The sequence below is a fragment of the Aulonocara stuartgranti genome, assembly GCF_965226115.1.
Source record: "Aulonocara stuartgranti genome assembly, chromosome: 16".
Taxonomy (NCBI): domain Eukaryota; kingdom Metazoa; phylum Chordata; class Actinopteri; order Cichliformes; family Cichlidae; genus Aulonocara; species Aulonocara stuartgranti.
The window spans coordinates 22,667,706-22,795,769 of NC_138952.1; the positions used below are offsets into that span (position 1 = coordinate 22,667,706).

The window sequence follows — 128,064 nt, forward strand, 5'->3', positions numbered from 1 at the left end:
TAGGTCACACCAGTTCACTGTGAACTACGACACAAAAGGTCAGTGTGGATCAACACAATGCCTCGCAAGCAAACACGGCCAGCCCTACAACAAAGCGTTAATCAGCTTTCAGCTCTTTGTGGAACTTACTCCATTACATGGACAACTGTGTGATGAAGTCAGGAGACAAGCAGCAGGCTGATAATACACTCGCGCACACTGTTGCGAGGTTACTAATATCCACTCGGGCCTGGCATTGATGAATGAGATTCCCGGGTTAGCGTGGAGGTGTATTAACTGTGAGGTGAGAGAGAAAAGGATGCGGAGAATGGACAAAAGCAGCTGGGTGATTAACCAAAGTTTGTGTGAATGGCCCCTCTGATAGTTTCTCAAACGCGCATTGTTACGTTGGTGCTCGACCACGTTTGAATGTGGGGTCTTATTATTCTCATGGCAGATATTGAGAGGGAGGGAATTTTTTATGCAGACACTGTTTCACCAGGCAATCTTTTTCATGCTCTGCTATCCTATTGAGTTCTTCTTTGTGGTTTCAACAAAGCTATTTTTTTATGTAACCACACAGCGGCAATCAATATTTTATCGCTCATCTGAATTAAACTAACTCATGAAAATCTCCACAAGGTTTTAGAGACTGTCACAGAAAGGTTCAGCACCTTCATTTCGTGATACAGCCAACCCAACCCTCTATGATACAATTTAAAGCAACAATACATTTATCTAAAAACACAATTAAACATCATTTTAAGAACCTCGTTTTGATAGATTTTGGTCTATATTCCCATTGTAGCATGAATAAAAAGGTCAGTTGATAAAATACAATTCTGTGCAACATGATAGGGAAGATAAACCAAAGAATGAAAAAGGAAAAATAAACAATTTCACAACTTTCACAAGGCCTCTTCAGACACTCGTTCCATTGCCTATTTATCTACACTCAATAAAAAGACAGAAAACAAAAACACAAAAAGCAATTTTCACTTTTGGTTCAGTTGGAACCAGCTGGGAACCAGTAGTTGTTTCTATCAATGCGCCCTGCTCTTAATATTGTCATAACAGCAGTGGATTGAAAGCAACATTAATTCATAGTTTATATTTGCACATTTTCTTGCGATTTGATTGCAGCTTGTGCTGTCCTACTGTAATATCTGGATAAATGTCTAAAATAAGAGTCATTAGTAATTACAGTAGCTCTGGGAGAAAAAAAGCAAAGTGCCAACCAAACACCTTTAGCACGTGTCTTACAGTGTACAGTAAAAGGGTGAATTAAAGAAATGTGTCATCTGAAGCACAAATGTCAGTGCATTACAAAGAAGACAGAACATGCTGTGTGAAATGCTGCGGATTTCAGATCCGGCACACTTCTGCCTGTTTAAAGTAAAACTCCTCTCAATTTGACCTCATGGCTATTCTAAGGATGTGAGAGCACCTTCTCAGATCTATAAATGGGTGACTTATAATGAGTATGATGACACCAAGCAGAAATACTTTTCTGTTTCATCAGGGAACTCACACAGTCTGATTTACTCTATTCTTCTGTTTCAGATGTAATATATAGGATTGTCCTTTGTTCAAAAAGACGGTTAAGTCTCCGCTGGAAAAATCTGGAAAACCTTGGAAGTAGAGCCAACCCAATCTGTTATATTATATTTAAAATTTACACTGTCATTAGACTCTAATGTGTCTAAAACAATAGATGTTAGGATGTAAACAAGAATTAAGAATTTATGTGAAGAAAGCCGACATCGTTATTCTACTTTGCAGTGGGATTAAGCAATAAGGAAATGTTATTGGTTTTAGCTAAGAATTACCATATTTTCATGAGCACCTGGACTTTGAAGGGAAAGCCTTAAGAAAACAACATAACAGTCACTTTCAAACCAAAGGAAGACATAAAGGAAGTCCCCTGTTTTGTTGTGTCCATAATGCAGTAACTCTATTAAACTACATCTTTTATAGTTTAGGTATTGGCACTTTCCAGCAGGATTTAAAGGCAACTGCCATGCATTAATTAAAAAAAACATGTAAACATCAGCAGAGACGTTACAGGCAGCATAGAATAACTAAAAAAAACTGTCTTTTGCAACCCACTGCATTAATGCCAGCACATGTGATTCCTTTGCACCAGGCTTGTGGGACTTGTAGTCTGTCTGAGGAAGATTCTGTCTAAGTTAGCCTTTGCCTGCTTAACAACACAACAAGTTTGTGTTTTCAATAAACTTTCTAGACCAACACTTCTAGTGTATGTGCAGTACATACAAGAAGTTTAATGTAAGGTATGACCTCTTCTAGATGTGAAGCAACCTGTCACGCATCTGCACATGGACTGCACAAGTTTCCAGATCAGTTGTTGAGGAATATCCCTCCATTCCTGGATGAGTGCAGCTACAGGCCGCACTCATCCCCCTCAATCCCCGTTGTCCTGTTGAAACAGCTGGAAGAAAGGGTGCTGCTGCAAGAAAAGCACAAGTACAAGTTGGAGCAGTCAGATTGGCACCAAGAACAGTCAGATCAAAGATGGGCATGCAAAGCTGCTAATGCCAACACATACCGTGCCAATACGATCTTGGTGTGTTTCAGTCAGTCACAGCATGGTGGCACTGATGACAGTGCGATATAGCCACCAACCATTTTTTGTGTTCTTGGACCACTGGCTTGAGATTCCAGTAAATTGAACCAATTCTGAGGTTTACAAGTGAGTTGGTTTGTCCCTGGCAGAGAAATTACCAACCCGCCATTGACTAAAAACAGTCGACCGGAACCATGAACTACTGTTTGGGTTGTCTAAGACATTAAAATTACGCACTGAGGAAGGAATTTAAAACAAAGATTGAAAATGTTTTTTGTGACACAAAACTTTTGACACAAAACATCTCATATCATGTGGTTTACCAAGACATGAAAACAAACAGAACAAACCAATACCTCCAAGCAGGGCATCATGCAACTTGTTGCTGTGGTTGGAGCCTGTAGCTTTTACTTCACCCTCCACCAGGTGGGTAATGTGACACATTAGTATGTTTGTAAAAATGCAGTTTCTCAGAAATTCTGAATGTTTTCTTGAATTGTAACTCAGTCCCTGGGCTCCAGTTTCTAACTTTTGTTTTTGTTACCTGTAATGACCTTAATCGTATCTGGTTTTCACTGCAGTGGCCCAGACAATGATGCACTGTTTCCCACTTAATTAAAGGAGCTACACTTATTGATAGCTTGGGTTTTGGTAAATGATCATCAGAGTATGTTTTATTTTCATTGCTGCTGTTTGTGCATGAGGGGAAGGTTATGGTGATTAATATTACCTCTGCATGTGCCTGAATGATGGACCTTGGGAAGCAGAAAGACAAGGACAAGACATGAATGCTCCACTGCACGTCGGGCTCAGTTAACACTGCAGCCACACAGGTTGTGGCAGAGAGTGAATATAAATGGGCTAATAGGTCCCTCCAGTGTATTGTTGTCAAGGTTTTACCCTTTTCTGTCAGATAATATATGTTGTATCCATACTAGCTACTAAAAGGAATAATTCTTATAGTTCACATATTACTACTTTAGGATTCACTATATCGAGATACAATACTTTAAAGCAATGCTTTAAGGCAATGCTTTAAGACCTGCTCTCTGACGCAGAGTAAGCAATATTTTTGATGCGCTTTTCTACGCAGAAGACAAATTCACTTTCCTGCGAGAAAAAATACTTGTTCGTGAATAAGCTTTGGCTTGTATATTTTCCATTTTTAAAATGAGATTTCTCTACCAGCTTAATACTGCAGTTTGCAGGGATCTGACTAAATGCACCAGTCGAGATACTTTTCTCACTGAGTTTAAGCCCTTCCTGTGGCACAAGTCATTGGCCAAGAAATCAAATTAATCTTTTTCCTTTAATGAAAACTTATTTGTTATAATTAATTGATAACTGTAACTGCTGCTTGCTCTAAGCATTGATACAAAATTCTTCTATATAATAACCCAATTCCAAAAAAAGTTGGAATACTGTGGAAAGTGTCAACAAAAACAAAATGTAAGGATCTGCAAATTTGAGTGAGGGTTACAAAATAGAGACATCTGGATTAGGTTAATTGGCAACAGATCAGTAACATGAAAAAAAGAGCATCTTAGAGAGACAGAGTTGCTCACATCTCAGTAAAGATGGGCACAAGTTCACCACCCTATAAAAAAAACTATGAGAACCATTTCAGAATGATGTTGCTCGTTGTAAAATTGTGCAGACTTTGAAAAGCTTGTTATCTACAGCACATAACATCCTCAAAGGGGAATCTGGAGAAATCTCTGTGCACAAGGGACAAGGCTGAAAATCAGGATTGGATGTGACTTTCGGCCTTTAGGTGGCACTGCATTAAAACGCATTGAACTTTCCAGAAATCATAATCTGTGAACACACGATCCACAAATGCAGGTTAAAGCTCCATCATGCAAAGAAGATGGCCTGTCTCAACATGGTCCAGAACTACTGCTGTCGTCTGTGGGCCAAAGCACATTTAAAAATGTTACAAAAAGTTTGGACTTACAGCTCAAATACTTCTGAATACTTGAATACTTCTTTCTTGAAACAAGAAAACATTCTGTGATGTGTTGTTCATACTCTTCATGTAGTTCTGCACACTTGTAGCTGAATTTGTGCGCAAAGACTCGTAGACTGTAAAAACGATAACTGAATACTTGTTTGAACTAATATCATTTCGTGAGAATGTTTTTTCATGTTTCCAAATAATGATAGGAATATGATGAACCGCATCTACTCCTCCAACCTCTAAACGCTCAATCTATACTATAAAAGCAAAGAGAATAAACAAGACAGTACAGTTGTGGACCAGTCAGTGAAGCAATGAGTTGAAATGCTCTACAAAGTTTGAAAAAGCACACGGGGGTTGTTGATTTGATTTGTTTTCAGTTCTTTATGCGCTATTTTGAACTATTGATGCCTGCAACATGGAAGTAGACAGCAACAGATGAGAGACTGAAGTTCAAGTTGAAGCATCCTTTGGCTGTGTACAGAGGTCTGCTTACATGTGTCAGATTATCTTCCCCTGCACATGTACGCCTGCGTCGGCTCGCTCTTACATATCTTTCTTTCTCCAAATCCCTTCTTCTTAACACAGCCTCTTCTCCATTCTACATTCCTCCCTGTGTGTCTCTCCATCTTTCGTGGTGCAGTCGTTTGTTTCTAGCTGTCTTTGATCATGAGCTGAGGAGGACAGTAATCTACTGGAAGCCAAGTGTTTATATCTAGGACGGCTAAGAACTGGGTCACACGTGACTCCTTCTGCCCTCGGCCCACATGGGCGCTACCTCGAAGTTTCCTCATGGTTGTCTCACTACTGTGCCCGAGTTTGCCGGCAGTAACTCGGCAGAATGGATTGAAGTGTTCATCCAAGTGTCAAGGTGATACCATGACAAAGGACAGACGTCCTGTACAACATGCAGTGCTTTCCTGCCATTTAAATCAATAATGTGGCATCAGGCCAAGTTCAAAGAAGATTACAGTGATTTAAAGCTACAGCCTAGTACTACTGTCAGCATCTGGTTTATGTTACATTTTTAAAAATGAAATACATTACAATAAATTCATCCCTAGTACTGCTTATGAACTTTGGCATTCAGTATAAGTAAATGCTGGCCTGCTAAACTAAATGCTTTAGCATTAAACATTATACTTGCTCAGCACCCGCATGTTTGCACTGATATCGTGAGCACGTTAGCAGACTGACTTTAGCTTTTAGATCAAAGCACCACTATAACACAGTTTGCCTTTGTAGGTCACCTTTAGATGGAACTGGGGAAGGCTGTGTCATCTGGGGCTGATTGGCTTAACGTATAAAGATCAGACCTGGTCAGTTTCTCTCTGTTTTTCCTTTCCATATGGCTGACACCTAGTCTCCAAGCATACATGCCAACAAGCACTACTACTACTACTATATGAATCAGATTTTCATATTATTTTGAGTAGATAATCTAGTTAAATCATGGACTTTTGTAGACTTGTATGTGTTGTATAGAGTTTTTAGCCTCAAAAGAGCTTGACTCCTTTTTTCTTTCCTGCATGTCTCACATGTCGGGCACCAACAGCAGGGGCAATCCTTAAACAGCAGGACGGCTGCTGGCTGTGCAGACTGGTAAAATGGACCCAGGGAGTCTCTTTTATTTGTGTTGGCGCACCAGTTGGTTAAGGTGTGCTATATCCTGGCTGTGCTCGCTGCTGCATATCAGCCATTGTGTTATGTATCCATCACAGCTGATCAAAGCTGGAGACATATATCTGTGACCACTGCAGAGGCATCAGATGCTGATTCGAAAGCTCCCCACTGAAGATAAAACTGACTTATCAGTGGAGGGTTTGTTTTTTTCTGTGACTCTAGATTATATAACCTCTCTGTTAAGACTCTTTTCGAAAACACAAACATCGCAGCGTAAACCAAACGGAAAAATGTCTCAGACATTAAACAAGAACATGATGTGATAGCACGATTTCTAAGCTGTTTTCATGGGGTTTTATTCCAAGACGATGACTGACTGGAAGTAAGCAGAGTGTAATGCCATTACAGACATCCTCGGTGATTGCATTACGCTCTGTTTAGGATATCAGGGATAAAGTTGTCAGTGATGATGCAAGTGATGAAAAGCTTTATCTGAATTTATCTTTGCAGTGTTTTGTTTATCCGATCAGAGAGACTATAATGATCCAATAATACTGCAGATCTTTGAATACAAACTCTGTATTCACTGTGTTTATCCAGCACAGGCTCTTATAGGACTGAAAACTCTGTTCCTTTAAAACTGTACATAAAACTGATGGGATGTTGCAAAAGGTTGGGGAAGCAAAACAGGAATTTTGGAAAGGTATTAGGCAAATAGGACAAATATGCAGCTGGAAGAAAAAAATATTTTCTGTTTTTAACACTGAACCTTTTTTAACCTACAAAATGAAGACTAAGGGGTGTGGTTGTACACTTTGCCTGCTTAGAGCTGCAAATATGAGGCTATATAGTTGCCTTTCTCGCTGACAGTTCCCTTTTTCAAAGTCACCAGAAAATACTCCAAAACATAAAAAAAAAACTATTGCAGTCTCATCAAAGACAACGCAAAAACGCAGATGTGCAGCCATTGCCCTCTCTGAGGTTTTGTCAAATTCGTATATTAAAATAGTGGTTTGAAATTTGCCAGCAGACACAACACAGCAGGATGTCTAGTTGGCTTTTTTTGGAAAGGTAATGCCATTGCGGATCAGTAATGGAGTGGCTAGGAAGGAATGAAATTTGAGACTTTAAGTAAAGGAAATTTACACATATAATGCTGTTTTTCTGCTGCTTTCCTTGCTTTCATTAGGCCACTGACAGAAAGCAGCACTTGGGGCCAGGAAGACTGCACGGTGATGTCAGAGAGGACGGAGGCACGTGTGCTCCCACAGATGTTCCGGTAATTACGGGGGAATGAATAGTGATGTTTTAAGAGGAGATCTGGGGCAATTACAGTGATTTAAAGCAATGGAGCTGGGCCCCGAACGCACACCTTCTAATTATCAGGCAAAATCTCGCAGTGAGCACGACAGATTTGGCATGTTTGCATAATCAAACAAAGGCTGCTGTATGATGTTTATCTTTCAATATTTAAAGGTCTCGATTCTGCTGGTGCTCGATAGTGCACTTGCGCCGTGATGTGTTTGTTTCTGCTGCCGCTGTTGTCGCTGTTAATGACTTTGAAGGAGCTTGGTGATATATTTAGCTGCTAATCAGACGAAATTAATCTAAAGTAATTTGGAAATTTTGTTGCATTGCAATAGCTTGCGGGAATGCATTAGATAGGAGTGTGTGTGAGGGGGTTGCCCACAAGAGGCTAAAACAGGGATATAATTTCATTTGATTGCCACACTCATCAAGTCCAAATGAAGATTAATGAACACATGATGGAGGATTGAAAATAATAATATTCCCGTTGTCTTTAGGGCTCTAATTTGTTTGAGAACATGCTGTCACGCTACAGAGGGCTTATTGGCATTTGCTAATGGACTGCTCATTGCAATGGAGACAAGGAGGGGGGCATCTGTATACACTAGTGAGACCACGAGCCATGAAGAGTGAAAAGGGAATGGGCAGTGGATGTGTTTTTAAGCACTATCTGAGGAGACTGTTATTAAGAACAACTTTGCATAAAAGTGTGTGAGAAGGATAGAGTTAGTGCACTGGGGGGAGGCGGGGCAATTCCCTAAATAACTTGTTCATTGATCGCAGCGAGTAGATGCAGTATTGAGTGTTGTTCACCCAAAGGTCCCAGATCCACTAATAATTAATTGCAATAGAATGAGGAGGGAGAGCGTCTATACTGCATTGCAGTTCTACACAGTACACTGGAGATCCAGTGTGTAACAGTCTACGTTCAACCCTGTCTCCTTACTGATTTGCACAGCAGTTACTTTTTGAAGGAATAGTGATGCTGATTTATTTATGCATTTATGCTAATAATAGGAAAAAATTTTTAGTGGCCAGCTCCTTTGTTTTTCTGCAATATTTGCTGTTGCATCTGAAGAATAAAATATTTTTTTATTATTATATTTAGGCAGTGCATTTCTTTAAAGGCAGAATAAATACACTGTTTGTTTGAAATTCAGAGAATACAAAGTGACTTGGATCAGACGACAGGATAAGTTGGATTGCGGACTTTTAGCCAAGACCATTGTTTAAACTGAAATTTAATTTAAACTAATTACACTCTGAATGAACTCATACCTTATATTTACATTTCCAGCCTGCCTTCTTTAAGATCTGTTTCAGCTGTTTCAGAACTTCATTCTTTGAAAAATAAGTATGCAGCAACTATAAGCACAGCCTGAGTATTTTTTTTCCAGCCTTCTAACATGAAGTCATTTGATGGGAAAGTAAACAACAGTTGTTTTATTTGCAATAGCAATAGTTTGAAGTCTAATGACGCGATGCACCATCCTTCACTATAAGAAAAAAAGTGTCATGCTTGAAGTCAGAGCTTTGACAAGTTGGAAAACTCTGCAAAATGCATTATTTCTTATAAGGGCACAACTTGTCTTATTCATGCATTCCTCAAGCCAGTACATAGTGCACTGTACAGTACACAGTACACAGCAGCAAGTATCAACAAACGTTCACAGTGCCAGTATTGTAAGTTTGTAACTAGCTGATGGTTTGAGAGATTAATGAATTGATTTTTTTTTCCCAGATGTTCATAAACTCGGCAGCTTTGCATGTGAGATAAAATGCTTCAGGCTGTCATACCTCTCTTAACAAAATTACTGTTAATAGTTCAGTGTGTTTCACTGCATCAATGTTAGATTGAGCTAAGTGTGTCACAAAAATGATTTGTTTAGGCCTCAGTCACACTGGCCTAGAGAACATTCAATAACCCTGATGTTGCCACAGTTGCTCGTCTCTTGTCTGCACACCTGCAAATTACCCTACAAGCAGAAACTGTGAAAGTGTGCAAAATGGATGAATTGAAACCTTAAACCAAGCCATTCACCTCCCAAGTGAACATTGTGCCTTATTGCTGTAACCAACACATTTAAACAACTTTTACTTTGAAGGCTAATCGTCTCCGTTTCTGTTTTGCATCACGTTTTTTTCAGTTTCCACTGTTTGCAGACCAGTTGGTGTCTTCCATGCAAACTACAGGCAACCGTAGCAATCTGCTTGTGACCAAAGCAATCAAAAGGTTGTTAGTGCAGCACTCTCTTGCCAACTGGTTGAGGAATATACATTTTTCCCTTGACACTGACAGCTTCCAGGTGGTCACTCTCCCTGGCTCATGGTAACTAAGGTCTAAATAAATAATTTGTGTGACTCTTAACTCACATCAACACCAAAGAAATTGCAAGGTTTCCTGTGTATGCCTCTTTACTACTAATTTCACACAAGTGACTCCAGAAATCACTCACCAATTGGTGCTGGAATGTACACTTCTCCATAGTAACAGGTGGTTGCCAGGGGCACAGAGACTGGTTTCTTGGCCTGTTAGACTGGGGCTTTATTATTCAGCATCACAACAATCTCCATCAACCACTTGCAATCAGTGACTGTGACCCACATGACTAGTGGTTACCAGATGGTCACTAACCAGTCTCTAGGCCTGTGTGACTAAGTGGATCTATCACACATACTAGCTTATTTTGCAAATGTTGTCAGCTTTCTTTACATATTTTAAGTTGAAGTAGGTTAATGCAAACTTAGTGACTTATATCTGAATAGCTTATATTGTGTTAATTACGTCAGTGTGTGTGCATTCTGCAAATCTAAGGAGATGCATAGCCATCAGAAGTTGTACAGTACACCACTGGGAAAAGCAAATTTTGGGACATAAGATGTTGACTATAGCCTTGTTTACAAAGTCTGTCATTATAAAGAGTGAAAGGGGGATGAACAATTATTGCTTCATATGACATACTTTGGTCTTTAGTGCTTGAATAAAGGTTGAATGAGTTTAACCAGCCCTGCATTGCACCTTATCATTACAATGCATTGTCATGTCATGTTAAAAAAACATTACCAATATGATTTAATTAATTAAATAACCTAGTTGTTATTTTAATCATGTTAATGTTACATGGAAACAGTATACAGGCTTTAATATGCACTCTGTCGATGTGGCTGATTGTTGCCATGTAGTGTTAACCTTTATTCTTCATCATGCTAAAAAGTGATTTTTGTTCTTTGTATTTTGCCATTTCAGATTTGTTGTTATCGCATGCTTCAGTTTTACAAATGCAAATTTAAATGGCTGCAGTAACATTCAGTGCAGTGAATGTATAAACAATTTTTTACGGTTATTGATTCAGCTGTAGAAAATCAGTACACCAGCAACTTCGGTGACCTATGTTAAGTTATATTTTCATGTTTACAAAAAAAGGATCCAGTTTTGATTGACTCAGGCTGCCAAATGTACTACCCACACAAAGTGATATGCTATCTACACAAGAGACAGAGAGCACGTAGTCACTCCAGTATTACAACTATATTTACACACTTGAAATAAATAATAACAATAGTAATGTAATAATAATAAGGTCAGTGCTACTACAACCATTTTTAGTTTGTATCGACACTGACAGCTATCCAAAACCCTCCTTACGTAAAGTAACGCCACACTGAGAGGACTAACCTGAGACCCAACCAGGATGATTCAGAAATCATTCAAGATCATTCAGAAATAATGATCTGTATAATGGGCCAGAGCCGTTGTTCAGTTCAGTTCAGTTCAGTTCAGTTCATTTTTATTTCAAACATTTCAAACATGTGCCTTCACAATCATTACAAAATATCATTCCATTATTTGTTTGAAAAGGAGTAGGCTGAAGTATTTACTTATTTGTCCCTACCCCCTCAAGTTTTACCTCTCATTCATTAAATTTTTTTTTGTCTTAAATTAAACAAACAACATATGAAACATATGAAGTAAAACAAAACATAACATACATAAATCAAAACAAGAAATTAGCAAGCCCCACCACAGTATAGTTTCTTTCATATGAAAAATACAGAATGTGTATATTTGCAGATACACAAGTTATGGAAAAACAACAAACCAAAACAAAACAAAAAAAACAAAAAAGAACCGCAACACCATTTCCAGCAACATTACCGTCCTGGATTAACCCCGTTTTCTTCATTCTTATACTTATTTAAAATTAGGTTTTTATATTTTACTTTAAACTGTTTTATGTTTTGACTGTCTTTTATTTCTTCTGTTAGACTGTTCCATAATTTAACTCCTGCAATTGAGATTGACATAGTTCTTAAAGTTGTTCTAGCACTGTCAGGGTCCTGGGACTGGGCGACCCAGGATCCCTGAGCAGTCATGTATTATATTATTATTATTATTTTTGCTGTGTATTTTGGTGTTGCTCCCCCTTCCCTGTGCTTGTGTATATGTGTGTGTGGGTGGCTGAGCACTTGTTTATAGGCGGCGTCAGGCCTGGAGGGTGTGGTCCTGCAAGGGGACTGGCCACACCCGAAGCCACACACCTGCTGCTGATCAGGCCTCGTCGGGGGAGCTACTTAAGAGAGTCTTGGAGCTCCCACCGACGCGGGATCATTGCTTGGGACTCCACGTTAGTTGTCCCATTGAATTGAGTTAATGTGTTTAAGTGTATGCCCGCGGTTATTTGTGTCCTGACGGCTGCGTCTATTGTTTCCCGCAGGAGGAGCGTGGAAGGCACGAAGAGCAGCGAGCACCGGGGGGTGCTGACACGGGAGCAGAGAGCACAGAGACACGAACTATTCACGCAGAGACACGACACGGGAGTCTGGGAGAACACGGGGATTTATTGTTGTTTTTGTTCCACTCTGTAAATAAACACACTGTTTATACATAGAGCACCGCGCCTGGGTCCTCCTCCTTCCCCACATCCCCACGGTCTGCCAGCCAGACCGTGACAAGCACTTTGTATTTTTAAATTCCATCTCCCTCTTAAGTTATACCCACCTTCTCTTTCTATGAACAATTTACAGATTTCTTTGGGAAGCAGTTTATTTCTTACTTTATACATTATCTGCGCTGTTTTAAGCTTCACCAAGTCTTGGAATTTGATAGCTTGCATTTTGACAAAGAGTGCATTTGTATGGTCCCTGTACCCTACATTATTTATTAATCTAATGGCCCTTTTCTGTATTATAGTTATTGTTTGTGTGTTACTTTTGTATGTGTTTCCCCAGACCTCTACACAGTAGCTCATATATGGCAGTAGTAAAGCACAGTATAAAATGTGCAGTGCTTTCTGATCCAACATATGCTTTGCTTTCCCCAGGACGGCAATGCCCCGTGCCAATTTCCCCCGAACATAAGTAATGTGTGGCTTCCAACAGAGCTTGTGGTCAATGATCACCCCAAGAAATTTTATTTCATTGACTCTTTCTAAATATACATTGTCAACACATATTTCTACTTCGATGTTTTTCTTTTGGTTTCCAAACAACATAAATTTGGTTTTATCGAGATTCAATGATAATTTATTTATATCAAACCACTTCTTTAATATCGTTAATTCCTGTGTGATCATTTCCAAAACCTGTGGCAATTCCCCACCTGAACACAGTATATTTGTGTCATCTGCAAATATTACAAACTTTAAAATCTCCGATACTCTGCAGATATCATTTAAGTACATAATAAACATTTTTGGACCCAGTACTGAACCTTGAGGTACTCCACAAGCTATATCCATCAAATTAGATTTATATTCATTTATTTGTACATATTGTTGCCTATTCCCTACATAGCTTTTTAACCATTCCAAAACCACTCCCCTAAACCTGTACTTTTCCAGTTTTTTTAATAGAATTTCATGATTAACAGTATCAAACGCCTTCTTTAGATCTAAGAAAACTCCGAGCGCATACCTCTTATTATCCATACATTCCGTTATCTTTTCCATTAAATCTATCAGTGCCAAAGCTGTTGATCTGTTGTTTCTGAACCCATACTGACTATCTGTCATTAATTCATATTTTTCCACAAAACTGTCAAATCTTTTTATGAAGAGTTTTTCCAGTATCTTAGAGAACTGGGAGAGTATTGACACTGGTCTATAGTTTGTAAAATGATGTCTTTCACCGGTTTTGTAAATGGGAATAACTTTAGCAACTTTCATTTTTTGTGGAAAAACTCCTTTTTGAAACGACAAGTTGAATATATATTTTAATGGTTTTACGATACCATCAATAACTGTCTTTACCGTTACCATATCAATATTATTCCAGTCTGTACTGGTTTTGTTCTTAAGTCCTCTAACTATGTCATAAATCTCTTTCTCTTCCACTGCTCTTAAAAACATTGAGCTACTATTCCTTTCAATATTTTCACCAGTGTCCCTTTCTATTCCATCCATCCATCCATTCACTTCCGCTTATCCTTTTCAGGGTCGCGGGGGGTGCTGGAGCCTATCCCAGCTGTCATAGGGCGAGAGGCAGGGTACACCCTGGACAGGTCACCAGTCTGTCGCAAGGCTAACACACAGGGACAAACAACCATTCACACTCACATTCATTTGCACATTCACACCTAGTGACAATTTGGGTTATCCAATTAACCTATCCCCACAAGCTGCATGTCTTTGGACGGTGGGAGGAAGCCGGAGTACCCGGAGGGAACCCACGCAGACACGGGGAGAACATGCAAACTCCACATAGAAAGACCCCGGCCTGATGTTGGAATTGAACTCAGGACCTTCTTGCTGTGCGGCAAGAAGGTCAATTCTATTCCATCAACCTTTATTTCTTCTGCCAGTTTTGGCCCTATGTTTACGAAGAATTCATTAAAGCCATTTACTATCTCTTCCATGTTATTAATACTTCTTGTCCCTTCTATAAAGTACCCAGGGTAATCATGGGTTGTCTCCCATATCCTTATCTGTTTAAAGGTTATAGAGATCTTGAACATCAATATAACAGCTGTCTGTAAAGACAAGAGAATATAGTCCTCAGGAGAAATTCAAGTCACTCTTTCTTCACATGCTAAATTAAGCTTCTCCATTCTGCATTTTAGTGGCCAGTCCAGTCTCTCCCTTTATTCTTAGATTCTATAAGAGCAACATCATTCTGCATCACCATGCACCCAACAGGATCCCCATGAAACAGGAAAATTTGGAAAATAAATGTATTCATATACCTAATGTATGTTATGTGTGTCTACTTTGCTTTAATACATTCGACATGAATCTGGTGACCAAAAAAAGAAAAGCCAACAAAGGAAGCACCACTGAAAGCTGATGGGCTTACTGTAACATTTAATGGCCATTCAGTGTATTTTACAATGTTGCTGTGGGATAATGCTTGTGCTTGGATTTATTTTCCTTTCCGATTGTAAGTGAAACACAAAGAAGGGGAGGACGTGTGGCTGACATGCTAGTCTGCTGTGGTCTGAGATGCTGGTGCACTAGCGAAGCTTGAAGTCATGTAGAATATAGTATAGCAACTTTAAAGCAAGTGTTTGTTAGCTCCACGGCTCAATAACACAGTGCGTTTGCATGTGAGTTATTAATAACTGCGTGCTCACGCTCTCAGCTCTCATCGGCTGACACTGCAGCTACCTGACGTCTTATTCCAAGCACCGTTGTCTAAATTGAAAGTACGGAGATGCCTGAGGTTTATGAGTTCTGTCGCAGTCAGGGCTGGGGGATCACGTGCAACATGCAGCTCAAATGAAATGTGTGATTCGAAAGGAGAGAGATGACATCCCTATTTCCTGAGTCATCAAGTATCCACTCTAATGCCTTCTGTCTTTCATCTCGTCTCTCCTTTCACTTCCCGCTATGTGTTAGAAAAATGCAAGCCTAAGTCGGCTGCAACTTTATTAACTTTTCAGTCTAAAATAAGTTGGAGAAACAGGGGAAGGCTTATCTGTTGGGAATTGAGTACGGTATGCAGTACAGTATCTGTGCTGTATTTTCATCCCATCCCAGCCAAAGGTTCATATAGGTGGGCTTACACTTAAGCGCATTCACATTTATGCACAAACAGCAAGATTTCTCCTACTACCTCATGCAGAGGAATAATGTGTAGGTGTGCCCCTAGGCACTTTCTGATCCTTTGCAAAAACTGAGACAGAAGGAGGAGGTGGAGGGGGGAGTGGTGGGGGGGCAAAAGAGAAAAGAAAGCTTTGTAATGAATGTCATAAAAATGTCAGATACTGACATCTCGCATGACCTTTGGAAATACAGCTCTCTTGTTAAGTAGATTCACTGCCTATAAAAAAAATAAATTATGATTGAACTTATTAGTAAAATCTTTTTAAGCTGATTAATACGGAGCCCCGCAGGGGACATGGGAGAAAAAAAATTAAGACGGACTTTTGCGAGATCTCGCAAAACAAACTCGGGATCTCGCAAAACAAACTCGGGATCTCGCAAAAGTTTCATACATCTCCGAAAACTTTTGCAAATATGTGATGTCTTGTAAACTGAGCAGATATCTGACGTTTACACAACTACATTCATGCCTCAAAATATCTTTAAAGTGTATTTTGTGACCCAGAAAGAGTAATATTACAACTAAATAGCTGCCGCCATTGTTGGAATTCAATTTTTGTGAGATCTCACAAAACTTTTGCGAGATTCCGAGTTCGTTTTGCGAGATCCCGAGTTAGTTTTGCGAGATCCCGAGTTTGTTTTGCAAGATCTCGCAAAACTAACTCGCAAAAGTTTTGCGAGATCTCGCAGTTTTTTTTCTCCCATGTCCCCTGCGGGGCTCCGTAGATTAACATTAACTAGTTGTATAAAAGAATGTTTTTGCATTTGTATTTGTTATTTGGGTTCAAATTCTAATCTCATAGTAAAGATGCCTCCATCACAGACACTTTTTTATTTGATGTCTAAAATAAACTGTTCTTAACAAGACAGCAAAGATTGCCGGGACTATGCTTTCTGTTGCACTGAATGTTCCTTCTTGGCTCACCTTTTTTCACTTGTTAATCTGTGGCTCCCTTCCCCAAAGAGTTTCAGAGTGCATTAATTTTTAAATTAATGCACTCTGAAAGTTAAGCCACTAGTATGTTTAGCCTTCTAGTTCCCAACCAATTGTGAAATGCAAGTTGTGCATCCTTTTTATTATTCACAAATGCAAGCATTTGGAATAACAGATGTAGTTAAAGTAGTCACAGAGGACTTTTTGGGAGCGGCAGCCAATCAAATCAAAATCAGGTATGTTTTTTTCTTATTATGAGCCAAGGTATAGTTTGGTGTAATCTCAACTTGCGATGAGTTGACTTGTGCTAAGGTGCTGCATAAGTAAAATGAAACTGAATGAAATTATTGTAGGTTATTATAAAGAAGATAATTAAACCTATTTGACATTTTGAGGGTAAAATCCTGAGGAAACTCTAGTCAGACCTTAAAGAGAAATCAGAAAGCCCCAGTTCTGTCCTCATTCATGCCACTATTATTCATCATCTGTCTAACAGATTGTCTCTCATTATCTGAGTTTTTAGGTCTTTTTGTAGGTTAAGAATATAAAGCAATATGAGCTAAAGTAGGTGATGGTGATAATGGATCTTTGAAGAAGGCAGAAAAGTTTGGAAAATAAAGTACTGGTGCTCAGTTTGAGATTTTTTTGGCAATAGAGCACAAGCTGCTATCTAATGTGCCCAAAGTCTCTCATCTGTACACATGCTGTTTCATATTCATTTTCATTTTATTTGAAACTTCAGCTATTACCATGTTGGCAGCATCATTTTATCTGTAGTCAATCTTTCGTTGTGTGAGCATTATCATAATACCAAAAACAAAGGAGGACACAGAAACAGATGGGGATACAGATTGCAAGTTTTACTGAAGGTTTATTAAAGCCAAGGATTCTCTCAGAATGCAACAGATAAGTGAGAGACTGGAAGGGAGCGTGAACTCTGTTGACGAGGAAACACAAGTTAGTGATCTATGGAAATTAAACAATCAATTTCTTTCGTGTGTCCAGTGATGGATTAGAGTTCTTACTTGGATTCTTAGTAAGTGTAAGTGTATCTCCTTTCTTTCACAGATGTGAACTCGGGTAAATGTTTGCATGCAAAGAGTATGCATTATTTTCCTTTGCACGTGATGAATGGCTTGATAAGTACGCAGCTGTGGGTGTGGGAAGTCGTTCCTGCAAAGCAAATGACTTTCAGGTTTCCAGAAGTATCCAGTCATCGGGGTAAGTTTCACTGACTGAAGAAGTTTTGTATCAAACAGACCTGATTACCACTGCAAGGGCAAAAACAGTCTGGCACAAAGAAGATGTTCAAGAAGGTCCTTAAATACTGTGGATGATGAATGGCAACCCACTGGTGGAGCAAACACAGAGCCAGTCCAACTATCCACCTAAAGCAGGATTTAAGGTTCAGCAGGGAGAGCGCGCAGAGAGCTCTGCTGTCAGAGGGAGGCAGTGTACAAAGCTACAACCGGTCTTCAATCCATACTTGCTTGTGCTGTTGTTGGTCCACTACCACAAAGAGCTAAAATAAGAAAAGAATGTTAAAAATGACGAAAAGTGTCCACCGGACCAAGTGTCAGTGCTTTTCATGCTGGATTTTTTTTTTATCTTTGGAAGATTTTTCTTAAATTTCCTATTGTTGCTTCCTTGCTTATTCCAGCCTACTTGTCAACCAATCGCCATTCAGCAGATGCATAGGTCATTCGCATCTTGTGACAGGCCGTTACGATACTGGAGGACTGCATGAGAGCACATCTGTGATGGTTGAAAAAACCCTCTGTTTGCTTTCTGAACATAAGCGTGTAAGCTGACGGATGCATTTGCAGGACCATAAATTACATTTGAGAAAGCGAGAGAGAAAGAGCTGGAGAGGTGAGAGAAATAGAGAAAAAGGAAAACAAAGCCAAGATATCCCCAGCCCATGACAATTTTACTCATCAAATTAGATTTACATTGTATTTTTCTTATGCAGCCCTCATTTGCCTTTTAACTGTCTTTCTGCATGCATACAGTATGTGTACTGAATGTGAGTATCTTCAATATCTTCAACACAAGTTATTCTCCTCTAAGAAATCGATGCTTGCCTTCGTTGATAGTTGAAAGGCATTTTGTCCATGAGGAACAAAACCAAACATGAGTCATAGAAAGTCAATGATGAAAGTCTGTGATGTCCCACTCCCAATGAACAACCAACATTCACACCCATAAACTAATACTTCACACCTTCACAACCAAAGTGACATGCACACATAGGCTACGTTCAAACTGCAGGTGTTAATGCTCAATTCCGATTTTTTGATCAAATCCGATTTTTTTTGTCTGCTTGTTCACACTACAAATAAAATGTGACAGCAAACGCACTCTAGTGTGAACGCTCAAAGCGGCCCGCATGCGCAAAAGAAGACGTCACACACAACGCGCTCTGTTTAGACCCAGACCAAACAGTATTGTTTGACTGATGGTCCTTAATATAAAGACTTGTTTCTGACTTTACGTTTCCCAATTTTGCTTTAAGTTATAAAGTTATTTTGTTATTTACATATGGCATAATAATGATCCTTATTGCTGTTTTAGAGGAGCAGTGCTTCAAAGGATAGTTGCAGATTTCTGTCAGAATCTGCAGATTATACAGTGCAAATAAAATGTTCACGTTTCTCCAACGTTGTCTTCCAAACAGCATCATTGACATCTACATGGGATGGCCAGGAAGCGTTCGCGATGTCTTCGCGGGCGCTTCTCCGGCGTCTGTGTTGTGTCAGTGGCGTAAAAGACAGATTTAATGCGACATGACCATTCAAACAGCAGTCGCTTTCTAAAACATCAGATATGTATCGGATTCAGTACCACATACAAAAGTGACCCAGATTGGATTTGAAAATATCGGATTTGTGCCGTTCACACTGTCACACCATGATCGGATATGGGTCGCATAGGGTCAAAAAAGTCGGATTTGATGCGTTTTCGCCTGCAGTGTGAACGTAGCCATAATGACTGGTGATGTGTGATCAACCTGAGGAGCAACAACATACATCAAACCTGCTAGCTTTGTCAATAGCAAGATATTGATTTGGACCCCTGCCCAGGAGGATGATGATGTGTCTGCTTTGTTAAGCCAACTGACAGCAGTGATTTTTTTTTTTTATTTCTCTCTCTAGCACCCACTCTTCAGTCCCATACATGACAGACATCCCGTCTGTCGCCTCTCATCCATCTCAAAGTGCCTTTTCCGGTGTGAAGGGAGACCCGGGAGAGAGCGGCAGGGGCATCTGAGACATGGCACGAAGATAAGGGTTATAGTGCTTAACAGACAGTGTCTGTCTCCAAACCCCTCGGCCAGATGGCCACTGTCTGCCAGGGAGATGGCCAGTCCCCCAGGTTCACACGTGCAAATTCACACACACATGAACACATATTAAAAAAATTAAATATGCTACTGTAAATTGACTTTACAAGTGTATTATTCCAAGAGGAACGCAATAAAAAAAATATAAAGTGGTGTGCAGAATCTTTTTAACTGCTAATTGGAGCTGCCATATCAGCTGAGCCAAAATTGAAGTCAAAGGTAATGAAGCCCTACACAAGTAAAAGGCATCATGACGTTTAAGCCATATGTGTTTTCGGCAGCCATATGCGGTTTTGTTGTCCATCCCGTCGTTGGCAAGCAATGGCTGTGACATGGCTGCCGTGGAGCGCAAAGCGAGCCTGTGTTTGATGATATCTGCCCAAGACTCCCCACTCTTCCAGGGGGAGATGTAACAGTATGTGAGCCCCTTGGATCCACAGACAGATGGAGACACTCATCTTTTCTCCTCCCCCTCCTCTCTATTCTCCCAGGCGGAGCCGTTCATCCTGCCCCGGGGAACATATGTGCTGCTTCAAGGAGGAAGTGCACAATCGCATACAGAGGCCAGTTTTAGAGATCTGGCTAAGGGCCTTTTTATTGTTTAGTCAGACCTTCTTTTTCAGCGGACAGGGTTGGATTTATTGTCGATGTAGCACACAGCAGGCTGTGACTACCTCTTGATGGCCTGTGACCACCTTGAAGTTAAAGTATATGCAGGCATAAGTCCTGCACTCCAACGTGAAGGATTAGTACAACACAAAGAGGTTATTAACAGTTAAGGTACGGCCTGTCAGGGGATGAGGTAACATTTTTTTCAACCCTTTCAGAACACAGTGCAGGTTGTTGGCTCTTTCAGGTAGCTGTTGAAAACCAATTACGCCATCCAATATTCCTTTCACTTTGACAATGGCAGAGGATAATTAAATGTGATTTTCATCCAGGTAGTAGGCTATTAAATGTCTCCACCTCTGCCACTCAGCATTCAACCCTTCATTTAATTTTTCTTAAAAATAAAAGGAAAGAACTGTAAATGCAAAATTATTGTGAGGTATGTGCAAAGAGAGTTAACCTAGGAGTCACTATTACAGTGCAGTTTATAGTTACAATTTCTTTTTTCTTATTGAAAGTGTCTGATAATTATTGGTCTTGCACCTTTTTTTTGTCTTCACTCAAATAACATTCACCTTAGACTTAATTTGCAGTACGCACACTAACTGAGTAAGCGCTGATTATGTTATTAGAATGACATGTTCTCTTATTACATTACATTTTATTATGTTGGCAAGGGGCTCATAAAATAAATTTAATGCAAATTACTCTGTTGAGATTAAACTTTTCAGATTAAACTTAGTACTGAAGACTTTGATTATGACTTAAAATATGTACATTTCATTTTTTTCTTCATTTAATTCGGTTTTTGCTGTTTAATCATTTGGTTTTTTGTTTGTTTTTGGATTATGAGGTTGAATAAAAAGCCTCTAAACTCTACAGCAAGGTTTCCTTTGGGGGACATTTAAGTGGTTCCGGTCCACTTGCTTCCTTAAGGGGAAGGGTCAGTGCAAAGTTTTTCTGAGTGACCTTCACTATCATATCAGACTATGCCTCCATCCAAAGGGCATGAACGGTCAGTGAATTAATCATATCATAAAACCTCCACAGTCACATGACCTCAACCCACCTGTGGTAGATTTCAGACTGGCGTGTTACACAGAGCACTCTCGTCACTGCCGACGTCAAGACACCAAGCGGGGGGAACGTATCACAATTTGTGCAAAATGTTTATGTTGCAGGACGCCCTGGAAAAAAGTTCAGTGTTTTTAATGAGCTCCTTCAGGTTAATAACAGGTATGCATTTGCAGCTGTTCAGGAAAGTGAGTGAACATTGCTTTCAAAGGTCAGAGGTAAGACTTTGTTCAGGTAAGATTTCTCTGTTTCTCCAAATGCTTGAGTTCAAGTAAGTGCTCTCTAATTTCCTCAGGTTTGAACCTGGGTAAGAATTCTCCTGTGGGGCTAAAGTGGGACTGGCAGGTTTTTCTAGAAACTAGGCAGGAGGGTACATCAGGGCAGAGTCTGCGATGAAGGAGGACAAGTCAGGTAAGCATACAGCAAAGGTTAGCAGGCAAGTGACGTCAGATGACTAAGAGGCTCAAGTAATACTACCACGCTATGTGGCTTAACGATCCAGTGAGGAGGTGAGAGGAGGACTGTGGTGTAGATGGGAAACAAGTGCCAGTGGTATCTGGGGTGGCCACATTCACTTCTGGAAGGAGGTAGGCTGAGTTAATTCACTCACACCCAGACACACATGAGAAAAGGATAGAGGTAGAGCAGACAGGGAAGACAGGTCAGCACCTGAGAGGACGGGGGGAACATTTCCTCTCAGGTGCATTTTGCAACTACGTTGTTCAACACAGCTCTGTGAAGTTGGAGGATGTAAAGTAAGTAAGCTGAAGTCCTCCTACTGGCATGTGCTGTTCCTACACACTTCATGTTGGTTTTTTCCATTAATTTGAAATGTTTTTGTGGCACCCGTGTGAGTTGTTAATAAGAAATTTCTGATATATTTTTTTTAAAGTGAAAATGTTTTTTTTTTTAATAAAAGCATTCCTAATCTGCTGAGAGTTATCCAGAATGTCTGCAAAATTGCAAAATGCCTTCTGTAAACAATAATCCGTTCCCTACAATACAATTAATCTAAATAAAGGCGCCCTGGGATATCTGAGATGTCTCTGAACAGCTCTAGCTAATCCTTTCCATTCTACATGTACTTCTCAATTATGGAATATTCCATGTGGTTCAGAAAAAGCATCCACTCGGCCAAATGTTAAATTTCAATTTTTGTTCTGTTTTATTGCTCATGATCAGTGTTGGTCAACTTACTTTAAAATAGTAATTAGATACTAATTACTGATTACTTCTTCAAGAAAGTAATCCCATTACTTTACTGATTATGCAGTTTCAAAAATAATTCGTTACTTATTACTTAGTTAATTTTTAAAAAACACGATACACAACCTGAATACGTTATAAAGCAATAGACCTTTCAGCCCAATTCTATTTTTTCTGCATAATCCACCATATAAAATTAAATCAAAGGAAAAAGTCTATTTTTAAAACTTGTGTTATTAGTTTTAATCTTTTAACTTTATGCATATTGCATCAAGTAAAAATTAAATTATATGCAAGATTCTCTGACCAGAAGATATTTGTTTAACATTTAACTATTTTCTGCATATTCCATTAATAAAATAAAATGCAGTTTCTGACTCGTGCTTCCAAGAAGCAGTTTGCATGCCATTTAAAAAACAAGACAGATGTTAATTATTCCATGTACAACAGACAACTACAATACAAAATGTCTCCAGTCCTGCTTATCGATTTCTCATTTTTGTTACTATTATATGTAAAACAACTATAAACTATAAACTACTCTTCGCATGCTGACCCAAGTGCATACACCAGTTTACAACAACAACCTACACTAGTATCAAATGACCTGATTACCTCCACGAGGGCAACAACAGTCGGGCTCACAGATGATGTTCAAGAAGGTTCTTAAATACTGTGGCTGATTATTAGCAACAGGTGTGACCGCTGGAGCCCAGCGACAACCGCAGAGTAGATTAACATAAGCAGGATGAATTTAATAGAGTGCAATATGTTAAATTACAAAGTTAAGTAATCAAGATAAAATATACTACGAGCTACAAATTAAAGATCATAAGGAAAACCTTTTCAATGTGGCTCAATACATTTAAGCAAAATATTGGCCCTAATACAAACTGAATCATTGATGCTGCAATCAGGACTCTGGTGGAGCCACGCCTTCTGTTAAAGAATGCCTCTTTGTTTAATCGCTGAAGCTAGTTTTCTGTCACTCTGTTGTGTTTCCACTGAATAAATCTGAGACTGATCAGATGGTATTGTTGCTTGATGGTATTATGTGATACAAACACCTGAAGTGCTAACACTTCTGGACAGTACTGTCCATAATTATAAATGAAGTCAGTCAATTAGTGCTGCATGTTTATCTTTAGCATGCATTAAAATCAATGTATTTTTTGGTAATGAGGGGTTATTGCATAATTCAACAGTGACTTACAGAAAATAAGCATTACCATGATTCTATGTAAAGGAGTGGTTTGGAATATATGGCTGACATGCAAGCGAACACATACAGTAGCCCTTTGCTGTATTTATGATGTAGGGAAAGGATTGATCATTTGCCAGATTGGTAACAAGAAGAACACAGAGTCTCGACTGGGGGTGGGCCTGTGTTGAGCGCAGATCATACGAGCCATCATGGTTCATGACTGAGTGTGATGCTAAGAGAGGAGAACGGAAAATTACCACACACCAAATTAACTTGGCAGAGTGTGATTAAAAATATTTTTTGCGAAACTAATTTGCACTTACTGTACCATAAAATTAAGGGTGCGTTGGAACAGTTGGTTCAATTTTCGGAGGACCATCAGGACTTTTGAAAATTTAATGAGGATCCAAATTGCCTCTTTCTCTCCTATCCACATCATGTATTTGTGACATCCCAATGCCGTCTCTGTCTGTTAAAGACCAAAGAGCCATTGAGCAGAGATGCATTCAGCCCAAGTGGAGCTATTTGGCAGGATTCAGAAAATATTTAAGTTTAACTGTTGTTAGTGCATCTTTTGATTTATTTTAATTGGATTTTTTACTTTTTGGTTTGTTTGTTTTTTAACGTACAGAGAGATGCATTAGACAAAATTAGTACAAATATTCAGACTGAAAATCCAAGACTTTCCATCAGTCTTGAGATGACATAGCCATTACATGGATGACCTATTAACCCTTCAGCTACAACATAGAGTGCAGGGATCATTTGTAGCCCCACAGCAGCTTATTAAGCAACTTAAATGACTCCATATATGACTCCCATTTGCTTAATCTTCCTCAGGTTACGAAGGGAAACATACCAAAAGGAATATAATCTGAATAAATATGCACGTAATCAGCTATGATAAGAGAGCTATGCCATTAGAATTCCCGTCATTAAAATAAGTGTTTTGGGTTTTGTTGGTTGTTGTTGTTTTTTTACATATAAAACACTTCTAACCATGGTTTTAGGGATCCATAGCCGAGGTAAAGGCTTTGTGTATGTGCTGCATTGTTCCCTCTTGTGGTTGACACAAAGATCGGCCTACTTGAAGTGAAGGCAGTGGATCTCTATGAGCTTCTCATGATATGGCACGAAGACATTAGGGTGACGGGTGTTCTAACCTATTCTCCTCATGGTCATTGTGTGTAGAAGAGAAATGTTACAAGATGACAGCAGAGAGAGCAAGCAGAATATAATCATCCTTTACCTTTCCATGGCCTCAATCGAGTGTAGCGGTCCTTTGCATGTCCGCTGCAGACATCCGTGGTCTGTCTGAAATGACAGAATAAGAAGCCATGACTGACTTTGATTTGCTGGAAAAGACACAAGTTATGAGCCCTGGTGGTATTTTTATAGGCTAACCTTAACCCTTCTTACCAATGAACCGTTGCTCACATCACAAATTTTTCAGTCATTCTGTAAGAGGCCAGTATCTGTAGAAACAACCAGACCGGCCTCAGTATGGAATGAGCATTATCTTCCTAGAAAAGCTAGCTAGCTATCTAGCTACATTAATAATACATTTTTTTTAAGTGGATACAGAGAAATAGCAAGTTTTAAAATCTTAAACCATCATTTTTTTAAACCACAAAAAGGCTGTAAAAATGCAGTACTGGGTGATTGGTTAACTGTCTGACTAAAGTAGAAGTATGTCCTGGTAGTTTTTGTTACTGGCCAAACCAACACAATTCATTTTCAAGTACAAATCAATCACCAAATTGAAATATGATGTTAGAAATGAGTAAAACAAACTGCTACTGCAATAATGGTAGTATCGATCAACATTGATGAAAACACACAGTATGTCAATCCACGAAGATTAAAAGTCACAAGTGATGAAACTGCATTTTTCATTTAAATCAATGCAAAAATAAATGCAGATCTACTGTGATGGCATCAGCCACACATGGGTAAAACCTGTCCATTCATTCGTTTCATTGGTTTGGTTTGCAGTTATTTCAGTAATATAATTCATTATTATTCTTACTTAAACCTAACAATGATATTATGAAGTGCACGCATAGTAGCATTGTGTGATTTTTAAAGATGTTTTCTGTTATATTAATTATTTTTCTCCTTCTTTGAGTTACCTGGTCTGGGGAGGCCGTTTCCTGTCTGGACAAAAGGCGTGGCCAAGGCCTGACTTTGAAAACACAGGACCAACTAAGTGTTTGTCAGAAACGGGGGCTGTTTTAGGTTTAGTCATGTTATTTTTGCGCTTAGTTGGTATTGGTGTTTGTTTTTGTTTCCCCTATTGTGTGTAAATGGTTTGGTGAAACCACTATATAGGTTACCCTCCTGTGTCTTTGTGTTTAGGTCAGTTTGTGAGTTAAGTTGTGTCTATTTTGTTTGGTTAAGTTTCTGGAAGTTACTCTTTGAGTAGAGTTATATTTAGTTGACCTCTTTTAATGGGCTCAGTAATTATATTTTGAACTTTGTCTTTTTGGGGTTAAAATTTTAAAAAGCAGAGGTGTGGACTCGAGTCACATGACTTGGACTCGAGTCAGACTCGAGTCATTAATTTTATGACTTTAGACTTGACTTGAAAAAATGTTCTAAGACTTGTGACTTGACTTGGACTTTTACACCAATGACTTGGGACTTGAATTGGACTTGAACCGGTTTACTTGAAAAGACTTGATATTTTACCCCAAATATAAAATTTAACACGCATATTATATAGAGATTGAAAATGTGACGTCATTCACGGGTAGAACCGCAAAGGATTCTGGGAACTCGTGGCAAGCGGTACTAGCGCACGCAGGCTTTCAATTAAAATCAGTCACACAGCGATAAAAAGAAACACAAAAATGTCAAGAAGCTGTTGTATTATTAACTGCAATAGCCGGTCGCATGACAGCCACGGGAAGCCGACGGGTAAAGAGATCGGTTGTTATCGGATTATGTCGTTGAAGAGAAATTGTTCGAGCCATGTTTCCGAAGTAACAAAGACGCGACGGGTGGCCTGGATTGCAGCCATTCAAAGATAAAATATAACGTCCCAGAACACTCCAGCTCACAGGTTAGTCTGCTCCAAGCATTTACACGAAGGTCAGTGTTTTTTAGTAGTTAATACGTCATTTTCATAACATAATTAGTGATATAGGTTACAAGCAAGTCTGGCGCTGAACAGAAATTGTCGCGCTATGCTCCTTTATTTATTGTGCATAAATAGTGAATTGTCCTGACACAATATTGCGTTTCGCTTATGTTATTATGGTACATTGACAAAAACATATTGTTAGCTTCATAGCATAATTGCCTAAGTCATTTGACTAAGTCAATGACTTAGGCACTTATGCTATGAAGCTAACGATATACGTTTATTCACAGGATAAAACAGGTTTTTTTGTATCACTAATTGCCCAGTACGATTACAGCATACAGTATTGTTGTCACTGCTACATTTCTGTGATGAACCAGAAATTATTTCCACTACTAATTAATTACCGTTGAGCTCAAAGGTCCTATTAATAAACGGTTAAGGAATGTGTATTTATGACGACGATTTGTGAGACTGGTAAACTTATGATACATACGATGGTCTTTCGTTCTACACGGTGCATTTCAAGGTCCTGCACCCATCCGTCGGTAAACTGTACCTGGGCTTGTTGCAGTGACCTGAAGTTACTAAACTTCATGAGTGTATGCACTCACTCCAAGAACCGTATGATTATTAATATGCATATAAATAAAGAAGCTATTTTGTGCAAAGATGTCAACTGTAAGAATGCTGTGCATAAACATTTACTCTGCTCCATGTATGATGATATAGTGACTGCTCTGTATAAAAGTGGCACACTGCTTGATAAACAATATAAGCATAAGAAACCTAACATCAGACCTGGCTGGAAAGAACATGTATCCATGTACCATGATGAAGCTCGCATAGCTTATAAATGTTGGGCCATGGCTGGAAGACCTAAACAAGGCCCAGAATTTGAACAGAAAAAATGTGCGAATGCCAGATATAAGTACGCTGTTCGCTTTATAACTAAAAATGAGCAAATGCTAAGAGCAGATTCTTTGGCCAGGAAAATGCTGTGTAATAATACGGCAGATTTTTGGAAAGAGGTGAAAGCTCTTAATAACTGTAAACCATCTCTACCATCAACTGTTGAAGGTGTTTCTGGGGCAGATAACATTGCAGCATTATGGAGACAGCATTACAGTGCGTTGTTTAACTGTATAAAAAGTGAACCATATGAGGACAATCTTGACATGAGTAATGACACAATAAGTGTAAGGACACATGAAGTATATGAAGCCATTCATAGGTTGTCTGATAATAAATCCTCTGGTTTGGATCACATCACTGCAGAACATTTAAAACATGCTAGTGTAAGGCTAGCTCCTCTTTTAGCACTCTGTTTCACTGGGTTTATGATTCATGGCATATTACCAGACTCAATGCTGTGTATTTTACTGGTACCAGTTATGAAGGACAAAGCTGCAAAAGTGAGCTGCTTGGATAATTACAGGCCAATTGCACTAGCCAGTATTTTATCTAAGGTGTTAGAAAGAATCTTGTTTGACAGAGTTAGTGTGTTCATCTCTTCTCTGGATAATCAGTTTGGCTTCAAAGCACGGCACTGACATGTGCATATATGCACTCAAGGAAATAGTCAGTTTGTACAGGGCTAAAAATTCATCTGTCCTCATGTCTTTCATTGATGCCTCTAAGGCTTTTGATCGAGTGAACCACAGAAAACTTTTTGATAAAATGAAGAGATGGGGAGTTCCTCAGTACATCGTGAGGATTCTCTCTTACTGGTACGCTCATCAGAACATGCAGGTTAAATGGGGAAGCAGTATTTCTGCCCCCTTTGGTGTCAGCAATGGTGTTAGACGGGGTGGGATTTTGTCTCCAATTTTATTTAATTTGTATGTTGATGATTTGTCCATACAACTGAGAGCCTGTAACACTGGGTGTATATTAGGTAAAGCACTGATAAATCATCTTATGTATGCAGATGACCTGGTTGTTTTTAGTCCAAGCAGTGCTGGGTTACAGGATCTTTTTAATGTCTGTACTGAATATGGTGTGCAATATGACATTGAGTACAATGCTGCTAAAAGTGCTGTTTTGATATGTAGAACCAAGCAGGATAAACAGCTAAATTTCCCTTTGTTTAAACTGGCACAAAAAACTCTTGAAGTTCATAAAAAGGTGAAATACCTCGGTCACTTTATTACTGAGCAAATGAATGATGATGATGACATATACAGACAACGGTGTAAGCTCTATGTGCAGGCAAATACTATTGCACGCAAATTCAGCTTTTGTTCACTTCCAGTTAAAGTGGCTTTGTTTAAAGCGTATTGCACACCGCTATATACTGCCCCCTTGTGGTCATCCTACAAACAATGTAGCATGCAGAAGCTGCATGTTGCATATAATGATGCGATGAGAATCCTTTGCAGGATACCTAGAAGTGGTAGTGCCAGCCAGATGTTTGTAGCTGTGGGTGTTTGGACTTTTAAAGCACTTTTAAGGAAGCTAATGTTCAATTTTAGAGAACGACTGGATGGTTCGAGTAACAGTATAATTTTAGCACTCACAGATCCGACAGTGAGTGGTTCCCGTTACTCATCCAGTCTCAGAAAGCACTGGTTAAAGTGTTTGTGTATTTATTGATTTATTTTAAGTAATTGTGTTTTATGTATATTATGGTTTTATATTTTTACAAATGTTTTAGATACTTATTTATATACATATATATATTTAATGGTGTATACCTTGTGTTGGGGGGGGGAGTGGTGTGTGTGTGTGTGTGTGTGTGTGTGTGTGTGTGTGTGTGTGTGTGTGTGTGTGGTTTGTTTTTTTTGTTTTTTTTTTGTCTTGTTTTTATGGACATGAAGTCTGCCAATTAAGATTGAATTGAATTGAATTGAAATAAATATGCTAAGATGAGATAGCTGACTTCATCTAACTAGCAAATGTTGTCCAGGCTACGTTGGTGATACAGTTTTTTTTAATGTGTATGATATTTTTGTCATGCGATTTTAAAGCTGGCCCTACAACCGCATCCAAGAATAACATGCAGCTTATCTCAGAACTGTCGGTGAAAATTATTCTTGGAGCTAGGTTTAATTGAGCTGCATTTTAAAGAGGTGCAATTTCACAATTTGTGTATATTTTCTAAGTTCACTATTTTGTCATGTGTTGAGAAAAACACAGATTTTAAAATTACATGGTCTAATATTTACATTTAGCATATAACTGCAACATTATTTTTTCGTTTTTTTTTTTTTAAAGACTCGAAAGGACTTGAAATTCAAAGTTTCAGACTTGTGACTTGACTCGGACTTTTACACCAGTGACTTGAGACTCGACTCTGACTTGCCTGACATTACTTGAGACTTGACTTGAGACTTGAGGATAAAGACTTGAGACTTACTTGAGACTTGAGGATAAAGACTTGAGACTTACTTGAGACTTGCAAGACAATGACTTGGTCCCACCTCTGTTAAAAAGCCCATTTTGAAGACATTTTTCCTGTTTCCTCTATGCCGTTGCTGCTTGGTCCCTCACACCTACACATTACACAATAGTCCAGGGGAACAGGTGAAAAAATTGTTCTGGTGACAAACATTAACAAACATCATCAGTTCTTTCTCTCTTGTACCAAGACGTCTTGCAGCAGGATCAGAAACACCTGATCTCAGATGCATGGTTGTAGGTAACCTTGTACCTACAGCGAATAAGCCACAGGAGGGGATGTTTCTGCCTCAGGCTGGACACATTTAGTTGAAAGGACTGTCTTAAAGTGACGGATCTGAAAGGCCTAAGCTTCTATGAGGATGTGTAAGAGCAAGTGTATCAAATGCAGTAGACTGCAAGGGGGGAAGGGGTCTTCTCCAGTGCATTTGTAGAATTTGGATTGTTCTGCTGATACCAGATTTGTTTTAGTCTAAGATGGTTCAGATCTAAAACTTCATTGTTCTCAGTAATTTCTCTGAAACGTTATTGCTTTGACAAAACTTTTGACAAAAAAGAACTTTGTAAACTCTTGTACTTTTGCACAGAATATAAAAAGTATGAACGTCATGAAATTGATGAAGGTAAAGCTGAATTTGTTTGATTTTCCTATATTTCAGGAGGCTCACATTTGATTCAAGCAGCAGAATCCAGTCTAGCTCATAGCTCCCTGCCACTATGAAGTAAACAAAAAATGGGGAGTGTTGAGTAAAAAAAAAAAAATACAGAAGTTAGCAGACATGCAAACAACACTAACATAACAGAGTGAGAAGTGTGAAAGTTGGCAGGGTGCATCACTATGTCATGCGAAGAGTGAGTCATGTTAGCATATGACACAGTGCAGTTGACTGCCTAAAGTACTCTGCATTACATAACATTATTATTTTTCCATGGTGATTTTAAGGTATTTTTTCATTTAAAATTGTGTCAAATGTCTTTCTTTATGAGAGGTTTGTGTATAATTTAGTAAAATGTCACTATGAGTGGTGTTCCCCAGGGTTCAATTTATGGATCCTTTCTGTATCCATCATTAAATAGAGCCAGGTAATGAGCCATCATCCAGTTTAAATACACATTTGCAGTTGTGTATGCTGCCAAAGTGGGTTTATGGGTCTTGAGTGGGTTGGGCTGTTGCTCAGAAGCAGTGTTGCTAAGATTTTAGTTACACAGGCACAAGAGACTTGTTGGAAACTATCTAGCAACAACCAGTCTTGAGTAAAAATGTGTCTTCCCATCCAGTTGGTGAATGGTTGCTAGAAGTTGCTGGTGATTCCTTTGTTCAATAGCAAGTTGTCATGGTTGCCAGTGGTTAGCATGTCATGTCTGAAAATACAGAGTCACATTACAGTATTTGTATTGTATATATGTATTTGTACTGACATTAGATTACACACAGGTGCACTCCATTTAGTCATTAGCACTCATCAGGCAATGTCTATGGGCAACTGACTGCACTCAGACCAAAGGGGGCTGAATAATTACGCACTCCCCACTTTTCAGTTATTTATTTGTAAAAAAAAATGTTTGGAATCATGTATGATTTCCTCACGTGTATACCACTTTGTATTGGTCTTTCGCGTTGAATTCCAATAAAATTGATTCATGTTTGTGGCTGTAATGTGACAAAATGTGGGAAAGTTCAAGGGGGCCGAATACTTTTGCAAGCCACTGTACTTGCGAACAAGCAGTTTTGAAACTGTAAAAAGTATAACACAAATGTTGTCTGTTTCTAGTTTGCATTGCACTTTTTCAAGTTTATCTTCAGCAGAGAAAACAAATGGCAAGTGTTTGTTCAGATTCTATTTCACCTGACTATAACCAGGACCCTCCAACAACCAGTGAAAGAATTCACATTTTTCCCTTGTGACTATGGTTGTCAGATGGTCACTGACCGGTCTCTGGATCTGTGTGACTGAGGTCTGGAGCATTAAATGTTCAATAACACTGAGTCTTGAAAAATGCAAAATAGAATTACCAATAAGCTTTCATCAAAATGCAAAGTCCAAACAACCAATTATAGAGCAGCTCACATACACACTACTTGGTTGCAAACTGTGAGCTACTCTCACACATTCACCCTAAAATGAACCAAAAACAATTGGAACAATTATTCTAACAAATGCTGGGTTGCATAAGTAACAAATTTCCATTTCTTGATTATTTTGCAACATAAAGAATTGATTTTGCTTGTCTTGAAGTAAGTTTCTACACTTGGTAATTAAAAAGAGAGAGCAAACATGTACCCCATATTAACTATCTGTGTCTGCCAATTTGTGTGCAAAATGAATCAAAAATCACAAATCAGTTCATTTGGTTTCAACCTTGACTCGTTGTCATTTAAGAAGTAAAACTGGCACTGCTAACCAAGTCTTCGTACATGCAAAACTGTTTCTGTTTAGTGTGTGTGTGTGTGTGTGTGTGTGTGTGTGTGTGTGTGTGAAATATGTCTTTTAAGATAAATTTTATTTTCAGTGGTTAGAGTCTCCAGAAATTCAATGTGACCCAGTATAAGCTGATGGTAATGCATGTAGAAGTTGTTTGTCGACCACCATTATACAACAAATATACAAGAAGAATGCCTTACAAGCTGCCAGACCTCAGACAATAAGGCATGGGAAGATTAACCATTACCACATGAACAGAAGATGCCAAGGTACAAGGGAATTCAGCAAGCCCTGAAACAAACAATCCAATAGTAAATATGTGACAATACATCATTTACATTCAAAATATCTTTGAAGTACAAACAGAAAATGCTCCTGAATCTCTAAAGGGGCCTCTGTAATAATTTATTGAGAAGCTGAATTGTAGTCATTGTAGGGATAAACCCAAACAGCATATATATATATATATATACATATTGTATATTTTATCCAAAGTGCCCTACATTTTGACTCTCATGCACCAATTTGCACACTAATAGTGCAGCAAGCTTCAGTGCCATTCAAGTCATTAGCATAAACATCTGTAGGTTCTCAAGGACACTTTGACAAGACAGAAGAAGAATACTGCAATTAGCTGCTGACCTCTACCTGCTGGCTCACAAAAAGAAACACATAACAGTATTCCTATTCCCTGAACTCTAGTGGTAATATTTATCAGTCAGGTTTGGATAGCCACCACCTTTTCTTCTCTGCAAGGACAGCGCAAGGGCTTTTAATGAACAGTATAGTCATTCGATTTTTAACTAAGTCAAACACATGAACAAAAACATAACAACAAATTACTCCCAATGCATGACTGAAAAGTAAAATGTGCATTTTTTTTTTTTTTTTTGGAAAAAAGGGGAAGTCTTCATTAATTCAAAACTCTCAAGAAAAAGAAGAAAATTGCCAAATGATTGACTCCCTATCTTCTACATATTTTAAAAGTCCCCAAACCTTTGCAAATAACTTTTGTTTTTCTTTCTGGATATATGTTTGGAGTTTTTTAGTGGAAGATTTGATATTATTTGTCATATCCAGCATGTAATATTTGACCAGTGAGTTTGAATCTAGTGGAATACCATTATGCAATACTTTTTAATAGGGTTAATAATGAGTAATAAGTAATACAATACTTTTTTAAAGTAATCACACCAGCATTGTTGATGGCCTGGATTTTCAGTTGGTACTTTGTGGTACTTTACTACCCTCACTCACCACCACAAAATCCAAGACACAAACTACAACTTGTAATTAGTTTACTGTTAACATGAACCCTCATTTACACCCACAAATACAAAACAAGTGGAAACCACTTGTAGAATAAAAGAACAAGGCAACTATTATGCCTTAACACCATTAAAGTTTAGCTGCTCCGCTGATATCAGTCATTTATCTTCACTAATCATAGTAGGCTAAATTTACAGGTCCCTCTCTCCTCACAGAAGCAGTGGTGTGTCTGAAGACTCAAGCAGTGAGCGTTAACCCACAGCTGCTCTGACTTTGACGCACAGCGCGTGGTACTGCAGGTGGACAGCGCTCCACTAACACCCCCTGCAACTCTCGATCAAACAGCTTTTCTAGTGGAAATTCAGCATTTCTGCAATTGATTAATTTTCAAAATCACGTCTCATTGATTTTTCCACTTAATTCAATAATCTAATTTAGAATATTTGACATGAATAGTTGATAGCCCTACTCTCTATATCCATGTGTCTCATCTGGACAGACTAATCAAAACATGAAAACAAATGAATCAAAAGATGCACATGAATTTTTGAATAAATTATCTCTCGTGTACATATATTACATGCTCTGTGTTGTAATTTATGCACTCTGTGGCCACTGATAGACTCCCTAGTGTGAATGCCATTGGACCATGGAAGGAAGCAGGAGGACCTTGAGAAAAAGCAAAGTGCCATGCAAATCTTGCCCAGAGACACAGCACAACATGTCAGCTAAAATCTAAATCTTTATTGATTTCCAATCAATAAAATCAATAAAATCAAAATTACTTTGATATATTTCTTTTGTTTTCAGATGAGGGAAATATTGTGAGATGGCAATAAGGGGTAGCACTGTATATGTGCCTTCTTTCCTTACACTAGCCCCATCTCTGTGGTCTCTAATAACACACTGTCAATACGCTACAGTTATGAAGTGCCCCTTAGGGAATCACATCATCCGTCCTTCAAAATAGGTTGTTTGTTTATTGTGCCCATTGACATAAAAATGAAAATAAAGTCATAAAATTCCAGACAGACAGATGGACAGAGAAATATAAAGTTTGGATAGGCTCAAATCTGGGACTTCAAAGAGCTTTTTTCATCACCGGCTTTAATGAAGCCTTCTCAGAAGGGAGTGAGCAGTGAGACTTGCTTTATTAAAGCACAGTCACTAAGGGCCCCCTATGGACCCACATAACAAAGTGTGTCATTAAAAATTAACTTTGGGTGGAAGAGACTTAGTCACAGAGGAGAGAAGTAGCACCTAATCAGTCAGGTCTAAAGCTAAGAGGCCTGGAGAGTGACCGTGGCATGGCAGAGGTAAAGCTCTAGGTTTAGGCTACGTGAAAATCCCAGATATCACTGTACAGTGCAGAGATTAAAACAGATGAAAGGCTACTAGATTTCTGGAGAACAAAAGATATCTGGAGTAAGAAATAAAGAAGAAACTGGAAGGGCATCTGATAGTATGAAATCTGGAAAGGGGGCAAGATCAGATCATTTTCCTGTTGATTTGCATGAAAGTGTTAAAATAAAATAGTTAGTACTACTGTTATCACCATGGCAGCATTAGCTTTCTATGAACGGTGCTCTAAGTATATTACTTTCAAAGCATGGGAAACTTTCTATCAAACATGAGAAAATACAAGTTCTGATCTTAAAGGGATATGAAGAATTTTACCAAGAACAAGTCTAAATGTGTCAACCAGTAATAAAAATAATAAACACCAGAAGTGATTTTTTTTCTTTCTTTCTGTTTTCACTGTAAGGCAGGGTTTTCATAATGCTAGAAGAGTAAATATTATAAATAAAAGTCAGATAAAGCACAGATACAGATGGCTCTGTTTGTTCAATGTGCTGGAAAATTTCTGTTTGGAAAAAATTCAGAAAGTGTGTTCAGCTGATTCCAAGCACAGACACTTTTTTGGGACAAACAGGAATAATTCACACCCAATTTCTTTTTAAAGAGTCTCCACCATGGTTGCCATCTGTCTGCACTGCTGTTTACAACTTCACTAACAAATCTATGGAACAACGGTGGGACCGACTAAGCATAAGATATCATTATATGCTGATGATGCCAGTTTTGTTTTGCCTTATTACAATGTATAAAATGAAGTCAGAAATTTACTTTCTAGTACAAATAAAAGAAGGAACCCACTTGCTTTACTGTTTAATGTCATATAACAATTCCTATACAAATTGTGCCAAACACAGAACAGGTTGTTTGTGGTAATTATGGACCTGTTTTCACTGACTGGCACGTGTTGTGAAAGTTTCAAAACTACCTTCACATGCGTATTTATATAAAACACTGCAAAAGCTGGCTGGTAAGTATATTATTAAAAATTTTGTGTGAAGAGTATTCAAAATAATCTGTCTCTTTGTTAATATAAAGTCCCTTTTGGGGTAACCAGATTTTAGCCCAAGATGAGCAGATGCTACATTTAATTTTGGGTCCTTTGGGATTTAAAAGAAAAAATTTAGAATTAAGGTACAAATACTGTATACTGTTAAGTCGAATTGTTGAATGTTGTCATTGTGTTTCTTAAATTTGTAAAGTCTTAGTTCAAGCAGTAGGATCAAAGACATTCCTTTGTCTCTGACCACCTCCCCTAGCCACTCTGTGCTGGGGAAGGTTTTATTGCAGATACATCCTATCTGACAGATCTGTTTCTTGTGACCCTTTTGGTCAGCAGGAGGTCACACAAACACACCCCCATGAGACAGACACACACACACACACACACACACACACACACACACACACACACACACACACACACACACACACACACACACACACTAAACAGAAACTACAGAAACAGTTTTGCATGTACGAAGACTTGGTTAGCAGTGCCAGTTTTACTTCTTAAATGACAACAAGTCAAGGTTGAAACCAAATGAACTGATTTGTTTAACATGTGATTTTTGATTCATTTTGCACACAAATTGGCAGACACAGATAGTTAATATGGGGAACTTGTTTGCTCTCTCTTTTTAATTACCAAGTGTAGAAACTTACTTCAAGACAAGAAAAATCAATTCTTTATGTTGTAAAATAATCAAGAAATGGAAATTTGTTACTTATGCAACCCAGCATTTGTTAGAATAATTGTTCCAATTGTTTTTGGTTCATTTTAGGGTGAATGTGTGAGAGTAGCTCACAGTTTGCAACCAAGTAGTGTGTATGTGAGCTGCTCTATAATTGGTTGTTTGGACTTTGCATTTTGATGAAAGCTTATTGGTAATTCTATTTTGCATTTTTCAAGACTCAGTGTTATTGAACATTTAATGCTCCAGACCTCAGTCACACAGATCCAGAGACCGGTCAGTGACCATCTGACAACCATAGTCACGGGTTTTACGGTGGGAGGTGCTTTTGCTGTGATGTGTATTGAACTGTTTTTCCCAATAAAAGGCAGCGAGCGGAGGCCGGATTTGGGGTCATTTTGTGGTAGGATTCGAAGTGCGTTCCTGAGATACCAACGAGGCCTCCCTTGCGCAAGTAAATCGATGGATTGCTGACTGTCTTGTTTTCTTCATGATGAATAAGTCTCTAAACTAGTGGGGCTTGTGGAAACACAGACCCAACAATACTCTAAATTGTTTTTTTGGTTTTTTTTAATTTCCAAAACTGTCATGGCCCCGAGTGCCCTTCTCACCTTCTTCCTCTGCTCTGTGTTTTCTTGCTCCTCTGTCCTAATCTGTATGGGCAATACTTACCTGCCTATAACATCGCCCCGAGGTGAGTCCTACCTGTCCTACTCTGGCTGACACACCTGCCTTTCATCTTCTTCTTTGCCTTTGTGATATTTTTCCCTTTACTTACTGTGGTCTCTCATCTTCCTGCTTCAGGTTCCCGATTTGTCAGCCTGTCATCTGCCTCAAACGTCACTCCTCATCCTCAAGAGTTGTGTGTGTTAGATACCTGATGAAGATCAGGGATTTTGAGTTCTTCATTATCTTCACATTAGCATGTTGTTTGTGCAGATGCTATAGTGGACTTGTTTCATTCCAGAAGTGGGGGCACCAGCTACCATGCCTCCACTTCCATTTCAGCTACGCCTGAAACATGATTACCCCAACACCACTGGATCAAAGCACAGAGAAGACGAGTGGGGATATTATTTAGTGGAGGACAACACATATGTATAGATATATATCAATGAGTCAATAATTATGATCTAAGAATATCATGTGTATGATTCTGAAAATGGCCTTTTACATAATGAGCACATTGACTCTACATATTTTAAGTATATTTTGATGATAAAACTAAACTTTAAAATTTTTCTCACCTTCAGAAAACTATTATAAAACTCAAAGTTATGTTTAAAGTTAGTGCAGCACCATTTTCACATAATAAATATGCAATGGGACACAGAACCTGAACATTGTGCCTAATATTTTCTACTCCGGTTTTCTATGCTGGCTCTTATTTCAGATATTTTTTTTCAATCCTGGAAACACCTGAGTTCAAGTTGTTCAAGTACACAGAAAAAAATTTCTTTTTTTTTCTATCCATCTATCGGATAACTGAACCTCTCTAATGCAAGTATCAATGTACAGGGTGGGCCATTTATATGGATACACCGTAATAAAATGGGAATGGTTGGTGATATTGTGGGGATAGGTTAATTGGATAATCCAAATTGCCACTAGGTATGAATGAGTGCGATTCGAAAGTGAATGCGAATGGTTGTCTGTCCCTGTGTGTTAGCCCTGCGACAGACTGGTGACCTGTCCAGGGTGTACCCCGCCTCTTGCCCTAGAGCTGGGATAGGCTCCAGCGCCCCCCGCGACCCTGAAAAAGGATAAGCGGAAGTGAATGGATGGATGGATGGTTATATTAAAGTCCTGTTTGTGGCACATTAGTATATGTGAGGGGGCAAACTCCTCAAGATGGGTGGTGACCATGGTGGCCATTTAGAAGTCGGCCATCTTGGGTACAACTTTTGTTTTTTCAACTGGAAGAGGGCCATGTGACACATCAAACTTATTGGTAATGTCACAAGAAAAACAATGTTGTGCTTGGTTTCAACGTAACTTTATTCTTTCATAAGTTATTTACAAGTTTCTGACCGCTTATAAAATGTGTTCAATGTGCTGCCCATTGTGTTGGATTGTCAATGCAACCCTCTTCTCCCACTCTTCACACACTGATAGCAACACCACAGGAGAAATGCCAGCACAGGCATCCAGTATCCATAGTTTCAGGTGCTGCACATCTCGTATCTTTACACCATAGACAATTGCCTTCAGATGACCCCAAAGCTAAAAGTCTAAGGGGGTCAGATCGGGAGACCTTGGGGGCCATTCAACTGGCCCACGACGACCAATCCACTTTCCAGGAAGCTGTTCATCTAGGAATGCTCGGACTTGGCACCCATAATGTGGTGGTGCACCATCTTGTTGGAAAAACTCAGGGAACGTGCCAGCTTCAGTGCATAAAGAGGGAAACACATCATCATGTAGCAATTTCAAATATCCAGTGGGCTTGAGGTTTCCATTGATGAAGAATGGACCCACTATCATTGTACCCCATATACTACACCAAACCATCACTTTTGTTGTTCCAACAGTCTTGGAGGGATCCATCCAATGTGGGTTAGTGTCAGACCAATAGCGGTGGTTTTGTTTGTTAACTTCACCATTCACATAAAAGTTTGCCTCATCACTGAACAAAATCTTCTGCGTGAACCGAGGGTCCTGTTCCAATTTTTGTTTTGCCCATTCTGCAAATTCTGTGCGCTGATCTGGATCATCCTCGTTGAGATGCTGCAGTAGCTGGAGTTTGTAAGGGTGCCATTTGTGAGTAGCTAATATCTGCCGAAGGGATGTTCGACTAATGCCACTCTACAGTGAAATGCGGCGAGTGCTACGCTGTGGGCTCTTGCTGAATGAAGCTAGGACAGCAACTGATGTTTCTTCATTAGTGACAGTTTTTTTGCATCCACATTTTGGCAAATCCAACACTAAACCAGTTTCACGAAACATAGCAAGCAGTTTGCTAACTGTAGCATGGGAGATGGGTGGTCTCGTAGGGTGTCTTGCATTGAAATCTGCTGCAATGACCCGGTTACTGCATTCACCAGATATCAACACAATTTCGATCCGCTCCTCACGTGTTAACCTCTTCGACATGTCAATGGCTGTGAACAGAGAGAAACTTGTAAATAACTCATGAAAGAATAAAGTTACGTTGAAACCAAGCACACCATTGTTTTTCTTGTGACATTACCAATAAGTTTGATGTGTCGCATGGCCCTCTTCAACAAAAGTTGTATCCAAGATGGCCGACTTCTAAATGGCCACCATGGTCACCACCCATCTTGAGGAGTTTGCCCCCTCACATATACTAATGTGCCACAAACAGGACTTTAATATCACCAACCATTCCCATTTTATTACGGTATATCCATATAAATGGCCCACTCTGTACAATTATATTCTTCCTATAGTTACACAGGGAACAACGACTGAAGTTAGTAGAGTACTGTGTTACATTACAGAAAAATGTAACACTTACATTTTAATGTGTTACATTGTAACCCATTGACCATCAGTGCGATCACCAGTGTGGCTGTTTTTATAGTGCTGTCATAAAATCCTTGTTCCTTTTTTTTGGTACAATAGTTGGTTCATATTCCCTGTAGATTATAAAAACTTCATTTTAAGCTGGTTAGCTTACAATATTAGACACAGACTGCAATACTGGTTCTTAATGATGTAGAGAGAACTTTGAAATAAAGTGTAGCTGCTAGTAATTGCTCTCTATTGCTGTGTAGACTTGTACTTCTGTTCCTTGCCAAAATGAACACCTGGCTCTTGGCTTGATGCTGTAATAATGAAGGAGGGAAAAAAAAGACTGCAGCTGTGCTATAGTTGTATTTAGCACCTAAATTAATAAATATCTTCTACAGGTTATGCGGAAATTGATAAGACAGTTTATTGGATGTGTCTACTTTCTTTTCTCCCATTATGAAACATTGTCTTTTTCCTATTCCCTCATTTCTCCATTGAGAAATATAGGGAGTGTCATTACTTAGAGGCCACGCAACAGTGTCGTCTAAGTGACCACGGTACCTGGGAGCTAGCTAGAAAGATGGCAAAGACAGCACACTGGGGCAAAGTTAGCATATCTGCCTTCATTATAACAACCCCACTGACATAATATCAACTCTAATGCATGACAAACACAGGAATTATAATATTCAAGGAATCAAGGTCAAGAGGTCATTATAAGCAGCATTTTCATAGCTATGCTATTTTTTCCTATGGTTTAGCTACATGTTGAAGAGTATAGGAAGAAAAACAGATTGAAATCAGCAATAATATTAGCACAAGTTTCATTTGTTTTGGGTATTTTTTTTAATATATTTTTTTTTACTTTTGTGCCCACAGGAAGTGAAAATATCCACTAAAGCCACTGCTCTTCAGAGGGAATATCAAATATGGAACAGTCAGCAGAGGGAATGACAAATCTTCCTTTAAATATTTACACTGCACTATCATCTGCACTATAGCCTCATGTACTTTTTTGGTGCTGGACACAGACCTCTGATAGCAATTTCCTGTACACCTTGAGCCTCAGTTGAACAAGCAAGGCTAACTTTGGTCACTTAATTATAATTTTCAGGTAGCAGGTTTTCTGAATAAATTATTAATTCTGTTATTAATCTTATAGAAAATGTTGAACTCTTGCAAAAACATTTTAAACATCCTTTAAATGAAGCTTAAGAATTTGAATTCTTAATTCTACATCTTTTACAATCTTTTATCATAGCATATGATATCAGCTGGTAATTATTTTACCAGTGTCGATTTAAATAATGCTAACAATTATGCGCCTCATGCAGGTTGTGCGCTGCAGAGGCAACATTCTGTCTCCATTTGCTTCATGTGATTTTGCACTCCCTCCTCACAGGAGGAGAAGAGCTGATTACAGTGTTCTCCCTGTCTTTTTCAATAAGCTCGGCACTGTCGCCTCCGCTCACAGTCAAACACATGTGTGGAGTGACTGTCAACCCGCCAAGGCCCATTTACTCCAGCACACACCACATCCAAACTCCCAGTGCTCTCTCTACATCACATCTCCTCCCCAGCTCACTCTCAGCTCATAGTCATGTTCTGTAGCTTTGAACTTTTGAATTTAGCTCACCGCCAGCCTTTACCCCACAGCCCCTTTCCACTTCCTCTATTTCTACTCTCCTCCCAATCTTATAACCACCCCCCCACCCCACCCCCCCTCGAGCTGCACTCAGGGCTACATGATAACACACTTTGGAGTGAGCTGCTTTCCCCCAGAGCAGCCCAAACTGTGAGCATATTCACTCCATCATAACAGCACTGTAGCAAAACTGCTGTCACGCCGAGTTTGCCATGCTAATGTGGCTGTAGGCGACACTCGCCTGCCCTTAAAATGCAGTGATGGAGGTGTGGGGCGTGTTTTGTGGGTGTTGGAGGGGAGGTGCGGGGTGTTTGGGGAGCTACATGGCACAAATCAGGGTTTCTGAGGCAATGGAAAGAAATATAATACAGAGAATAAGATGTAGAACAACTCTAATGCACCCATCCAAGGAGTATTTTCTCTCCTAAACAAAAGATGTCTAGTTCACTACTAGATGCATGGCATAATGTGAAAACACTAATAGTAGTTCCGCGCATTCTTTTCCATCTACCCTTTGAGAGCGGTGATAGAAGAGGCTTCAAAGGGCTCGATTGAAACCTGGCAAAGCTTTGAACTATGTCCTTGGACTGTCATGTGGAAAGACAGACACTCCCTTCAGTCATCCACTTACAAACAGAATAGTATACAGACAAATGTACTCAGATCGTACCAACATGTCAACACTGCTTTACCCTTATACCTAAACGCACACTTGTTCAGCTGTGGCTGGAGCCAGGAACTGATTAGCGCAACAAGGATCTTACTATTCTCCAAATGAGCAATTACTTCCTACTGGTAACATGTTGCTGTTGTCTGCAAAATCACTGAGACTCCAATGAACCAATTACCATCACTGCAGTTTTCTGGGTTAAAGGTTCCAGTCTTTTATAAGGCACACGTGGGAAGCATGAAAGTGAGTCCTCCTTTGATGTTTGATAATACTTCTTGAGTTAATGCTTCTCTGAAATGGCTGGTAGCCTTTTTTTATATATGTGTAGAGTTAAGTGATGCAAATAATATTTGGACATTTTGAGAAAGAGACTTATTTGCTTTCTTGAGTGTTTGATAAGAAGATTAGTACCAATCTCATGTCTCCTGCAAATTTAAAGCCAGCAAACATCAGAATGACTTTTATAAGTCATTTTTCGAACGTCCACGTAAGGAAGCTGTTTTGTAACGTCAGGCAACGTCTTCTTTTCCAAGTCTACTGAATTCTATTGTTGACGTCTGTAGGACCTCTGAGCACGGGCTATCTTCAAGATGGCGCAGCTCTTGAGCTAAGTCAAAAGTGAGCAGCCGCTCGGTGGATTTGGAGCAGAAATGTCCGGAGCTTCTCACAGACAGTTTTCAAAATGTGCGTATTGACAAAGACTGTCGAGCAGATAGTTCAGGTTATACATACACACTTACACACTCTTCTCAGTCCTTCTACCAATCACAATCACATATACTTCCTCGTACAAAGCTCTTCACAATAAAACAAGATACCAACCTCACTAAAATAAAAACAAACCAATTATAACTCAAACAGTCTTTTAAACATATTAAACGCATTGTACTCCTTTCTAAATACTTCAACCATTTTTATTTTACACTGTAACATGGATTTCAACATTTTTAATATTTCAGCACTTTTTCATAAATGACCGTTTTAACCTTATTATGAACATTTTCTTTTATTTATTGAAGTAGTTAAGGAAACACAGGAAAAGGTAAAATAACAAAAACCAACCCACATGTACTGAGTAAATCAATAAGACAACACATAATAAATTGTGTTTGTTTATAAATAATCCTTATCGTATCATTTTAATAACAACAATGCTGATGTTTATAAATAAAATATATTACATTTATTAATCAAATTTCCTGCACCTGTCATAGACATCCACATGACATCCCAAATAATTACCAAGTTCAAATGTTGAACTTCATATTCATGTCCAGGTTGGGTCACGATTGGACATCCAAATTTTGGACCAAACTCAGATGTGGTATAGATGTGCAGAATTGGCCATGGACCAACGGACCCAATATAGACATGATCTGCACGTCTATCCAAAATCAGTATTTAGTGGGTTAGCACAAAGACTAACACAAAAACCAAAACACAAAAACAGCTAGCTCGGTTGTGTCCAAAGCTGATAAAATATGACTGCCGGCACTTTTTAAAGGTGGCTAATAAAAAGAACTAACAGACTTAAAAACTCCTTTGTCCCACACGCCATCAGACTGTTTAACTCCTCCCTGGAGGGGAGAGGGAGGGGAAACAGGAGGACAAAGGAGGGGGGAACAACTAAGCTGTAGTGCCTCTTCACCTCACTGTGCAATACCTTTTGTGCAATACTTTTGTAAATAGTCAACGGTGCAATAGACTCAATACTTGAAATGTGCAATTCACTTGTATTTTTATTTTTTATTCCTATTTATTCTATTTATCTCCTTCGTATATTTTATTTATATTGTCTCTGTATTTATATATATATATATATATATATATATATATATATATAATATTCTGTAACTCTGTAACTTCTGTCGGTGCTGTGCTTTTTTGGAAATCGAATTTCCCAGAGGAACCCACCCGAGGGATTAATAAAGTTCTATCTAATCTAATCTAATCTAATCTAATTAACATGTCATTTCTCATTTTATGATTTAACAGGTGATAGACTTGGCTTATTCCTGGTTATTTTTGGTAGGGAATTACAGAACTTCCTCTGATACACATAGCTATACCAACTATTTCAGTGTGAGACTCATCTTTCACCCTTCAAACCTAACTTGACTGGAGAAAAAAGACTCTTTAGCTATTGTTCGAGGAGGCTTTTTGAATAACTTTAAATTACCAATCTAAACTACAGCCACCTTTTGCAGAACTTCTTACACAGGCACACCTCTTCTGTTTATTGCTCCTATCTCCCGCTGTGTGTATTTTCCATTCACTTTTCTTTCTAGGGCTACTTCTGATGTTTCCCCCCGCAGCTGTAATTTGCTCCATTTTCTTTGTTATTGTTAGTCTTGAAGTATTTAACCCTTTAAGACCTACCATAGAACCAAGTTCGCCAGAGCTTATATTATATCTTTACATGCTGTGGAGCCATTTTTGGGAGCATTTCAAGTTGCTATACATCAATACAACCATTATAGCCCAAACTTTAATAATATGTCTGCATTAGGTGCATAGTAATTACATAAATTGCAAAAAAGTGCAATAAACTACAAAAAAATTGAAAATCGTTTTTGTTTTTTTAACATATATTTCTAGTTAGAGAAATTTAAGAGGCTTATCCCTCAAAACTGTAAATACAAAAAAGTTACACAAACTAGTTTCCCACCACAGGAAATTTATTTTGAGTGTCTTCATAGTTTTATTTTTGAAATACACCAATTTTTATATACTGCAGGAAAAACGAAAATAAATATTATAGTGCAAATTTGCAAAATAACAGCATATGCATCAAAATAAACTATTTCCAGCAGTGCAATATGAGTTTTAAGCATCCCAGAAACGACACAGAAAGTCATAAAGTCAAACATAACTTTTTAAAACACATAACAAGTAAAACACAAGCTCATAAGGCCACGATCGTAAAAAAACTACATTTCCGCAAAATGACGTCACTTCCGGTTTCGGGCAGGTCATGCGGTCATGTGATAGTTCGCGCTGATGGACGTAGGAAGTGTTACAAACAGCTGATGGATCGGCGAAGCGTGTTTCTGGAATATCATGTTTTTGTTGCTGCAAGTGATTTTTATGCAGTTTTTGCAAAGCTATATGTGGAAGGAAACTGTGACCTAGGACAAGCTGATAGCATAAGATGTAAGTACAACTCCTCCAGTTTCATATGCAAAAAAAATTATTGCGCTAGCTTACTTGGTTGCAGAGCTACCGGGATTTAAAAATAGTTACGCAAAACAGAGCGTGCCCGCTCCGATCGGCTGTAAAGGGTTAACCAGATGATTTCCTTCACTTATTGAAGGAATGCCCCAACCAATAAGCAGTGTTGGGGAGTAACGGAATACATGTACCGCCGTTATGTATTTAAAATACAAAATATGAGTAACTACAACAACAACAAAAAAGGTGGTATTTAGAATACAGTTACTTTGTTGAAATAAATGGATTACATGGCAGTATTTTCCTGTTTCATATTGTGGCGGGTCAGGACTGTTTGGGTTTTGTTTGACAGCTACGGCAGCGTTATGGTTGCCATGGTTAGAGGGCGACACGCTCTCTCTGCGACTGTGTGTTTCCTGGGTGAGAGAGGCCTTTTTGTTGTTGTTGTTGTTGTTGTTGTTGTTGTTGTGCTAAGCTATGCTGAGCAGTTTGGTTAGCAGCGGTGTGTTTCTGTTGGAAAATAAACGGCTGTGCTCCCTGGCAACTCAGGGTAGCAAGACCAAACGACACCTCTGTCTCCTCCTTGTCTGAGCTTGCCACAATGTGTTTGGCTTGTTTCCTCCGAAACAATAAGTTCCGTTGGAGCAGCCTTTCAACGCCTCTCTCACATCAAAGTTGACCCAGACAAGTAAAGCTATTTTTCGGCTACGAACCGGACTTATTAGCCAGAGGTCCCTTTACTACGGTTCGGAGCCGCAGACCTTCAGTAATAGTAATAAATCACACAGCAATAGTACATTCATGTAGTTGTAAAAAGCATGATAATATATTGAGTAATCCAAAGTATTCAGAATAATTGAGTAACGTAACGGAATACGTTACAAAATACATTTTGGGGCATGTATTCTGTAATCTGTAGTGGAATACATTTTAAAAGTAATCTTCCCAACACTGCCAATAACACAATTTGTGTGAATATAATGTACCCAAAAAAACTAATGAAATAAGGATTAAAAGCCTGATTCTGATCTGTTCTTAAAAAGAAGACAGGAGCATATATGAACACTGAACCAGGTCTTCTTGCTGTTCTTTCATTCTATATATACAGCAGAGGTGGGACCAAGTCATTGTCTTGCAAGTCTCAAGTAAGTCTCAAGTCTTTATCCTCAAGTCTCAAGTCAAGTCTCAAGTAATGTCAGGCAAGTCAGAGTCGAGTCTCAAGTCACTGGTGTAAAAGTCCGAGTCAAGTCACAAGTCTGAAACTTTGAATTTCAAGTCCTTTCGAGTCTTTAAAAAAAACAAACGAAAAAATAATGTTGCAGTTATGCTAAATGTAAATATTAGACCATGTAATTTTAAAATCTGTGTTTTTCTCAACACATGACAAAATAGTGAACTTAGAAAATATACACAAATTGTGAAATTGCACCTCTTTAAAATGCAGCTCAATTAAACCTAGCTCCAAGAATAATTTTCACCGACAGTTCTGAGATACGCTGCATGTTATTCTTGGATGCGGTTGTAGGACCGGCTTTAAAACCGCATGACAAAAATATCATACATATTAAAAAAAACTGTATCACCAACGTAGCCTGGACAACATTTGCTAGTTAGATGAAGTCAGCTATCTCATCTTAGCATATTTATTTCAATTCAATTCAATTCAATTCAATCTTAATTGGCAGACTTCATGTCCATAAAAACAAGACAAAAAAAACAAAAAAACAAAAAAAAACACACACACACACACACACACACGCACAACACTCCCCCCCCCCAACACAAGGTATACACCATTAAATATATATATGTATATAAATAAGTATCTAAAACATTTGTAAAAATATAAAACCATAATATACATAAAACACAATTACTTAAAATAAATCAATAAATACACAAACACTTTAACCAGTGCTTTCTCAGACTGGATGAGTAACGGGAACCACTCACTGTCGGATCTGTGAGTGCTAAAATTATACTGTTACTCGAACCATCCAGTCGTTCTCTAAAATTGAACATTAGCTTCCTTAAAAGTGCTTTAAAAGTCCAAACACCCACAGCTACAAACATCTGGCTGGCACTACCACTTCTAGGTATCCTGCAAAGGATTCTCATCGCATCATTATATGCAACATGCAGCTTCTGCATGCTACATTGTTTGTAGGATGACCACAAGGGGGCAGTATATAGCGGTGTGCAATACGCTTTAAACAAAGCCACTTTAACTGGAAGTGAACAAAAGCTGAATTTGCGTGCAATAGTATTTGCCTGCACATAGAGCTTACACCGTTGTCTGTATATGTCATCATCATCATTCATTTGCTCAGTAATAAAGTGACCGAGGTATTTCACCTTTTTATGAACTTCAAGAGTTTTTTGTGCCAGTTTAAACAAAGGGAAATTTAGCTGTTTATCCTGCTTGGTTCTACATATCAAAACAGCACTTTTAGCAGCATTGTACTCAATGTCATATTGTACACCATATTCAGTACAGACATTAAGAAGATCCTGTAACCCAGCACTGCTTGGACTAAAAACAACCAGGTCATCTGCATACATAAGATGATTTATCAGTGCTTCACCTAATATACACCCAGTGTTACAGGCTCTCAGTTGTATGGACAAATCATCAACATACAAATTAAATAAAATTGGAGACAAAATCCCACCCCGTCTAACACCATTGCTGACACCAAAGGGGGCAGAAATACTGCTTCCCCATTTAACCTGCATGTTCTGATGAGCGTACCAGTAAGAGAGAATCCTCACGATGTACTGAGGAACTCCCCGTGTCTTCAATTTATCAAAAAGTTTTCTGTGGTTCACTCGATCAAAAGCCTTAGAGGCATCAATGAAAGACATGAGGACAGATGAATTTTTAGCCCTGTACAAACTGACTATTTCCTTGAGTGCATATATGCACATGTCAGTGCCGTGCTTTGAAGCCAAACTGATTATCCAGAGAAGAGATGAACACACTAACTCTATCAAACAAGATTCTTTCTAACACCTTAGATAAAATACTGGCGAGTGCAATCGGCCTGTAATTATCCAAACAGCTCACTTTTGCAGCTTTGTCCTTCATAACTGGTACCAGTAAAATACACAGCATTGAGTCTGGTAATATGCCATGAATCATAAACCCAGTGAAACAGAGTGCTAAAAGAGGAGCTAGCCTTAAACTAGCATGTTTTAAATGTTCTGCAGTGATGTGATCCAAACCAGAGGATTTATTATCAGACAACCTATGAATGGCTTCATATACTTCATGTGTCCTTACACTTATTGTGTCATTACTCATGTCAAAATTGTCCTCATATGGTTCACTTTTTATACAGTTAAACAATGCACTGTAATGCTGTCTCCATAATGCTGCAATGTTATCTGCCCCAGAAACACCTTCAACAGTTGATGGTAGAGATGGTTTACAGTTATTAAGAGCTTTCACCTCTTTCCAAAAATCTGCCGTATTATTACACAACATTTTCCTGGCCAAAGAATCTGCTCTCAGCATTTGCTCATTTTTAGTTATAAAGCGAACAGCGTACTTGTATCTGGCATTCGCACATTTTTTCTGTTCAAATTCTGGGCCTTGTTTAGGTCTTCCAGCCATGGCCCAACATTTATAAGCTATGCAAGCTTCATCATGGTACATGGATACATGTTCTTTCCAGCCAGGTCTGATGTTAGGTTTCTTATGCTTATATTGTTTATCAAGCAGTGTGCCACTTTTATACAGAGCAGTCACTATATCATCATACATGGAGCAGAGTAAATGTTTATGCACAGCATTCTTACAGTTGACATCTTTGCACAAAATAGCTTCTTTATTTATATGCATATTAATAGGACCTTTGAGCTCAACGGTAATTAATTAGTAGTGGAAATAATTTCTGGTTCATCACAGAAATGTAGCAGTGACAATAATATTGGATGCTGTAATCGTACTGGGCAATTAGTGATACAAAAAACCTGTTTTATCCTGTGAATAAAAGTATATGTTTTTGTCAATGTGCCATAATAACAGAAGCGAAACACAATATTGTGTCAGGATAATTCACTATTTATGCACAATAAATAAAGGAGCATAGTGCCACAATTTCTGTCCAGCGCCAGACTTGCTTGTAACCTATATCACCAATTATGTTATGAAAATGACGTATTAACTACTAAAAACACTGACCTTCGTGTAAATGCTTGGAGCAGACTAACCTGTGAGCTGGAGTGTTCTGGGACGTTATATTTGATCTTTGAATGGCTGCAATCCAGGCCACCCGTCGCGTCTTTGTTACTTCGGAAACATGGCTCGAACAATTTCTCTTCAACGACATAATCCGATAACAAACGATCTCTTTACCCGTCGGCTTCCCGTGACTGTCATGCGACCGGCTATTGCAGTTAATAATACAACAGCTTCTTGACATTTTTGTGTTTCTTTTTATCGCTGTATAACTGATTTTAATTGAAAGCCTGCGTGCGCTAGTACCGCTTGCCACGAGTTCCCAGAATCCTTTGCGGTTCTACCCGTGAATGACGTCACATTTTCAATCTCTATATAATATGCATGTTAAATTTTATATTTGGGGTAAAATATCAAGTCTTTTCAAGTAAACCGGTTCAAGTCCAATTCAAGTCCCAAGTCATTGATGTAAAAGTCCAAGTCAAGTCACAAGTCTTAGAACATTTTTTCAAGTCAAGTCTAAAGTCATAAAATTAATGACTCGAGTCTGACTCGAGTCCAAGTCATGTGACTCGAGTCCACACCTCTGATATACAGCCATTTTAAAACCCCTTCCTTTCAATGTAAGTGATGTGAGAGACATTGTGCTCAAACATGTGGTCAAATATAGAGCAAGAAAAACCTCTTTTTATGTCATTATGGACAACCAATACAAGCAAGAAGCCACAATGTGAGCCTGTCCATTAAAAGAAAATCGAAGTGTTCACAACAGCATTCAGAATTCTTCACAATACAAAAAAAGCATTAGTGAAGTTTATGAATCATCATCTTTTGGCCTCCAACAGTGGACTCAGCTCTCTGCTGGTCCTGCTAGACTGCAGTGCAGCATTCAATGATAGTCACCACGACACATGCGTCCCTTAAGCAATATAATCAAGTAAGGGCTAACATTCATTGCTATACTGTGCCAGCCTCTCTCTTCACATGTTGCCTCCTGTGAGATTCCTGACACCCCTCCCCCACCCATCACCTTCACTCAATACCAGGTTGAGATGCAAATGAGGAGACTTCACTCAGGCAAGTCTGCTGGACCAGACGGAGTGAGTCCCCTTGTCCTCAAGACCTGTGCCCCCCAGCTGTGTGGAGTCTTTCATAAACTGTTTATGCTGAGTCTGAGTCTGCAGAGGGTCCCGGTGATGTGGAAGACATCATGCCTCGTCCCTGTACCAAAGACGCCTCGTCCCAGTGGCCCCCAGGATTACAGGCCCGTGGCACTGACCTCCCACATCATGAAGACCCTGGAAAGGCTCATCCTGGACCAGCTGCGACCCATAGTAAGACCACATCTGGATCCCCTTCAGTTCGCTTATCAGCCTCGTCTCGGAACAGAGGACGCCATCATCTACCTGCTCAATCGTGTCTACACCCATCTGGACCAGCCGGCGAGCACTGTGAGGGTCATGTTTTTTGACTTTTCCAGTGCTTTCAACACCATCAGGCCGACCCTCCTGGGTGATAAGTTAGCAGCGATGCAGGTGGATGCTTCTCTGGTGTCCTGGATTGTTGATTACCTGACAGGAAGACCACAATATGTACGTCTCCCACAGTGTGTGTCTGACAAGGTGATTAGCAACACAGGGGCACCACAGGGGACTGTCCTCTCCCCCTTCCTCTTCACCCTCTACACCACAGACTTCAGCCACTGCACAGAGACCTGCCATCTTCAGAAGTTTTCTGATGACTCTGCGGTGGTTGGATGCATCAGCAGGGATGATGAGACAGAGTACCGGGCTGTGGTCGACTCCTTTGTCACGTGGTGTGAGCAGAATCATCTGCAGCTCAACGTGGCAAAGACCAAGGAACTGATCGTGGACTTCAGGAAGACCAGGAAACACTTGACCCCTGTTTCAATCCAGGGGGTCAGTGTTGACATTGTGGAGGACTATAAATACCTTGGAGTACACATTGACAATAAACTGGACTGGGCTAAAAACACCACAGCACTTTACAGGAAGGGCCAGAGTCGTCTCTATTTTTTGAGGCGACTGAGGTCCTTCAACATCTGCCAGAAAATGCTGAGGATTTTCTATGAGTCTGTTGTGGCCAGTGCGATCCTCTATGCTGTTGCATGCTGGGGGAGCAGGCTGAGGGTCGCAGATGCCAACAGACTTAATAAACTGATCCGTAAGGCCAGCAATGTTGTGGGGATGGAGCTGGACTCCCTCAAGGTGGTGTCGGAGAGGCGGATGCTGTCCAAGATAAAGACAATGTTGGATAACACCTCCCACCCACTCCATGACATGTTGGTCAGTCACAGGAGCACGTTCAGTGAGAGACTGAGATTACCGAAAAGCACCACTGAACGACACAGGAAATCATTCCTGCCTGTGGCCATCTCCCTGTACAACGCATCCACTTAACACACTGTTTGCTGCTACAGCTACACATGTTTCTTTTCCAAATATTTATTTATAAGTGACTTATGTATGTATGTATGTATGTATATGTATATATTGTACTATTCTTAGTTAGCGTATTGTCTGTCTTGTCTTAATGTTGGTTTAAAATGGAGCACTGTAACAAAAAATAATTTCCCCCAGGGATCAATAAAGTATTCTGATTCTGATTCTGATATACAGATGATACCCAGCTCTCTCTATCATGAAGCCAGATAACAAACACCAGTTAATTAAACTACAGGAATGTCTGAAAGGTATAAAGAACTGGATGACCTCTAATTGTCTAACCAGAAACTTACTCTGCATGGCATAATCTTGACCTCCAGTAACACTTTGAGGAATCTTAGAGTCATTTTTGACCAGGACATGTCCTTCAATGCGCATATTAAACATGCATTTATTACTTGTAGGGTCTACTGTTGTACTTCATTGTTACTGGGCTTTCCTAAAAACTCCTTGAAAAGTTTTCAGTGGATCCAAAATGCCACAGCAAGTACTGACAGGGACTAGAAAACCAGAGAATATTCACAGGGGCGATCGTGGCTCAAGAGTTGGGAGAATAAAATGCATAAATGCATTTTATTCTCCCTTTTCTTCCCCCTTGCTGATTTGTATGAATAGCTAAACAAAGATTACGGTTTTGCTGCAGTATGGACTGTCATCTTGTCATTGTGCTGCCTGTTGAGATATCCTTTCACTCCACTCTGCTGACATGTTGAAGTTTACACAGTGCCGCCTGTATGTTTGTGTGATGCACAAGTGAAACCAGAAGCAGGTCAGGAGTGAAATCAAACCATCAGGTTGTTGGTGTGATGGAAAATGAATGATTGTTAATTCATGTCTGTGATGAATAAGTTATCAGCGCTACAGTTCGGGGCTAGACTTAAAGGCATGGGGCATATGGGAAATGAGGAGGGGCACAGATGCTCCTCGGGGCCAGAGGGCTGATGGGCAAACTGAAAAAGGGACACAGAGAAGGGTGAGGAGGCATTGTGGCAAATTAAAAACATAAAATATCATGCAAAAACAGCAAGAAACGACATGCTTACTCTGCCTCAAAGGCCAACTGTGTTCTCACTGTGCAAAACTAGCTCACTAACTCAGCCCCAAACCCAATATCTGAAGTTCCAGTTCACTGGAGGGGCCTGCAGAGAGGCTGCTTGAAAAGGTCTATCTTTAAAGTCCTGCGCAACTTTGACCTCCCACATCAGTAAACGGCTCAAAGAGAAAAGCCTCTCCACCTGTGTCAATAACAACACTGCCCTCATGGGAGCGAGACGCAAAAGCACATAGAAAACACAGGTGTCCGTATTAAAATGCTCCCAAATATACCAGCAATAATGGCAAACATGCAGCTGATATTCCCACAGACACATATGTGGACACATACTGCGGAAGCATCGAGAGGATCACATACTGCGGAAGCATCGAGAGGATCTCAGCACCATCTGCTGGCGGCTTTATGAACAATCTGCTCCACAGAGGCAAAGGCAAATCAGTCCCCTAAAATCATTTTCTCCAGCATTTTTGCCAAGCTTCCCGCTTTCCATTTACACCTCTGTCAAGCTGAGAAACTAATCTGATCTGATTAGTTACAGTTTGACATGGCAGCAGCACACTGCATCTTTATCACTCATCAAGACCTTTTATTGAGAAGAATATGCAAGAAGGCAAGGGGGGGGTTCCCACAATTTGATGGGTACCTCATTTCCCACATTACAGCAATACAGTTTGTTTCATTAGAGGCTCTGAGCATGCGCGCCAACTGTGTTTAAGCTGTAAAATAATTAATCAAACAAGAAAAAGGTGGTATTTGACTTCATTGCATAGTTTGCTTATGCACTGATGCTAATTTAAAAGTTCACTAACAGAAATATATAACATTAACGTGAACCTCAAACAAGGACAAGAAATGACCTACTATACTTATATTAGGGGTTTCTCTCTTTCAAACGATTCTAGGCACATGTAACAAAATAATGTTGTCCCCTTGAATAAAGGGAATGCTTGAAGGTGGTATTATTTTTGGCTACCTAAACTATGTAGATGTAGAGCTGTTTTGAGATGGATTCTGCTGGCAGTGTGCTTTTCATATTCATCTTATCGCCTACAGAAGAACAGCAGAATAATAAACTCTTTTGTGTAAAAATTCTCCTCCCAGCAAGAAGAGCTTGTGGGGCATTTAGTTACAGTGGAAACACACAGCTTAGCATTTCAATGTCGGGGTCTCGGACAAAATGCGCAGGCTATCTACACTTTCTCGACTATGTATCCGCCCATAGCAGTTATGGGTCTGTATATGTGTAAGTGTAAAAGTGCTCCTATCTTCCTACAATTACAGACTTATACATCAGTTTGTTATCAATGGAAACAGCTGTTCAGGAGCTGATTGTGAAATGGTAATACGCTTGCAGAGAACAGTGACAAGACAAATCTTTCTCGAAGGAACATCTTTTTTAGAAACCACAGCGTGATCCCTCACAGGAGCTATCTCCGGCTAGATCAGAAAATGAGTTGCTGCTATATGTATAAAGGACTCCCTCGTTCTACTCGCAGTCCTTCAGGACATAGTGTGAAGCAACACACAGGTCCTTCTTTATTCTATGTAACCACAGTGAACTAACGCAGGGAAATGTAATAAGCTTGTTCTTGGTGTTGTTTGCTTTCTCTGGTAAGTTACTGTAATCTGTTTACGTATAAGAATCAAGAGAACATGATGTACTGCTGGAGCAGAGATTTCCTTGATGATGTCGCACCCTGGCATCACAAAAATACACGCTCACACACTCACACATGCGCACACATTTACAGAGGGTGGTAATGAGGGACTAATAGCTTCTCGGAGAAGGAGATCCAACCTAATTTGCGCCATACGAATCCCCCCCGTGGTGACTACACCTAAAAGACGAACATATTATTGCTCAGTGTGTGTCTGCGATGCTGTGGGGAAAATAATACTATACATGTTGCTCTGAGGAACGGAAAGAGACTGCAGTATGTGTATAACGTAAGAGAGAGAGATAAAAACAAAACAAGGAGAAGAGGAGCGAGATGCTATTCAGCGGTGCTAATCTCTTTGATACCCACACTATGGTGTTCTGTACCACGATGAGAAACACTCAAATTATTTTTTTCGTCTTTTATTCATGACCTGCGGGGCATCCTCCCTTGCCCTCTTACTGCTGTGCTCATAGTCTCACTCCTTTCTCGCTATCGCTCACGCACACTCTCGCGTTCTCCTCATTCTTTCATTTGCCATCTTATCAACCCCGTGTGATATCTCGCCAAGCTTATGCATTTATGAGCAATTACTTATTTACATAAAATATATAGTGCAGCATTAGGAGTTTGGGTAAAGCGTGAGCCGAGCATTAGCGAGTATGTTTTTCATGATTAAAATCAGCTCTAATTATGCATTAAAGGTAGTAACATCCATTTGAGAAATTAATGGCAGGTTCATTTAAGACTAGTAAAAGGGGCGATGTTATTATATTATATAAGATGAATTAATGCCCAGATTGATATATTAAAGGTATTATACAGTGTTAAAATTACTGATGAGGGACAGAAAACTTTTTGTGCACAAGAAAATTAGTCAGATTGTGATGTTTTAAATAAAAATCAAGTGGATTTAAAAATAATAATAATAATGATTAAAAAATCAGTAACTAAGCATTTTAAGCAGTTCTCTGTTCTGTAATCCCTGTTTGTTTGTATTGGACAGACACCTTGCTGTTTCCTGTTTTTGTTTGTTGCTGCTGTTGTTCGTTTAATATTTTATTTTGTTGTGGCTTATTAAATGGACAAATAGACGACTGTTCCTTTTAATTCAACTGAATTCAGCTCATTTGTACTTCCCAGTCACACACGCAGAGGTTCAATGAGCTTCTAAGGCATAAAAACATTTAAAAAAAAAAAAAAAGAACTTTACTGTAGAAGATGCTTACTTGATTTGTTCCCCTGTCAGATGCATTGATAATGGAAGTTTAATGTTTCATTTCAAATCTCAGGTCTGTGTGGAGTTTACAGTTTGCATGTTCTCACTGTGCCTGCATGAGTTTCCTCTGTTTACTCCAGCTTGCTGACATGAATGTCAGGTAACTGTTCATAGCTGGGAATGTGAGAATGAATCATTGTGTATTAGTACACTGGGTGTACCACACTCTTAACAGGCATCGGCTCCAGTGTTTGCATGATGCTAGCAGGGCTGTTAACTTATTTGTTTAGGCTTTGATATTTTTGTAGATTACACCAGTTTAGGCTTTCTTTTTCCCCCTTTTTAATGTGACCTTTTATAAGTTAAACCTTGTTGGTGATGTTGGGAACATAAAAATACCACAAAAGCTAAAGTATCTTTTGCAGTAACATAATTTTAGGTACCAATCTTTTTTCCTTTAATATCCCATTAAATGTTATTAAAAAGTTATTCAAGCCCTTACTTTGGTTAAACGTCTTAACAGTTAAAAATGATATATTATTCCATATAACATTACTACAGTAGCTTCTTAATACTGATGCATCAGTGCTTGAGTAATATTTTGCTGCTGCTGCTTGAGATGAAGCATTAACTTCTTTACATACACTGTACAGTAGTTAGCTTTTGCACTCCAGTGGTTCAAATCTTGGTTTTGTGCCTCTTCCAAGGGATCAAGGCAGAATGTAGAGCCTCAGAAGGTGATTAATAGGAGAGAAAAGAAGAAGTAGAGGAGAAGAAACTTCTCCTGCATGCATTTGCATTCATGTTTCAACTTGATGACTTTGGACGCTGTGTAGACAAACTCTGCAGTAAGACTTTATTATGGCCACTTACACAGTACAAAAGAGAATCCATGTTTTATGATATTTATTATTGTCTTAAACCTTATAGTTCCCATCCTATATGTAGTGGAATAAAAAGGCAGCTAGGCACTATAAATGAAAATACCGTATAGAAAAACTGTACAGATACTAAACTAAATGTTTTTCTAGCAGTGCCCTGTTCTCACTGTATTTTAGATTGTCTAGATGCTTGTTTTTCTTAGCACCCATGTTAGCTGAAAGCTAAAGGTTTATTGTTGACCTTGGATAGCAGTTTTTAGTAGTTGTAAAAAGATTTATCAGACGGTGCTCAGTATGGAAATAAATAGTATAATAAACATTAAGTAACTAGTATTTAAACAAAGTAAATATTTAGGAGGGAACGTGATCACTCATTGATTACTCACTTTTTGGGGGGGTTTTTTAATGTGGAAGTGAAATGGGCTGGCACAGTCTGTCCCGTTTATCGTGCTACAAATCGTGGTTGAACAGACAAAATAAATTCAAGGTTCTGTAACAATGGAATGAATCAGAGTAGTGAAAATGTCAGCTCTCCATTGTTAAATAACAATCAATGGCGGCAGACATTTGGAGCATTTGGTCTTTTCAAGGCCTAAGTTTAATTCAATAACATTCACACTGAGTTCGTGAGCAATTGCTATTGATGACCACTGAGAGCCTGACAAGTTGTACAGACTGTTCTGCAGATTTGTTGCTTCTGATGTGCATCGAGCAACACGATTTTTATTTATGGTTGGGTTCACTTTGGGGTCTGTTTTTTTCAATAACATTAGCTACAACATTTGATCAGGTTCCATTAGTACACATTTTGCTCACTTCTCCACAGTTTTGCGATAGAGAAACTACACAAAGTGTTACACTTTACAAGGTAATGCTGAACTTCTATTGAAAGCAAATTAATTCAAAGCATTATTAAGACTGCACTCAGAAACGTCCAAATACTGATACAGAACAATGGACATGAAAGTCTAAATTGTGATAAATAAAACACCATCTGTGCACCTTTTTATTCAGCACTTCACACAGCAGTCTGCATCCTATAAGCCTCGTCGCACTTAGCTAAGAACACAAGTGTTTGTTTCTTCTAAATGCCCTGGCCTTCTTCTCCTCGGTCACATAACACCACACATGTTGCAAGGACCTATTTGACAGGTGCATTACGTAGCAGTCCCTTTTCACCTTGTTTTCTTCCTCCGTGTCCTTTTGGTGACGTACGTGTCGAGGCCAAAATATGCACGTGTCCCTAATCTCCCAGCTGTGTGGCTGGCTCTCAGCCCTTTAATGCCATCACTTCTGCAGCTAACAACAATCACTCTTGTCACTTATCCTAATTAGAGAGGGGACACGATGTCCTGTCATTCTTCCCACACAGTTGGTTCTGCTGTCTGCACCATCCCCGAGCACTCAGAGGTGTCACACATGAGAACTGATGTTTTGCTGCATCTGTTGGAGAAAAAAAAAAAAACCCTGGCATGAATGAGAAGACAAATCCAGCAGAACACAGACTCATTTGATAACAATTGCAACAGACAGCTGAAAGTTTTGACAGCACATTTGTTTTATTCATTTACTTTCATCATCTGGAAATGCATTAACAGACCAAATTCAAAATAAGTATGACATAACACTCATTTCAACTCGCATAATACTTGACAATGTAGTGTAACAACTACAGCCTATGCTTATTCCGAGGGCTGTACTGATCATTGTGATACAAATCTAATTTGAAGATATAGATATATAAAGCTAAATATAGAGACATCTCTCGGCTGAAACTATTCATCTAACAGTGCAGAGAAAAAAACTGAAATAACATTTTAAACAGGCAGGGGACATTTGCAGAAATATAACAGTTGCGTGTTTAATGCTATTAGCAGCTATCACGCCTCAAGCTGAGTTTAGGAGTAGGCTTAAACTGGTTCTGTGAGCTCACTTCTTTCTAATTCTACACCCACATTTTTCCCAACTTTTGGTTTTCACCCCAACCAAGGTTTACTTAAGTGAGATCACTTGGAACCGTATGAATTTTAAATAGCTTGCTCTGGAACCGCAAATGACTTTATGACATTTTCAACATATTACAGGCACCAAACACCTTATTAGTTACAGCTTGCTACTACTGGGTTGGCTTCCATTGTTCCTTGCAAGCCATCTGGTGACTGTGGATGCCATTTGAGTACAATGATTTCATTGGCACATTTAAGAAATCATTTTGAGCTGGACTGGGTTAACATGTTGGAACAGCATAAAATGGGTAAACTGTAGTCAACAACAATACTCAGATGAGCTGTGATATTTAAATAATGCTCATTTGGTACTAAGAGGTCCAAAGTTGATCCATTCTGTTGTGTTGTTTATGCCAAATTCTGACCCTACAATACAAATATCATGCCAGAGACAAAGATGTTCATCAGATCGGGCAATGATTTTCCCTTTTTTAGTCTTCTGTTGTGCAATTTTGGTGAGCTTGTGTGAACTTTAGCTTAAATTCCCTGTTCTTAGATGAGAGGAGTCACACCTGGTGTTCTGCTGCTGTAGCCCATCTGCTTCGAGGTTCTCCATGTTGTGCAGTCAGAGATGCCCTTCTGCATACCTTGGTTGTAAAAAGTGGTTCAGTTACTGTTGCCTTTCAGTCAGCACAAAGCAGTCTGGCCATTCTGCTCTGACCTCTGGCTTCAGCAAGGCATTTTTTACCCAAAGAACTAACGCAGGATATTTTCCCTTTTTAGAATCATTTTCCCAACTCTAGTTATGGATGTGTGAGAAAATTACTCAAGATCAGCAGCTTATGAAACACCAAGACGACACAAAAAAAAGCATCACATGTTCAAATCACTTAAATCACATTTTAATTCCAAATCTGATGGTTGATTTGAACTTGGGCAGATTTTCACAACCCTGTCTACATGCATAAATGCATCAGGTTGCTGCCATGTAATTGGTGATTATACTCTTTTACATTAACAAGCAGATGAACGAGTACAACTAAATAAGTGGCCAATGAGTGTATTTGTAGTAGAACTACTCTAGACTTGTAAATGAATACTGATGTACAATCAGTGACATGGCCCTTAAATCTCTTTTAAAAGAGAAAAAAGTTTAAGTTTGAACTCATTATAACTTGACATGCAGGGCCTGGTGGCAGACAAACATGACTTTCTAAAATCCTACAGCCCTGTTTTGAAATGCCAGCAAATAAAAAAGTTGGATGTCATGTAATGCTGTAACTTCTAGTCCGTTGTCTTCCAGTACACTTTGCAGAGCATGCGGTCGGACATTTGGTGAGGTTGACAGTAACTGGGACCTTTTGGATAATGTCATCTGCACTGAGATACCTACTGTCTTACCTTTAACCCCCTGACACATCTACAGGAGGGCATTTGCTTGCTAATCCTATCCGTGGTCGCAGAGAGACATGTATAATGTGACCAAACACTTACAAACCCTGTCACATACCATCATTCTCTTGCATAGTATTCCACTAAAACTCTGCTTTGAAAATGAGATTTTTGACATTTTCAGATGTCTCTAACTGATATGTATCATTAATGCTTTTCAGATTTTACTGCTGCCTCAAACACACATAAAGTACAAAAAGGAAAATCAAAGCAAACAAACAAATAAAACAGATTAAAACGTACCAGTTGCTTAAAATGCAGCTCATCTCCATGCAGGTCAGGCTCAGCCAGATGCTCATGAATACAGTTGTAAGTCGCAGACCAGCACGGGTTGCGTGTTGTGAAGTTTTCGAAAGCTCAAGGTCACTTGCGGCTCTTCTGGTCACAAACTTGCTGTCAAGGCACTGACTGTTTTTTTGCCCCCCCTCTTCAAACTGTGGCATAACGACATGACAGTTACTGTATTTAATTTCATATTCGTTTAATTCATCCCCTTTTTTTCCCCTCACTTTGACAGCACTGTTGTACTTTTATAAATATACGATTCTCCTCGGATCTCCTGGCCACTGTTTGCACAAGGTTACTGCACAATTAAGCAACAAAGTTATTCAGTGAATGTCATCTCATCGTTCAACTGTTAGAACATCAAACTGAACTGCATATTCCTCAGTGGGCAAAACAAGGAAAGGGAAATCTAGAATGAGCACAAGTCTTAGGTAAAGAAATCACTGAAATCACGTGGCATGATGGCTTTTGTATAGTAATTAGCTGTTAACTTTTGAAAGACATAATTAGTCTGTGTCAATTCTTGTTTTGTCCTACCTCTCCTCTGCTGTGTTCAGAAGGGGGAGGGGAAAAAGAGAGGCAGCCAAAGAAAATACAACCAAAACCACATCCTCTTGTGATCATTAAAATGAAAAAAAAGGAACAGCTGCTCAGAACAAAATAAACACATTAACACCAATGTTCCACAGTGTGCAATCACACAGGCCCGAAGAGACAGCTGCCCGCTTTTAATTACACTAGCCTGACGTTTGTCTTCTCTTCTGTTGTTTTTTTATTCTGACAACTTTTCAAACTTTTATTGTCTTTATTTTTGATCTTGTTGCATCCCAGTTCTTCCCTATGCTACAACGAAATTGTTCAAACACAGATTCTTTCCTCCAACAAGAGCTTGATCAGGTCTTGTTAGGAGGTCGTATGGCTGCTCCCTTGGCCAGAGAGAGAGATTTACGTAAGAGATTTTGAAATCTACAGGATGTCAGAGGTTATGTGGTTCAGGTGGTAGAGCAGGCCATCTACCAATTGAAAGGTTGGATTGACTCCCGGCTCCTCATCCTTGAGTAAGATACTATTCCCTAAGTGGCCAAGATGCAACCATCGGAGTGTGAATGTTGGATAAAAAGGCCTTAGGTATAGATAAAAGCACTGCATGAATGAAAGCGCTTTGAGCTTTGAGTGGTGAGACAGAGTAGAAAGGCATAAAGGTTAAAAAACTTCTAAGTTCAGAAAAATTAACTTTATGTGGACTTTTTATAAGTTTCCTTATTTCCTGCCATGTCTGTATATCTAAATACAGTATATTGAAGAATCAATGTTTTTGCAAGTAATGTCTATGAACCAAAACCAGCCAGGCTTCAGACTGACTTTATTCTATACAGTTTTTCTATTCTTGGCTCCATGTGCTGTCAAACAGGATTCATATCCTTAATATGTAGATCTCAGGGGTAACCAGACTTAAAGAGGAGCTAAATTGACTTGATTTACACCTCAGTCTTACATGGCTAGAGACCACTCCCCACAGCTACCTCTGGTTGCTAGGGGAAAATGTGTATTTTTTTTAACCACTTGCCAAGTGGTTACTGCCTGTCACTACAATCATAAAGAGGATGCTGCAGCAAATTGCAGATTGCTAGCAAATTGGCCATAGTTTGCATGGAGGACACCTACTTGTCTGCACGCACTATAATGTAAAAGTTTTGCCTGCACACTGAAACTAATACATTCTGAACGGTGCTGCTTTTATTTTGAAGGCAAATTATTTCTGTATGTGTTTTGCATCACACTTTTAACAGTTTCACTACGACTTAGCGAACAGTTGCAGACTTTTAGACAAGTTGGTATCTCATATACAAGTTACAGGCGATCGCTGCTATAAACTCGCCACTAAAATCATTGCAAGATTTTCAGTGCAGCACCTTATAGCTCTTTAAAATAAATTTCACCTAGCAACTGCCAGCAATCTCCAGAAAACCACTCCCCAACCAGGCGGGGAAATACAAATGTTTCCTAGTGACCAGCCTCTTGGTGTGTTTGTCTAATTATTGACCAATTATGCTCATTTTAGATCCATTTTAAGGGAGATATTGGCTGTAGCTATTTTGCTTTTACCCAGAGATCTGCCGCTCACACATGTTTTTTTTTTTTTTAAATTCTCAGTAAATCCCAAGTTATCTGTAGCTTCTGAGATACTAGGCCCATCTGGAAATATATAAATTTACTATAAATAAATAAGATAATGCTTTAAGTCCATAAGTTCAAATATAAAATTTCTGAAATCTGAGATACAAAAAAAGGCCTTAGCCGTGTTTTTCTGCCATTGCTCTTTTTCTCCTTCAAGTTTAAAGTGGAAATGTCCCTTTAATGTGTACCTGGAGATTAAGGGTGATATCAAACAGCACAACATTTTGCTTCTAAAGTTTAAAACAAAGTCTAGCTAAATTTGGATAAAATATACCTATCTATATTTTATTAAAAACATTTCAACTGTGTTTATTCAAACAACGTCCTCAGAGTCATTTCGAATGCATGAGCGCTCATGCATTCGAAATGACTCGTGCAAAAAAAAAAGAAAAAAGAAAGCTCCACTTTTAAGTTCTTCACCGTCGTGAATTTTCCCTTTTAAAATGCATCTCATCTCAGACAAGTTGGCTGATTAACACAGGATTTTTTTAAAAGTCATACAGGTTCCCCAATGGCCTAGAAAAGATTGGATTGTGTGTGTATGGGTTTGTTTTTTTTTACAGCATTGTTTCCCTTGAAAACGCAGCCAAACAGTGAACAGAAAGAATGACAAATGAGGACGAGCCCTGTGTTTTACAGGAATGATTCTTAATTACATACATAGCTGCCATTTAGAGCCTATTGTCCTGCCTGAAAGTTGGCAGACATTAGCACAATGTGTTCACTGCATCCTTCCTTTCTCTGTCTTTATTTGTTTTTCTCCCCCCATTTGAGGGTTACACAGCACAGCCATTCTAAACCCTCCATAATTTCCACAGTAATCAGTCTGTTCTTTTTTTTGCAGTAAAGCTTTAATCAAACATCTCATACCCTATACCAGGCAGAAATGTGTTATTCTGACAGAAAAACAAAAAAGCATGCAATTACTCCCAGAGGAGCCGTCCCTCCTCTCCACTACAGCTGCAGGAACGAGGGCACTATTCCAAGCGCATCCTCCTCCTTTTTCCTTTCACTTCTTCTCTGTGCTGAAACTCCTCCTCCTCCAAACAATAATGACAGAGGATGTAAAGACGTGTTTTGTAATGTACACAAAGTAAAAGAACAGTAAGATGGCGCTCTCGTCCTCAAGAGAAATGTCACTGTGTGATTAATAATGAGGGTTTATCCTGTAATTGCATTCGTCATTTGTAAAATTTATTTCGCAAACCTATTTGTCATCTTTATTGTTCTCCCATCCAACAAAACACCCGTCATCTCGAAATAGTAAAGTACTACCTACTGAAAGGATAACAGCCCTAAAAAGAAAAGCTGTTTTTGATGACTGAAGAGCAAAGGACAAATGTATGCCGAGTGAGGCACGAGTGTTTGCCCTCAGTGGAAGAAAGGATTTTGGAGCTTTTGTTAAGTGCTTAAGCAAATCTTTACTATTAATTGCATGATAAACAGATTATCATTATCACCCAGATAAGAAAGTCAGCATGTGGGAAATTAAAAAAAAATTTATTTATTTTTCACAGGAAAAGAGGAAGATCACAGAGAAGATGTCCGGATGCAGCAAAGGAGGACGAAGAGAGTGTTGGTTTGACAGAGGAGGATGCTCAAGGGGCAGATGACCCATTGCCCACACAGAAAAAACCATAAATCACCTAAATGATGGGTGTTGTGCATTGTTTTTAAGGCGCCTGCCAGGTAGGTTGCTCAAAGCATCTTGAAGAACTTCCCACTGTCCTGTGGCAAGGCTGTCTCAGCTGCTCATCGACACTATCTGTTGCTATAACCCCTTCTTGTAGCTGATAAGATGCTTTATGTTTTTGCATTGCTGCAAATTTAGAGTTGTTTTTATTTGTGCTGAAGAATAAATTTGAGGCCAGTCACATGTCTCCCTCATGATACTGTGTGATGTATCTAAAGTGCCAAAAAATGTTGCAGTGTTTAATCAGAAAATACTGCACTGATTTCTTCTTGCAGCTGTTTCTCAGATTTATAGTGTACATATAACTTATTAATGCAATTTGCACTACTTGCTTGCACAGTCTTACTTTTTACTCCTCTTAACTTGATCTCATTTTTATTTCATATTTATATCTATCTTTTTTTGGCCAGTTATTATAGTATTACAGTGAATTATAGTAATTTTTATTATTAAATCTCACTTGTTCATTAAAAAAGCAATAGCAACTTGCTTAATGCATTGACTGTCACTGCATCGGGTGGCTCCCAGACACATTTTTATGCGCTCTCTGATAGTTAGGGATCCTGAGGCCGAGGCCCCTTCACTGTCCATGTGTACACAAGTAGAGACCAGTTTTGTTTTGTTTTGTTTCCCTGGTTGTCGTATGTTACCCACCTTTATTTAAGAGTCCCAGATATTATTTAACAATGAGCCACTTAGTAATCTTGTGATGAGACAAAAACATTTAGCATAATTTGAAATACTGTAACATTTCAATGGGCGTTCCACCAAGTAAAAATAAATGTGCAAACAACTGTAACTTCGAAAAATGTATAATTATTGAATCTGTATGTGTAATCAATACACATGTATGCCTACAGTATAAAGTGTGTCAGCTAGTATTTTTGTTAGTATTGTATCAGTTTGTTACATTTAAAAATCCTACTGACTGTGAACGCAACCCTAGCTTGCTCTCTTAGCGGTATATTTGGATTGGACGGAGTATTAGCTAAAGAAAATGGGTGACGACTTGGGTGACGAGTGGTGGCAACACGAGTACAAATCAGGTATTTGGGTTAACCATGTACATTTGACTTATCTTGTTGTATTGGAGGTCCTGGTGTAGTCTAAGGAAACACAACGGTAGCTTGGAGCTGTTGCAGAAATTGTCGGCTATAGTAAGCTAACGCTAGCTAGCAACAATCGCAGCAGTCTGAGTTACTGTTAACCCCTGGGTACATTCGTGCAATATTAACCTAAAGTACACATAGCGGCAAGTGAAAAGACAAAGCAGTGCTAACTGTGACTTACGTCTGGTTAGTTATTATCCGCATTGGTCGCAGTAGTTATTATGAGCAGGGGGTGTATTAACACGTGTTTTTTTTTTTCACCTGTTTTTTATGTGCGGGTCACTGCAGAAAACGAGGTTATAGGACAGGTAAAGTTGCTCTAATGTCCCCTATCGTGCCCTTCGCTTTCTTTCAACTTAAAAATGAACTGTCTTACACGCATAGGTTTAAGCATCCAGTGGGCTGTACCCACGTTTCTTGCCACATATCAACACAGGAAGTTCCCTGCGGCTACTTCTGGAACAGCTTCATGCACTCTGCATACCAAAAGAGGGCAGTCGTGCTGTTTTAGGACGAATGACCTGATTGTGTAGCGATCATATTGGAATGTGAGCATGATGCTGTATTTTCGAGAGTCATTAGCAATTTTTAAGCTAAATATGTTCATTCACGTTTTCTGCATTTGTTGTCTCCGCACATGCACGCAGAAACGAAACATAATATGCCAGGTGTTAGTGCACATGTCAGTAAAATATATTGAATTGAGCCATACCAGCCTCAGTTCAATTTCTGATCCTTATTACGTTAGTTATATAATGCAATATACCGCTCTTTAATATTATACAGGTGTTAACGTTGCTTTACAATAATAAACATCTGTGTGTTTACAGATCAGCGCAGACTTTAATTGATTAGTTGATCTATTACTTATATAATACATATATTTTACTTATATATTAATTTATTAGAGTTTGCCTATTTGTTTACTACAGTTTCCTCTTGGGGCTGATTGACCACTTCTGTAAAATCTGCATTCTTTCATAAAAGTTGGGATTTGTTCATGATGAAAGTCATGACCAGGCAGTGAGAAGAGTTCTACAAGTTGCCTGTTCTCCATGTGTCCTGGGCAATGAGCTGTGATCACTTTGAAATGCTTCAGCAGAATGTATTATCTGCACAGGTGATACTCTCCAACCTTTCATGCTATTACTTATGTAAACCCATGTGTGTTTTTATGTCCAGAGATCTGTGCAGCGCTTTCTTTTTGTAGGTTTGCCCCTGGCATAACCGTCCTTCCGTGCGTTCATATCACAGAGCTGCTTGACAGAAATGGCTGCAAGGCTGACAGAAAATTGACAGGGCTGTAAAGCAGAATTGAAGTCTGTTAGACGGAGGATGGGATTGACTTTGAAGTCTTAAGAATAAGGCAGCAATTTGCAAGAAGCAGTGCAACATTTTCCTGCTTTTTTCTATATTTTTTTTCTTCCTTTTTTGCGATGATGTGTCTCGTGGCCAAATTCTCAAACCAATAATAAAGGGTCTCACAAGAGCCCCTGTCAAGTTGCACATTAATATTTCTCTGCAACTGTTGTTAGATACACACTATTTGTAGGCTTGCTGCCAGCGTCTCTCCCCCCAGGACATGTAATGGTATCCCCCAGTGTTGTCAGCTAGTTTCCTATTTGGATGGCACAGCTCATCATGACTTGGTGACTAGATTTCATTTGCTGAAGTGTCTTAGGCTATTTATTTCTGCCACACTGTGTAACTGTTCATTTTGTCATGTTGCACTTAAAAATATCTAATAAGGGTTGTGTTCACTTAAAACAGCAAAGGCTGCTGTTATGGTTTCAGGGTTGATGCGAGCTTATTTAAAGGAATCGGCTGACCTAATTAAAAAGAATAAATTGATTGCTGTTGTTTAACTTGTGTGTTTTTCCAGCCTTATTGAGCTTTTGCAGAAGTTATCACTGTGCTTAATGTGTGAGGATTATCTGTGCTATTTCGGAAACTAAGGCAGTAAACTGTATTTTCTCCAAGATAAACAATAATTCCTTATTCCTGTGCATATTTTTCTTTCATAACAGATTTAATTTTCCATTACTTTTTTCAACAGTACACTTGTTTTTTTTCTTTTTAGCATTCTTCATCTGAATCTTAAATAGGTGTCTTGAAAGCAACAGAATTATTGTTTAGCTGAACTTTGAGAACCAAAACTACTTTTGTCTACATCATACAGGCTGTAGAATCATAAAGTAAGCACATCAGTATGGTGACACAATGCCTCATTAATCTATAAATTGGGATATTTGTGTGGCAGGAGAAGGCACATGCTGAATACTTTGCGGGGTCTTGCTTGTTTTCACAGCACAGGAAAGCAGTGGAAATGTATCTATTAAACCTTTTTAAATGATTTAATTGGATCACTTGTCACTTTGAAATTAGTTAAATGCTAATAATAACAATTACAGTTCATAATATTTACTAAAAAGTAAATTAGTGGCCAATTCACAATTAAACCTGGACACCTCCTCCATCACCAAGTGTTCCAAGTTTCCTTGCATTAGGGGGGAAAAAAGGTTTTTGAGTCGAACCCAGCTCAGCAAACATATAAAGCTTTTTTTTCTTCCAGTAATTCATCAAACATCAAAGCACTGTTTTGCACTCACTTTTTCCCAAATCCAGCTGTTTTGCATTTAAACTGGCAAGCGACCCAGTTCCTCTGAGAAGTATTCAGTATGAATACATAGAAAACAAGATAACTTTTAATGAACAAGGGGAAAAAAGGAATGTTATTGAAACACTGACATCTCATTTATGTCTTAGACAGGCACTTGACATTCAATGAAGGGTTGTTAAAGTCAATAAATCTTGAGACAGTAATCAAATAAAGTAAGCTTTACAAAGGCTCTCATTAAACAAACATGACGAAACATTCAAATACATCAAAATACTTTTGCATTTGCAGAATTATTTTGGTTGTGTAGAGTTTAAAATGATGACTGAGGACATATTTTTTGCAAAATACATATTATATATTTGTATTTCACCTAAATACAAAGACTGCTTATTGTAACATTTAAGGATTATGATCCTGGCGAGCTAGCAGGGGATATAGTGATGCTACTTGTAATCTTTCCAACACCTTTTACATGACAGCCGTTAGTGAGTACTTGAGTTCTTTGTTCATGTCGAACATAGTATGGCCCAACGGGCTGTGGGAAATTGTGGGTCATACCATGTCGGGGCTGGAAATATGGGCTCCCCAGATGGATGTGGATCTTACTGTCCTCTGTTGTGATGATACTGGGACTTGAGTCAGGGGTACTGGACCTCGAATGGTACCAGCCGTTCTGCTGTTCAGGTGTCTTGCAGAAAATAGTCTGATCTGTAACCTCTGCTGGCTCCGGAGAGCAACTCCTGACAGTTACGATCTGAATAGGAGAGCTGTTGTGGTCGGGTGTGACAGAGCGTGAGCAATTTGGGCTCAACATTCGAGACATGTTCGCACCGTCAAGGGGGGAGATGGCACGGTCAGGGTTGGAAGTGGGGGTCTTAGGGTTCTGGATGATGGTAATTCTCTGCTTAGGTGAAGCTCCACTCGTCGGGATTAGGGCTGTGCTGGTGTATGATGACGCTGTCTCTCCAGTTGGGCTACTGATCTCGAGCATTGCTGTGTTGAGGACATGATGCGGTGTTACTTTGATGTGCAGTGGCTGACCTGGTGTGTGTGTTAACATCATAACTTCTCCATTAATTGTTGGGTGCATTTCTGTCCCTGAGTGGCTGCTGTCCTGGCTTAGGTTGTTATTTGTACTGTTTAAGCTGTTAAGGCTGTTGACAGGAGAGCTCCTTTTGTTGACGATCTCTACATTATGGTTTGGGTCTGTGTCACCATTTTGTTCATCTAGTTTCTTGCTGTGCCTCCGATAGTCAGGAAGCAGGCTCTGTGCAGGCTCAGTTTGTACCTCTCTGGTGGTCTGATCATGGACTGCAGTGTGTTTGCTGGCACTGGGTTTCACACTATTGATTTGTCTGTATCTGTCTAGCTCACCAGTAAGTTCCTTCATCTCTCTGGCCAGCTCTTTGTTCTTGGCTTCTTGCTGGTTCAGTTTTCTTTGCAGTGCGGATTGATCCACTTGCATCCTGCAGATGGATTCTTCTGTTCCCATCAGCTTCTGGAGTTTCTCTTTCAGGCTGTCTACTTCTCTGGTTAGGAGTCTAGATTTAACCTGCTCCTTCTGAAGGCGGCAAAGGAGAAGGTGCTCCTGGTTGACCTCCTGCTTCTCTGCCTGCTCGTACCTTGAAAGCTCTCTCTTTGTCACTTCCAGCTCCTCTGTTAGAGCTTGGGTCCTCGTCTTTTCCTCATGGAGCCTCTTTTCAAGACACTCAAAGTCCTCTTCCAGTTTCATCAGTTCTCCCTCCAGCACTTCCTTATCCTGGAGTCTCTTTTGCAGCATTTCTAACTCACGGGTCAGTTCTTTAACTTTGTTGTCCTCAGTTTGGCAGTAATAGGCAGTGTTATTTGGAATAGAGGTGTATGAGTATTTGTCCTCTTTTTCTTTCCTGTTCTCCAAGACCTGTAACTTCTTCTTCATTATAGTTACCTTATTCTGTAGTTCTCTGTTTCTTTCCTCCTCTTTGTTCAGACTGTCCAGGAGATCATCTTTTTCCTTTGCTATGCTCTTTATTGTTTCTTCCAAGTCCACTTGAGACCTCAGTGCCTGCAGCCTGTCCTCTCTCAGCTTTTCTGTCATTGTGGCCAAATTGCCATGCTCGTTTCTTTTGCCCTCCTTCCTATGTAGTTTTTCCTCAGCCTGTCGGAGTCTCTCAGCCATAGTTTTTCTGTCCTCCACCAAAGCTACAGTAAGTGACCTGAGCTTGCCAAGATCTTGTCTGACGACCATTTCACTCTTCTCCAGTTGGCTCTCAACGGCCTCTAGATCTCTTACCTTTAGCCTTAAAGTGTCAAGTTCATCAGAAAGCATTTTGCTGCCCTGTCTCTCTTGCTCCAAGCTGTTTTTTAGGATGCTGCAGTCCTGTTTGCTCTTGCCTAAAGCCTCCTCCATCCTGTCCAGTTCACTAATTCTGCTGTTGAGTTTATCCACTTCAGCTTTCAGGCTACGGCAGTTGCTGGTCTCCTTCGCTAGTCTGCTGTCCAGGTCTCGACATTGTTCCGCCATGCGTATCAGCTCTTCGTCTTTTCCCTCCATTTGCACCACCCTTCTCCTCAGTACCTCGACCTCTGACAGGAGGCTTAGGGCTGTCATCTTGTTCTGGCTTTTGTGGAAGAGGGAAACTTGATTGTGGCGCTCAACCTCGATATGCAGAGATTTTAGTTCCTCCCCCACCTTTGCTCTTCGTCTAGGAGCACTAAGCCTCTGCTTGATATGGTCAGTGATAGCCGTCAGTTCTTTGGTACAGCGTTTCTGCTCCTCCAGCAGCTTGCTCAGTCTCTCTTGCTCCTTTACAACTAGCAGTGCAAAAGCCTTCAGCTCGGTCAGCTCCTTTTTTAGAATGGATGCTTCTCTTTCATGTTTCTTCTCTTTAATTTCCTGGTACTCTCTTTCCTTTTTAAGCAACAGCTTGAGTCTGCAGAGGAAAAGAATTGAAATGTATTGTCAAACAGAATAATGCAGCCAAGTTTTATTGTGTAACTGACTCATTTCAGCCCCCAAAGGGCACTTTTTATGTTTACAGCTAACCTCTTGAACTCACAAAATGTCCTAAGTTGTGTATTTCCAGCATAAACATTTATTTTGTTTTTCAGAAGAATCTGAATAACAGTTTGTTGCCCACTCAGTTTCCCCCAGAAGCAAAGGAGGCTTTTTTTTTTTTTTTTGCACATCTGTGTATTCCTGTGAAATGTACAACATGAGGACATGTGTGTATATTTCTTTATGTTTGTGTGTTTCTTTCAAAGCAACAGCCATTCTGTGGGATGTTTTGACTCACATGGCAGATGGTCCCTTGGCAGGGAGTATTGGTTAATTAAGAAGTTTCTTTACCCTTGAGTACCCTCAATGCTGCATCCAATCACCCTCCTTCTGTGCACCTCAAATGTAAACCCCACTTTAAGCTAAGAGAGTCAGGAATTCCCCTCTGTTCTTAAAGTAATTACAGACTGGCTACTTTTACCAAGTGCTGTCACTCCTCACATTCCCCCAGATGCGCACGAGTTCTGTACAAGCATTAATTCATACTGTGTATTTTGTCATCTTAGTGCATGAGACATATGCTCCAATGTGATCTGTCACCGGTGTATTTTTACTATTCGGAATGGGAGAGTTTGGACTTTTTGTGTCATGCTATTTTGCACTCTAGAGGTATATCCACAGTTCACATAGCAGAATCTTTTAAAACAAGCACACATTAAAAACAGTGACAGTGTAGTCCAGACATTTAGCTCTACCTGTCTATAATTCCAGATCCTCTATATTGACTTGAAACTAATGAGTTTTTTTGTTTAATTTTTTAAAATATAAGGCTACTAATGTTAAGTCTCAAATACGAGACTGAACATTGTGTTTGTGAAAAGAATAAAGCGCGCTGTTAATTAAGATGTTTCTCTTACAACTTTAATCTTGGAGTGTGTTTTGAGTGAGTTTAATTAGTGCAGTTTAAATAGTTGTAAGTGGAACAAATGGGTGGTTATGAACTCGCTGTTAAGTATTTCTGTTTTTAATAAGATCATTCACTGATGAGTTGTTATATCGTTTCTCTTGACTTTGAGTAATGTGTTGATTCCTTTTAAATGCAGAAAATTGCAAAAAGCAAAATCTTCAAAATAATTTTCTACATCTAAATCAACACCTTGGATACCTTTTGAACAGCTCTGTTGCAAAGCAATCTCTTTGTTTAATCTGTGTAGAATTAGCCAACAGTTACGTTATCCTTATCAGCTTATCTTGCAGTTGTAAATCGGGTTTTAAATTGGGAAACGTTTCTAAATGCATGTCTGCATCTTTTTGCTGTAGAACAAAAAATTTTTCGTTCCTACCTGTGCAGTTCAGCTGGCCCGTGTCCTTTTTTTTTTCTTTTTGGAAAAAAAATCCTCAAAAAATAAATTGCCTCCACTCTTTTACCTCTCCCTTTCCCAGAGATCCCAGTGATGTGGACGTTCCATCCGGAAAACCAAACATTATGAGAAGTGCTCCGCACAGAGACTCTCTCGCACTCAGTGGCGCCCATTACATCATCAGCAAGTCCTTATATGGGACTGTACAGGCTCTACTTCTGTGTGTGTGTGTGTGTGTGAACATGTGTGTTTGTGTGTGTGTCTTTTTTTTCTGGAGTTCAGCCCACTGCAGATGAGGTCATTGTGTAGCAATGCCAAAGAGGCTAATGGGAAGGAGTGTGTGTGTGCACGCACGCAAAGAAAAGTCTTCAATCACCATTCAATCTGCAAGGATAACACCCTCAGTTTGCAGGATTAGTTTAACCGAACATTTAATCATAACCATGCTACATAAATTCTTAACCTGCCTTGGCGTGTCCCATAAGCATGCAGACCAGTTTATATGTTGTGTGCTTGGAGTTTGAATATACTTCAAGAAGAAAAAACATGTTTTGTGAGTTGTAGCAGCTTTGCCTGAGGCCCGATAACCTGACTGGGAGATGACATCATCAGTTCATCGGCCCTCAATTGCATCCATATGTCCCTCTTTTTTTCCTCTCTTTCTCTCTCCTCAACACATTCTCTCTTTTGTGAGTTATTTTCTCTTTCTACATTTTTGCTTCTAGTTATGAAAATGCCAATCTTTTTTTCCCTCTCATGCCATCATCAACTTTCACTTTATCTATATCTTCTTTTTGATTACTCAAGTCGTGAACTGCGTGCTCAGTATAGCGTGATTATACTCCTTTATTCTCGCAGTTAGTCTCATCTGTCACAGGAATGAAAAAGATAATAAATAGGTGTTAATGTTTAAGCTTTTTAAATGATTGTGCTAAACAAAATCAAAAAAATATAGATTTTGTTCCATTTATTTGCAATGTTTTTCACTGCTAAATAAACCTGTGGTGGTACTTTCTTTTTTCCCCTCTGTCGAGCAAACTCATGTAGGCCTCAAATAAAAGAGGCCTTTTCCCTCATGAGGCATGTCGCAGTCTCACAAGAATTTAGAAAACAGGCAAAAAGGTGCACTTAAACTTCGCTTTTTAGATATTTATGTTCACAAGCTTTTTTTTTTTTTATATGAAGCATGCCAAATTAAACCCCACTGAAACTACTTAGACACAGGTCAGGTATAGAAACAAGAAATCGCACATGCAATGTGTGTGCAATGCACAAGAATATTTAAGCTGTTTCTGTCAGCAGAGAATCCATCTCGAATCATTTGTGTCATAGTTTAACATGTGAACGTCTTCCATTTAGAGACACAACCTCCTCTTCATAACAGACTCTACAAGTTGCATAACTTGGTGATGTAAGGCTGTATTCTGTGCCTGGTTGGTATTTGCTTTAATCCCTTAATTGCTTCATGGCAACTGTGGCTGCCTGTTCTAAAGGCATAGATAGCTGTGGTTGATAACATTTCATTTCTAATTGTTTTTGGTTTGTAATGGTGATTACTTATTGTTGAAGAAGATTATCATGTTTTATTAAAACACAGAGTGGCATTTCTAATATTTAGTTTGCCCTTAATTGCATAAATTGTAACTTTTTTCTTCTTTTTTTACTGCAGGATTAATAGACCTCTTGTCTTAGGCTCTGTTTTAATGAAATGTAGCTGATAAAATGGCAGCAGCTAAGCACGAGTCATCAGACGTTTTTGGTCTGCAGTGGTCATTATAAAATGTACTGTGCCACTGGGTAATTAACGTGACACAAGCAGAATTTTAATTTAAAAAAATTCCATGAAGCAGCCACCTAAGACACACACAGCCTTGTTGTTTTTTGCTTTATTTCTGGGTCTGAGATTTACAGTTATTTTCCTTTAACCCAAATGAAATGAAAATAATCTGATAACCAAAATGCAGAAAGTTAAAGTTGAAAGTCAATTTTCCAAGTTTTAAAACTTCACACCTTACTTGAAGCCCCTTAGTGGGAAACAGATCTTGCCCAACTGGGAGGATACCCAAAGTGGAGTCACAGGATTTGGTTGATTACAAGTCTAGGCACGTATGATGATTTATTATTGGCTAATTAAGGTACCTTTGCCATCTTAGAATATGTTCACTATCAAAAGTGGCCTTTTATGCTTTGATATGCTTTGGAAATTACAACACTTAAAAGAACCTTTAACTTTTGATCAAAGTAATATTGAAATGATCAAAAGCCAGGCCAAGTTGCATTGCTTGTGTTTTGCATTTTTATCAGTAAAACCATTTCAACTACTTCTACCTCCATGGAAGACAGTGACACTATCTTAATTATATACTTATACTGTATTATATACTAAATACTATAAGATTCAAACTTTCTTTTTGCCATGACCTTTATAATTATTTTGCCAGGAAAGAGAGATTTGAGATATTTCTCTTGTGTGAGAAAGATCCTCCTCATTCCTTTGAATATCTATGCACATACCAACTCCCATATCAGAGTTCATGAGGTCCTCTTTTACATAGAGGAGGAGTTGGCATTTCATCCAGTTCTTGAAAACTCATATTTGGGGGTTAAAAGAGCGCGCGCACACACACACACACACACACACACAAGAAATGCCGATATGTAATATGTCTCTTATCCGAGTGTAGCACTCTCCTCTGTTTTCTTAGCTCCTATTTTCATGCAGAGGTATAATTTTCTTTTTCTTCTTTTTTAAGGCTGTCACATTTGACAAATCCTTCTTTTTTCTAAGAGCGCTCATATAAATGGCACATTGAAAGTAGAGAAAGAAAAGCAGCTGCTTAGTCAGTCGGTGTTGGCTTTCTTCCCTTCATTTATCTAAATGTTTAATAAAATTGAAAGTATGAATAACTGACCTCATCTGCTCACTATAGCTAATAAATGGGCCCAACAGCTCGTGATCGGGGCAGTGCTTCTTCTCTGAGTTGATTCACTGCCAGATCCTGATAATTTATGAACATCTTCTGACACTTCATTGGCTGAGCAGGCAGATGGCGAATGCGTTTGAGTGAGGGACGAACAGAACATCTGCGGGTTTCTGCTTTGGCACAGCCGTGTTTATTGTGTTGCTTTTCTCTTGGTTCTCTAGTAATTCAGGTAATACAGGAATAACATTTTCAGTTCTTCGTACAACTATAAAACGTTATACAAGGATTGCCGCGGGTCTCATTTGCAACAGCACATCTGTTGCATGTATGTGATATGAAGTTCTGAAAATTTTTTGTTTATTAACCATGTAATACAATACCTCATTAGTTAAAGAGTTTTCATTATGACCTGAAAAACTTGGCTTGAAAGCAAATGTGAAGTACAAATATTCCTCTTCTCCTCTTTGTGAAAACTTCAAGTCTTTTTGTTGAGTTGGCAGCCAGTGCAATTACATTTTAGCCAGTGTTAAATTAATAAAATTAAAAACAGAAGAGGCTATTCAGTTTCTTTCCAGTTGTGTATAATAGTAATTTATCAAACAACTCCTTTTGTCTACAGACATTTTACACATGAGGCTGATGCTGGATTAACCAGTTAAGATGCATTGTTTTGACTGGGCATCAAGGCTCTGCTCTGATGCTAGCGCTAATGGGATCACAGTTTCACCGTCTGGAGTCAAGCTGTTTAAGAAAAGGGACTGGACAGTGTGTGCCAATTACATGGATATCACCCTTCCCGCCTGCCTTTTATTTTCTCTGCCAGAGTCCTGAAAAAGGGGTTGAGACTGATAGTTGAGCCTCAGTTTTAGGCTGAATGCTGGTTTCATCTAGGCTGTAGTGCAGCAGACCAATGTTTTACCCTCCTGCGGTTTTTGTTGCACTGAGGAGCCTTGAGTTTACTAAATAAGTCTACATGTGGTATGTAGACTAACAATGCAGATTCCCCAAGGGTTTCTGCAGGGCTTTCCACAGAGAAAACCAGGGTTTGCCTCTCCTTGCTATACATTGCCTCAACCCTTGAACTGAAAGACGTGTTTACTTTCTTGGCAATAATTTGGACCTGTTTATTGTGTGTGTTGAACTTTGGCCTAGGCTTGATCTTGCCTCTATTACTTTTTGTATATTTTGTAGCCAGATTTGAAGGCATAGAAGCTGCGAGGAAGGAAGGCATCGAGCAGGTGATAAAGCGCCACCATCCCAGGAGGACTCCCAGTACTCACTTAAACAGTTTGCAGCTGAGTGTGCTGCAGCTGCAAAACACATCAGCGTCTTTAAACCCGAGGCCACAGTTTTCACTTGGTAACGGATGTTATTATGATGCTAAAATGGACTAAATGATTAGAAAAACAAAGAATGAAGGAAGAAAACCAAAACTGTACCAGATACTCAGGTTGACGTAATTCTTGTTGATATGCTAATTTGATAGAGTTACGCTGTTCAGCTCTCCCGTCTGGTTAGTCTCCTCCTCCTTTGGCATTTCAACACAGGAAAAGAAATAGCGGAGGGGGGGGGGCTGTAGTGCTAATTGGCAAACAATATAAGCTAACACCCTAATCTAAGGTGATAAACATGGAACAGTTATATGTATGCATTGTCCCTTTGAGCATATGACATGAACATGTTAGGATGAAAGTATTTTAGCTAACTTGAGAATTTAACCCAAAGGACTAAAGTGTACAGCCTCATAGGGCTGTTTTAAATAATCCTTTTTAGATCATGTGCATTCCTTTCCTGCATCTGTAGTGCTCACTGATGATGTATTGATGAGAAAGCCACATCAGTTGTTAAGTGAAAACATGATAGCTCTAAGAGTGGTTTTGGGTAAAGTCTATGAAGAGTTTGTGATGCTGAACTGAAATGGACAGATGAGAGCATTGATGTCCCTTGTATGTTGAACATGTGTGTGCGGTTAATGCTGAGATGCTGTCATCCCAGTAATAAACCATAGAAAATACGCACAGTCTTAAAGCATGTTCTGATAGCTGAGGTTGGAACAGCCAGATTGCTGCAATGGCATAGTGACGTGAAGATGTAATCGTCCTTTGACACATACTGTTGCGCAAAGTGGTGATACGATGTGTGTTGAATCTTCTGTATTAAATTATGGCTAAAACAAGTCATCTGTTGAGCATATGGCACCTGGTGGAGCTACTTTTCCAGGGAAACGAGGGGGGGAAAAAAGTGAGGGGTGCCGATTTTTAGCCAGGCCGTGTGGTTTTCTTGGCCTGGAGCATATACTTTGAGAAGAAACAGAGTGAGATTGAAAGATAGTTGAAGAGGATTTGAAGTAAGAGTGGAAATTCTTGTTTAAATATTTAGGCATCTGCAAAGCAAGAAGCAAAGAAAAAAAAGACTGGACTGGGAAAGAGATGAAAGGGACAAGCGTATCACCATGTGCCTTATGTTGTTTACCCAGGGGATAAATGCAAGATTTAACTCAGCTCAAACCTATTTAAGCCAAACTCAAAGAAGCTGAAGTGCAGTCAGGAATGCAAAGAAGGGCAATAGAAACCTGTGCATTTTAGACAAACTATATCTTTGGAATACATAATTCAGCAGTTGGACAGATACCCAGCACGTTAAACATCCCTAGTTTGAGACCAGCCAGAGACAGAAAACCCATCCTCAGGGAGTCTGAAACTGGTGTTCTCCTAGTGCCTGGATAAATGGCAGGGTTGCGTCAAGAACCAGCATAAAATCTGTGTTAAATCAAATATCTGGCTCTATCCGATGTGATTCACCACTGGGATTTAAGAGTAGAGCAAATTTTGATGCTGTAAAATGCTACAAAATCAGAAGATTTTACAAGGTAGATTTTAGCATTTAGCCTAAAAGCAGACGGAAACACTTAACCGATTATCAAAATGGTTAAGTATTCTTTTAACTGACAAATAGAGCCTAAAAGCAAGGGTAGGAAGTGAACCAGACAATAACCAGTGTTTCCCACACAGACTTTAGTTGGACAGTGTATCCAGGTATTTTAATTCCTGGCCAAGAACATTTGGTGATTCAGACTCATAATTTCCATCACGTCATTCCCTGCCAACTGGCTTGCTGACCCGTCTCACTGTTGTCGTGGCCCTCCACCATCATTCGCCTACTTCTCCAGAGTCTGATCCTGCAGATGAATGAGCTCAAGCTCCACCGTCTCACAGAGGCTGCAGATCAGAACAAGGACTACAAGCACTAGCTGCTCCCCATGACAGTGGAATTTGGAGACTTGACCAGGGCGCGAGGGACTCACTGGAGAGGCAGCTAGCTATTTTGCTCCTTTTTATGGTCTCCTTCTTTTAAGATCATTCTTTTAAGACAGCGTAGGTGTGTGTTCAGTCGGATTATGCTTTAGATTATTTAATAAAGAATGATGTTTTAGATATTTAGAAAGGAGAGCGGGCAAAGAGATGAAAGAACCTGTATGTTATGAACACTCAGGAATAAATGCGTCACACGGGGCTACAGACACACCACAGACATGCCATGTACTCATGTATTAATCATCATTAGGCCAAGATGAACCACATACTCTTTAAGTGAATATGTTTTTAGCTTTCCACATTGTGTTTGAAGAGAGAGAATTCTAGTGAACTTAATCGCTCTACTGGTATGACTATTTTTGGTCTTTAATTGCATATATGCCTGTGGTGGATCAGTAAAAGCCTTTTTTCAGTTTGGCATGCAGAAGCAGACAACTAGTCTCCTTCCAAGGCTGCAAGCCCAGTGCGGGTCCAGTCTCTACATAGCTAGATTACAGAGTGGACGCTGGAGGTACATGAACCAAGACAACCGGGAACTTCGACAAAACGACCTTTAAATTGCATGGGAGAACCAGTCACCACCTTTATGTTAGACCTAGCTTCACCCGTAGGCCACATCTAAATACGGTCTCTATTTGGTAAGGGAACATTTCTACCCACCAACAAACCCTCAGCACATTTCCTTACTTTAGAAGAAACCTTTAGCCTATACTGTGTTGTGCTGTTGAATGGGACATGAGAGCGCCAATTTAGCCTCTACATGTAATTGCAAGTGAGTGCATGTTTATGTGTTTACAAGGGGGAGTGAGCTGAGCCAGGTTGGCCACAAAGTCTAACCAAGTCCAGAACGTAATGGACTGTGTCTGAGTGGAGTAACTCCTAAGTACTGTCTTAAGGTCATATGTGTGTATATATAAATGCTGAGATGGAGCAGCCACTCACTCTGCCATGAAGAGCTTTACAGACCAACATAGACTAAAAGAATTTAAGCCTTCACAAGTGTACATCAGAGCTCAGGTCCGTCCCATCAGGTCTTATTCCAATGTACTGAAATACTTTAATCCCTTAGCCTTTCCTAGCTTGCTGTAACATTCCCTTCCTGAAAGGAATTGGTGGATATTTTTATAAGCCTAGCCTCAATATAGGCCAGCATGGGAGTGTAAATATAAAATATCAGTGTTGTCTTTGCTTGGGCATACATTTACATGTGTTGGGTTTGCTGCACAAACCTCTCTCTGTCCTGCCTCAGCAGAGTGGTAAGGCTGTTGCTCTTGTGGATCAAAGCCCTGTGGCTTTTCTCTTGTTCCTCCAGCCTGTGCAGAGCCTCAGAGTGAGAGAGGGTAACCTCCTGAAGCTGCTTCATCATCTGTTTTGAGGAATGCTCGTGGGCTTCCACCAAGTGTTTGAGCTAAGAGGGGGGGGAAGGGAAAACAAAATGGGCATGAAGAGTAAAACTTTAGTTTACCTTGACTTGCTGAGAGTTAACCACAGGGAGAAAGCTCTCTCCTGTTGCCGTTCTGAAACCAAGACCGAATCCACAAGACAATCATCCGTGCTTACAAAATGCAACATAGTATGTAAATCTGATGAGTAAAGCTGTTATTATGTAAAAGCAACAAGAATTATTCTGCCCACATTATAATAGTAGGCATTTTTGATGAGCTTCTTCCAAGATTTTTGCTGCCACCCAGTCCACTTTGCTGTGGTAGAAATTAATTGAAAAAGTGCTCACTTACAGATTTTGTAACCATGGCAGAAGGATGGATTCAAAACATGCAACACCTGTACTGCAATTTAACAAATGTGTGCAATGATGCAGCAGTAATAGACACTCTTTTGTCAGACTGTAATGCATCCATCTCATTAAATTTGATTATCTCCTCCAGATGGTGTCTACATTCTTTCTGTTGGCAGTTAGTACCTCAGCATTAGGTCTTTCATACACATCCTGTAAGTGGTCCTGCTGGGCCCAGAGGGAGTCTCTCCACAGGGCATGAAGCACCATCTTCTGTCTGCTGAAACCATAGTGGGTCCTCAGTAGACCTGAATCTGTCTGCTCTGATTTCAAAACAGGAATTACCTCATCCCTCGCCTGGTTCAACAAACACAGCAGAAAAACAGTGGCTTTAATTTCAGTTTCTTCTCATGAGTTCACAAGAGCTAGAGTGAACTACAAAATAAATGCAAATCCAATATGAAGTAAATCATCCTACCTGTAGTTCCCCCTCCAAAATGCTGAGCAGAAACAGCAAGTCATCACAGGACAGGCCTTCTCTTGTGTGTCTTCCCTTCCACCTCTCTCTCTTCTTTGGCATATTGTCCTTTTCAATTATGATTATCAGAGCCTGGTTAGGTTAAAAGACAGCCGTTTAGGTATTTCTTTATACAACCTCGAAGATGGGAAGAAATGTTGCTGCTTTTACCAATGGGGTATGTGAAGTCTGTCGTGGAGCTGGAAAAGCTGAGAAATAGGAAATGATTGGAGGTGACAGCTGAACATTGGTGAAAAAGAAAAATACATGCTTGGCATGAAAGAAGTTAAACAAGGTCATGAGTTGTTTTTACAGTACAAGTGGTTATTGTGTTGCTTTTGTAAGTGATGCAGATCATATAAGCTTTGATGAGCTAATCCAAAGTCAAAGGGGTCTCTTGTCATAACAGTTAGTGTTACTGAAATAGATAGGCCTGCGCCTGGCATTACTTTGCGTGCAGCTTATGTCATCTCATAGTCTTACTCTTAGCACATTTACAGCAACTGCTGTTAGTTTGGCTGATAAAATGGACTAAATGTTTCCATAAAGTAGGACAGTGATTACTGACCATATATCTAGATACTGTGTGTGTGCGCGTCCGTGTGTGCGTGTGTGTTATTAAAGCTAATCACATAAGTTAAACATTGTTTGCCGGCCAACTTTCTGTATGTTCTCACCCGAGACACAGAAAGCAATCAGGTTCATATTAGTGAAAGATGATGTCATCTCGCTACTCTTCAGCTCTGCTTTTCAGGCCCAAGTTCTGCCTGTGGGCAAGAACAGTCCTTATTCTATAGTATTTGGTCCTTTCCTTTTTAGATTAGTAACTGAAGGGCCTTGTGTTTTGAGGAAAAAGTATTTAAAATTTTAAAGTGCCCACAGATTTTTTATTTTTTATTTTTTATTTTGGGGGGGTGGGGTTCAGTATGTCTGTTTGAAGACAGCTATACCTTCTCATATATTTCGTTGGTGCATGTTAGAAAGTCTGATACTGAACAGAAAAGCAGTGAGAGTCTTTATTTTTCTCAGTAGCTCTTGCTCTTACACAAGCACACAGACAGGCAGCATCTGCTTGTTTTCATCAAGGCCCGAGAGCAACTTTGAGGCTCTAAACAAGGTGAGCACTGGTACATAAGAGACAAACATTGTGCAAGAAGAAACAAACCAAACAGAAAAAAAGACAACCTTTAACTAGTTCAGACTTTAGCCAATAACATCTTTCAGATACTAAATCACTGTGAGAGTGCTGGCTCACTTAAAGGAAGGTGTCCACATTGAAGTATTTTTCTCTTGCCCTTGGTCTGGAAACAGAGTGAGTGACAATCTCAAACTCTCCCCCCTCCTCTTGATGCCTTCTCTGTATCAATTAGGAAGACAGATGAAGCTGTCTGGGCTGTCAATGCATTTCTTTTGTACTTCCCTTGACATTTAGCTACAGAAAAGGACAATAAAACCTCAGCACAGCTGTTTGGGAGTGTAGATAAAAATTGGAAAGCTGAGTGCTGCAATAAACACGACTACAAAGTTATCATATCCTATTATAATTTGATATTATTTGTCCTGAGGCCCAGATTTGAATGATGGAAGGAATTGAGTTTGTGCACTAAAGGGAAAGTTTATAACTCATCTTGAATAGGTTCAGATAAATGCAGAGGGTCTGATGTGAGTTAGTGAGCTTTGGCACATATTTTCTATGATGGCCTGGGGTCTGTGTTCCTTGGACATGAGCATTAACATATTTCTTGTTCCTTTTGCCGTCCCGTCCTACGGTGCTTTTAATGTGTGCAAGTCGAGTCATGACACGTGCTGCTGTTTCCTTGCCCTTGGCACTCAATTGATTAATAGCGATGGGGCCGGAACGCCTCACTTGCTCTCTCTTGCTCTCACTCTCTTGCTTTCTCACACACACACACACTTACACACACACACGGACACGAGCCAGGCTGTGCTTTCTTTAGTGCCCACACAGTGTCTAGACCAGCACATGCTTACTGATGTCTAAGCACACTCGCACACAATGCCAGGCATGTGAAAATACCTCGGTACTTCAGTTGTGGCTCAGAGCCAAAGTCAGCCTTAATAATGGTTGCCAGGTCTGCCCTGTTGAGGACAGTCCGCTGGCAGGCAAGTTGGCAGCCTCACATGTGGCTGTGCCTCTGTTTGTTTATCCGAACACCACCGGGGGCAACATGCCTGCACCCCTCCTGCCCACTCCTTTCTACCCAAGAGGGCACTGGCTGCCCTCACAATAGACCAGTACCATTTCCTAAAATTAATCTTATTCACAACACCTTGTCCTGGCCACAAGTGGTCACAGGCAGATACAGGCAGTATCTTTGCAGCTAATTTGTCCACAGACCAAAAACAATGACTGTTCACCTGTTCCTTGGTATTATCCAACCAGCTGTGTAATTGGCCTCCAAACTAGAGCTGCATTCACACATGCGGCACAGCCCTGGACTGTTCTAGACATTACCTTGCCGAGGCGAGAAGGAAAATGAGCGAAAGCATGTTCCATTCATGTGTTAAAAATTCCTTAAGGGTGAGGTTTGTCACATATATGCCACTTTTAATGACGCTTTGAGTGGACTGCTTTAACTTTATTTCAGACACACAGTTTAGTTATTTTTTTTAGCACATCTTTTGAGATTCTGGACATTCATCTTCTTTCCATTTATCTGGAGGCAATTTGTCATGTCTGTCTCATGCCTGTACCCTGATCATTTTTCAGTAAAAGTCACAGGTATTTGTTTGTTGGATTAAAAATATGGTTTTCGGTGTTAAGATTCATTACTGCCCCATTTCTGTATATGGAGAGGGGTTTGTTACCCAGACCGAGGATGAGTGCTGCATGAGAAGCAACAAATTGTCTGTTCTCTAACCTTTTCTCTGGCTGGTGACTCTTAACTTAAGTTGCTTTAGTGGTCACAGTTAAAAACATCCATTTTTACCCTGCACAGTCATATTGAGCAGCTAGTTTTACAGACAGCTCTTTTATAATGGAACCCTACATGGCTACAGTTTTTGGCAATACAACCTGGTCCGTGGCCCCCGGGTAATTTAATTTTGACGCCCTTGCTTCAGCTGCTCACTCTCACCAGTTAGCTCACATCCATTTTATATCCACCTGTCATGGGAGGCTGGATCAGTCTGAGTGCTGGAGTCCTCTTTGGCCTTCAGTTTTCAGGGTCAAGCTGGCACAGCACTCTATAATTCATATTCGGTATGGTTGGTGTGTGTTTTGGCTAGAGCACAGTACTTCAAGAGTGGTATAACTGAGAAATTATACATTTTGCAAGCCAGCTAGATGGAGGGGTGCGGAGTGCTGAAGAGTCTGTAAATCAGTTTCGTCACAAGTAATGCAACTGTTGTGCTTTATGATTATGAGTGTGGTTAGGCTACATATGCTAAATGTTTTAAGCATGAAGGGCGTTTAATGTTTTGTTTTGTGACTGATTTGAATTACTGTTAATTTAAAATGCTTTTGGACATAAGCCTTATCATAGTTCTTCACTTTTATATACATTTTGTGCCATTTGATATCACATACCTATCTGACTGCATTTAAGTCAGTTTAATTATTGTGATGCTGGTCAACTAAAGTGAGAGAGTGTAGTAGACCCTTCTAGGGCCATGAGGTAATGCAGCACTGTGCTGTGAGTTCACATTTTACACTTACTATCCTAAATAATGTTAATGGTGTCTTCTTTCCAAATCGTTGTTTTGAGTTGTGTTGCTTTATGGTTTAGCTTTTGTGGGTGGTCTTCTTACATAACAGTAAACGATCAATAAATCAAATGGTAACCATAATTGCGGAGAGCAAAACAACAGCCATTTAGTAGCCAGTGGTTTCATAAAATACAGTGTACATTATTTAGTTGTGACGTAAACCGTGTCCTTCTGGAGTCATTTTTGTTCAACGAGACTCTGTGGTAGTGCAGGATTGTTCAGACAGACAGACAGCCCCCTACCCTCATTCTGAGATCAGATGCTAGATTCCTCGTGCACCGAATCAGTATTTTATTAATATATATGGTGATTATTAATATCGAATAAATGTAAAGATCGCCCTTGTGATACCGGCCACTGAGGTATCTAGAAGCAATAAATGATTTTTAACTAAGTACAGTACCAGTATAGGTTGCAGTATGTGGTCCTGGTTCAAAAGAGGTTTTCTCATTTGGTTCTCGTAAAAGCTTAAAAGCTTTGCCTTATTTACATACCCTTCCTATCTCTGATTAGCAATATCCTCTGGAGCTACAATCACTCTCTGCCAGCCAGGACTGGCTTCACTGAAACACGTGCACGTTGGTCTTTCAGAATAACTTTGAACATTAAACTACACAGATCAGTCAGTCAATTGCTAGCACTGAAAATGAAGCCTCGCTGACATGAGGTAATTAAACATTTTTCATGACTGACCACTCTTCTAGGACAAGAGACAGTAGAGGTCAGAGTAAAGACTCTTTAATGAATTAGACACTTGATTTTTTTTTTTTCTGTAATTGAGTCAGATAAGACATGACAGTGATCGTTCCTACACACACAAACACACATATCCCACATACTGGTGACCGAGTTCTCTTAACATTAAGGCTGGTTTTATGTAAAGGTCGAGCTGCCTTGAATGCTGGTGAACATCTGTTCCCTCTGAAGGCAATAAATACCAGATTGTGTGTGGGTGTAGCTGTTCTTTCATTTACTGATCCAGATTTCGTGAGCTAGTGTGTGTGTGTGTGGGTGGGGGGGGGGTTGTGAAGCATGTCTTGCTTTGTAGACCTAAACAACTGTAAAAATTTCTGGAGAATTTATCTTTGTCAACCTCACTGTGCACCCATTACTGCTCCTCCTGGCGATATTTAATTCCTGCCACTGACAAAAGGTTAAATGTACTAACAAACCCCTTCGAGACATATGTCCACATGTTTTAGTTAGTTCTACAATCCAATCTTTTACTTGCAAACAAAATGTCAGCGTGTACCCAAACGTTCGAGTGTTGGGGATAATGCACTGATTGAACAGGCCAGAAGTGTTTGAGGCAGAACACCAGTCCCTGTTCGGTATTTGCTGTCTTTGACCAGTCCACTTCATTTTTAGCCTTCTGTCTAAAGTCCCCATTGATTTAATGGTAACATATATTTAAATTGTGGCTTTAAAGAGGAAGTTGTTGGCTTTCAAAACCAATAACTGCTGTGCCCGCTCACCCACCGAACCACACAACTCCCAACACCTAACAAGCAGCCTTGAAATAACTTATTGATCACTTCAACATGTCCCGAATTGATTTCATGGAAAGTGTCTTATTGTTTTTATAGAAACATGAACATTACAAGAAAATTGCCCCAAAGTGTCTTTGGTGGTGGGGATGGAAGTTCTACTGTGTAATGGAAGTATTGGGTTTGGAGTATGGTGAAAAGAGTAAATACTTTGGATTATGAAGAGGGATCAGACAAAGTGCTGTTTTTATTCAAACATATAAAAACTGAGCATTTTAAACTGAGCATTTCTGGGTTCATGGCCAACTCGGTTTTATGCAGTTCTGTTGGCGGGGTGCTTTACTTGAGTAACAGTAATTCTGGGTGCCATTTGTCTGGAATTGAAACAATCAACTGTTTCCTGGAGCTAGTCAATTGATCCTCAGCCAGCGCCATTGACCACCCTTTAAGACCAGTCATCCATATTGATCGGGCATTAAAGATTACCAGGCAGCCCCATTTCCCCTGCATGTGATTCTGCTCCACAGGCATTAGCTTTCACTGATCTCTGGTTATGTGAGCTGTAACCTTACTGTGCTCCATTCATCTGAAAGCATGCGTTTTAATCGTTACTCCGCCATATTGTTTGACTGTGGCAAGAAGGCAATTGAGAGTTGGGGGTTCCTCAAGATAATTACCTCTTTCAGATGATGATTGAGACTGAGAGGGTTTTTTTTCTCCTCACTCATTTTATAGGAAGTTTTATATTCAATAATCATTTTTGTACTGATCTGGTGTAGATGGAAGTGGCCTCACAGTCTCCCTTCATTCACTGAGTTCACTTGAGGTATATATTCCTTTCCAGGATCTTTTCTTGAACTGAGTTTAAGAATTTCATGTGACCATGAAATTAATTTATGTAGACCACTAAATTTTATGTCCGACATCTTTTTCTAAGTTGTTTCATTTGGAATCAATCTATGAATTCAATATTACTCCTAACTTTTTCCTAACATTTGACGAACTCATCTGCACCGTAAATGACAAGTTTTGACACCTCAATGTATATCAATAAAGACCTTGTTTGACAACTATTGGAACAGGTTCCAGGTTTTTCCAAGGGTATCCCTAATAACTAACAGACTTAAAAACTCCTTTGTCCCACACGCCATCAAACTGTTTAACTCCTCTCTGGAGGGGAGAGGGAGGGGAAACAGGAGGACAAAGGAGGGGGGAACAACTAAGCTGTAGTGCCTCTTCACCTCACTGTACAATACCTTGTGCAATACTCTTTGTAAATAGTCAACAGTGCAATAGACTCAATACTTGAAATGTGCAATTCACTTGTATTTTTATTTTTTATTCCTATTTATTCTATTTATCCCCTTCGTATATTTTATTTATATTGTCTCTGTATTTATGTGTGTGTGTGTGTGTGTGTATGTATGTATATGTGTGTGTGTGTGTGTATATATATATATGTATATATATATATATATATATATATATATATATATATATATATATATATATATATAACAATTCTGTAACTGTAACTTCGGTCGTTGCTGTGCTTTTTTTGGAAATCGAATTTCCCAGAGGAACCCACCCGAGGAATTAATAACGTTCTATCTTATCTTATCTTATCTTATTTTAATAAACTGTATAGTCAGAGATCACCCTCACTAAATTTTGATACACACCCAGTCATTTTGTTCTGAAAGCAGGCCTGAAATATGACAGAAACAGCTCAGTTTAAAAAAGAGAAATAAGGGTTACCTATAGTAAGCATTCAAAGGGGGAAAGAGTTAAGGTATTGAATTAAGTTTTTTTTTAGTGTAGTCTGTGAAAACCAGTGCACTATAAAGATGGGAAATATTACCTAAACACTTTGAGTGCTCTGAAGAAGCTAGCTAATTTTCAACTTTCTGATAACAACCTCAACATGTCCTTGTGTTAGCTGTCATACTTCATCTTGCATTTCATTAAGGATGAATTGAAATGTAGAAATGTCATCATGCGAAAGAAAAAAATGTTAAAGCGATAAATACGAGAGAGAGAGAGAAAATGTTAAAAGTACAGGATGAGCCAGAACAGAAATTACTGCATGGTTGGCTTTTTGTAAATACTAATGTTTGTTGGATTAGGAAATTGTTTTTTCTTTTTAGTTTTTTGTATAGGTTTTTTTTTTTCATGAATATGTCAGAACTATTTTGCTCATTTATGGGTTTGGTTAACTTCTAGCATCGATAATAAGTAGCTACATTTTTTAAGTAAATTTAAGCACATAAATCCTGTTTGTGGACGGCGCAAATATTCGGAAATAATAGCAATTGAAAAGCAATATAATTACAAGATTTGTTTTCACAAGATGAACAAAATTTGAAAAGTTTGAAAATGTTCATCATCAGTTCCTGAAGCAGAAACAAATATGCACGCATAATTTTCTGAATGACTTTGACCAGCGACAAAATTATTGAAAACATGGTCAGGGCATCTCCACAAGTGCTACCAAAATTAATACAAGAAAAGATGACTGCTGAACTGATGACAGAGGCTCAAGGTTTCAAAATATGTGTAGGAAGAGAAGGCTGGCTGTGATATAAAGGTCACACAGAGCATCATAGTTTTCACCCACAGAATGCACAGAGTACTCTTGTTGGCTGTCACCAACCACCTCAGTTGCTTTAAGTGGACATGCAAGTGTCAGATTTGAACAATATAATGATCTACGTGATGTTTTGCTGAAGACCTTGGGTCATGTTACTTTGACATACATCTCCCACATGAAAATTGTAGGCCATGAACTAGTCTTCATGGTGACGGTATATCCTGTTTGTTTTGACATAACAAAGAATTCAAGAAGTTGACTCAGCTTCCACATCCCTCAGATCTCAGTTCGATCACACCATCTTGAGGCTCTGTCCTAGTACTTACAAGGATCTTCTGCTAAAGTCCTGGCAGCTGATACTTGAGGACATTATCAGAGGTCTTATGGTATCCATGCCTCGGTGGATCGGGGGTATTGCAGTGGCACAAGGGGGACCTACTTAAGCTGCAGCTGGTTTCAATGGTGTGTTTTGTAGCTCAGTTTAGCTGCCGTGCTTTAGGGCTCAGTAGTTATTACATTCACCTTAGACATGAAGCCAGGAAGAGATACAAACCAGTCTCAGGTGACCACAAGCTAGTGTACTTCTAGTCCCCCTCCTAACTAACCCAGTGCCAGATTCAGATTGCTGTTAGCTGTACCAAAAGGAAGTAAAGCACTTACTTGTTATGGGACAGGTAGAGCGTCCCCTTTTCATATATAGGCCTGGATTTTGCTGTAATTATGGTCCATTTACATCCAGCATCTTGTCATAAAGGCTTCCTTGCCTCTGTAATTAACTTTGCCTTTAATTGTCTTTCCCCTCATCCTCCGGCATTGTCCTTACAACCGTCCAGTGCAAGTGTGAGAACAGGGTGAGAGCCAAGAAGAGTAGGATGGGGAATGATTGGCTTGGTCCATTAATAGTGGGAGTGGTCTTTCAGATGGAGGAGTGCATTGCTGGACAGATGAATGCACAAAACAAGGATGAATGAAGGTCTTGTGAGGGATAACATGTAAATGGGTGTGGTGTTTGAATGATTGAGAGAGACCCTTGAGAGAAAGGGAGAGCAAGATGGATCAATGATGCCGTGTAGAGTTTCCTTTTTAAAGGATCCTTGAAAATATTTAGTTGTATTTAAAACACACACACAGTAGTGAGGAAGGAGTTAATGGTAACCACTGCAAAATTGATTGTAAAATGGGAAATCAGAGAACAAGGCAGAAAATTTGGTCAACTGTTCGCGTGCGGTGTGCCTTTTGTCAGTTCTCGTGGCCCGGAGCAGAAACCCGCTGTGGCAGATCAGAGACATGCTCAAGTGTCTCAGCCGTATTATATGAGCATATCCACACGCCCCTTCTTTCATTTCAGCTTCAAAGAGCATTGTAGCTCCGAATTGGTAAAAGTTGTAATGCTTAAAAATCTGTAACCTTGGCAACAAATTCAATGTGTTTTCTGTAAATGCCTCATTATAAAAGCCTCCCAGCAGCAATGAAGAGAATGAACAGCCAACATAAATGTATATATCAAGTAAAGAAAATATACATTGGATAGCAAGCTCTGTTATTTCCTTTGAATCCTTTACATATGTGAAGCACCTTGAACCCAGTAGAAGATGACAAGATGCAAGTACATATACTGGTTAGTGCTGGAAAATGCTGACCATAGTTCCACAAACTGTCCAATGAAAAATCACTTTGAGGTCAGCTTACATACACACCAGAGTTCTCGTTTTCACGTTAATGGTTAAAGGAGTTTTGATGGTAATGATCAGGATTTGGCAGAGGTAGCATGTGCCTTATTTATTATCCACACAGTCCGAGCGATGTGAAGTTTTCAGTAATGAAACACTGCCATGTAAAAGCTTTGGCTCAAAAAAAGTCTTCGATATTACAGAGCCACAGGAAGAAGTGCAATGGCACCAGTGTGATAAAACAGCACATTTAGGATAGACACTGCAGGAAAATGCTCTGATTTACTACTGATTTCACTCCAACAGCTGTTTTAAAGGCTTTTCACCAAGAAACCAGAAATGCCAAAAGATCTAAGCGTGACCCGTAGCATGAGATGTGAGGAATGCACAGAGAAGTGGTAGCAACAGGGAGGCTAAATATAACCAGATGCGTTGTTTGAGATCTGCTGCATTGTTGTTACCTCAGGTAGCATTTAGATGTGTAGTTCTGACTGAAACGTGCACTCGCAGCCACATCTGATGAATAACCCAAAGACTTGAACACACTTTGCAGATCACTGGCCCAAGGATCAAACTAAACAAGCGTGGTGTTGGCCCTTCTTAGCAATTTTCTTCTTGTCATAGTGTGCACAGTTACAAATTAACCCATAAAACCAAAACTTGTAAAGAGCAATTTGCAAATCCTTCGCATTAAATGTGCCCATTTTACTCTGCTGACAGTGTCTCTCCTGTTCCTCACCTGAACTAAATATAGTTTGAGGTGTGGACGCATTTGCTCTTTTGCCAGTTTAATGAGGAAATTCTCCCTCTGTTTCCCAGATGCATCTGAGGTGGAGGAGGAGGAGACGGAACAAAAGAAAAAGCCAGCAGAAAAAACAAAGACTAAACCAGAGAAGAGGAAGATTGTAACAGAGAAGCCTGCTAAAGCCAAGAAGAAGAAAAATAATGAGCAGGTTGTTATGTCCTTTCTCTACAAAGGCTGCCTATTTGATGTTTTTACAGTATAGAGTGTGTAAGAAAATGTATCATATTAATAGGGCAAAAGACTGAGCCTGTCCTTGTCATTTTGTAGTCAACCAGTTCACAGGCACAAATGGTCATTTCAACAGTCGTTGGCAAGGAAGAAGAAAGAAGTCAGGATAGATGAATGGAACACCTTCAAAATAAATGTCCACCACATACTTATACATACACCCTCATTCTTTGAGACAGTGAATAAACCAGAGTGTTAAAAACAATTATCATAGTAACTGATGACGGAAATTGAAATCCTTTGATTTTTTTCCTAGCATTTGGACATTTTGATGTACTTTTACTGTAATATAATATAATTTGACACATTTAAATTTTATTATAAAATGTGCTCTTTACATCGGAGGATTATTAGGTTTTATTTTAATTTGTATTTAGAATTTCAAATGTTCATTAACATAAATTGCCTGAATTGTGTTTTCTGCATGTACTGTTGTCACAGAACGAGCAGATGATCCCTCCAAGGAAGGAGACTCAGGATGAAAAGTCTGCTAAACCCCCCAAAAAGAGGAAGGTGGGAGTGGCGACACCTGGTGTTGCAAATATCAACTACAACAGTGTGCACTGGCTAAAGTGGCGCTATCATTTGGCTGCTTCTGGGGTTCTTACTTGTGTGTTTGTTTGTTTTGTTTTTGTTTTAGAAAAAGAAAACAATAACAGATGTCTTGGCCACCTCTGAGCCAAAACCAGGCTGTCCAGCTGACCTGCAGGATCTGGTTACGCAGTACTTTAAAGACAAGCGGTCTGTAATCGAGCAGGAGGAGCTCAAAGTGCAGGGTGAGTCAAGGCAAATCACCCTAAGCTTGCACATTCAGTCGATATCTGCTGAAATGTTGACTCACAGAGATCAGCGTGTCCTCTCCCATCCTCCAGACTCCTTTTTCCTGTCCAGTAATGACTTGACACACACCCTCTCTTCTTATCTAAAACAGAGTGAGTGCCGTTGCAAACTTTGACCAAGTCTTCCATTAGATTCCACTTATAAACACCCATCACTTTAATTGCTCTGTTTTCCTCTTAGTTGCTCCCAAGTGGGCAAAGATTCAAAAGCAGCACACGGAAAAAAGTTCTGTGGTTCTGCTTGTCGTCTGCAGCTCTGCTCTCCGAACCATCGAGCTCATTAAGTAAGTGACAGACCACTGATGTTTGTCGTGTTTCTCCAGTTACCACTTTCAAATTAACGTGACGGGAATGTTTGTGTCATCCACAGGCAGCTGACTAGTTTCAAGGGTGAAGCCAAAGCTGTGAAGCTTTTTGCGAAACATATCAAGGTAGTGGAGATGACTGTTAATCACAGGCGGTGTGTAGATTGTGAACTGTGAATGATTTCATAGAATGATTGTCTGTGTCATTTTTTTTTTTGCATAGATAGAAGAGCAGGTGAAGCTGCTGCAGAAAGGCATCTACCACATAGGAGTGGGGACACCAGGGAGGATCAGCGCTCTCGTTGAGAGAGGTGTGTGTTTGTGATCGGCCTCTTTCGTTTAACTTCAAAGCTTTTGAAGTCTTCTCACTCTGATTTGGTTCCCCAGAGGGTTTGAGCTTGCAGGCATTGAGATACCTGGTTCTGGACTGGAACTGGAGGGACCAGAAGCTCAGAAGGATGGTGGACATTCCTGAGGTGAGCTACTGCCCCCTGCTGGGCTAGAAAAATGTGTTTTTATTGCTGTTACTCCACTTTGACTTGGAGCTTCTTTTTCTTTTGTTTATAATAATTAACATGCAGATTTTCCCTGATCATTGTTTCTCTGATCTCACCGTAAAGCTGCGCTTAAGATTGGAAACGTATTTCTTTAGTTAATTAACAAAGAAAAAGAAAAGAGATCACCTGAAAAAATTTGTCTTTTTTTTAAGTAAAAAAAAAAAAGAAATGCTAAGATTGAAAAAATATTGATGTCAAAAAGTGACATTTTTATGTATCAGCACGTTACTCAAATTTGAAATCAAATGTTGTAATAATTTGAATAACTGGATTCCTGATTTTTATGATCTGTAAGTAATAATCATCAACATTAAAACAGAAAAACCTTTAAATATTTCACTCCTGTGTAAAAGTTAACTTTTAAAATACATTATGAAGAAAATTAGTTTCATTATTTGTGATGCACTTTTTTTATTTTAGATTTGGCTTGTTGTCTACAAGAAAGGAGGAAGAAATTAGTGGAGATCTTTTAATTGAACATATACTTTATGAACGTGGGATGTTTTAAACCATTATGACTTTTTTCCAGCGGTTAACCCTTTAAAAACTGGACATATTTGTTTAGTCGTAGATTCTGAAGCCTGGCTAATTTGACTTTAGTTTTGTTTTCCTAGAATTCCCGTCTCCGGCAAAAACAGTGTTAAAATGTGAATCGTTTCAAATATTTCCATTATTTTAAATATCCTAAACATTTATCCTGAATTAATATTTTGACCTTCCATTATTTTGTGTGTGCAATGCACTGGGTGTATGCTGTAAGCTGATGACACTGTGGAGGTGGCACAGAGCGTGGGTTAAGGAGCAAGAAAATGGCTGTGGGGGGACTTCCATAGCTGTGTTGTCTGCTCTTCTCACCTGATCCATTTGATACTTTTGGTTAACTAATAGAAGTCACAGATGCTCCTGGTTATAAGTGATGTTTATGCAAAGTTTCATTCAGATTGATGCACCTGTTAAAGAGGTGAGGTGGTACAAGTTGACATATAGATATGCATATGCTACAATTATTATAGTAAGAAAAGACTTTACATTGAAATTCAGTTCATTTTGATTTCATTTACATGGCACCAAATCCAGCAACTGTCGCCTCAAGGAGAACCTACAATATTAGATAGAAGGAGCTAAAAGTTATTCAATATTGAACCCTATTTGCATTGCAGAGTAATCTTTTTGGAGAGGATCTTTTAGTTTTTCGTTCCCTTTTAATTTCACTTCATATTTGCCTCTTTTTTTTTTCAGATCAAACAGGATCTTATGAAGCTGTTGGAGAGTGGCGTCTTGGCTCGCTGTAAGGAAGACAAAGTCAAAATTGGACTATTTTAACTGACTGCTTGACATTTAAAGGGACTTTGTCTTCACTATTCCTTGTGCTGATCCTGTCACGAGCTTTTAATATTTCCAGAGCCTGTGTGAAATGTACGGCATTGTTTGTTCACTTTTGTGACCAACACAATGTCAGGGAGTGTGATGAATGAATAAACAGACTTCAAATTAAAGCCACATCCTTTTTTGTTTACTCTGACCTTGGAAAGTCCCCCCGACTGACAATGTGAGGTCATGAGTTTACTTAAACCACCGGGGAGCCCCATTCAGCATCCTACAGATAGAAAGGGGCCCAGAACCACCCCGATATCTCCCGCAGCCAGTGACGATATAAAATCCTGTTCTGTACAAGTCTGTGTGTTGTAGGACGGAAGTACACAATCTTGTGGTAAATTGGAAGTAACAGAAAGAGGTAGTTGAGTAAAGAATTGCGGTTAATAAGTAACAGGACACAACGGTCGCCCCCACGATGCAAAGCCTGCTGGGAAAATCCCTTGGCAAGCAGAGGGGTGTGTGAGTGTGTGTGCAGAGAGATATCGCTGAAATAAAAAACAGGAAGACAAGAGGAGGGCTGGTTTACACGCAATTTTTGAGTCTCCAGCTGTCAATCAAGTTCTTCTTCTGAAGCCAAAGCTCTCGCTCTCATGGGGAAGGTGAAAGGCAAGCCCGGGCCCTTGGCTCGGAGACCCGACAACTCTGCTTTCAAACAGCAGCGGTTACCTGCCTGGTCTCCAATGCTAACTGCTAACACCGTGCTGCCTTTTTTCTACTTTATGGCTTTGATGTGTCTGCTGTTGGGAGTATGGCTGCTTCTCACTGTGCAGAACACCCAGGAAATGAAGGTGAGTGAAAACCACATTTGCTTCTAAACACTCACTTTCAGTTCTAGAAATTTGATGGCGTAAGAGCGCTATGCATTTGTCTTTGTTCATGTCAGAGAGGCCCCAATGCCTCTGTGTGCAATAAAAACAGGGTGTGACAACATCAGGAAAGGTCGAAGGTTATGTTTGAAAAAGTTTAAGATCAAGTTCACTATCGGCACTTTCCCCTCTCTCTCTCTCTCTCTCGTTGTCTTTTCAGCTGGACTACACAGAGGCTGAAACCTGCAACAAGTGTTTTGAAATGCGTAAAAATGTGAGCAACGCAAACACGCCCTGCACCTGCACAGTCAATTTTAGGATTGACAAACCATTTAAGGTAAGAACCTCTCGGCACAGAGTGACAACATAATCCTAACTTGAGGGCCACTTATAATCTTACTCCAGAGGCCTCAGTAGCACACGCTAAGTATGGCACAAAGCTCTGAAACAGCTTGGAAGCGGGTCTCGTGTGAAGATTATTACTCTCACACTCTGTATCTAACAGGCCCCACTGTCAGTGCTTGCGTTTGTTGTCTGTGCTTTGAAGCTTAAAGCTTAAATTCATCTTAGGATTTGTGGTTCTACACTCATCCACTTGACGATGTGAATGTGTGTGTGTGTCCCAGGGAGATGTCTTTTTCTATTACGGACTCCGTAACTTTCATCAGAACCTTCGCAGATACATGGACTCCAGAGATGATGGGCAGACGGTTGGAAGGAAGAAAAATTTAAAGGTATCATCGTCATGTCATCAGAAATGCTGACAATGCCAAGAAATAAGTATTTGCCCTCTTCCTCATATCTTATTTTTCTCCATATTTGTCACGCATGCATGTTTCATATCAAATATCATCTGTGAAAAAGTAATTGCCCCCTAAACCTAATCAATGGTGACGCCACCGTTGGCAGCAGGAACTGTAGTCAAGTTTTTGTATCTGGCGTTGAGTGTTTCACATCACTGGATGAATTTTGAACCACTTGTTTTTTGCAGAATTGTTTTGATTCAGCCTCACTCGAGGGTTTTCTAGCATGAATGGCCCGTTTAAGGTCATGCCTTAAGTGTGGATTTTGATTAGGCCACTCCAAAACATTCATTTAAATGTATCTGGAGTCATTCAGAGGTGACTTTCGGAAGTTTCGGATCATTGTCCTGCTGCATAACCAAGTATGCTGGAGCTTTAGTGATCGCAGAACATTCTCCTTCGGGGTTTTCTGGTAGAGAGCAGAATTCATGTTTTCATCAACTACAGCATTTCACCATTGTCCTGAAGCAGCAAAGCAGCTGCAGACCAGCAGGCAACCACCACCATGTTTGACTGAGTGTGATGCATAAAGCTGCTGGGTCACCTTATGCATGGAGTGACAGTTCTGAATAAAGAGATGGATCCGTCTAACTCCAGAGGTTAAAGAAGAGGCTGGGCAGCATTAGGAGATGCTCATCTCCTCCCACAACACGGCTTCTCTGAGATGTTCAGCCCCAAAGAGCCGTTATAGAAACAGGACCACACTAATCATGCAGAAACTTTGACTTGTATGGTCACTAAAGCTAAGTCATGTCATCTGTTGTACTTGGTTTGTGAAGATAAAAAAACAGAAGTACGGATGAGCCACACCCCTGATAATGCTGGGTGATTAGTGGAAGCAGCGCTTTCATGTTGTTGGCGGAGTTAAAATTAACCTTCGGTAGTTGAATCTATGACAACAGACCTTATTTTAGTGTGTTTCATGTGTTTCGGGACCACATGCATGAATCTTCAGCTACCAGACATGCGTTGTAGTGTTTAAAGCTGAAGAAGCTTGAATTTTACTTGAATGCTCGACTTGATTAAATATCACATCTTCCCTAGGACCCAAGTTCATATTGTGAGCCATTTTTGAAAGATCCCAGCGGACGCCCGATTGCTCCCTGTGGCGCTGTGGCCAACAGCATCTTCAACGGTAAACACAACTCAAAACACACTGCATCAGTTAGCTGCTCTACCCTTCCTGTCACTCTTAACTTGCATGTGTTTTCCCAGACTCCTTCGTCCTGTGGTATCATCATCCCAACGGCAGAGGTGAGGTTCCTTTGATGCGGGAAGGCCTCACGTGGTACACGGACAAATACATCAAGTTCCGCAACCCAACGACTGACAACTTGACTCTAGCCGAAGTGTTTGAAGGTAAAGGAGGAATTTTTTTTTCTTTCCTCAGAAATCATTTTGTGTCACATTTTAAATGTTTTCCCCACAGGAACGGCGCCACCTCCATACTGGCAGAAGCCCGTGTACAAGCTCGATCCCTCCAATCCCATGAACAACGGTTTTATCAATGACGATTTCATTGTATGGATGAGGGAGGCAGCTTTCCCCAACTTCAAGAAACTTTATGGAATCTTATTCCGAAACGACAACCCCTTCACAAAGGGGCTTCCAGCAGGCAGTTACAGCATCAATATAACCTACAGTATCCTTTCACTGTGTTAGAGGCATCTTAACTCCCAAATGCACTTTCCCTCCATCTTTTGTTATTCAATTTAAACACGCTTCTCTTTGATCAGATATTTTTGGCCTTGACCTCCTGCTCTTTCAGACTTTCCCGTGCAGTATTTTCGAGGCAGAAAGGAAGTGGTGCTGACAACGGTGACCTGGTTTGGAGGTCAGAACCATTTCCTGCCTATTGCTTACCTCATAACCAGCAGCCTGATCCTCCTGACAGCTGTCGTCCTCACGGTGGTCTGGTGGAAGTTTGGAAAAGATGGGAAGAACATGGAGTGAAGAAGAAGAGGTGCTTCAGGAAACTAATGAGAGGAATGCTGGGAAAAACTTACAAGCAGATTAAAAGAGATTATTGCTGGGTTGATTTGAAGTTTTGTTTTGTTTTTTTAAGAAACAAAAAGCTAAGTGCTAAACATTTGTGAGTAAATGATGGATGGGGAAAATGGTTTAAATAGGAATGTTGTTTTCGATTTTGCGGCAGCACGTGAAGGAAAACTGCTTTCTTTTTCAGATCCACGCGTGTGACGGGTTTATCGTGGTGCTGCTGTGTTTACACATCTGAGCTGTGTTTACTTGATTTTTACTTGCTGAAGTTTGCTTTTATAATACACACCATTTCTCATGTACTGTTAATATGTAAATATTTATTAGAATTCTTACATTAACAAAAGCACAGATCCAACTTTTATTTTCCTAATGCAAAGTGTATTCTTGCATCCTTGTGTGCAAAAACTGTCAAAGTGCCACATCTTAAAATTGAATAAAGGATTGTAATTAAAACGACCTGTTGAATCAAGTGTTGTTTCTGTCTTGGCTATAGCTACTTCACACCACACCATCATTTGACAGTACTAAGAATCTGCAGCCTAGCTAAATGCAAACATTTACAGGTTCAGTTGTTAGCATATTGCTGTACCAAGTTACCTTCAGACTTACAAATTGAGACTACAAGCATGGGCAGGTTGAAAAAAAGTGGGTGTAATTTTGCAGTTTTTGTCAAATAAACGTACTGAAGGTACTTTGGCCCCTCTCTTATTTCCCAACGGGTCACCGCAGCAGATTGAGCCACATTTGATTGTAGATTCGATTTTACACAATCCCGTTTATCCAGGCTTGGGGCCGGGAGTACTCTAGCTTCTTAGACTGGGATTTTGTCTCCTGCCAGTCTTCCGTGTGTTAACTGCTACACTGGCAGTCCAACACACTGGACAAGCAAATCCTGAGGAAGTAGTTTGATACCCATGTTACTCTTTCTGGGGTGGGGAGAAAACATGAACATAACACGTGGCAGTATTTAGCAAGTTGATAGCTCACAGTTCAGACTAAAGGGGGAGGCATCTTTTATGGTGTGGGGTTGTCACGTTAAAAAGCTTTCACAAAAAAGAACAAAAACAAAGGAAAAACATCCATCCATTCTCTTCGTTATCCAGCTCGGGGTCATAGATGGGATGGAGGCAATCCAAGCTGTCATAGGGCAAGAGGGAGAGTACACCCAGGACAGGCCACTAACCTGTTGGAGGGTTAACACAAAGACTGTTAACCCTCCAACACTCGCATTAACACCTATTGTCAATTCAGAGTCACCAATTAACCTAAACCCATGCATGTCTTTGCACTGTGGGAGGAAGTTAGAATACCTGCAGAAGAACCCAGAGAACCCACACAGACAACGAGAACATCCAACTCCACACAGAAAGGCCGCCGGGCTGGATTCAACCCAGAACCTCTTTCACCAAACATTAAACAGACAAATAATTAGTAAATCTTCTTGAAAAATGCCAAGAACTACAACATTTTCTTTTAAAAACTCTTTATTTCTATATACAATCAGTGAGAGCCACAAACTCAACCCTTCTGTGACCAGGGAGCACCTGGAGCTCTGGAAAACTGGTTACTGAGCACGATCAAAGCGTGACAGTGGTACAGCTGTTGGAACAACACCTTTAGGATCAGGTTGTTGTTCTTGTAAAAGATATGAAGCAGCTTGTTCTGCATTTCTCCTCCACCTGCACATGAGTAGCACAGGCGAAGGAGAGGAACGCAGGTCTATCGGTGCTACAGACGACGTCCTACTATAAGCCACACTGTAAATTGTCCAAAAACCCCACAAGGCCAAAATATGACGACAGCTTTACGCACGTACAGACACTGATGCACAGAGATACGAATAATGGAACAAGTCACAACACCCAATTTCATCACCAGACAATCACCACGATCCACAAAACACGATCTAAGAAACACACAAACTATAAAGTTATCACAGCTGTAACATGTTTGCTCATCTACCGCTTTTTACTTGTACCTTTTCTTTCATCCAACAATGTAGAAAACAGAAAAAAATAAATCATTAAGACTGCGCAAATGTTTATTTGGCTAAACTTGGGATGTTGGCACGATTGTGAAAGTCGGCTCTGTTGTGAATCAACATTGCATAAACACAGAAAAGGCAACGTTTGGTCTCCCAATACTACAAAGAGTATTTTCAAAGGATTTTTGGACGTTCACTGGATTGATTCTCCTGACCTTTTCTTTTATACATCTATAAAACAAAATTTATTGTCAGTCAGGTGTCGATAACAGCGCGTTACTGAGTGGCGGGATGCTTACTATTAAAGAGTCTCTCCTTATCAGCAGGATGTGAAATAAAAAATAAATATTCATAAATCATTTGAGTTTTTAAACAGGATTGCAGTAATGGAATTACTAGAACTATACACAATTTCAAGTCATGCTTTTAAAACAAAATAAGACAACGACGTACCGTGGAAAGCAAGAGTCTCGCTGCAAACGAGAAACTCCTCAACATGCAATTAATTCAGTACGAAAACCCTCAGATTCGATGGATGTAAATCATCGGGTACATTTCAGTTGGATCTAGTTTAGTGTGTAACAGACAGCGGCAGAATGGAAATCACAGTTTCACAGGATGCAAGACCTTTAAAAAGAGAAAAATAAAAATCACAAAACAGGGACAAAGTCTTTATCAAATAGTAGTCAGCTTTCTTCTTTTCACCCTCCACTCTTTCCGTTCATCCATTTCCGACTCACGCCTGGCACGAGCACATTCATCTTTGTGATTTCAGTGATAGGACTCTAATGGCACTACACAAGCTGTTTGTGGCCATGCAGAAACAATTAGGAAACAGACATCTCCGGATGAATCTAAAGCGAAGGTAGTGTTCATTCAAGACTCAAGCACAAAGCTCAACGGCTCTCAACTCAACCCCATCTTTATCCTCTGGGTCGCGTTGGTAGTGAGGGGCAGATTAAGGCCATGTGCATTCAAGCTTTTCAGCCCTGTCCTGTTGGCTTTTGAGTGCTTTTTTGAGGTACCTGATAAGTCAGATCCTCAGTGGGTGTGGCAAGTTCAGTGGAGGTTTTGGGTCTATCGTATGCAGTGCTCCCTGACTGGCCACTGTCTGTCCACGGATGCAGTGAGCCGGGCCTGGTGCCCATGAAATTACACAAAGTCGAGGGCTGCTTCAAACCCATGTCAACCACAATGGGCGTAGCGTATTCAGATCCTGAAGATGGCAGGGGTTCGGCGTAGGCGTGGCATAAACCTGAAGAGATGGGGGCGTCATACAGGTCTGGATCAGAGTATCTTGGGGAAGGCCCATCATCTGGTTTAAAGGTTGACCTTGCTCCTAATGTTGTTACGCCACTTACGAGTGGTTGGGCATATTCTGAAAGGAAAGTGTACAGTAAAGAAATATTAAAAATCAAGGGCATCATACAGATACCAGGTTACTTCTTGAAATTGCTCCCAAATTCTCTAGAATGCTAAGCAACTAAGGAAACCGATTAACAATTGAATTTCTATGTTACAAAAGCCTTTAACTTTCTAATTTTATAGAAGCAATCTGCAGCTGCACAGAGGTTTGTAGCAGCAATCCAGGATGTGGGAAATCAAACCGCTAACCCTGCAATTAGTGGAACTAATTGAATATCTAATCTCTTCAAAACTTAACTCTGCCCTGAAGTGGGAAAAACTGGTATATATAAAAGTATGTTATTCAATCCTTTTTTTGTTTTAGCCAAATACTCTACAGAAAGAACAAAACCAACATTTAACTGATAAAAATAGTTTAGACATGTTAAGAAGTGTGATTTATTTAGAGGACATCAGATAAATACCACTCAGATATTGAATGTGTGCTACAGACAGGAAGTGAAAGTCTTTGATTCTGGATTTGTGTGAAAAAGAAAACACTAGATAGAAACACATTTTACAGTGTTGTGAATAAATATTTGCCCCCTTCCCAATTTGTTATTTTTTTGCATATTTGTCACACTTAATTGGTTCAGATCAAACCAATTTTAACACAAGTAAGCACAAAATTTTGAGTTTTTAAATTATATCATTTATTAAGGGGGCTAAAATACTATTTCCCCCACTTAACTGTGATTAATGACATTTTTTGGAAACCTGTGGAAAATGTCACTCTCCACAACCAGACCTGATTAAGACCTGTTGAATCAAGAAATCACTCAAACAGAACCTGTTGTACCTTTCGAACCTGAAGCAGGCTAAGAGATCTCAAAAAGCAACACATCATGCTACAAGCTAAAGAAACAGCTGTGAAACAAAGTCACTGACAACTATCAGTCTGGAGCTAAAGTAGAAAAGGGCTAGAAAAGCATTTCTAAGGTTCCAGCGAACCACACAATCCACAATAGGAGAAATTTCAACAAAACTTTGCACATCGACAACTCATCCAGGTCACAAAAGACCCCAGAACAACATCAAACCAAGAGTCAAACATGGTGGTGGTAGTGTCATGGACTAGGGCTGCTTCAGGATAACTTAACTGCAGTCATTGGTGGAATCCTGAATTCTGTTTTTTTCCGGAAGTCCTTGAAGCTCACGCACACCTGGGTTACGCAGCAGGACAATGAGAAGACCTTAAACAAGCTGTTCATGCTGGAAAAAGCTTCCAATGTGTCTAAATTAAAACAATTCTGCAAAGAAGAGCCGTCCTAAATTCCTCTGCAGTGATGTCAAAGATTAGTCGTTATGTTACTGCAAACATTTGGTTATAGTTTTTGCTGCCAAGGGTGGCACAACCTGTTATTAGGTTTAGGGGGCAATTACATTTTCGCGCAGGGCCAGGTAGGTCTGAATCACTTTTTCCCCCTCAATAAACAAAATCATCATTTAAAATCCGCACTGTGTGTTTAGTCTGGTTTTCTTTGTCTAAGATTAAAATTAGTTTCATGATCTGAAATGTATAAGTGTAACAAATATGCATAAAAACAATATTTAAAAAAAGAAATCAGGGTGGCTGCAGATGCATTTTTCCAACACTGCATGTCAATAAATACAAACCTAATTCGACAAAATTAGCACTGTACTAAGAACGCCTGGTTACTTCAGCAGCTACTGCAGGCGACAGCATTTACCTGCAGGTTCAGCATGTAGCCCTGGTACGACACCCCTCCCCGTTAGCCGGCTGACTTCACTGCTGCTGTATCGCACCGAATCCTCCGTCTCCACCATCTTGGAGGGCAGTAGCTGCTTCATGCTTTTCCACCAGTCTGCTACAGATGCACAGAGGTGCAACAGTAAGTCCACAAAACACATCCAGGCAAACTGAGCTGTCCTGCACGGCGATGACGTACCTGTGCTATCCAAGTGAGGAAGATCATACGTTCCCTCAGAAGTCTTTTTCCTGCCAGAGACGAGTAAAGTCAAAAGGGCAAAAAAAAAAAAAAAAAAACCCAACCCCCCAAAAAACAAACAAACACAAAAACACGAAGAAAGAAGATGAATACCTGTTCTTCCAGTGGCAAGCACAGCACACAATCAGTATGAGAGTCACGACCATGACCAACACGGGAACCAGGACTGCTGCCAGAGTCACATCTAAAAGGGGGGGGGGGGGGGGATGCACAAAGTTATTATAATATAAAGTACTTTTTTTAAGTGTTGTTGTCAAAAACTGCACGCACCTTTACCAGTGTGGGGAGGCATGGTGGTGTTTCTTATGTTTGGGGTAGGTGTTGTTTGGCCAAGGTGAGGTGGATGTTTTGTGCCGCCAGGAGTACGACGGGGAGGGGACATCCTTGGCCTCAAATCTGTCGTGCGCCTTTCTGCAAATAAATGAATACAAATGTACTTCCAGTACGGTGCTAATGTCTCAAGCCACCCTGCAGTTCTTTATTTGTTGCTGGGAAAATGGAAACATTTTTTTCTAGCAAGTTAATGAAATGTGGAAATATTCAATGGAAATCCACAGTTTGTACAATTCTAACGGGCTTGAAAGTCAACATTTGGTATGACCACCTTTATTCTTCAACACAGCCTGAACTCTACTAGGCAGCATTTGTATAATCTATTTAAGCAGCCTTCAGGAATAGCTGTCCATCTTAAAAGACATTCAAACCTCTTCTTTGGATGTTGGCTGCCTTTTGTTCTGTTCCATCAAGATGATTCAACACTCCTTCAGTAATGAGATCCAAGCCCTGGGAGGTCAATTCATGACTTAGGGGTGTTCCATTGTGTTTTTTTTCCCCCATTCAGATATGTTTTTACTGCACCAACTTTGACAACACCTCTAGCTGAAATACAGCCCCAAACCATGAAAGCAGCTCCACCATGTTTTACATGTAAAATGGTCACTGCTGTTTGACCTCCCCTTCCACTGATTTTTTAGTTTTCTTATTCTGTAATTTGGCATCTCTTTTCTCCATGTTTCCTTTCCTTAAGACTTCAGGTTTCGGGCCAACCACTCTTCCTCTGAAACCATCTAGTAACTAGTAACAAAGATTTTAAATTTAAATCTAAATTGAAAATTGGCTCTTTGGTTAGTTTGAGACAATTATAGTTCATCCGAGTTTGGTGTCGTTTTTTTTTTTTGCTTAAATTATTCATATGACAGTATTAAGTAGTTGAATAATAATCAGGTACAAGAAAAACTTTGGAGAGAAAGCCTAGCAAAATATAAAGAAATGAGTGGTGTCTCGAAACGTTTGCACAATACATACATCTGTGTTGATCAGCTCACTTTGCTGATCTGCCAGTAAACACCCCATTTACCTGAAGGAACTTGGCAGCCAAGCAGCTCCAACTTGAGTGCAATTCTCTTGTACCACGAGATGGGATTGATCCTCACAAACCGGGCCACGATTGGTGGAATGAAGTTATTCCTCACCTCGTCTCCGTAGTTGTTGTTGCCTTGAAAAATCTAACACAAAATAATAGCAAGCTCTCTTATTTGTGTCAGAGGTTTGAACCCAAGTGTAGCTGCAGGAACAATTCAGTTTGAGGACAAATGCACTATAAGCTGATTACTTTCCAACTTGGCAAGCTAATAATTACTTTCCTCCACACAATATGAGACTGAGAATCCCAGTAGAAAGGAACTGATAGACAGCAGTTTCAGCCCAAGAACTCTGCCACTAAATCCATATCCATCCATTATTAATGCCCGAGTGTCCAGACTTGTCTACCACAGCACTTAACTCAAACCACTGACTGCTCCAATTTCCTGCCATAAACATCTCTTAGTCAATAGTAGCTGCTCTGGTAACAATCCATATTAGTGTCTCTGCAGACTTCTAAAGTGATATTTTGGTCCATCTGCACCAATTGGAAGAAGGGGGTTACGTCATTTTGCTTTGCACTCTTTTTGTTTTTGTAACTGTTGAGCGAGCAGGGTTTATTGATTACCTTGTTTTGTACAGAATTTGATTCTTTGTAGCCGGACCACTGCTTGCCGTCGTTACTGTACAGGACCCGGTATGCTGAAACGTAGCACTTTTCCTCGCTGAGGGTAGAACCAGTGGTGATGATTCCTGGACGCATGCACAGAGAGAGGAAACAGGAAGATGTCGTACAGCTGACTCGACTGAAAGCTCAGGACTGCGGCTGTGTCCAGAATCACTCCCCATTTACTACATCCTGTATTTACCGCCTGCCGTTTTTATCAGAGATGAGAAGAGATACTGAGTTCTATGGAAACCACAGTCTTGCATCAGGCATTCTCAAGCGCCACATGCAGTAAATGGTTTACATGGAATGCATTTGTTGTGAAGCTTGAGCTCTGGTATCTCTTAAATCTGTTTTGATGCAATCATCATCTCAGCTTTGATCAAGTCTTTGCCTCTGTTGTAAATGAGATGGCGTACCTCCCCTCACTATATAGAAATTATATTATAACATAAGTAGTAAAAAGTCATGATATTGTAAAATTGTTTATTTCATTAATGCGCAAAAGGTTTATTTTATTTTACGTATATAGTGCCAAATCACCACAACACTTCCTCAAGGCACTTTATATTGTAAGGTGAAAACCGTACAATAATAAAGAGAAAGCCCAACAACCAGACGATCCCCTTTGCGTTAGCGCTTTGCAACAGTGGGGAGGAAAAACTCCCTTTTTACAGGAAGAACCCAGCGGCAGATTTAGGCTCAGGGAAGGGCAGCCGTTTGCTACGACCAGTTTGAATTCTATTTTTGATATATATTTTTTTTTAAATATTTTTTTGTGGCCTGCCAGTGGTGCAACTGCCCCGCCCCTTTTATAGAGGCTCTGAAGTAAGCAACTGCCTTCTGAATTGAAAACAACAATAATGACTCATAACACAAATGTCTGGAAGGGGCTATAATTGTGCCCATGGCATGCACACTACATATACACAGAAATGTTCAAACATTTTCCTAAAATACTGATGAGGAAGCTCTGAGTGGTATCTGAATGTCCATATAGGCATTCAAAGCTGTATATGTACATATGCATGTGAGTGTATGTACATATGTGTTAGGGCTGTTCGATATATATCGGATGACAATATAAAAACGTCTATCGTATCATTTGCTATCGTTTGTTTCGTGGTGTCGCAAAATAAAGTTTCGGGCAATATTTTTTTCATGGTTTTGATGGTCAGTGTAGTGGCTATATTAATTTCTTAAAGTTCTCTCTTTCTTTTATATTTAATATAACCACACTACAGACGGACAAGCGCCTGTTTTTATGCGTTGTGGTTAGCAACAACAACGGTAAAACCATCGCATGTCCGCTGGTTTATTTTCCACATAAACCTTTCACAATAAAGCTCAAGATCCTGTTGAGACTTTTCAAAATAAACTGAATCACGTGAAAGAATCTGCAGAGTATTTACGGATGAGAAGCAAAAAAAGAGCCGCCAGGTGGTAAAAAATAAACAGACTCAAACGTTAGAACAGGCTTTTCCCCACATCACGCCGTGTAATAAATACTCACAAAGAAAACGGCGGCCGTTACAACATATCTAAAAATGTATAGTTTCATGCATCGGTTAAAACATTCGACTCCAGGTACACGACGCCCAGCTGGAAACACTTCATGCAAGTCGAGCTGCCCGAGATTTACAGAATTTATAGAAAATGTTACATTTTTGTGATTTATATCGTTATCGGTACGATAGAAGTCTTATATCGGGATATGAGATTTTGGTCCTATCACACAGCCCTAATATGTGTACATGAATACATTAATACGTTCACTCTTTACATGTATATATCAATGGATAGGTATAAATGCACCTGTATGGGTATGTGATTTGAAAGTAAGATATTATTGTGATCATTCACTAGACAGGAGGGGGAAGGATTGTATATGTTAATACTTCTTTCTACTCAAACATTAAATCTAAGTTACTTATATACAGTTGATTAAAATAGTTGGTGTTTTATTTTGTTGAATGTCTGTATATGTCAACTGTAGTTTAGTCTGTTAAATGTTTGAAATAAACTGATCTAACTGATTTGTGATAATATTACAAAGCAACAATGCATATAAGAAAAGAAATTTACAGATATGTAACTCAAAAGCTGCCAAACTTTCTTAAACACTGAAGCCACTGCTCATAAAGGTTTGCAAACTTTATCAGCTCGCCTGAAGGTGACCTTGTTTTGTAAAGGTACAGATTAAGTATGTGGTCACAGTTTATCCTGAGGATGAGGTCAACGTTTGTGTAAAGGAAGGTGTCACAAGACAACGTCAGAGAATCACCAGCCAATCATCCACTGAAGCCTGGTGAGATTTTACAGCTAAGCCTATAACCTAAATTAGAGACAGTGGCTATAATGTATGTGTATGTGTTGTGTTTATTGAATGAACATAACTTTGTTATTAGAATTTTGTTTACCTGTGATCCGCTTCTCCTTCTTGAGATCTACCTGCAGCCACTGCTGCTGGTCACTCTGAGAAGAGGCCCATGGCAGTCCCTCCTTTTTGAGCCGTGCCCCTGACGGTGCCCACACACGAGTGCTCCAGTCCAACACAGACGAAGCACTGAGCTGAGTATAAGCAACGCCCCCAGATGCCAAACCCAGCGTTCCATAGCAGCCTGAAAGCACAAACAGACCCTTAGCTTCAGTAATAAGAACAGAAAATCTTTAAGAAATGAAATAAAGTTTGAGTTGCATTACATTAAAAGGTAACCTTCAAGATTTACATCCTAGTTGATAATGCCTGTAGCAACAGAAATTCCAGGGGAACGTCCCCCAAAATATTTGGATGTCCAGTCTCTGACATAAGATTTGGAGCCCTGTAGAATTTTCCAGCTCGGACATTGATATTTTCTTTACAGACAATCACATTTTAAAAAGCCCCCTGACAAAATAATGCCATACAAGCACCTAAAAATACCCCTACCAAAATAATGACAGTAAGGAAGTGAAATTCATCATAATTCTTTAAACAAGTCTCTTTTTCCCTTGTTTTTCCCCCGTTTGATAAACTGAGGATGTTTCTTAAGCAACCTATAAATCATTTAAGCAACTTACTTACAAATCAATTTTAAAATTGTATCTTGTATTTCTCACAAAAACATGTCATCGACAGCAAGTGAACAGAATCTGAAAATCATGTCCTTAATAGGAAAAACAATACAGCAAAGACCCTGGATGACTCACCGTTGGTCGTGAAGGTGAACAGGCTATCTGACCGAGTTCCTCTAAGGAGTAAGAAAGAAGATCCAGCAAATATTATGATTACCAAACTGTCAGAATCATTTATATTTGCATATATATTTAACCTTCTCTAGGACAGAGACCAAGTACATTTCGTTTAATAAGAGGAGCAAACAGAGAAGAAGAGCATGTGTGTACTGTGGTGAATCTCTTACACAGTGGAAGTGACATTGTTAGCCAGTGTGCCCTCATAGTGAGAGATGCCTTTGCTGTTGACCACACTGATATTCCCTCCTGCTGCATTGGACACCACACCTGCATGGATTGCTGCCACACACAGAGAGGACGACTGTGGAACGAAAGGAACAAAGGATTAAACTGATATATTCTTATCATTATGTCCTTTTGTTGTTACAAACCAGATCAGATTAACTAAAGAGTAAGTGAGTCAGATCTGACTCACCAAAATAAAAGCTACAACTAACATCTGAAATGTACTTTTCACGAGATTAAAAAAAAATTCTTGCTATTTGTAAATCACTCAAGGACATTTAAAGAGGTTGAAATTTGAATGAAAGTTAAACAGTGTCATCTCAGAGAGACTTTGTTTTCTACTATAACCACTTTAAATCACCTAAAAAGTCCACTTCTTTCACCTTATCAGACCTCGCAGGTCACAAGAGAAACATCCAGTCTTGAGGTTTCTGTTTTCTACCAGTCGTTCCTGTCTGCATGAATGCTGACCGCATGTTGTAGTCTTGTGACTTGTAGTCTGTTGGGCCATTGTCATTGATGTTGTTAATGTACGACTGGTCATATTAGTTTGCAAAGATTTTCAGCATAAAGTCTGAATATAGAGTAGAAACAGACTAGAAAAAGGCTTTCAGATGCACCCCGCCTCTTCCCCTGTGATAGCTGGGACAGGCTCCAGCCTCCCAGGATAGGCAGAGGATGGATTCCCCCCCCAAACAGAGGACCCACAAGTTGTTTCATCAATAGAAAAATGCTTGATTGAAAACCATATCTTTACTACCTCCCAAACACAGACTTTGAAGAGTTAAACTTTTTGGAATCATGAAGTTTTGGGAAAGGAAAGACAATCTGAGTAGTAGTGGCGTTCCTATGTGGCACACATGTGGTGCCATTACAAATTTGCTCCATTTTCAAGCTGCTGAGTGGAAACAGGCAGTACCGCTTTGCAGCATAATCGCTTAACCTTCAAACCGAGGGAGATAAAGGCTGATGAGTCAGGATGATGTCACTTCTGTGCACAGAGGATAATAAGTGGCAATGAAGGTAATGATTCCCTCCCAGCTGCATTCCTGTCAAAACCTGGTGCCACATCACTGAGAAACTGACAAAACCTGATCCCGCTCTGGCCACGAGCTCCTTCCGATGAGCAGCTGGTGGTGCGAGGGGGAAAATCGTCTTACGGGAAAGACCCACGCTGGCATTGGGGGGGGGGGGGGGGGGAATAGTGACAAGCCCACGCATGTATTCACAAACACACATAGCAGTTAGAGGCTGCCACAAGCAATCAACACTTTCCGTGTGACTCTTAAACTTCCCCAAAAACACATACCGCATCCTTAAGAGAGCCAGCCAAAACCCCTAACACAAACACAAAGTAATGCTCCAAACCACAGTGCCCTGCCTCCAGCAGAGGAAACCACGCTAACACGTGTTATAAGTGGGAGATGGGAATTTTAATAAATAAATAAATACCAGAACATGGATCACCGAATAAATCTGTGAAGTAAAATTATTAAAAAAAACTAAAGTCAGCTGCAGGATTATGATCTGGGTGTAGAAACTGATCCTTGTGAGAGACGCACACACACTCACCATCATATTCCACACTCCCAAAGACACAATCATGAATGAATCACATGCACACAAGCAAAAGCGGCTCAGGCATGCACATACACAAAGGGTTTCTCCAACCTCTAATCACACTGATTCACTCTTCAGGCTTTTTGCTCTCCAAACACACACACACACACACACACACACACACACACACCCCTCCCCTGCAGCTGGACTGGATTACAAGGTTATTATTTTCAGCCAAACTATTATCTCACCTCCCTTTCACCCGCTGACCCTGCCCCTCCTCTGTTCCTGTGGGGCGCCTCGTTCCCTGAAGCACAACCCCACGCTCCTCCCTATCCTCCCGTCAGCCAGCAGCACCACTCCCTCTCTCGCTCCCTTCCTCCCTTCGCTCCTTATGAGACATCCTCAAGCTCTAAACATGAGGTCATCAACCAGAGACTTAGTGTCCGTGACCTCACACGCAGCGGGAGTGCTGTGAGGTCATCAATCCAAGACACGTTTGAGCCACCGCTCCTTTCGCCTCCTTCACAAAGATAACTTGTAGCTAAGAAAACATAAATAAAAGCGATGCACGTGTATGTCTGTGCATAGACGGGGCGTGTACCCACCTCTCTGTAACCATTGGGTATAGTTCCAGAAATCTCCTCTGTAGATGTCAAGCAGCCTGCCGGACAGTACTTCCTAAAAAGAGAGCGGCACGTTCACAGTTCATATCCACCAGTATAATCAGTGCGCCGACATGCACAAAAAGCAAACTCTGTTTACCTGTACTCTGCCTCGGTGAAGTTCATTCCCTTGTCCACGCAGGTGATTAGATCTGCAAAGGCAAATAAACAGCATCAGAACTGGTCTCTGCATGTTCTTGATAAAGTATCACCCACTTTTATTTTCTTCTTAAATCCACCCTTTCAGTTTCTTTACCTTTTGAACAGTTTACCATATCCAGCTAATCATCATCGTAATTGCTGATTAATGTTAAACATACATTTCGACAAATCCAACGTTCTGACTAAATTTGGCCTCACGGTGACAGTGAGCGAATCATAAGCCCCACTGGGATTCCTCGGAGTGCCACGAGGGTGGGTACATTAAACATTAAACAGCTGTGAAGCAAAGTGGTGAGATGGACCATTCAACAGAGTGCACCGCTGCTAGAATGGCTAAAAGCAACCATCCAGAGCACTCAGGTTGAAATGTTTTTTTATTTATTTTGTGTTGTTCAAGCGAGCAGATGTTCAGTTCACTCTCACTGGATCACAGCAGACAAATAAACGCAGCAAAGTAATTGCATTAAGTAGCTGGAATCAGTTCATTTTGGAGCAATTTTGGTTGTTTTTCACATCCAGGTCGAACACGTTAAAGTCATCCAGTGAAGGATGGGTGTTATTGGAGAGGTATGTCAGTTGGGTGTGGACGTGAAGTCCAACAGGATGATGTGGGCTACTAAGAAGTGTAAATAAACCTCGTGGAGATGGTCAGTGTGTGGGAGTCTTCACCACATTACAAAGAGAAAAATAAAACCCTTTATCTGGCAGACCAACCAATGAGTCAAAAAAATGACAAACACCCCCAATCACCATGGTTACTCAGTTACTTAGCTGTGCAAACTGTCCACCCACGCTCATCTGCATGCATCAGTTACAAGACGACATCACGCACATCAGCGCCTTTGTGGAAAAAGTGGCTGGGCGCACTGATGGCCTTGTTTGCCTTGCAGTGATTCAGTCGAGCTGAGATAACCGCCAAGACAAAAATATTACTGCATCGCACACACGTCACTGCTGCGGCTTTCTTCTTGTGGCTCCAATTATCCATTTATCTCCAAAGCATCCACATGACGAGGCACGTCTTCAGAAACAAGGGAGATGCTTACTAAGGAAATAAATCTCTAATTTTAAATCCTTGGTAATTAAGCTAACGTACAGCTTTGTCCCCATTGTCCCTGTGCAGAACTCTAACATGAGTGCCTTGGATCGAGCTGCCACCGGCTGTTTCTCGTGTCCGTTACAATTCATCTAATCCTGCAACCTCACTACTGTGTAATATATCACAGTTGAGCTCAATTAGGACTTTCTCACAGGATGCAAGTCTTACAATAAAACCACAAACCATGAATATTTTTTCAATTACTCTCACTTCCTTTTACCCCTCAGTGCCATTGTGGCTTCACTGTGGCTTTGCCCCTTTTCCACTTCCCAAAAAGTCTGGATTTTCCTTCACCCCCTCCCTGCTACTTTCATTAACTACACTCAGCTTTAACCATCACAGCCCAGTGGGAACACATCCAGTAAGAAAACAGTAGATTTACTTTTTTCCCCCCAGTCATGGCATGCTGCTAATTTTCAATCTGACTAAACCCAAAATTGTGCACATTCAGTGGTTAGCATCTGCTCATGCCACCCCTCGCTGTTCTCGCATTTATGTAAGAAAAACAGCCATCTGAAACGATGCCCACTAGCATGATCACCCTGCACATACTGCAGCTGGAATTCCAGACAGTCACAGCAGAGCAGCTCCTTATCTTTGCTGCATGTTTAAATTCGTATTCAGCGGTGAGCAAACACCACATCGTAAAAAGCCTCTCATGCGGCCTCGAGCGCCGTCGCCACAGAAGTGAACACACAGTTCTCTATTCAACTCCCACCTTTCTTTTTTTGTGTGGTCTTTTTATCACCATGGATATCGTTTGCATATAGGATAATGAGGCATGCATGTCATCTACATTGGTCCTGATCATAAAAACATTCAACATACATATAACACTGTCAGTATGAGAACATATTAGCCGGTGTGTGAGAAGGGGCATTTTGCACAAACACACAAATATTTAGAACCATTTTCTTTTTAAACTGGGGGGAAAAAAGCCAAAGGATCTAAATCGAGCAATCACATGAAAGGATGTTCTGCAGCCTCTAATTGACTAACTTGTTGCAACTAATATATGATATTAAATATCCAGGCAATACAAAAGCACTAGTTTTCAAATATGACTTAGAGTGACACTGTTTTTAAGCACAGTGGACATTGAAGAAGGGTTATTTCCCAGAAACTAGCACCAAGAATGTGCACAATGGCCAAATATCTATTTATTAGCATGCGCGTGCTTTCAACTCCATTACATCAGTTTGTTATTTACCAAATGGAATTCTTTAAGAGGCAGATGATTAAATTAGCAAAATAAAATGACGAGTCACCCTCCCTGCCCAGCCCCATTAAAGATTCTCTTGGTTCCAAGTGTTTGGACACATCTGAATTGGCCCAGTGGAAAAACTGCATGCACAATCCTCAAAAAGATGTTTAAGGCAGCCATAGAAAGTCAGACCTGTTCCAACTTTACCCATTAGAAACAGAAAACTTAGACAGTCCCATCTAGAGGTTGCAGTGTTGGCCAATTAGGTGTTAGGTGTATCACTTTTGCCCGGACTGATCGACTGACGTTTTCATCCACTAACACCGGCAGGATTTTTGACAAACATAGAGAAAACTGGATGATCCAACAGGAGGGAGATCTGCAGTTCTTACACACCAACAGTAACAGGTTGCCAGCTTTTAGACAAACCCATGTGTTACTGATCTGCGTGCAAGACTTTTCCAGAACACCCAGATTACTTCAGAGCTGTAAAAATAATGTGAAGGTGCAGAACGAAATAGCTGTGATTAACCCAAACTCACAATCGCTGAATCAAGTCTTATTCCCCCACCCCCGGGGCCGAAGCAGACGTGCACACAAGCTCAAACTTGAGATTTCTGAACCACACGACTGTTACTGCAGGCTGGGATGATAAGAAGACAATGAGAGACTTCGGCGTGGGTGAGCTGAGAGTCTGCCGTTACCTGCGTGTTCAGTGGTGGAGTAGGACAGGTAGAAACCGCGTCCAGTATGGTGGGTCCCACTCATGAACTGCACAGTGGCCTGGTTGCCAGTGGAATTGAACAGATGTTCAACCTTCAGACCCAACCCGCAGAGCTTCACTGTTAAGCAGAACAGGGAAACAAAGAGGCTGGTCAGTTACACAAATTAATGCCCCAAAAAAACAAAACCACAAAAACAAGATTTCATCAGTTTCATTAAGTAAGATGGACTTGAGGAGTGTCTCGGATATATTCAATCTAATTTTCTTTCTCCAGGATTCACCAAGTTAAATGCAGGTCTTTATAAGACCCTTCTGATAAAGAGCAACCTAACACCTCCTTCATGGTCATAATGGCCTAAATTATAATATAAATATATAATAATAATAACAACAACAACAACATATATGATGCAGACTCGTCAGCCACAGACTGATATATTTGTTGAGATATTCATGTATTATAATACACTTTCCAATGCTTTACATCCATACATAGCAATATTTTAGATTGATATAAGGCAAACAGTGTTTCCAAAAACCTTGGGACAATGTCAATCTGGTTATTGAAAATTTTCACAATCAGGCAGCAGCTCATCCGGCTCAATTCACAGGTTATTGCACGTAAAATGACAAATGTGACCTTGACCATGAGCGCAACATGTGCACATTTCACTAGAATTTGACCAATATTCTAGGAGGCATAAACTTGTTGCTGAGGCTGTGTGAGATGAAAGCAGAGTGCAGTATTTTGTAAATCATTTAAAGCCAACATTTGATTGGAAATAGCACAAAGACATAAGAAATGTTACAACTGATTATTTTAAGCATTTGTTACTTTAAATCTGATATAGCAACACAAACGTAACAACGCATTCAGACGGGGGGGACGAAAGATGGCTGGCTTTGGCAATGAAAACGAGTTTTGCTCAGTTTATACTAAATATAACACTTGTGATAATAGGCCAAAGTTTTCTTATTGCTCTGATAGCTTCTGATCTACCAAGGTTAGACGTCTGATGGTAAAAATATGAGAAACTCAATAATAAAAAGGCTCAGAGACGCTGCTGTGCATCTCTATTAGTAGTATGTATTAGCACCTCGTATTAGCAAAGACCAATGTTGGAAACAAACGCATGACCTTAGCAGGCTTTATATTCCCTAAGCATCATGCAATGACTCTGACTTTAGCGTATTAAACTGCCCAAAAACACCCATAGCTTAAAATAATCCACCCTTGGCTGCGATCAGGGCGAAATCTGCCTAATAACTTACAATGGCGAGGTTATAACAGTGAAAGACAATAGGTCCTCCAATTTCCTGACATTTAACTCCTTTAATGTAATAACCACATTTCTCCTGTGCCTATAAACAGATAATGTTCATTATCTGCTCATAAGACGCGTTTTCCAAGCTCATCTGAAAGAAGAGGCGTTTGCAGGCATTTCAAACGTCCGCACACAACATTGAAGTGAAAAGCCAGACATCATCAAGAAAAGGAAGACGCAACAGAATTAAGATAATGGGTTAATAACAATGACACAGTCTCTTCAGTAGTATGGCAGTTCATTATTTGTAAGAAGAGTGACAGAAGAAAGGAAAGCTAGAGAAAAATGATTAAACTGTGGGTACAGTCTCTCTCATCTTTGGACACCGGCCAATCATGACAGAGTGGGTGTGAATGTTGAACTGTCGATTTCAGAAAATTGTTAGACTCTGACACCCAATAGGCAGTGTTAGAATGACGCACAGAGAAGGGCTTTCCAAAGATCAGTCCAAAACCTGACAAAAACCTATCACAGACTGATCTGCTGCTTTATATAGAAACAAGCAGGATTCCCTTACTCTGTATTGTTTACTGCATGTTTATTTTTAACAACAACTTGGATTTGCCCTCTACAAAACATTAAGTCTAGTTTAACATCCGCCTGTCACCCTCACCAATCTCGCTCCTGTTTGGACCGATGCCGTTGTACAGGCGGAGGTAGTTGACCTGGCAGTCGCTGTCTTCTAAGTCCAATAAAGCAAAGAGAAAATGGATCCTCTTGTCATGCGGCACACTGATCTCCCACTCGCACACAGTGTTGTTCGGATACGTCCTTGGGTATCCCAGAGAGGACAGAGTCCCACTCTCGGGGCCAAGTACACTGGGGCCACAGCCATCACCTGTGGAACAACAAAAAAAAACAGTTTGGGTTTCAAGAAACGCAAGAAAAAAAAAAAAAAAGTGGGTGTGATTTACACCATCTAAAGTATAAAAGTAACACCACATCTCTTGGTTACTGGGCAAAAACTAGCTTTTGTTGAGTTTGTGTTCATGGTCACTGAGATCTTGTTGCAATAGAGGATATATTTACTCAGTTTCACTTAAAACAAGCAAAGATATGTAAGGTTTAATGTTTCCTTAAGCAATTAAATTGCAAAAACGTGACAACTGAGGTTTATTTTAAGTCAGTTCAACTTGCACTGTCCTGCTGAGTTACCCCGCAGTTCAAAATGATCCCCAATACAAGTATAAACAGGCAACGAGCTAGCAGCTTATTGCTTCACATCTGGCTGGGGCTTTACCTTTAGTCTGCTCAAACTGAATTAGCATTTTGAAAAAGTAAACAAAATAGTTGTTATACATAAAATGTTTATATCCATAGACCGTATATAAAAGATGGCTCTAACCACAATGACATCATAAACTGGTCAGAAAAGTTCTGATGCGATTCTCTGAATTTTATGGAGAGAATTTCTAGGAGCAGCCAAGTAGGGGAGTGGCTCGACTTTGCTGGTCTCAGGATTGCTCTCTTGACTTCGTCAGGTGATGCTCTCGACGTCACACTTGGGCGTTTTGCAGCGTGAAGCAGAAGAACTAAAGTAGTGTAGTAATGTAGATGTGACAGTAAAACTGTTGATTAGCTTGTCTGTCTACATTCCTACCTTGTGCTATGGACACAAGCAGTGGGTAGTGACTGAAACAATGACGTTGCATACAAGCAATGCAAATGAGCTTCCTCCAGAGGGTGTCTTTGAGAAAAAGGTGAAGAACTCGAGGCAAGCATCGCCTTTAAAAGGGGCTAACAATGACAATGCATGTGAACCCTGGAAAATGTCGAAAGCTGTCCTGTTCAACATATCGATAACACCATTATCTCATCAGGCAATCACATGACTGCAGCTCAATGCATTTAGACAGAGAAATTGTAAAGTTGACCAAGCTAAGAATCATAATGAGGAATTAACGTGATTTTAGGGACTTTAAACGTTCTTTTTGTTGCCCGATGGACTAGACTGAATTGAATATTTCAGAAACTTCTGATGTACTCTGATTTTCCTGAGATCCATTTCTTGGGAATATAGAGAATGACCCATAAAAGAGAAAATTATCCAGTGGGTGGCAGTTCTGTGGGCAAAAAATGCCCAGATGATGTCAGAGGCTTGACTTGACAGGAAGGCAAAAGTAATTCAAATAACCATTCATTACAACCAACGTGCACAGAAGAGCATCTCTGAATGCCTGATACATGAAACCTTGAAGTAGCGGGGCTACAGAAGCAGAAGACCACACTGGGTGCCACAGCTGTCAGCTAGGGGCAGGAAACTGAGGCTACAACTCACAGACCCACAAAATAATGCCTGGTCTGTTGAGTCTAGGAGGTAGGATCAGAATTTGGCTTAAACAATCAGGAAATAAATGATCCATCCTGCCTTGTATCAACAGTTCAGGCTGTTGGTGGTGGTGTAATGGTGTGGGGGATAGGTTTTTTTTTTGTACACTGCCACCTCAGCACCAACCGAGCATCATGTACCTGAGTACTACCTTTGACATCAGTGACAGTGTAGCCATCTCCTGCAAGATAAACCACCATGTCGCAAAGCTCAAATCATCTCATACTGGACTCTATAACATGAGTTGACTGTGCTCAAACAGGCTGAACAGTTGATAGATCTCAATCATGTCAATATGGACCAAGATCCCTCAGGAATGCTTCCTTGGTTTAGCTATGCCATAAAGAATTAAGGCAGGGGTCCAATCGAGTACTTAGCAAGGTGTAGCTAAATGTTGTGGCTGGTGAGTGTATGTTGACCAATATGAACTAGTATCTTTCTTTCTTTTCTTTTTTTTTAAGCAGAGCATAATACAGAAAAAGATGTTTGGGCTAATTTAGTGAGGGTGTCCTCACATAACCCAGCTTGCTTTCCAGAGCGACTGATTCCTGTTGTTTATAATGACCTTTGCGGCACATGCAGAAGTGTCCAGTGCTGCTGAGTCCAGCAGGGATTTCACTGTAAGTCGCCCACAAGCTTGTGAAACCAGTTTCTCACTTTAACATATCTGCCATACTTTATGCAAAATCTATACACAAGAAATTCAGATGTAATGACACTTGAACTTCTTACTTTTTGAAAACTTATAGCATTTGGTCAACAACAAAAACAAAGTTTTTAATGCTGCCATACTTTTAATAACAGTGCCTGTTAAATTATGTAATCCAATGCAGTAATGGTGTTCAGTGAAGGGCTAAGTATTACTTCTTGTTTAGTTTTTATAGACAAAAAAAAAAAAAAATGTTGGCTGTTCTCCAGAGAACAACACATGAACCTGAAAGTTAACGATTACATGTAAGATGATTTAGAGACTTTTTCAAAAATTAAAAGCTGTGTTTCAACAGAGCGTGTGTGTGAGAGAGAAAGCAAAGCCTCAGAGTCTGTGGATGTTGTGTGTGGCTCTGAGATAACACTAAGCAGTCACGCTTCATGGTGCTAACTCGATGTTCTGTGGACCTGCAGTTACGTAAGAGCCTCTCAGTGGACATTATCCAGATGAACAGGACAAAAACAAAGCAGCTTCCCTCACCCTGACTCACAAAAGTTACCGAGCAACTGTATGGTGCTTAACAGGAGTGCAGATTACTTTCATAAAAGGAGAGCTCTCAGGCTCAAGAAACAATACTAAAAGCAAATGTCTATCATCACACCCATCTATTAATGTGAATGTACAGTTAACGTGAACTGCAAGTTATGACACACTATGTCCACGTGTTTACAGCATTACCCCCACTGCTACCCCACCCCCAATCTGAGGCCACCTGAGGACTGTTGACTTTAAAATAAATAAATAAAAAAAAAATATATATATATATATATATATATATATATATATATATATATATATATATATATATATATATATATATATATATATATATACACACACACACATTTAGCTATAATATAGCGCAGGTTAGCATCCTCCAACCAAAATATATTGTTACCCGGGGTTGTTATGCTAGCTTTAAAGTAAAAATTGGGCTACCTGAAAAAGGCAACAAGGCCACAAGCACCCAAACGTGCGGTCCTCTCGTAGAGACCTCAAAAACCAGACTCCATTAAAAAAGTCTGTCAATTTAAAGAGAACAGGGGCACCAGGAAAAACACATAAGCAGCATACTGTTGCTTTCAACGTTAGCCAAAACATTTCATGCAGCACGTTAATTCGGTAAGCACCCGTTTTATAAGGCGGCAGTTATTTCCCAACAGTATCAGTTTTTGTAGGAACCGGTTTGCCTGGTTTTACTACAACCGTCTCACACCAAAAAAGAAAAACATCACGACGGGCGGTGGCGAGCTGTGCTCAATTCCACGTACACGCGCACACACACAGGGCCATGTAAGGTAGGTTTAAGTTTTGTTGACCATGACAACACACTTTAAACATCCCACGAAACATCGACACGTCTGTGTTTACACTTTAAATCGGCATGGCCGCGGGTTTCCGCGGTCACACACAGCTCGTCCAGTTGTCACTGCACTGCCGAGTGGTACAAACCTTTCTGCCCTCCACAGCTCTCCGTGGTGAGAATGATGAGTATCGACAAGACCAGAACCCCGGCCCCTGTCGGTCCCCTGCCCACCATTACCGCTCTGCCCATAGCAGCCTGCAGTCTGAATGCATAATGCTTGCTTCCTGGCCGGCTGATTCAACCTGTACCGTGGAAATAAAAAGAAAGGCAACCCTTCATCTCTTCGAGATACAGTCCGCGGGTGGTGTCTTCCTGAGGATTTTTTCTTTGCTTCTCTTTTCTTATCGCTCAATAGTCCAGTGGTTTGCGACAAACACACTATGGAGGTAAACGCTCCACACGCACACACACTTATCCAATCTGTGGAGCTACTTCCTCCACTCCACCGAGGCTCCTCCTCCTGGACTGGGATACCCGAGTCCCCCAAGTGGTCTAAATGGTCTTGTACTGCCTGCAAGCACCCCCCACCCCAACCTTCAGCACCTGCTGCACTCATATAATAAAAACGTCCACCCCCCAAAAATCCACCTGGTCACCAAAAGGAAACACTTAGACAACACCCTGCAGACCCTACAATCCGTGCTTCTGTTTGCTTCTTAAACCACACTCTCCCAGTCTTAGTAAATGCGAAATGAAATCCTTTATCCAGGTAAAAGTCCTGCAGAGAGTAGTCTACTCATGTTTCAAAAACAAAAGCTCTCTTTGTGAGAATCTCTTTTTCGCACACGTTTGGACATGGCAGAGCAGGAACAGCACAGGTGTCAATAATAACTGATCACATCCTGCAAGGGCAAGTCAGAGGATCTGCTGTATAAAGCCATATTGTTCTATTCCATTATTAAAACACTGAATAGGATTTAAAAGTTGAAACAGGACCAAATCATGCTGGGTTTTACGGATTAAAGTGCTCAACACAAAGGAGGTGCTATTTAAAAAAAGATAGACAATGAAACGATAGAATTTACTGCTTTTAACATTTTATTAATTTTTTGCACACTTTTTATTTCACATCTCACTGTGATTTTATTTTTCAGTCTTCATCTTAGTCTTCTTCTTTTTACAGAGTAAATAATAGTAATGTTTAGGATACTGTGATTGTAACTGCAATAAAGCAATACATATGACAATACTAATAATCTAAATGAAAACAAAGTAATAATTCTTGGAAATGGAGCTTTAGCTGTCGGAGTTCGTGGTGGACTCAGTGACAGCAAGGCATCCAGGTCCTGTCAGTGCAAAACAACCCCCACTCATCATCCCTCCACCGCCATGCTTGACAGTTCGTATCAGGTGTTTGGTTTTCTCCAATCACGACACTGTGTGTTATTGACTTTGTTACAGCAGTCTTGTGGTTTGTTCAAAGGCAAGTTTGCATTTGAACAAAAATCACCTGTCCTGCCATGTTGTTTTTAAAGAAAACGGGCTTTCTCCTGGCAGCCTTTCTAAATAAAACACTACACATATTCAGCTTTTTTCTAATTTTACTGTTGTGAACATTAGTATTTAACATGTTAGCTGAGGCCCGTAAAGTCAGAGATATGGGTTTTGGTTATTTGCAGTTTCTCTGAGCGTTGCTCAGTTTGACCTTGCTGGGATGTCAACTCCCACAAAGATGCAGTATTGTGTTAACACACACCTCAAAGCTCGAGACCACCAAACTGTGAGAACTTCTGCTTTCAGTGGATGGCAACATTCAGTGACAATGAATTAGTAAAATGCATTTCATTAGCACAATTTGCTAGCAAAATGGTGATGCACAGGTGACTGTACACCTGTACATACATTAATTTAATATCAATTCTATATCACTGACTCTATTGTCCAATTAATTTAAAAAAAATCACCTTCTATACTTATGGTGGTGGTGAAAGAAATAATAAAAATAAATGAATAGAAATGGGGGAATTCAGCAAAGAAGGGGTCCACCTTCTAGGAAGCATACATCATCTATATGCAATTAAACAAAATAGTAGAATTAGCAGAGGGAAATTCAAAATGACATAATGGTAAATTTTATGTAATTTTGCTATGAAACTAATACAAGGTGCCTCACACTTCCTGTTTTTTTCCTTTTCCATAAACTAAACACTACAATTGATATAAGTACAAGGAGGTTAAACTGCATTTTTATGCACAATGTAAACAAAGAAAATACTAAAGCACTCGACTGAATATGCATTGCTGGTGAATCAGCAGTAATCTAACCTTTGATGCAATTTCTGGGACTTAAGGGGTCCTGTGTTTTCCTGGATCTGTGTGAGCAAATGACCTTAGTGTCTTTTTACCCATTTACCCATTATTTATTACACCATTAGTGTATCGTCTGAAAACACACATCCCACACAAGAGAATTTACATAATGGGAAATCCGATTATCAAGGAGATTTTATAGAAAGACACTGATTAAGGTTGATTAATGGGTGGGTAGCACATACTGTATCATACGCCCAGGCTTTGGCTGGACACTGCAGAGAATTAAGAAATATCCACTTATCATTGTTCTCCAATACACCCTCACTTGGCAGAGAGCTCAAATGTGAAGGAATTGTCAGAGTAACCAATAGTTACATGTAGCAACAAACACAGTTTTTAGCCTATAGTATGTGAGTAATATGTTGGATGATTCAGAATTATTTCTCCCCCCTCTGGCTGGATAGGCCCATGTGTGTGCTGTAGACCATAGGCAGATATCATTGAGGGCGTATAAAAGTATACAATAGCTAGATAGACCCTTATGCTGAAATTATTCTTTTCTGTGGGTAAATGAAGTGGATTTCTATCCACTTCTTCTACACATGGCCCACCCGCTCTCTCCTTTGCATTCCTTATCTGTTTTTCTGTGAGACATTTGTGCACAAGGGGGAATTCCAGTATATTCTCAGTGGCAGACTTATCGAGCTGTCCCTTAGAGGGACATGCTTACAAATTTCCCTAGAAGCTCAATATAGATTACATGCTATATGAAGTTTGAGGCTGGAAGGTGAATAATTCAACCCAGTGGAATACAACAAACAGCATATTTATAGAAAATAGATTTTAACCCATGATTCATACTTGGGCTTCATAAACTCAGTGCACTTCTGATTTTTAATTCACCCCATTCAGTTAAACTGTAATGTCAGCTAGCTGCATACTCATTTTTGTTGGCAGAAGAAAATAATTTCTACATAAAATTGCTCAAATGTTTTGTGTTGTTTTACACTTTGAGCGTCACAGTGAGATAGCAATTTAGTCCAGTTTAGTCTAGAAAAATTGGGTCACCAACATCAGTACAGTCTAAATGGGTTCATTGGCCAGAGGGCGAAAAATAAACATGTATAATTGACTGTGAGGTGCAGTATCCCTTTAAAACCATTACAGAGGGTTTGCTGGATATGATACTGAAATGTGTTTCTACAGTTATTCTAATAATCGGCAGTCCAGTTCTACACCACTACTAAATAACCAACAGTGAGCCTAAAAGCAACACCTCTCACATCACATAACAACACTGAACTTTATTTTTTCTCTGTAGGTTGGATATTTGAGTTCTTGTATTGGGTTGTGGTTTGTGAGTTTACAGGCGTATCTTCTAAAAATCTCACTAAGTGTGAATTACTTTTGTTGCTTTAAAAATGTCTTTCACAGAAAAAAACAACGGTTTATACATCAAAGAGAAACAAACTCCATTTTTAGCATCTGACATGCAAATTTAAAAGTCCAACAACAAATCTACAAATAGATTATTGGCACAGCAATCTAATTAAAATGTGACTTTAACAGCACCCTGTGCAATGCATCTTTTGTTTCCTCTCCCTGCATTGTGTTATCTTCTCAAAATCCTGTTTATTTGCATAAGTTTAGCAGAAGTCAGGAAGTATCCAGAATAAATCAACATAACAGGGGTAAGAAGTGTGACACGTGTTGACTTAACTATGCAGTCTGGTGATCTCTGAGTTTATGGTGGTATTTATTGTACACATTACCGTTCATAACATTTTATATATCAATAAAATTAATGATAATTTGTTTCCACACTTGATGTAAATATGTCGTTCTGTATGGACAAAATGTGATCTTTCTGTTGACCAGAGATTGCTAAGTATATGATTTACTCGACTGGAAGTAAACATTCACAGTACTTTCTCTTCCTTGGAGCTGCACTAGTGTTTCCTGGATTTCTGCACTGCTGAGCTTGTTTAAAGAACTATCAAACATTAGTTATGTTAACCGGCTGGTATTATAAAAACACTGATAAACTGCTACAGAGAGGACCCCTGCTGGAAAACTGCATATTTTGAGAGAAGGCTCATCCAGTCTAACTACTAAAATGATTGCGCCACTTTGTGGTCACATAGTATTATAACAAGTTGGCAACAGCTTCCTTTTGTTGTTTGGATTTTTCCCTGTGGAAAAGTTATATTTTCTGTGATATTTCTCTGGCTAATTCTTTTACTGCCCTATATCATATTGGTATAGGATGATATCCTGTCATCACATCACATGACATGACATGTACTCATCGCTGAATAGTACATGTCAGAGCAACCAAGTAGGTGGTTGTTAAGAATTAAAATATATAAATCCAGAATTTAAACTGATACATTTATAAATACAGCATTGACAGTGCACAGTAGCAAAAACACAAAAAACAAAACTTTTCTCCGTAACAATTTTGTAGTATGCCACATTTGTTCGTTCCCTCTGTACACGACCACAGTACATTTAAAATCACAACAATCGGAACAATCAGGATATATTTGAAGTATCCAAATACTTATACAGCCAGCTGTATGCCATACAGGATGTTTTGTGTACAAACAGATCAGACTGCGCATAAAACATGACATCACCCCACATTTTTGATAAGTCCATAATATCCGATGTGGTCTTCTGCTGCTGTTGCACATCTGCTCTTGGTTGTAATAAATGGTGATTTGAGTTACTTTGCCTTCCTTTCAGCTCAAAGGAGTCTGGACAATGCATTTTCACTCAGAGAACTGCCGCTCACTGGGTATTTTCTGTTTTTTAGATCATTCTCTGGAAACTCTAAGATGTGCAGGAAAATCCCAGTAGGTCAGCAGTTTCTGAAATACTCAGACCGTATGACACCTACAACCAATGCCACATTAAGTCACCTTTCTTCACCATTCTGATTGTTTAAACTTTAGCTGGTCATCTTGACTAATGTCTAGAGGCCCAAATCCACAGAGCTGCTTCCATTCAGTTATCTGATTAGATATTTGGACAACAAGCAGATGATTGTGTTTACCTAGCCTGGAAATAGCCTGTGAATCTAATCTTCTTTCTTTTCTTCTCTTTTCCTTTCTTTTCTTTTCTTTTCTTTTCTTCTCTTCTCTTCTCTTCTCTTCTCTTCTCTTCTCTTTTCTTTTCTTTTCTTTTCTTTTCCATGTCAGACAATGTAATGAGGCCTTGGCAACCCATTATTGAGGGGGGGAAACCAGTTTACAAGGAAGTGAGTCATCACATGTAAGGCTCCTGTCTGTACAGGTTGTCTGTTTGAACAGCAAGCATACGATCAGAATTGCCAACACTAAGATTAAATTTTTTTATTATCAAAACTGAGCAAATACCGTAATTATATAAATGTTAGAATCAGAAGCTGAGAACTATCATAATTCACACATTCAGTTAATATAATATTTCTACATTTTCAGTACTTAAAGATGATTTATAAGGTTATTCTGCATAGTAAGTCATTTTACTTATATTGTAAAACTAATATGTTTGCCCTTGTATTCAAGTCAATTCATATCTGCATGTCTCTATGTGATATTGATCTATTTGTTGAGGGAAGTTCATGGAATTTCCTCCAGATATTTGAAGTCTCAGCATGTTGCCATTCTCGCCCGCTGAGCTGAAAAATGTCAGCAGATGCAGTAGAAAGCTGATGGTATTCTAACACACTCAGCTGTAAAAGGAGGCTTTGAACTTGAAAGAATTCAACCAGGAAGCTATACTGACCACAGGGTCACAAGTTTCCAGTGACCCTACCCTCAGGGCACTGTGTCATGATAAACCACCAGTAAAAATCACATTGGTGTATGAAATCCATAATAAAAAATTCATTTTATTTAGTCCTTTGTGTTGACAAACCGTGCTGTTTAAAGTTATCTGTTTTAGTCCCAGACATGAAATCCATGCACTTCATAACATCTCCACTGGGAGTCAGCATAGGGCACGAGACGTGTTTTAACATGCTACAAACATGTTAAAACATGTGCTGGAAATATAAAGATATTTATTAATAGCATACTTATGTTGTTATGTTCCAAAGTGACAATTTATCAGCAATGCTTCATAATTTCTGACTACAAGGAATACAAATTAGGCTTAGAGTTGTTAAATGTTGTATGAATGCAGTTATGTGAAGAAAAAAGATACAAACGTTTTCTCACTGTTTTAATTACAATATATTATAAGGTTACACATCACGTGTAACATATAAAATAAAAGTATAAGATAAAATGGGACATTTGTATTCAAACAGTGTTATAGCTTGTGAAGTTAAAATCCATTCTGACAAAAGCAGTAAAATTAAGTATAAGTGTGACCTGAAGGTTGATATCCTATGGAGTGATATGGGTTAAAATACAATAAGCAGAGAGTTCAGATGGTTTGACTTTTACTAATTTTCATTCTCATTTCTCTGTTTGTCCTGACAAATAAAGCCGTCTTTTACTTTATCTTCTCCTCCTCCTTCTCCTCCTGCCTGGCACTTCCATATTTAACGACCTTTGACCCATATATACACTATCCCTCCTCTGCATATGTCCAAACCATGTTAGCCTTACCTCTCTAAATTTGTCTCCAAACTGCACAACCTTAGTTGTCACTCTTATATACCCATTTCTAGTGTTGTTCATTCTGGTCATTTCCAACATCCAACAGCTTAACATCTTCAACTGTGCAGGTCTCACTACTATTCCCTTTCACTGCAATCCGTTGCTGCTATACTTCTGCCACAATTCACCCCTGAAATTCTTGATTTCCAAAGTCGTCCGATAGACTATCGTCCAGTGCTGCTTAGCTTCATTCTCCCCTGCTGTCTTCCAGTCTCCCATCTCCTTCAGGTTGCATAAGATGTAGTCTACATGTGTACCTTCCTCCACTCTTGTACGTCATCCTAAGTTTCTGTTTCTCCTTCTCTTTGAAATATTTGTTCACCACAGCCATTTTCATCATTTTCTCAAAA

The 128,064-nt window shown here is 39.7% G+C and overlaps 4 protein-coding genes across 8 annotated transcripts; 2 read left to right on the plus strand and 2 right to left on the minus strand.

The window, feature by feature from the left end:
* Positions 1-66,000: 66,000 nt before the first annotated feature.
* Positions 66,001-95,329, plus strand: cmss1 (cms1 ribosomal small subunit homolog). Its single transcript, XM_082509087.1, has 10 exons — positions 66,001-66,112; positions 91,919-92,052; positions 92,574-92,645; positions 92,773-92,908; positions 93,005-93,064; positions 93,153-93,255; positions 93,342-93,402; positions 93,500-93,587; positions 93,664-93,752; positions 95,073-95,329. The coding sequence occupies exons 1-10, from the start codon at positions 66,064-66,066 to the stop codon at positions 95,154-95,156; spliced, it is 876 nt and encodes a 291-aa protein (XP_082365213.1). The 5' UTR covers positions 66,001-66,063; the 3' UTR covers positions 95,157-95,329.
* On the minus strand, positions 68,505-93,024 carry LOC309691438 (filamin A-interacting protein 1-like). Of its 2 annotated transcripts, XM_082509085.1 has the most exons (5): positions 92,974-93,024; positions 81,585-81,716; positions 81,293-81,463; positions 80,601-80,779; positions 68,505-71,707 (listed from the first exon to the last, which is right to left on the minus strand). In XM_082509085.1, exons 1-5 carry the CDS (start codon positions 92,995-92,997, stop codon positions 69,202-69,204), a joined length of 3,012 nt encoding a protein of 1,003 aa, XP_082365211.1. In that variant the 5' UTR covers positions 92,998-93,024; the 3' UTR covers positions 68,505-69,201. The 2 variants fall into 2 exon arrangements, with proteins under 2 accessions (XP_082365211.1, XP_082365210.1); XM_082509084.1 differs by lacking the exons at positions 80,601-80,779; positions 81,293-81,463; positions 81,585-81,716; positions 92,974-93,024 and adding an exon at positions 73,116-73,839.
* A 99-nt stretch (positions 95,330-95,428) lies between the features above and the next one.
* On the plus strand, positions 95,429-99,270 carry tmem30c (transmembrane protein 30C). The gene is made up of 7 exons (XM_082509086.1): positions 95,429-95,998; positions 96,237-96,353; positions 96,643-96,750; positions 97,864-97,954; positions 98,035-98,178; positions 98,249-98,461; positions 98,588-99,270. The coding sequence occupies exons 1-7, from the start codon at positions 95,801-95,803 to the stop codon at positions 98,770-98,772; spliced, it is 1,056 nt and encodes a 351-aa protein (XP_082365212.1). The 5' UTR covers positions 95,429-95,800; the 3' UTR covers positions 98,773-99,270.
* Positions 99,271-100,286: 1,016 nt separating this feature from the next.
* dcbld2 (discoidin, CUB and LCCL domain containing 2) lies at positions 100,287-121,616 on the minus strand. 4 transcript variants are annotated; one of them, XM_082508056.1, is made up of 15 exons: positions 120,896-121,615; positions 117,019-117,243; positions 115,061-115,198; positions 111,992-112,043; positions 111,835-111,907; positions 109,609-109,742; positions 109,397-109,437; positions 108,628-108,828; positions 106,169-106,293; positions 105,536-105,683; positions 104,455-104,589; positions 104,272-104,362; positions 104,119-104,168; positions 103,900-104,037; positions 100,287-102,182 (listed from the first exon to the last, which is right to left on the minus strand). In XM_082508056.1, the coding sequence occupies exons 1-15, from the start codon at positions 120,996-120,998 to the stop codon at positions 101,788-101,790; spliced, it is 2,049 nt and encodes a 682-aa protein (XP_082364182.1). In that variant the 5' UTR covers positions 120,999-121,615; the 3' UTR covers positions 100,287-101,787. The 4 variants fall into 4 exon arrangements, with proteins under 4 accessions (XP_082364182.1, XP_082364181.1, XP_082364180.1 ...); XM_082508055.1 differs by having other exon boundaries at positions 103,900-104,034; positions 104,449-104,589; positions 120,896-121,614; XM_082508054.1 differs by having other exon boundaries at positions 104,449-104,589; positions 120,896-121,614.
* Between the last annotated feature and the right edge of the window lie 6,448 nt (positions 121,617-128,064).

Coding starts and splice junctions, on each gene's coding strand:
- LOC309691438 (XM_082509085.1), bottom strand. CDS start 92,997: ATGGGAGAGGACACGCTGATCTCT. Junction 81,464..81,584: donor TTTTGGAGGGGGAACTACAG/GTAGGATGATTT, acceptor TTGTTGAACCAG/GCGAGGGATGAGGTAATTCC. Junction 80,780..81,292: donor ATGAAAGACCTAATGCTGAG/GTACTAACTGCC, acceptor CCCCCCTCTTAG/CTCAAACACTTGGTGGAAGC.
- tmem30c (XM_082509086.1), top strand. CDS start 95,801: ATGGGGAAGGTGAAAGGCAAGCCCGGGCCCTTGGCTCGGAGACCCGAC. Junction 95,999..96,236: donor AGAACACCCAGGAAATGAAG/GTGAGTGAAAAC, acceptor TTGTCTTTTCAG/CTGGACTACACAGAGGCTGA. Junction 96,354..96,642: donor GGATTGACAAACCATTTAAG/GTAAGAACCTCT, acceptor TGTGTGTCCCAG/GGAGATGTCTTTTTCTATTA.
- cmss1 (XM_082509087.1), top strand. CDS start 66,064: ATGGGTGACGACTTGGGTGACGAGTGGTGGCAACACGAGTACAAATCA. Junction 66,113..91,918: donor GCAACACGAGTACAAATCAG/GTATTTGGGTTA, acceptor TCTGTTTCCCAG/ATGCATCTGAGGTGGAGGAG. Junction 92,646..92,772: donor AACCCCCCAAAAAGAGGAAG/GTGGGAGTGGCG, acceptor TTTTTGTTTTAG/AAAAAGAAAACAATAACAGA.
- dcbld2 (XM_082508053.1), bottom strand. CDS start 120,998: ATGGGCAGAGCGGTAATGGTGGGCAGGGGACCGACAGGGGCCGGGGTT. Junction 117,244..120,895: donor GAGCTGTGGAGGGCAGAAAG/GTTTGTACCACT, acceptor GTTGTTCCACAG/GTGATGGCTGTGGCCCCAGT. Junction 112,044..115,060: donor CTCCACCACTGAACACGCAG/GTAACGGCAGAC, acceptor TTGCCTTTGCAG/ATCTAATCACCTGCGTGGAC.